The 144,179-nt window shown below is 45.4% G+C and overlaps 2 protein-coding genes and 1 non-coding gene across 3 annotated transcripts; 1 reads left to right on the forward strand and 2 right to left on the reverse strand.

Moving 5' to 3' along the window:
* Window positions 1–5,617: 5,617 nt before the first annotated feature.
* Window positions 5,618–33,662, forward strand: SYT15 (synaptotagmin 15). The gene is made up of 10 exons (XM_038743388.1): window positions 5,618–5,624; window positions 5,852–5,989; window positions 7,177–7,199; window positions 13,853–14,082; window positions 14,794–14,939; window positions 15,739–16,034; window positions 23,961–24,131; window positions 26,069–26,189; window positions 28,767–28,946; window positions 32,410–33,662. Exons 1-10 carry the CDS (start codon window positions 5,618–5,620, stop codon window positions 32,544–32,546), a joined length of 1,449 nt encoding a protein of 482 aa, XP_038599316.1. The 3' UTR covers window positions 32,547–33,662.
* Window positions 33,663–37,520: 3,858 nt separating this feature from the next.
* Window positions 37,521–105,426, reverse strand: SHLD2 (shieldin complex subunit 2). Its single transcript, XM_038744351.1, has 8 exons — window positions 103,929–105,426; window positions 100,455–100,562; window positions 95,399–95,593; window positions 94,771–94,905; window positions 70,978–71,184; window positions 60,781–61,015; window positions 50,278–50,393; window positions 37,521–38,837 (listed from the first exon to the last, which is right to left on the reverse strand). Exons 1-8 carry the CDS (start codon window positions 105,424–105,426, stop codon window positions 38,665–38,667), a joined length of 2,667 nt encoding a protein of 888 aa, XP_038600279.1. The 3' UTR covers window positions 37,521–38,664.
* On the reverse strand, window positions 79,005–79,142 carry LOC119926368. The gene has a single exon (XR_005450250.1). It is a non-coding gene; the product is annotated as a small nucleolar RNA SNORA7 (small nucleolar RNA).
* Window positions 105,427–144,179: the final 38,753 nt, after the last annotated feature.

The raw sequence follows: 144,179 nt of genomic DNA on the forward strand, positions 1-144,179 counted from the left end.
GGACCGTCTCTATATGTTGCCAACTTGTACTTTCCAAGCGCTTAGTACAGTGCTCTGCACACAGTAAGCGCTCAATAAATACAATTGAATGAAAGAATGAATGAATGAACAATAATCAGACGTATTCCCTGCCCACAACGAGCTTACAGTTCAGAGGACAAACTTACAGTCGAGAGAGATGAAATTGGCCACTGCTGAGCTGGAAAAGAGGAGCTTGACTGGACTGGAGGACAGCCAGGAAAGTGAGGATTTCTCTCCCGGCAATAATGGCCTCTGCGCCTCAGAGCTTGTTACCTTGATAAGTCAGGCACCTCAAAAACTGCCAGGAGATGGAAAGATTCAAATACTTCTTATTCAATTGACTGTGCAGGGAGGCCTCCCCACCCACCACCAACCCGCCCTCCCATCCGGCCCTGGGTCTCTGACTGCTGACTTGGCTCGATGAAGGCATTGGGTTAGCAGTGGGAGCGGGAGCCAGACAGCCAGGAGACCTGGACCTCAGGCAAGTCACTTAACCACTTTGTGACTCAGTTTCCTCACTTGCGCTTCTCCTTGCCTTACAGGGATGATGTGAAGATGAAATGAGATTAATGATATTAAAGTGCTTTGCAATAAAAGCCCTATATTTTTAAATTCAAGGCATTTATGGGTGGCACTGTGGTCTAGTGAAAAGAGCGCAGGATTGGGAATCAGGAGACCAAAGTTTGAGTTCTGACTTCCGCCGTTTGCCTGCTGTGTGACTGTGGGCAAGTCACTTAACTTCTCTTGTCTCAGTTTCCTCCTCTGTAAAATAGGAATAAACTACCTGCTTTCACTCCTCTTAGACTTTGAGACCTCTGAAGGACAGGTTCTTTGGCCCATCCGATTATCCTGTATCCACCTGAGCATTTAGTACAGTCCTTGGTGCTACCAAGTGCCAATATTATTATTTCTGCCCTTCAGATCTCTTATATAGCATTTCTCCCTCAGATTCTGTCTCCAAAACTAGTAATAATAATATTATTATTGATATTTGTAAAGCGCTTACTATATGACAAGCGTTGTAACTAAGCACTGGTGTAGGTACAATATAATCAGGCCAGACGGTTCCTGTTCCACATGGGGCTCACCATCTAAGGGGGAGGGAGAACAGGTGTAATAATAATAATAATAATATTTGTTAAGCATTTACTATGTATCAAGCACGGTTCTAAGTGGTGGGGTAAATACAAATTAATCAGGTCAGATCCAGTCCCTGTCCAATAGGGAGCTCACAGTCTAAGTAGGAAGAGAACAGGTATTGGACCCTCACTTTTGCAGATGAGGAAACTGAGGCACAGAGATGTTAAGTAACTTGCCCAAGGTCACAGAGCAGGCAATTGACAGGGCCAGGTTAGAACCCAGGGCTTCTGATTCCCAAGCCCTTGCTTGTTCCACTAAGCCATGCTGCTTCTTATCCCCAGATGACACAGAGCTAAGTGCTTAGTGCAGCGTTCTGCATATGGTAAGCAATCAATAAATACCACTGACTGATTTGGCAGATGAGAAAACCGAGGCACACAAAAGTTAAGTGTGTTAACTGGCGTGGTTGACATCCTACTGCTTGGTTAGGAATGGTTCATCCAACTCCTCTAATTTTCCCCTCTACATCCCTAGCCTTCCTTCTAACAATAATAATAATAATCATCATCAATCGTATTTATTGAGCACTTACTGTGTGCAGAGCACTGTACTAAGCGCTTGGGAAGTACAAGTTGGCAACATATAGAGACAGTCCCTACCCAACAGTGGGCTCACAGTCTAAAAGAATAATGATGATGATGATGGTATTTAAGTGCTTACTATGTGCCAAGCACTGTTCTAAGCACTGGGGGAGATACAGGGTCATCAGATTGTCCCACGTAGGGCTCACAGTCTCAATCCCCATTTTACAGATGAAGTAACTCAGGCACAGAGAAGTTAAGTGCCTTGCCCAAGGTTACACAGCAGACAAGAGGCGGAATTAGAACCCACAACCTCTGACTCCCAAGCCTGGGCTCTTTCCACTAAGCCACGCCGCTTCTCTGGTAACCCACTTTACATCTCTACTCAGAATCTAGCCAGAAGCTTTCTGAATCTGCTGCTGTAAATATTGTACTTGTGTTTGTGTTGTTTCATTTCCTTCTACCATAACACAACCAAGGTGAGCCCGTTGTTGGGTAGGGACCGTCTCTATATGTTGCCAACTTGTACTTCCCAAGCGCTTAGTCCAGTGCTCTGCACACAGTAAGTGCTCAATAAATACGATCGAATGAATGAATGAAAGGTGTAACTTTAGAGGTAGGTATTTACAGCAGATATAAAGAACTTCCCCGGATTAAGGTGGGAAATACTGGATCAGAGGATGCATAAGGTTGTGGATTCTCCTTTCCTGAAGATTCACAAGATCAGGAGAGAGAGCCACAAGCCTGGGATGGTTGCAGGGAGCTTAGCAGAAGACAAAGGAAGCAGTGTGGCCTAGTGGATAGAGCATGGACCTGGGACTCAGAAGGACCTGGGTTCTTATCCCAGCTCTGCCACTTGTCTGCTGTGTGACCTTGGACAAGTCACTTCACTGCTCGGTGCCTCAATTCTCTCATCTGTATAACGGGGGCTAAGACTGTGAGTCCTATGTGGGCCAGGGACTGTGTCCAACCCGATTACCTTGTATCTACCTCAGAGCTCAGTTCGGTGTCTGGAACACTGAAGTGCAAAACAAGTACCACTATTATTATTACTATTTCCTGACAAAGTCCTCATTTCCGCCTCTCCCACTCCCTTCTGCGTCGCCCTTGCCCTTGGATTTGTACGGTCTCACACAGTAAGTGTATCCTCCTGTCTCTCCCGCCTTCAGTCCACACTTCACTTTGCTGCCCGGCTTATCGAGAAGCAGCGTGGCTCAGTGGAAAGAGCCCGGGCTTTGGAGTCCGAGGTCATGGGTTTGAATCCCGGCTCTGCCAGTTGTCAGCTGTGTGACTTTGGGCAAGTCACTTAACCTCTCTGAGCCTCAGTTACCTCATTTGTAAAATGGGGAAGAAGACTGTGAGCCCCACGTGGGACAACCTGATCACCTCGTATCCCCCCAGCGCTTAGAACAGTGCTTTGCACATAGTAAGAGCTTAACAAATGCCATCATTATTATTATCTTTGTACAGAAACGCTCTGGGCGTGTCACTCCCCTCCTTAAAAATCTCCAGTGGCTGCCTGTCAACCTACGAATCAAGCAAAAACTCCTCACTCTCGGCTTCAAGGGTTTCCATCACCTCGCCCCCTCCTACCTCACCTCCCTTCTCTCCTTCTTCAGCCCAGACTGCACCCTCCGCTCCTGTGCCACCACTAACCTCCTCACCGTGCCTCATTCTCCCCTGTCAATCAATCAATCAATCAATCAATCGTATTTATTGAGCGCTTACTATGTGCAGAGCACTGTACTAAGCGCTTGGGAAGTACAAATTGGCATCACATAGAGACAGTCCCTACCCAACAGTGGGCTCACAGTCTAAAAGGGGGAGACAGAGAACAGAACCAAACATGCCAACAAAATAAAATAAGTAGGATAGAAATGTACAAGTAAAATAAATAAATAGATAAATAGAGTAATAAATATGTACAACCATATATACATATATACAGGTGCTGTGGGGAAGGGAAGGAGGTAAGACGGGGGGATGGAGAGGGGGACGAGGGGGAGAGGAAAGAAGGGGCTCAGTCTGGGAAGGCCTCCTGGAGGAGGTGAGCTCTCAGCAGGGCCTTGAAGGGAGGAAGAGAGCTAGCTTGGCGGATGGGCAGAGGGAGGGCATTCCAGGCCCGGGGGATGACGTGGGCCGGGGGTCGATGGCGGGACAGGTGAGAGCGAGGTACAGTGAGGAGATTACTATGTGCAAAGCACTGTTCTAAGCACTGGGGAGGATACAAGGTGATAAGGTTGTCCCATGTGGGCTCACCGTCTTAAATCCCCATTTTCCAGATGAGGTAACTGAGGCCCAGAGAAGTGAAGTGACTTGCCCAAAGTCACACAGCTGACAAGAGGCGGAGCCGGGATTAGAACCCATGACCTCTGACTCCCAAGCCCAGGCTCTTTTCACTGAGCCACGCCGCTTTTAAATACCCACAATTTGATCGTAATCCAGTGGGTTTCGTCTCAGCCTATACTGTCAGTTCTCAGCTCCAGCCTTCAAGATACTCGGGATCGGAAACCCCCTGCTATTATGGACTCTTTGATTGATCTGATCGATGGAGATCTCCCTTCATTCATTCATTCATTCATTCATTCAATCGTATTTATTGAGCGCTTACTGTGTGCAGAGCACTGTACTAAGCGCTTGGGAAGTACAAGTCGGCAACAGAGACGGTCCCTACCCAACAACAGGCTCATTTATTGAGCGCTTACTGTGTGCAGAGCACTGTACTAAGCCCTTCGGAGACTACAAATCGGCAACATATAGAGACTGTCCCTACCCACAACAGGCTCATTTACTGAGCGCTTACTGTGTGCAGAGCACTGTACTAAGCGCTCGGGAAGTACAAGTCGGCAACATCTAGAGACGGTCCCTACCCAACAACGGGTCTAGAAGGGGGAGGCAGACACCAAAATAAAACATGTGGACAGGTGTCAAAATCGCCAGAACAAACAGAATTAAGGATATATGCACACCATTAACAAAATAGAGTAGTAAATATGTACAAGTACAATAAATTGAGTAATAAATATATACAAGTGCCGTGGGGAGGGGAAGGCAGACAACAAAACAAAACATGTGGACAGGTGTCAAAATCGCCAGAACAAACAGAATTAAGGCTATATGCACATCATTAACAAAATAGAGTAGTAAATATGTACAAGTACAATAAATTGAGTAATAAATCTGTACAAATATATACAAGTGCCGTGGGGAGGGGAAAGGAGTAGGGCAGAGGGGAGGATGGGGAGGAGGAGAGGAAAAAGGGGGCTCAGTGGGTCGGCTGGGGCTGAGCGGGGGGGGGTTTGGGAGGGGAGGTTGGCTTGGATGGAGGGCGGGGGGCGGGGGCGGGCGAGGAGGAGGTGGGGGAGGAGGAGCAGGGAGGAGGAAGAGGAGGAGGGGGAGGAGGAAGAGGAGGAGGAGGAGGGAGAGGAGGAGGAGGAGAGGGGAGGAGGAGGAGGAGGAGGGGGAAGAGGAGGAGGAGGGGGAGGGGCCGAGGAGGGGGGAGGAGGAGGAGGAGCAAGGAGGAGGAAGAGGAGGAGGGAGAAGAGGAGGAGAGGGGGAAGGAGAGGGGAAGGAAGAGGGGGAGGAGGAGGAGGAAGAGGGGGAGGAGGAGGAGGAAGAGGAGGAGGAGAAGAGGGAGGAGGAGGAGGAGGAGAAGGGGAGGGGGAGGAGGAAGAGGGGGAGGAGGGGGAAGAGGAGGAGGAGGAGAAGGGGGAGGGAGAGAGAGGAGGAGGAGGGGCCGAGGGGGAGGAGGAGAGAAGAGGATAGAGGAGGGGGAGGGGCGGGTGGGGTGAGATGGTGTGGGCTGGGGTGGGGGCGTGTGGTCAGTCCGCCTCGTCGGGGGTCGGGGGTCTGGGCGGGGGGGTCGGGTCCCCTGGTCAGTGGCCTCTCGGGCAGAGCCCCCGGGGACGGGGACATCCCGGGGAGCCCCCGGACACATGGCCGGTAAGACCCCCCCCCCCCGCCTCCTCATCCCATCAAGGGGGGCCGGGGGGGGGGGGACCGGGGGTCTCTCTCTCTCTCTGTCTCTCTCTCTCTGTCTCTCTCTCGGGGGGGACGGACCCCGTGTGTCTCCTCTCTCTCCCTCTGTGTCTCCTCCTCTCCCTCTGCGTCGCCTCCGCGGGTCCCTGGGTCCCCGGGCCGGGGTCTCTCGGCGTTCCTCGGGGGGCCAGGCGGGCGGGCGGGCGGGCCCCGGGGGCTCCTCCGGGGACCTCTCTACGAGAGACTGGGTCTCCGTGCATCTCTGTCAGCGCAAACGTGGCTCTGTGCCTCCGTGGATCTCTTCTCCGACGTGTCTCTGTGGTGTCTCCGTCTGTCTCTGTGTCTTCGTGGATCTCTGAGCACGAACGTGTCTCTGTGTGTCTCTGTGTCTCCGTGTATCTCTGTGAGCGCGGACGTGTCTCTGTGTCTCCCTGTGTCTCTGTGTCTCCGTGTGTCTCCTCCGTGTGTCTCTGTGAGCGCGAACTTGTCTCTGTGTCTCCTTGTGTCTCTGTGTCTCCGTGCGTCTCTGTGAGCGCGGACGTGTCTCTGTGTCTCCCTGTGTCTCCGTGTCTCTCTGGGAGCGCGGGCGTGTCTCTGTCTCCGTGTGTCTCTGTGAGCGCGGACGTGTCTCTGTGTCTCCTTGTGTCTCTGTGTCTCCGTGTGTCTCTGTGAACGCGAACACGTCTCTGTTTATCTCTGTGAGCGCGGACGTGTCTCTGTGCCTCCCTGTGTCTCTGTGTCTCCGTGTGTCTCTGCGTCTCCTTGTGTCTCTGTGTCTCCGTGTAATCTCTGTGAGCGCGGACGTCTCTCTGTGTCTCTGTGCATATCTGTGAGCTCAAACGTGTCTCTGTGTCTCCGTGGATCTCGTCTCCAACGTGTCTCTGTGCCTCCGTGTATCTCTGTGAGCGCGGACGTGTCTCTGGGTCTCCTTGTGTCTCTGGGTCTCCGTGTATCTCTGAGCGCCGACGTGTCTCTGTGTCTCTCTTTGTGTCTCCGTGTCTCCGTGTATCTCTGTGAACGCGGAAGTGTCTCTGTGTCTCCGTGTATCTCTGTGTCACCGTGTATCTCTGTGAGCGCCAACGTGTCTCTCTGTCTCTGCGAGTCTCTAGGGGAGAGAAAGTTTCCCCTCCTCCGTGTGTCTCTCAGACTCCGTGTCTCTGTGTCTCCGTGTCTCTCGTTCTTCATGTGTCTCTATGCATGGACGTGTATCTCTGTGTCACCGTGTATCTCTGTGAGCACCAACGTGTCTCTCTGTCTCTGCGAGTCTCTAGGGGAGAGAAAAAGTTTCCCCTCCTCCGTGTGTCTCTCAGATTCCGTGTCTCTGTGTATCTCAGTGAGTGTGAATGTGTGTCTCTGTCCATGTCTGTGAGTCAACGTGTCTCTTGTTCTTTATGTGTCTCTATGCATGGACGTGTATCTCTGTGTCACCGTGTATCTCTGTGAGCACCAACGTGTCTCTCTGTCTCTGCCAGTCTCTAGGGGAGAGAAAGTTTCCCCTCCTCCGTGTGTCTCTCAGACTCCGTGTCTCTGTGGATCTCAGTGAGTGTGAATGTGTGTCTCTGTGCATGTCTGTTAGCCAACGTGTCTCTCGTTCTTCATGTGTCTCTATGCATGGACGTGTATCTCTGTGTCACCGTGTATCTCTGTGAGCACCAAGGTGTCTCTCCGTCTCTGCGAGTCTCTATGGGAGAGAAAGTTTCCCCTCCTCCGTGTGTCTCTCAGACTCCGTGTCTCTGTGTCTCCGTGTCTCTCAGTGACCGCGAATATGTGTCTCTGTGCATGTCTGTGAGTCAACATGTCTCTCGTTCTTTATGTGTCTCTATGCATGGACGTGTATCTCTGTGTCACCGTGTATCTCTGTGAGCACCAACGTGTCTCTCTGTCTCTGCCAGTCTCTATGGGAGAGAAAGTTTCCCCTTCTCCGTGTGTCTCTCAGACTCTGTGTCTCCGTGTCTCTCGTTCTTCATATGTCTCTATGCATGGACGTGTATCTCTGTGTCACCGTGTATCTCTGTGAGCACCAACGTGTCTCTCCGTCTCTGCCAGTCTCTAGGGGAGAGAAAGTTTCCTCTCCTCCGTGTGTCTCTCAGACTCTGTGTCTCCGTGTCTCTCGTTCTTCATATGTCTCTATGCGTGGACGTGTATCTCTGTGTCACCGTGTATCTCTGTGAGCGCCAACGTGTCTCTCTGTCTCTGCCAGTCTCTATGGGAGTGAAAGTTTCTCCTCCTCCGTGTGTCTCTCAGACTCCGTGTCTCTTTGTCTCCGTGTCTCTCGTTCTTCAGTGTCTCTATGCATGGGAGTGTATCTCTGTGTCTCCGGGTATCTCTGTGAGTCCCAACGTGTCTCTGCGAGTCTCTGTGGGAGCCAACGTTTCCCTTCCTCCGTGTTTCTTTGTGTCTCTATGCACGAATATATATATATATATATATATATATATATATATATATATATATATATATTTATGATATTTGTTAAGCGCTTACTATGTGCCCAGCACTGTTCTAAGGGCTGGGGTAGATACAAGGTAATCAGGCTGTCCCACATTCATTCATTCAATCGTATTTATTGAGCGCTTACTGTGTGTCTCTGGGTCTCCATATGTCTCTTGTGTGTGTGAACTTGTCTCTGAAGGCATGATCTGCACATCTATAATATTTCATAATAATAATAATAGCAATGTCATTTATTAGGCGCTTACTATGTGCAAAGCTCTGTTCTAAGTGCTGGGGAGTTAAGCGCTTACTATGTGCAAAGCACTGTTCTAAGCGCTGGGGAGATTACAAGGTGATCAGCGTGGCTCAGTGGAAAGAGCCCGGGCTTGGGAGTCAGAGGTCATGGGTTCTAAACACGACTCCGCCACTTGTCAGCTGGGTGACTTTGGGCAAGTCACTTCACTTCTCTGGGCCTCAGTTACCTCATCTGCAAAATGGGGATTAAAACTGTGAGCCGCCCCGTGGGACAACCTGATCAGCTTGTATCCCCCCCAGTGCTTAGAACAGTGCTTTGCACATAGTAAGCGCTAAACAAATGCTGTCATTATTATTATTATTATCAGGTTGTTCCACGGGGTACTCACAGTCTTAATCCCCATTTTACAGATGAGGTAACTGAGGTGCAGAGAAGTTGTGACTAGCCCAAAGCCACACAGCTGACAGTTGGCGGAGCCGGGATTTGAACCCATGACCTCTGACTCCAAAGCCCCGGCTCTTTCCACTGAGCCACGCTGTGATAATGATAGTGTGATAATGACTGTAGTATTTAAGTGCTTATTATATGATGATGATGGTCTTTGTTAAGCGCTTACTATGTGCCAAGAACTGTTCTAAGCGCCGGGGGGAGATACAAGGTGGTCAGGTTGTCCCACGAGGGGCTCACGGCCTTAATCCCCATTTTACAGATGAGATAACTGAGGCCCAGAGAAGTGAAGTGACTTGCCCAAGGTCACACAGCTGACAGGTGGTGGAGGCGGGATTAGAACCCATGACCTTCTGACTCCAGGGCCCATGCTCTATCCAATACACCATCCGCTTCTCTTATAGTCTCTTATATGTTCTCTTCTATTCTATGCCAAGAACTGTACTGAGCACTGAGGTGGATACAAGATAAAGAGTTCAGGACACAGTCCTTGTCCCGCATGGTTCTTACAGTCTAAATAGGGGCGAGAACGGGTACGGATTCCCTATTTTACACACGAAGAAACTGAGGCACAGGGAATAATAATGATGGTATTTGTTAAGCGCTTACTATGTGCAAAGCACTGTTCTAAGCGCTGGGGAGGATCCAAGGTGATCAGGTTGTCCCACGGGGGGGCTCACAGTCTTAACCCCCATTTCGCAGATGAGGGAACTGAGGCCCAGAGAAGTGAAGTGACTTGCCCAAAGTCACACAGCTGACAAGTGGCGGAGCTTGGATTTGGGTTATCTATTTATTTTTCTTGTGCATATTTACTATTCTATTTATTTTGTTAATGATGTGCGTAATAGCTATAATTCTATTTATTCTGTCTCCATGTTTTGTTTTGTTGTCTGTCTCTCCCTTCTAGACTGTGAGCCCGTTGTTGGGTAGGGACCGTCTAAATGTTGCCGGCTTGTACTTCCCAAGCTCTTAGTACAGTGCTCTGCACACAGTAAGCGCTCAATAAATACCATTGAATGAATTAGAACCCATGACCTCTGACTCCGAAGCCCGGGCTCTTTCCACTGAGCCACGCTGCTTCTCAAGTTAAGTAATTTGCCCAAGGTCACACATGCTGGAGCATTCTTCTAGACTGTGAGCCCCTTGTTGGGTGGGGACCGTCTCTATATGTTGCCAACTTGGACTCCCCAAGCGCTTAGTACAGTGCTCTGCACACAGTAAGCGCTCAATAAATACGATTGAATGAATGAATGAATGAATGGAGCTGGGTTTGGGTTCATGCTCTTTCCACCAGGCCATGCTGCATTCTCCGCTCGCGTGTGTTGTGTGTGGGTGAGTTGTGTGGTGTGTATGTTGCGGTGGGAGGCGGTAATAAATCAATCGTATTTATTGAGCACTTACTGTGTGCAGAGCACTGTACTAAGCGCTTAGCACTGTATTAAGAGTAAGTACAGTACGGTAAGAGGAAATGGAGCCGTAATGCCTGCTCTAATTGATGAGTCTGCAGGATGACATGTGGATTGGAACTCCCCGCAGTTGCTGCCAGCCATGTGTCTGGGCTGGGGGTTGGCACTGGATCCTTTAATAATAATAATAATAATAATAATAATAATAATAATAATAATAGCATTTATTAAGTGCTTACTATGTGCCAAGCACTGTTCTAAGCACTGGGGAGGTTACAAGGTGATCAGGTTGTCCCACGGGGGGCTCACAGTCTTAACCCCCATTTTACAGATGAGGCAACTGAGGCCCAGAGAAGTGAAGTGACTTGCCCAAAGTCACACAGCTGACAATCGGCAGAGCCGGGATTTGAAATCATGAACTCTGACTCCAAAGCCGGGGCTCTTTCCACTGAGCCACGCTGCTTCTCTTTGAGCCCACTGTTGGGTAGGGACTGTCTCTATATATTGCCAATTTGTACTTCCCAAACGCTTAGTACAGTGCTCTGCACACAGTAAGTGTTCAATAAATATGATTGAATGAATGAATGAATTGTGGGGGATGGGGTTGCCCTGGCGAGAGCTCGGGGCATTCATTCAATGGTATTTATTGAGCACTTACTGTGTGCAGAGCACTGTACTAAGCATTTGGGAAGTACAAATAATAATAATAATAATAATAATGGTATTTGTTAAGCGCTTATTATGTGTAAAACACTGTTCTAAGCGCTGGAGGGGATACAAGGTCATCAAGTTGTCCCACGTGGAGCTCACAGTCTCAATCCCCATTTTACAGGTGAGGTAACTGAGGCCCAGTGAAGTGACTTGCCCGAAGTCACACAGCTGATAATAATAATGATGGTATTTGTTAAACGCTTACTATGTGCAAAGCACTGTTCTAAGCGCTGGGGGGATACAAGGTGATCAGGTTGTCCCATGCGGGGCTCACAGTCTTAATCCCCATTTTACAGATGAGGGAACTGAGGCTCAGAGAAGTTAAGTGACTTGCCCAAGGTCACACAGCTGACATGTGGCGGAGCCAGGATTCGAACCCATGACCTTTGATTCCAAAGCCCGGGCTCTTTCCACTGAGCCACGCTGCCAAGTGGCAGAGCCGGGATTAGAACCCACGACCTCTGACTCCCAAGCCCGGGCTCTTTCCACTGAACCACGCTGCTTCTCTGAAGGAAAATTCCTACGATTCGCCCACAGAATTGAAAGAGCATGGGCTTGGGAGTAAGAGGATCTGGGTTCTAATCCTGACTCCACCACTTCTCTGTGATCTTGGGCAAGTCACTTTACTTCTCTTTGCCTCAGTTTCCTCAACTGTAAAACGGGGTTTAAATCCTACTTCCTCCTACTTAGACTGTGAGCCCCACGTGGGACAGGGATTGTGTCCAACCTGATTAACTTGTGCTTCAAACTGTACTCGGCACATAGTAAGTGCTCAACAAGTACAATAATAATACTGCCTCAGCACTGGCTGTGCTTAGCACGTCGATTTGTACTTCCCAAGCGCTTAGTACAGTGCTCTCCCCACAGTAAGCACTCAATAAATACGATTGAATGAATGAATGAATAGTAAGCATTCAACAAACAGCCTAATTATTTATTCTAACTATGGAAAGGGGGTAACCATTCTGTGGAAAAATTTAGCCCGCGTTTCTCCTCATCTTCATTCATTCATTCATTCAATCGTATTTATTGAGCACTTACTGTGTACAGAGCACTGTACTAAGCGCTTGGGAAGTACAAGTTGGCATCAGGTGGGCTCTAGACTGTGAGCCCACCTTCTAGACTGTGAGCCCACTGTTGGGTAGGGACTGTCTCTATATGTTGCCAACTTGGACTTCCCAAGTGCTTAGTACAGCGCTCTGCCCACAGTAAGCGCTCAATAAATATGATTGAATGAATGAATGAATCATATAGAGACGGTCCCTACCCACAGCGGGCTCACTCATCTTGCTTCTCCCTCCCCACCCCATGGTCAGTGGAATAATAATAATATTAATAATAAAGATGTGCTCTGCACACAGTAAGCGCTCAATAAATACGATTGAATGAATGAATGAATCAAATAGAGACGGTCCCTACCCAACAGTGAGCTCACTCATCTTGCTTCTCCCTCCCCACCCCATGGACAGTAGAATAATAATGATAATAATAATAATAATAATAATAATAATAATAATAAAAATAAAAATAAAAAAATAATAATAATGTTGTGCTCTGCACACAGTAAGCGCTCAATAAATACCATTGAATGAATGAATGAATCATATAGTGATGGTCCCTACCCACAGCAGGCTCACTCATCTTGCTTCTCCCTCCCCACCCCATGGTCAGTGGAATAATAATAATAATGATGTGCTCTGCACACAGTAAGCACTCAAATATGATTGAATGAATGAATGTATCGTATAGAGATGGTCAATCAATCAATCAATAAATCGTATTTATTGAGCGCTTACTGTGTGCAGAGCACTGTACTAAGAGCTTGGGAAGTGTCCCTACCCAACAGTGGGCTCACTCATCTTGCTTCTCCCTCCCCACCCCATGGTCAGTGGAATAATAATAATAATAATAATAATGATAATAATAATAATAATAATAATAATGTGCTTTGCACACAGTAAGTGCTCAATAAATACGATTGAATGAATGAGTGAATCATATAGAGACGGTCCCTACCCACAACGGGCTCACTCATCTTGCTTCTTCCCACCCCACCCCATGGTCAGTGGAATAATAATATTAATAATAATGATGTGCTCTGCACACAGTAAGCGCTCAATAAATACGATTGAATGAATGAATGAATCATATAGAGACGGTCCCTACCCACAGCGGGCTTACTCATCTTGCTTCTCCCTCCCCACCCCATGGTCAGTGGAATAATAATAATAATAATGATAATGATGTGCTCTGTACACAGTAAGCGCTCAATAAATATGAATGAATGAATGAATCATATAGAGATGGTCCCTACCCACAGCGGACTCACTCATCTTCTCCCTCCCCACCCCATGGTCAGAGGAATAATAATAACAATAATAATAATAATAATAATAATAATGTGCTCTGCACACAGTAAGCACTCAATAAATATGATTGAACGAATGAATGAATCCTTGCTTCTCCCTCCCCACCCCATGGTCAGCGGAATAATAATGATAATAATAATAATAATGGTATTTGTTTTTATTTTGTTAATATGTTTTGTTCTGTCTACCCCTTCTATGTTGCCAACTTGTACTTCCCAAGTGCTTAGGACAGTGCTCTGCACACAGTAAGCGCTCAATAAATATGATTGATTGATGGATTAAGCGCTTACTATTCATCCATTTAATCGTATTTATTGAGCGCTTACTGTGTGCAGCGCACTGTACTAAGCGCTTGGCTGTAGAAGCCCCCTCAAAAGGCATTCATTCATTCAATCGTATTTATTGAGCGCTTACTGTGCGCAGAGCACTGTACTAAGCGCCTGGGAAGTACAAGTCGCATGGCGGGGGAGAGCGGGAGGGGAGGGGTAGCAGTGTCTGGGCTCGGTCACTCTTTGGCCCCAGGGACCGGGGGCCTCGGGGTGCCCTGCCCACCCAGCGTGGACACTGTAGAAACGCTGGGGGTTTTGGGGTGGGGTCCCAGAGCAGGTAGCCACGGTGGTCGGAGCGGTGGTCGGAGGGCTACTGCTGCTGCTCTTTGTCGGAGCTGTGGGCTACTACCTCTGGAAGAAGCTGTGTCCCCCCGCGGCCTACGAGGAGCTGGCCGGAGAGCCGTCGCCCACCGCCCACACAGAGCACACGTGTCTCCAGCCATCTGCGGCCCCCCGGACCAAAGGCGGCAGGTGAACCGTCTGTCCGTATGTGTGTCCGGCCAGTCATCCGTCTGTCCTGGCAGCCAGCGGCAGGGAGGGGGCTCTGAATGGCTGGGGTTGTTGGGTCCCTTGGCGGGGGTGATGTGGGAAGGAAGGTTTTCCTCCAACATGGAGGTTGGGTAGGTCTACAAAAAAAGCGTGTGTGTGTGTGCCCACGTGCTTGCATGTGATTCCTGGCCAATGAAGCACCAAGGTTTGGGAGCAACTTGGCCCCCAGGAAGCTTTGCATGTGATTCCTGGCCAATGAAGCACCAAGCTTTGGGAGCAACTTGGCCCCTAGGAAGCTTTGGGGAAGAGCCACATATTGGGCTGAGCCTCTCCCACCTCTGCCCGTGCAGCCCCATTCCCTACCTGCCCCTCCCACCACTGTCCTCCCGCCATCGGCTCCAGCGTCCCTGGCTCCCCTCCTCGCTGCCTCTCCCTCCTCCATAATTTCCGGAACCACATTCCGATTAAGCGTCTCCCGACAGAGTGCGAGCCAACCGGACTTGGGACCGAGGCTTGCTGAGACGTGTAAATGGTCCTTGACCGTTTTGGAGGCCCCATACTGGAGGAGCGGCACCCTCTTCCTCGATTTTTCCTGGGATGCCTCCCCTATCGCTTCCCCTCCAACTGTGACTCTTGGGTCCGGCCTTTCCCGGGGTCAGCGGGGTCACCATTTCCGCACCTGTCGCCTCGCAGCAAGGAGCAGGGAGTCCCATTCGTCGTTCCTCCCTCCTTACCCAGCCGGGACTGGATCACGCTGACCCGTGGGAAGCGGGTTCAGGATGACAACGACCGCTACCTGGCTCCCGACTCCCTGCCTCGGCCCTCCTTCCACTCCTTGGGTAGGCCGCGGTGGGCGGGCGGGCTGGGGTGGGGAGGTGGTCAGGAGGAAACCCACTGCCCCAGTCTCCCACTTCCCGGTTGTGGATTTTGTCCAGCCAGCCTCCTGAATCCCTGTCTGGAATCTCTGCCGGGCTGGTGGGGCTGGGAGCCTCCTCCTCCCTGAGCAGGACTGGGCTCCGCCGGGGCTTGTGGTGTCTGAAGCGGCTGTTGGGGGATGGACGTGGGGCGGTGTGGAAGGGGCGGCCTGGTCCAGGGCTGCGGGAAGGAACGGGGGTGATGCCAGACAGACCCCCTGGCTGGTCCTGTGTGGGGAATGCCGCTTAAACAACTGGGAGTCCGGTCACATCCTAGGCCCTGTGTGGAAAGAAAGTCCAAAAACTTCCTCCTGGACTTGCTGGGGGGTGGGAGGAGGGGTAGGTGGGCACAGAGTCCACCACTGGGAAAGGCCTTGGATCACTCCCAGAGGATCCCGGGCAGGGAAGGGGTCACCAAGACTCCAACCCCGAATCTCCCCATCCGGCTGCTGGCAGCTCGTCCCCTGCCCTGATAGATCCGCACGGGCCAGACACTTCCCCTGCCACCGCTGCAGCCAAATCATTTGCAAAGCGGCACGGTCATTGCAGGCTTTTTTTTTCTGTTCCCAAAGCTGGTCCTTTAGGGTGGGCCCTAAAGGTCTTCCCGTCGGGCCTCTGGTGGGAGGGGAGAACAAGGCTGGGGAGAGGCCAGAGGGGTCTGGAGCCCAGACCCTGTGGCGTCCCAGCCCACGGAGACCTCTGGCATCCTCTGTCCCTGACACAGCGGGTGCGGAGGTGGTGGGTGCCCTCGACCCAGACCTGTACAAGCCTTCCGAGGACCGGAGCGAGAGCGACTTCCCCGAGGGCTGCCTGGGGCGGCTGTGGTTCTCGGTGACGTACGAGCCGGAGGCCGAGCGGCTCCTGGTGGGGCTGATCCGGGCGCGGAGGCTGCGGGCCCCGGCCGACCCCTGCAGCCCCCTGGTCGAGCTCCACCTGCTACCCGACGAGCGGCGCTTCCTGCGGTCCAGGCCCAAGCGCAAGACCGACAACCCTCAGTTTGACGAGAGCTTCGTTTTCCAGGTGCGCGTCGGGGCCGGGCCTGGTCCCCCCGTGGTGCGGGATGGTGGGAGGGCACATAGTAGGCGTCGTTTCCCACCATGGAGGCCGGCTAGTGATGGAGCCCCAGGGAGATGTCCTCCACACCGCCCTCCGGCCGGCCCTGCTCCTGGGCCCCTGAGGCAACAAGGAGGCTACTGCTTCCTGGCCAAATCCAAATCCTGGCCAAATCGAGAAGCAGCGTGGCTCAGCGAAAAGAGCCCGGACTTGGGAGTCAGAGCTTATGGGTTCTAATCCCAGCTGTGTGACCTTGGGCAAGTCACTTCACTTCTCTGGGCCTCAGCTCCCTCATCTGCAAAATGGGGATGAAATCTGTGAGCCCCACGTGGGACAACCTGATCACCTTGTATCCCCCCCAGTGCTTAGAACAGTGCTTTGTACATAGTCAGCACTTAAGAAACATCATCATCATTATTATTATTATTAAATCCGGTCATGCCATTCATTCAGTTGTATTTATTGAGCACTTACTGTGTGCAGAGCGCTGTACTAACTGCTTGGAAGAGTACAATAGAACAACAAACAGGCCCTTTCCCTGCCCACAACGAGCTTGCAGTCTAGAGGAGAGACCCAGACAGAGTGTGGAGAGGGAGTATTAGAGGTTTTAGAGGGTGGGCTCACCGGCAGCCTCCCTCCACACCCTGGACCACCACCATGCCGCCCGCCCCCCGGCCACCTTCTGGGAAAGGGCCCTGGAAACCCCACCTCGTTCTGGGCTCCCGGTTATCTGGAGGGGCAACCCCGGGGATCCAGATCCCGGCAATGTACCAGCAGATGGGTGGGACTGTGGTTCGGAAGCAGCGGCCCCATTTAAGGGGAGACCAAAAAACGGCTTGAGGGTAAAGTTGGGGGAGGACAGGGAAGAACCCGGCGGCACGCTCCCAGAAAACAGAGAACCACTGCAGAGAATAGTTATTGATGCTCTCCGTCTTTTTTTAATGGCACTTTATAAGTCCCTACTATGTGCCACGCACCGTACTTCGTGTTGGGGGGTAGATACAAGCTAATCGGGTTGGATACAGTCCGTATCCCACGTGGGAGCTCACAGTCTTAATCTCCGTTTTGCAGATGAGGTAACCAAGGTACCGGAAAGTTGGATGACTTGCAAAAGGTCACACAGCAGACAAGTGTCTGTCTCCCCCTCTAGATTATAAGCTCATTGCGGGCAGGGAACTAGCCTGCCAACGCTGTTGTATTGGACTCTCCCACGTGCTTGGTTCAGCACTCTGCACACAATTAGCTCCGCCGCTGGTCGGCTGTGTGACTTTGGGCAAGTCACATGACTTCTCTGGGCTTCGGTTACCTCATCTGTAGAATGGGGATTGAAACCGTGAGCCCCACGTGGGATAACCTGTATGTATGTTTGTATGTATTTATTACTCTATTTTATTTGTACATATTCATTCTATTTATTTTATTTTGTTAATATGTTTTGTTTTGTTGTCTCTCTCCCCCTTCTAGACTGTGAGCCCGCTGTTGGGTAGGGACCGTCTCTTTATGTTGCCAAGTTGTACTTCCCAAGCGCTTAGTACAGTGCTCTGCACACAGTAAGCGCTCAATAAGTACGATTGAATGAATGAATGAATGAATAACCTGATCAGCTTGTATCATTCCCAGCACTTAGAACAGTGCTTTGCACATAGTAAGTGCTTAGCAAATGCCATCATATTTTTCCCCCTTCTAGACTGTGAGCCCGCTGTTGGGTAGGGACCATCTCTACATGTTGCCAACTTGTAATTCCCAGTGCTTAGAACAGTGCTTTGCACATAGTGCTTAGCAAATGCCATCATATTTTTCCCCCTTCTAGACTGTGAGCCCGTTGTTGGGTAGGGACCGTCTCTATATGTTACCAACTTGTACTTCCCAAGCGCTTAGTACAGTGCTCTGCACACAGTAAGCACTCAATAAGTACGATTGAATGAATGAATGAATAACCTGATCAGCTTGTATCATTCCCAGCACTTAGAACAGTGCTTTGCACATAGTAAGTGCTTAGCAAATGCCAACATATTTTCCCCCCTTCTAGACTGTGAGCCCGTTGTTGGGTAGGGACCATCTCTATATGTTGCCAACTTGTACTTCCCAAATGCTTAGTACAGTGTTCTGCACACAGTAAGCGCTCAATAAGTACGATTGAATGAATGAATGAATGAATAACCTGATCAGCTTGTATCATTCCCAGCGCTTAGAACAGTGCTTTGCACATAGTGCTTAGCAAATGTCATCATATTTTTCCCCCTTCTAGACTGTGAGCCCGCTGTTGGGTAGGGACCATCTCTACATGCTGCCAACTTGTAATTCCCAAGCACATAGTACAGTGCTCTGCACACAGTAAGCGCTCAATAAGTACGATTGAATGAATGAATGAATGGGGCTGTAGGGCAGGGGGCTCTTTAGTGGGGAGAAATGTCCTGGTCCTCTGCCAGTAATGGGGTCGGGGGCAACACAGCCATGCTGACTCCGTCCTGTCCCTCGGACACTGGGCTGGCTGCGTGGCCGGGTGGGAGGCCGAGCCCAGCCAGGGAAAGGAGTTTATTTATTTATTTCACTTGTACATATCTATTCTATTTACTTTATTTTGTTAATATGTTTGGTTTTGTTCTCTGCCTCCCCCTTCTAGACTGTGAGCCCACTGTTGGGTAGGGACCATCTCTTTATGTTGCCAACTTGTACTTCCCAAGCGCTTAGTCCAATGCTCTGCACACAGTAAGCGCTCAATAAATACGATGGATTGACTGATTGAGTCCAGGGTATCAGATTGTGGACATGGCTCCGAGGACCGTGGGAGCCAGGGCAGGTGTGAGCAGACGGCTCGGAGGGCAGCGGGAGCTGGGCTGACTGTCAGGGGCACTGACAAGGCCGCCTCACCCAATCAATCAATCAATCAATCGTATTTATTGAGCGCTTACTGTGTGCAGAGCACTGTACTAAGCGCTTGGGAAGTACAAGGTGGCAACATATAGAGACAGTCCCTACCCAACAGTGGTAGAAGGGGGAGACAGAGAACAAAACCAAACATGTTAACAAAATAAAATAAATAGAATAGATATGTACAAGTAAAATAAATAAATAAATAGAGTAATAAATATGTACAAACATATATACAGGTGCTGTGGGAAAGGGAAGGAGGTAAGACAGGGGGGATGGAGGGGGGGATGAGGGGGAGAGGAAGGAAAGCCCAAATTGACACCTTTTAATGGTGACCATATTCTGAGCTTTAGGGTTGGCGAGTTCAATAAGGATGAATGCAAGGGATATGCACAGATCAATCAGTGGCATTTGTTGAGGGCTTACTATGTGCAGGATACTGTACTAAGCACTTGGGAGAGTCCAATGCAACATAATGAGCAGGCACGTTCCCTGCCCATAGTGAGCATGCAGTCTAGAGGGAACATACAGTCTTGAGGACCTGGTTTTCTCAGAAAACAAAAGCAACCTAACTACTGGATAGGGGGGAAAAGCTATCTATCTATCTATGGCTTATAAATATACCTATATATCTAGATATCTATATCTAGATATCTAGATATATATCTGGGCACAAGAACAGCCAAAAAAGATCCAGCATGGGGCAGTAGATAGAACACGGGCCGGGAGTCAGAAGGTCATGGGTTCCAATCCCCGCTCCGCCACCCGTCTGCTGTGTGACCCTGGGCAAGTCACTTCACAACCCCATCGGGGTTGGCCCGAGCCAGCGCAGCAGCAGTGGGAGACGCAGTCGGAGTAAGGGCCGGTGGGTGGGAAGAGGAGTGGCCACGGGGGATGGCGGTGGCCAAGTGGGCCTCCTGAGTCTCCACAGGGCCAGGGCCGGGCCTGGGGACCACAAGAGCCAAGGGAGAGCCAGCAGGATGGCCACCGATGGCTCTGGTACGGTGCCTCGCACATAGTAAATGCTTAACAAATACCATTACGATCGAATGAATGAATGAATATTAAAAAATACCAGCATCCGACAACACGGTGCTAGTAATGCGGGCAGCTTAGTGGCTTCACAAAGATGCAGTTAGAACAGTTCTCAATCAGTCAATCAATCTGTGGTGTTTTTTGAATGCTAATTCATTCATTCATTCAATCGTATTTATTCATCCATTCATTCATTCAATCATATTTATTGAGCGCTTACTGTGTGCAGAGCACTTTACTAAGCGCTTGGGATGTGCAAGTTGGCAACATAGAGAGACGGTCCCTACCCAACAACAGGCTCACAGTCTGGAAGGGGGAAACATATGATGGCATTTGCTAAGCACTTACTATGTGCAAAGCACTGTTCTAAGTGCTGGGAATGATACAAGCTGATCAGGTTATTCATTCATTCATTCAATCGTACTTATTGAGCGCTTACTGTGTGCAGGGCACTGTACTAAGCGTTTGGGAAGTACAAGTTGGCAACATAGAGAGACGGTCCCTACCCAACAACAGGCTCACAGTCTAGAAGGGGGAAAAATATGATGGCATTTGCTAAGTACTTGCTATGTGCAAAGCACTGTTCTAAGTGCTGGGAATGATACAAGCTGATCAGGTCATTCATTCATTCATTCAATCACACTTATTGAGCGCTTACTGTGTGCAGAGCACTCTACTAAGCGCTTGGGATGTGCAAGTTGGCAACATAGAGAGATGGTCCCTACCCAACAGCGGGCTCACAGTCTAGAAGGGGGGAAAATATGATGGCATTTGCTAAGCACTTACTATGTGCAAAGCACTGTTCTAAGCGCTGGGAATGATACAAGCTGATCAGGTTATTCATTCATTCATTCAATCGTACTTATTGAGCGCTTACTGTGTGCAGAGCACTGTACTAAGCATTTGGGAAGTATAAGTTGGCAACATAGAGAGACGGTCCCTACCCAACAGCGGGCTCACAGTCTAGAAGGGGGAGAGAGACAACAAAACAAAACATATTAACAAAATAAAGTAAGTAGAATGAATATATACAAATAAAATAATTAGAGTAATAAATACAAACATATATACATATATGCAGGTTATCCCACGTGGGGCTCACAGTTTTAATCCCCATTTTACAGATGAGGTAACTGAAGCCCAGAGAAGTCAAGTGACTTGCCCAAAGTCACACAGCTGACAAGCGGCGGAGCTAATTGTGTGCAGAGTGCTGTACCAAGCACGTGGGAGAGTCCAATACAACAGTGTTGGCTGGCTAGTTCCCTGCCTGCAACGAGTTTATAATCTAGAGGCGGAGACAGACACTTGTCTGCTGTGTGACCTTGGGCAAGTCACTTTAACTTTCCGGTCCCTCGGTTACCTCATCTGTAAAATGGAGATTAAGACTGTGAGCTCCCACGTGGGATACGGACTGTATCCAACCCGATTAGCTTGTATCTACCCCTCTGTGCGAAGTACGGTGTGTGGTCCATAGTAGGTACTTATAAAGTGCCATTAAAAAAAGACGGAAAGCATCAATAACTATTCTCTGCAGTGGTTCTCTGTTTTCTGGGAGCGTGCCGCCGGGTTTCTCCTTGACCTCCCCCGACTTTACTCTCAAGTCGTTCGGTCTCCCCTTAAATGGGGCCACTGCTTCTGAACCACGGTCCGGCATCTGGAGTCTTGGCCTGGGGAGGAGTTGAAAAATAAAATAATAATAATAATGACATTTCTTAAGCGCTTACTATGTGCAAAGCACTGTTCTAAGCGCTGGGGAGGTTACAAGATGATCAGGTTGTCCCACGGAGGGCTCACAGTCTTCATCCCCATTTTACAGATGAGGGAACTGAGGCCCAGAGAAGTTAAGTGACTTGCCGAAAGTCACACAGCTGACAAGTGGCGGAGCCGGGATTTGAACCCATGACCTCTGACTCCAAAGCCTGGGCTCTTTCCACTGAGCCACGCTGCTTCTCATGCCAGGCCAGACTAGCTGAAAACTCAAAGGCCTGGCATACTCCTGGATAAATGGCCACCCTCTTTTGGATACAGCTGTGTTCTTCTCTTGGTGGTCAGGGGGTGGGGGCTTAAGGCCCCAGGGTCTGGGAAAACAACTGGGAAGGGACAATGTGGGAGGGGGTGGAAGCCATAGCTTCCCCCAGGGACCTGGGTGCTAATCCTGCCTCCACCCCTTGTCTGTCATGTGACCGTGGGCAAGTCACTTCACTTCTCTGTGCCTCAGTTACCTCATCTATAAGGAGGGGATTGAGACTGTGAGCCCCACATGGCAAATCCAACCCATTTGCTTGTATTCCGCACCGCAGCGCTTAGTACAGTGTCCGGCGTATAGTAAGCACTTAACAAATATCACAATTATTAGTAGTAGTAGTAATTATAATAATCTACCCCTTGAAGATCAAACTCAGCAATGCCCTGTGGGTCTGGGGCTGGACTGGGACGCCCTGGCAGCGTATGATTTGGGACAGACTGACTGTGGGGAACACTCTGAGGGCGCTGGGGAGGGTTTCAGGAGCGTCCCAGTGAGGTGAGCCCACTGTTGGGTAGGGACTGTCTCTATACGTTGCCAATTTGTACTTCCCAAGCGCTTAGTACAGTGCTCTGCACATAGTAAGCGCTCAATAAATGCAATTGATGATGATGATGATGACCTGGCTCTCTGGGCCAAGGGAGCCCCCGGTTCCGCAGGAACCAGGGTGACTGGTTTACCACTGAGGCTACAGGCTGCTGTGGGGAGTCCAGCCAGCTGCTTCTCCACCAGGCCCAGCCTGGCTCCTCTCTGTTCATTCGTTCATTCAATCGTATTTATTGAGCACTTACAGTGTGCAGAGCACTGTACTAAGCGCTTGGGAAGTACAAGTTGGCAACATCTAGAGATGGTCCCTACCCAACATTCATTCATTCATTCAATCGTATTTATTGAGCGCTTACTGTGTGCAGAGCACTGTATTAAGTGCTTGGGAAGTACAAGTTGGCAACATATAGAGATGGTCCCTACACAACATTCATTCATTCATTCAATAGTATTTATTGAGCACTTACTGTGTGCAGAGCACTGTACTAAGTGCTTGGGAAGTACAAGTCGGCAACATATAGAGACGGTCCCTACACAACATTCATTCATTCATTCAATCGTATTTATTGAGCGCTTACTGTGTGCAGAACACTGTACTAAGCGCTTGGGAAGTACAAGTCGGCAACATATAGAGATGGTCCCTACCCAACATTCATTCATTCATTCAATGGTATTTATTGAGCGCTTACTGTGTGCAGAGCACTGTACTAAGCGCTTGGGAAGTACAAGTCGGCAACATATAGAGACGGTCCCTACCCAACAGCGGGCTCACCGTTTAGAAGGGAGAGACAGACAAAAAAAAAACATATTAACAAAATAATAAAAATAGAATAGTAAATATGTACAGGAAAAATAAATAGAGTAATAAATCTGTACAAACATATATACAGGTGCTATGGTGAGGGGAAGGAGGTAAGGCGGGGGGGGATTGAGGAGGGGGAGGAGGGGAAGAGGAAGGAGGGGGCTCAGTCTGGGAAGGCCTCCTGGAGGAGGTGAGCTCTCAGTAGGGCTTTGAAGGATGGAAGAGAGCTAGCTTGGAGGATGTGCGGAGGGAGGGCATTCCTTTTAGACTGTGAGCCCACTGTTGGGTAGGGACTGTCTCTATATGTTGCCAACTTGTACTTCCCAAGCGCTTAGTACAGTACTCTGCACACAGTAAGCGCTCAATAAATACAATTGATGATGATTCCAGGCCAGGGGGAGGACCTCTGTTGGCCCATGCCCACAACCTTCCCATCCCCGCCTTCCTATCCAAGCAGAGATTCTGGGGCCTGGCAGACGCTTGGCCTCTGCCAGGGTTTAGAGCATCTTCTGAAGGCAGGCAGGGCCCCGGGGGTGAAGCTGCAGGGTTGGAAGAGCGGGAAGACGACCGTCCCGGCGTGTCCAAAGCCACCTGACCCGGGCCGCCTCCTCGCCAGGTGTCCAGCAGAACCGTGACTCAGAGGATCCTGAGGTTCTCAGTGTACCATGTGGACAGGCAGAAGAAGCATCACCTGCTGGGACAGGTGCTCTTCCCCCTGAAGGCCGAGGTGCTGACCAGCGACAGCCGGCCCGTTTTCTGGCGAGACTTGGAAGCGGAGAGCCTGGAGGTAGGGGACTAATTAAAGGTTAAATTCATTAGACAGATACCACTGCGAGTCGTCTGCCCGCTGGGCGGGAGGGAGCGGAGGCAGAGGCCGGCCCCTGGGGAGCCGGGGGCGGGTGGTCCTCTCCAAAGGTGCCCCCGGCCTCCCTGGGGGGCTCAGGAGGTACACCCACTCGAGTTCCTAAGGAGGAGAGGGCGGCTGGGGGAGGGAAGTCAGGGTGGCATCCGCCGAACTTCATCAGAGTCCTACCCTAGGTCAAAGATCCGTTTGAAAGGCCCCTTTTAGGCAGAACCTGAGATGGAGCCCCGAGTGGCCTGGGCCGTGGTCCGGCCCCAGGCGCTGGGGAACGGTGGATCTGCAAAGGAAACTCAGAGAATCCAGGGTCATCCATCATCATCATCATCAATCGTATTTATTGAGCGCTTACTGTGTGCAGAGCACTGTACTAAGTGCTTGGGAAGTCCAAGTTGGCAACATATAGAGACAGTCCCTACCCAACAGTGGGCTCACAGTCTAAAAGGGGGAGACAGAGAACAAAACCAAACATACTAACAAAATAAAATAAATAGAATAGATATGGACAAGTAAAATAAATAAATAAATAGAGTAATAAATATGTACAAGCATATATACATATATACAGGTGCTGTGGGGAAGGGAAGGAGGTAAGATGGGGGAGATGGAGAGGGGGACGAGGGGGAGAGGAAGGAAGGGGCTCAGTCTGGGAAGGCCTCCTGGAGGAGGTGAGCTCTCAGTAGGGCCTTGAAGGGAGGAAGAGAGCTAGCTTGGCAGATGGGCAGAGGGAGGGCATGCCAGGCCCGGAGGATGACGTGGGTCGGGGGTCGATGGTGGGACAGATGAGAACGAAGTACGGTGAGGAGATTAGCGGCAGAGGAGCGGAGGGTTCGGGGTGGGCTGGAGAAGGAGAAAAGGGAGGTGAGGTAGGAGGGGGCGAGGGGATGGACAGCCTTGAAGCCCAGGGTGAGAAGTTTCTGCCTGATGCACAGATTGATTGGTAGCCACTGGAGATTTTTGAGGAGGGGAGTAATATGCCCAGAGCGTTTCTGGACGAAGATAATGCATCACCCATCACCCAGACCAGCCAGAAATCCTTGGATTTGCCTAGAGGCTGGCAGTCTTGGAAGCAAATGGGAACCGTGGCCCAAGCTACCAAAACATCCAACCCTCCCACTGCACTCTTGTAACTCCAACCTACTCTCTGAGCCTTGACCTCAACTCCCCCACCTCCAACCACTGGCTCAAACCCTCCCTCCCACCTCACATCCAGCAGGCCACTGCTTTCCCCATCTTCAAACCCCCTGAAATCACAACTCCCCCAGGAGGGCTTCCCTGACAAATCTCTCAGCTCTCTTTTTTTTATAGTGTTTAAGTGCTTACTATGTGCCAGGCACTGTTCGGAGCGCTAGGGTAGATTCAAGCTAATCAGGTTGGTTACAGTCCATATCCCACATGGGACTCGCAATCGCAATCCCCATTTTACAGCTGAGGTAACTGAGACACATAGAAGTTAAGTGACTTGGCCAAGATCACACAGCAGACCAGGGGTGGAGCTGGCATTTGAACCCAGGTCCTCCGATTCCCAGGCCCGGGCTCAGAAGCAGTGTGGCTCAGTGGAAAGAGCACGGGCTTTGGAGTCAGAGGTCATGGGTTCGAATCCCGACTCCGCCACATGTCTGCTGTGTGACCTTGGGCAAGTCACTTAACTTCTCTGAGCCTCAGTTACCTCATCTGTAAAATGGGGATTAAGACTGTGAACCCCACACGGGACAACCTGATCACTTTGTATTCCCCCCCAGCGCTTAGAACAGTGCTTTGCACATAGTAAGCGCTTAACAAATGCCAACATTGTTATTGTTATGTCATTCTCCGAGCCCCCTTTCCCTCCTCCAAGAGGCCCAAACCTGGCATTCTTTCCACAGCCTCCCTCTGAGTTTGGGGACGTCCAGTTCTCCCTCAGCTACAATGACTACCTGGGCCGGCTGACCGTGGTCGTGCTGAGAGCCAAAGGCTTGAAGTTCCTGGAAGGCAGAAACATTGTCAGTGAGTGCCGATTCCCTGCCCTGCCCCCAGATCTCTCCCCGGCACCATCCGGAGATGCTCTCAGGATGAAGGGCACCCGCTGAAGCTGGAGGGGCCAAGTTCAAAACGAACCAAAGGAAATATTTCTTCACTGGGAAGTCAACAAGTGGAATGGGTTTTCAAAGAAAGTCAAGCTCATTATGGGAGGGGAACCTGTCTGCTAATTCTGTCGTATTCTCCCAAGCATTCGGTACAGTTCTCCGCACCCAGGAAGCGCTCAGCGTGGCTCAGTGGACCGAGCCTGGGCTTGGGAGTCAGAGTTTGTGGGTTCTAATCCCGGCTCTGCCACTTAGCTGTGTGACTTTGGGCAAGTCACTTCACTTCTCTGTGCCTCAGTTCCCTCATCTGTAAAATGGGGATTAAGACTGTGAGCCCCATATGGGACAACCTAATCACCTTGTAACCCCCCAGCGCTTAGAACAGTGCTTTGCACATAGCAAGTGCTTAACAAATGCCATCATTATTGTTATTATTACCATCGAGTGATTGATTGATTGAAATTCTGGAGGTCTTAAACAGCAGCAGGTGTCAGAGGAGTTTGGACGGATGCAGGGATGCGTGGTCCGTGCTGACTTCTTGGAGAAGGGAGAGTTAGAGTGGCATATTCCGAACCATGAGGATTGAAGTCTGCTTCTGCTGCTCTGGTGGAGAGAGCACGGGCTTGGGAGTCAGAAGGATCTGGGTTCTAATTCCACTCCGCCACTTGTCTGCTGTGCGACCTTGGGCAAGTTGCTTAACTTCTCTGTACCTCAGTTATCTCATCTGTAAAATGGGGATGAGATTAGTGAGCCCCATGTGGGACACAGACTATGTCCAACCTGATTAGTTTGTATCTACCCCAGTGCTTAGTGCAGTGCCTGGCACCTAGTAAGTACTTAACAAACACCATAAAACAAAAGGGTGACCAGCACACTGCTCCTCTAAGTGTTCAGTGTGTTGTTGAGGCAGAGTCCCTGTAGTGGGAGGGTCATGGGGCTGAGTCAGTTGATGGTCTGCTGTTCCGCTCTGCAGAGTTCCAAATCCCAAACCCTGACACATGCTTAGACGGTGTGTAAGGATTGGATTCGGAGAGGGACTGTTCTTGGGGTCAAGTGGATTTTTAGGGTCTGGAGTTGGGGGATGCCACCCCCCCCCACACTGTTATTCATTCTTTCAATCGTACTTATTGAGCACTTACTGTGTGCAGTGCACTGTACTAAGTGCTTAGAAGAGTACAATATAACCATAAACAGAGACATTCCCTTCCCACAACGAGCTTACGGTCTAGAGGCCCTGAATGCCTTCAGCGGGGTTTGGGGTGAGGCAGACCGTACCTCAGAACACAAGATGACTGCTTCCCTTTCCAATCCACCCCAGACTCCTGCCACAACTCAGCCCCCAGTGTCCCGGCTGTGGCTTGCCAGGTGGGGAAATACACCCCATTCCCCGCCCGGCATTCCTCCAGGCTTGACTGCCCTTGGGGTCTGGGTTTGTGGGGTCCAGTTCCTGGACTGTTACAGCAAACAGCCCCCGCCCAGGGTCAAGGGTGCATTCCAGAGATGAGGAGGAAGGAAGCACAGTCACTGACCATTTCCACGAGAAGGATGGCCAGGCTTTAAAGAAACTGAAATAATTAACCTTTGGTTCCCCTGATGGTGCCCTTGGGTTTTGGTTGCCAGATCAGCAGCAGCATCGCCAGGACCGAGGCTGCCCGGGATTGTGGCAACCCACAGCTATCCCAGCTACTCCGGCTCTCAGCTCAGACAGGGACGTGGGCCCACCCTGCTAACCAAACCACTCCTGGGAGGGGGGCAGTGGCTCCTCTTCACCAAAGTGAGAGGATCGGGTCTGTCCGAATGGGCCAGGATTGGGCTAGATTCCAGGGCAGAACACAGCTGTCCCTGCCAGGGGTTGGAAGGGGGTGTGAGGGACAGTGCCAAACCCAAGAGAGGTGTCATTTTGTGGCACTGAGGGCCAGAGTGGCATTAGCTCCCAGGATGGTCCACCTTGAGCTGGCCAGCCAGCCAGTCAGTTGTATTTATTGAGCCCTTTCTGTGTGTAGGGGACTGTACTAAGCGTTTGGGAGAGTACAATATAACAATATACCAGACACATTCCCTGCTCACAAAGAGCTTGCAGTCTAGAGGGAAGGATAGACATGAATAATTACAGATACTGTAATTATGCTGTGGGGCTGGGAGGGGGGAATGAATAAAGGGGCCAACCCCCTTCTTTCATTCAATCATATTTACGAAGCACTTACGTTGTGCAGAGCACTGTACAAAGTGCTTGGAAAAGTACAATACAACAATAAAGAATGGCAGTTCCTCCCCACAACAAGCTCACAGTCTGGGGAGCACAGCTTCAGAGCTCCTTCAACTTGGCCCTGTTTGAGGGGTGTGGGAGGAACTGGGGGGTCCTGGGGACCTGCCCAAGGCAATCACACTGTTTGCGGTCCTTTCTGGGGGCTGCAGGGAAGGGGCTGGACTTGGGGAGGGTCCTCGGGTTGCTTGAGCCGGGCATCCCCGGGGACCGCTGCCCCGGTGTCGGCCTCCCCAGGCGTGTGCGTCAAGGTGGCCCTGATGAACCACAACAAGTTCATCAAGAGCAAGAAGACCTCTGCCGTCCTGGGCTCCCCCAACCCGGTCTACAACGAGACGTTCAGCTTCAAGGTCGACCCGGTGGAGCTGGACACGGCCAGCCTCAGCCTGACGGTGCTGCAGACCCTGGAAGGAGACAGTAAGGCTCATTCCTTCCTTAGCCGCCTTGGGGGACGTTCGGGTCATCCTTGGAAGAGTAGAGCTGGGAGGGAGAGGACGACACAGGGGAAACACACAGCAAAGAAGGTCCCCTGCTTATCCAGTCAGAGTAAAATGAAGCATTTCAGTCATTCACTCATTCAATCGTATTTATTGAGCATTTACTGTGTGCAGAGCACTGTACTAAGCGCTTGGAAAGTACAGATAGAGACAATCCCTATCCAACACCGGGCTCACAGGCTAGAATGGGGAAGACAGATAACAAAACAATAACATCAAAATAGATAAGTAAGATTAAAGCCAAGGAGGAGGTTTCAGGGCAGTTTGACCTAAACCAGAAAGACTTTTTTTTTTAAATGGCATTTATTAAGCGCTTAGTATGTACAAAGCATTGGGCTTCTGGCCCATTTGGGCCAGTGAACTGAGTGCCCCACTGGCACACAGCCTGAGCTGGGGGCTTGGCCTTAACCCTAGCCCAGTCTCTATCTTAGTTTCCACATCGGGAAAATGGGTGGGAGGAAGCTGCTCCAGGGGCCATTGGGAGACTTAAGTAAATAAGACTTGGCAAGTAATAATAATTATTATTATGATGCTTGTTAAGCACTTACTATGTGCCAAACACTGTTCTAAGCGGTGGGGGAGATACAAGTTAATCGGGTTGGACATAGTCCCTGTCCCACACGGGGCTCACACTCTTAATAAGTCTTCACACAGCAATTCTCTGGCAAATTCCATCTTTAACTTCCCAGTGCCTGGTACTGGCAAATGAGCTGTGGGGATAATTCCCTGTGTTATTCCTCCTCCTCTTCCCCTCTAATTCCTCTCCTTGATCCTGAAGACATGGACTCAGCATCCCTGGGACACCTGCTAGCTCAGGTATCACTGTAGTGGAGTGGAAAACTCCCAGTCCCTGCTTGGTCTCCTGTGATGGCTGAGGGATGAGAAGAGGGATGGCAGAGAAGCAGCATGGCCTAGTGGGTAGAGCCCGGGCCTGTGAGTAAGAAGGTCATGGGTTCTAATCCCGCTCTGCCACTTGTTTGCTGTATGACCTTAGGCAAGTCACTTCGCTTCTCTGTGCCTCAGTTACCTCATCTGTAAAATGGGGATTGAGACTGTGAGCCCCACGTGGGACAGGGACTGTGTCCAACCCCATTCACTCATTCAATCGCATTCATTGAGCGCTTACTGTGTGCAGAGCACTGGACTAAGCGCTTGGGAAGTACAAGTCGGCAACATACAGGGACGGTCTCTACCCAACAGCGGGCTCACAGTCTAGAAGGGGGAGACAGACAACAAAACAAGACACGTAGATGGGTGTCAAAATCCTCAGAACAAATAGAATTATAGCTCTATGCACATCATTAACAAAATAAATAGAATAGTAAATATGTACAAGTAAAATAAATACGGGAAGGACGTGGGCCAGGGGTCAATGGCAGGACAGGCAAGAATGAGGCACGGTGAGGAGATTAGCGGCAGAGGAGCAGAGGGTGCAGGCTGGGTTGGAGAAGGAGAGAAGGGAGGTGAGGTAGGAGGGGGCGAGGGGATGGAGATTTGCTGGTATCCATCCCAGCGCTTAGTACAGTGCTTGGCACATAGGAAGTGCTTAACAAATACCATGATAATAATAATAATAATGAATGACTTCTGGGTAACAGTGCTGTGAATGCTCTTATTATATTATAGTCTCCTAAATTCTCAGTGCAATGCACTGTATTAGGGGAAGCAGCACGGCTTAGTGAATAGAGCATGGGCCTGAGAGTCTGAAAGTCTTGGGTTCTAGTCCCGGCTCCACCACTTGTCTTCTGGGTGACCTCAGGCAAGTCACTTCACTTCTCTGGGCCTCAGTTACCTCATCTGTAGAGGGGGGATTGAGACTGTGAGCCCCACGTGGGACAGGGACTGTGTCCAACCTGATTTGCTTGGATGCACCCCAGCGCTTAGTAATAAAAATAATAATTATCGTACTTGTTCAGCCCTTTTTTTAATGACATTTATTAAGCGCTATGTGCAAAGCACTGTTCTAAGCGCTGGGGAGTTTACAAGATGATCAGGTTGTCCCACGGGGGGCTCACAGTCTTCACCCCCATTTTCCAGATGAGGGAACTGAGGCCCAGAGAAGTGAAGTGACTTGCCCAAAGTCACACAGCTAAGTGGCAGAGCTGGGATTTGAACCCATGACCTCTGACTCCAAAGGCCGGGCTCTTTCCACTGAGCCATGCTGCTTCCCTAAGCCATGCTGCTTCCCTAGGTGCCAAGCACTGTTCTAAGCACTGGGGCAGATACAAGTTAATCATGTTGGACACAGTCTCTGTCCCACATGAGGCTCACACTCTTAATCCCCTTTGTACAGATGAGGTAACTGAGGCCCAGAGAAGTTAACTAATAATAATAATAATTATGGTACTTGTTCAGCGCTTACTATGTGCCAAGCACTGTTCTAAGCACTGGGGTAGATACAAGTTAATCATGTTGGACACAGTCTCTGTTCCACATGAGGCTCACAATCTTAGTACAGTGCTCTGCACATAGTAAGCGCTCAATAAATACGATTGATTGATTAATCCCCTTTGTACAGATGAGGTAACTGAGGCCCAGAGAAGTTAACTAATAATAATAATAATTATGGTACTTGTTCAGCGCTTACTATGTGCCAAGCACTGTTGTAAGCACTGGAGTAGATACAAGTTAATCATGTTGGACACAGTCTCTGTCCCACATGAGGCTCACACTCTTAATCCCCTTTGTATGGATGAGGTAACTGAGGCCCAAAGAAGTTAACCAATAATAATAATAATGATGTCATTTATTAAGCGCTTACTATGTGCAAAGCACTGCTGTAAGCACTGGGGTAGATACAAGTTAATCATGTTGGACACGGTCTCTGTCCCACATGAGGCTCACACTCTTAATCCCCTTTGTACAGATGAGGTAACTGAGGCCCAGAGAACTAATAATAATAATAATGATGGCATTTATTAAGTGCTTACTATGTGCAAAACACTGTTCTAAGCACTGGGGAGGTTACAAGGTGATCAGGTTGTCCCACGGGGGGCTCACAGTCATCATCCCCATTTTACAGATGAGGTAACAGACCCAGGGAAGTTGAGTGACTTGCCTGAAGTCACACAGCTGACAAGTGGCGGAGCCGGGATTTGAACCCACGACCTCCGACTCCAAAGCCCGGGCTCTTTCCACTGAGCCACGCTGACTTGCCCACGGTCACGCAGCAGACACGTGGCCCAGCTGGGATTAGAACTCAGGTCCTTCAGACTCCCAGGATGTGCTCTAGCCACTAAGTCAAGCTGCTGCTTTACAGTACCTGGCAGATAGTAAGCGTTTAACAAATACAAGTATTATACAGTAAGCAGTCAATAGATACTATTGAGTTGAGCGGGACCTGGCAAAGTGCGGAAGGGCAATGATCCTTTCTCTTTATCCAGAAAGCCACCATCTGGGGCGTGTGGTTGTCGGGCCCTTTATGTACGCCAGAGGGAAAGAGCTGGAGCATTGGAACAAAATGATCAATAAGCCCAAGGAGATGGTGAAACAGTGGCACGCGCTCTGCCCCAGCACCTAGCCCCGACTCGAAGGGACCGGGACGTCTTCTCCCCCAACGGACGCTGTTCCCTCACCACCCCCTCCGACGCGGCGTCGGGCTGTCGGCTTCTCATCCGAGCCCCTAAATGGTACTCGCCGTTACCCAGTGCAGAGCCCGGCCCGTGGCAAAAAATGTCCACCCGTTCTCTTCTCGTGGGCTGCTCTCCTGCTTCTCTTCATCTGTGCATGCCTTGATGTAACACTTCGCAGGCCCGAAGAACAAATAAGTTCTGAGTACAAGAACCGGGAGCGGGGTTAGTGTAAGCACTTCACTTAGGCAACCTGCCCCCCAGCTGAGGGTGGGCGCCCACTCAGATATCGTTGAGCTTGGAGTGTGTTTGCGGAGAGAGGGCTCTGGAAAGAAGCATGGGCATTAAAGGAGTTAGGAAATATCGCCCAAGTGACCCTTCCATAGAGGGTCCGAGAAACGTGTTTGAATAAAGCGTTGGGTGAAGCAGCTTGGGCTGAGCCACAGCTAAGCTTCAGGATGGCCTGCTGGGCTGGGAGACTTCAGGCCTCATAGCTGAACCTCCTCCCTGAGATTTGGGCATCAGGAATGGGTTGGGAACAGTCCAAGGGGGGTTGAGTTCTAAAAATGGAACCAAATGAGTTTGGAACGAGTGTTTTCTGAGCAAAGAGAACACATGAGTGCCCAGCTGGAGGACTAGCGGATGGGAATTTGCCAAGGCAAAGGTCTCAGGGCAGCTTTAGGGTGAGGGAGTGTCTCCTGGCTAGATTTAGAGCCGTCTTCCCAAGGTGTTTGGGGGAGAGGAGAGTTTTCATCTGCCGAGAGCTGTAGAAACACCTTGGCTTTTTTTCACCTGTCTCAAGCCCCTAGGTACACTGCTCTGTTCTCTCCCAGGAGTTGAAACACTTAAGAACCAACTCTCACAGTCTCCTGCAAACTAAGCAAGAATAATACAGAGGTTTCCAGTTTGAATTTTAGAAGGAAACTGAAAGATGGGAAGTAATATGTAGCGAAGCATTTTGAAATGGAAAACTCACCCGCATGGATGTTATACTGCATTAACTTTATTAAATTCAGCTATGTCAAGTGGTAATGCAGGTAAACAGAAAGCAAATGTTTCCAATTTTCCATGAGTGTACATCTTTGTAGCTACATGTTGCCAGTTTCTGTATCTCTTCATGTGTGCTTGGTACATTAAGGAGGGTCGGGGCAGCTTTTCAGTTTGCCAATCCCTCACATTGTTGCTGTGACAAAAAAAAAACAAAACCCTAAAATTCATGAACTAAAATCTCAGAAACATTCAAAACCTGACATGGGCATCGTGTCTCTCTCTCTCTCTCTCTCCATGATAGTTCTGCATTAGCCACCTGCAAAGACTTTGAGAACAAAGACAAGTAGCACAGCAGATGGACTAATATAGGTGATTGAAGACAAATAGGTAGAAATATCTTACTTTAAGATTCACCTTATGACATGATTGCTCTACCACATTCATTCATTGAATCGTATTTATTGAGCACTTACTGCACACAGAGCACTTTACTAAGCGCTTGGGAAGTACAAGTCAATGAATTACCACGTCATATCAGGTGGCCCTTTTGTGGGGAAAAGGAGCTGGACCCTGGGTTGTTGTTAATAGTATTTACTGAGCACCTAGTGTGGGCAGAGCACTGTTTTAGGTGCTTGCACAGAAAAGGGTATACAACAGTGTCCCTGGCTTCAGAGAGCTTTACAGTCTCATCAGAAAAACACACACCCAACTATCAACAAACACATCAAACAAAACAGTTACAAGTACCATCCGTGAGTCCAAGCAATTAAAAAAACCTTACAACTGGTACCTAAATGACAAATGCGGAAAGACAAGTGAGTGGCTCGGGGAGGGTGGGATGGGGTGATCGTTCAGCCTGTTCCTCTCTTGGTGTGTTCAGGGAACCCAAGCACACATGCAGCACCCTGAGGGGCCTGGAACCCTTAGTACAAGTGTTTAATACAATGCTTAAGTGCTTAATCCAGCTCAGTGGAAAGGGCACGGGCTTTGGAGTCAGAGGTCATGGGTTCAAATCCCAGCTCCGCCAATTGTCAGCTGTGTGACTTCGGGCAAGTCACCTCACTTCTCTGTGCCTCTGTAAAATGGGGATGAAGACTGTAAACCCCTCGTGGGACAATCTGATCACCTTGTAACCTCCCCAGTGTTTAGAACAGTGCTTTGCACATAGTAAGCGCTTAATAAATGCCATTATTATTATTATTATTTCCTGGACATGGGGAATTAACTTTTTAACTGATGACAAACCAAGACCAAGTCCTCTAAAAAGAGAGTGAAAACTAATAGGACACATTGCATGTCCATGAGGGGTATGGAGCCCATTTTTCACAACAGATGCTGAGGCAACAATAATTAATTATAGTACTTAAGTGCTTACTGTGGGCCGGGTACTAATTCAATCGTATTTATTGAGCGCTTACTGTGTGCAGAGCACTGTACTAAGCGCTTGGGAAGTACAAGTTGGCAACATATAGAGACGGTCCCTATGCAAAAGCGGGCTAAGTGCTGAAGATGAGGTAACGGAGGCACGGAGAAGTTAAGTGAGTTGCCCAATGTCACAAAGCAGACAAGTGGCAGAGCCGGGATTAGAACCCAAGTCCTTCGGACTCCCAGGCTTGTGTTCAACTCACTAGGTTGTGCCGCTTAGAAACTGGGTGGTGACATAGTGATACATTCATTCATTCGTATTTATTGAGCACTTACTGTGTGCAGAGCACTGTACTAAGCGCTTGGGAAGTACAAGTTGGCAACATATAGAGACGGTCCCTACCCAACAACGGGCTCACAATCTAGAAGGGGGAGACAGACAACAAAACAAAACATGTAGACAGGTGTCATCACAGAGCTGGCTCAGTTTCCCCTTTCAGTGCTTACGGTTAAAGCGCGGGGAACAGAGGCACATCAACCCATTAACACAGTGGGAAATATCTTTTCCCAGAACAGTACAAGAGCCTGATTTTTCTGGTTGCTAGGATCCAGTGATCGAAGAGGCCGCTCTCAGCCAACACATTTCCTGGACACGGGGGAATTAACTTCTTAACTAATGACAAACCAGGACCAAGACCTCTAAAAAGAGAGGGAAAACTAATGGGACACATTGCATTCTTGCTCACAAGCTTCTCCCACTGCTGTCACCACAGCAGAGGTCAGCTTTTAGCCTCAGGAGGGGACGAGCACCTTCTCAACTAACCTGAGTCACAGTTTGTGTTGCTTCATCCGAAGGCCCATCAGATACTACTGCTTTGCCATTTTTTTTTAATGGCATTTACTAAGCATTTACTATGTGCAAAGCACTGTTCTAAGTGCTGGGGAGGTTACAAGGTGATCAGGTTGTCCCACAGGGGGCTCACAGTCTTCATCCCCATTTTGCAGATGAGGGAACTGAGGCACAGAGAAGTGAAGTGACTTCCCCAAAGTCACACAGCTGACAATTGGCGGTGTGGGGATTTGAACCCATGACCTCTGACTCCAAAGCCCGGGCTCTTTCCATTAAAATGAAGAAAGTGGGTAGGTGGCTGGGATGACTCTTTCTGGCTTATATTAACCCTGATGGTTGCCAGCTACTTGAAATTGTGAAAAAAACCTAAACTTTTAGACTTTTCAATAGTTCTTGACAGATCTTAAGGATTATTTTATGGCATTTAAGAGCTTACTATGTGCCAGGCTCTGTACTAAGCGCTGGGGTAGATATAAGCTAATCAGGTTGGACACAGTCCATGTCCCACATGGGGCTCACATTCTTCAAATGAGGTAACTGAGGCACAGAGAAGTTAAGTGACTTGCCCAAGATCACACTGCAGGAAAGCGTTTCCTGGGCCCAAGCTTCTTTATTTAGCTGAGCCGTTTAAAGGGCTGGTCGTATACAGTAGTTCAGGAAAACTCTGAACTGATTTAATAGTAATAATAATAATTGTGGTATTTGTTAAATACTTACTATGTGCCAGGCACTGTACTAAGCGCTGGGGTGGATACAAATAAATAGGGTTGGACATAGTCCCTGTCCCACATGGGGCTCAGAGTCTCAATCCCCATTTTACAGATGAGGTAATTGAGGGCCAGAGAAGTAAAGTGACGTGACTTGCCCAGGGTCACATGGCAGACAGGTGGTAGAGCCGGGATTAGAACCCATGACCTTCTGATTCCCAGGCCTGTGCTCTAGCCACCATGCCATGCTGCTTCTCAAAGAGTTACGGTAACGGGAAGGAGAATTTGTCAACAGCGTCTTAGTGGAAAGTATTCATGCCGTCCCAGGCACAGAAAAACACGTAGGTCTCTGGCTATCTTAAAACTGCAGTTGTGGTGAGCGGGGGTTCAATAATTCAGTGCACTGAATTCAGTGAGAACTCAGCACTGCTACTGCTACCTCTCACTTTCCTCTGCTGAGAACATGTGCAAGGAAAAATGCAGAGAGTTTATCAAAGGGGGTGTTACCTGCATATCAGTTCCTAACCTGCTTTGCTAATTTGAAAAGTCTTAGAAAAAAAGGAGGGTGGGGATATGAGGGCACTTGGGAGTTTTTTTGACTCCCCTTCAAAACTGGACTCTACCACTCTGCTATAACCATGAAACACAATGAAAATCGTAACTGGCATCTCCAGTAACTGGCATAGAGAAGCAGCGTGGCTCAGTGGAAAGAGCCCGGGCATTGGAGTCAGAGGTCATGGGTTTGAATCCCCGCTCCGCCAGTTGTCAGCTGTGTGACTTTGGGCAACTCACTTCACTTCTCTGGGCCTCAGTTACCCCATCTGCAAAATGGGGATTAAGACTGTGAGCCCCACGTGGGACAACTTGATCACCTTGTATCTACCCCAGCACTTAGAACAGTGCTTTGCACATAGTAAGTACTTAAATACCAACATTATTATTATTATTATTAAAGAAAATGACACATGGCTGAAGTAATTTGCCCATCCTATAAAGGAACGTTAGGCCAAACACTAGAGCTCATGGTTTAGCTCATATTTCCTTGTAGAAAATACACCTGGCTAATAAGCACCAGGGCCAATAAAGCAAACACTCCTCAAGGACCTCCTTTAAGCTTCCCAAGAGATAAACTGCTGCTTAGAAGGCCCTTAGGCTAAGCGATAAGGGGAAAGAATTCCAAAGGAGCAAAACCATTCGGGAAAGGCTTGGAGCAGAAGATGAAATTGCAACACATTTGTTCATTCTACTGTGAATCTGGGCCTTTTGGGAAGCAACAGTAACAGAAAGAATTCTTCCACCTCTTCAAACTGCCACCCAACCCAGTGGTTAGGAATCACTCTAGATTTTGTTACAAAAGCAGCTCCAATTTCTTCTTCAATCCTCACAACTGGAACATGCTTTGGACTGCTTCAAGATAAACTAATTCCATAAGCCCAGGAAGAAGCAAGCTACTAAGCGGATTGCATGACTCTTTTTCTATTTTGCTTAGTACTATTTCCTCCATTATTGTTCAATTTCTTTCTTCAAGAAAAACGGGGCTTGAGCTGATCTGAACATATGGCTCTTCAAACCACCACCAAACTCTACTCAGGAAGTGTGCTGATGTCTAATAGGTAATTGTGTACTGTATATAGTTACGGTCAAGGAAATTATTCAATTTGGTCTCAGGCACTGAGCGGGGTGGCACACCTCCAAGTCTGCCGCCCCCAGACAAAAGGTTCTGGAAGGAAAACATTATCATTAGCATCCATTAACATTCATTAAGTACTTGCTGTGAGTTTCCCAATGGAGGAATAGGGGATGAAGAAAGGGGAGTACGATTGACTTTAAAAAGTGGCCGCAAACTTTTAGAGTGCTTCATTTTTGCAGCTTGTGATTTCATTCATTACATTTTATTCCTGTTAAATGTCAAAAATGACACAGTTTCAAAAGCCTTCCGAAGGCGAATCATTTCATTAAGTTCCTCCTCCGATGGCTTGTCATTCGATTCTTTGGTTCTCGGACAACGTGACCGAGATCTTTGCTTTAAAGGTATTTGATTATGGTATTTAGTGGTTACTTTGAATCAAGCACCGTTCAATGCGCTGGGGTAGACAGAAGTAAATCGGGTCGGACATAATCCCTGTCCGACACGGTGCTCACAGTCTTAGTAGGAGGTCAGAGGTCAGGATGGAAATCCTGCAGGTGGAAATCCTGTTGCAAAGGGTAGCTGTTTTCATCTAGGAAAAACATGCTCCGAATTTCCAGGACATGAGCCGTTTCTCCGGCTGCTAGCAATGAGTGACACAGGTCGGCTGCGACCATGGCGTAGGTGATATCCGAGGATTGCACTGCGGAAGACCAAGGCGACAAGTGAGATACCGGTAACGTTCCCACACGGCTCCCTCCCCCAGAGAGCCCCACTGGTTCCCTGGCCAAGCCGCTCGGGCTTCTGGCCCAGCTTGGTAGCCACACCGTTGCTCTAGTTGACAGGATTTGATGTTGCTGTGGAATATCCCCATCCAATCCCTGGCATACCCACCAGGCCAAGTAGCTTGACCCTTCAGCCTCTGGCTCAACTGCCATTGGTTTCTGCTTTTCCTGTAATTCTGAGGGTGTCACAGAGTCTTAACACCAATAATAATAACGATGGCATTTATTAAGCGCTTCCAATGTGCAAAGCACTGTTCTAAGCGCTGAAGCACTTACCACCAACCACGTCAACACCACCAAATGATGATGATGGCATTTGTTAAGCGCTTACTATGTGCAAAGCACTGTTCTAAGCGCTAGGGGGGATACAAGGTGATTAAGTTGTCCCACGTGGGGCTCACAGTCTTAATCCCCATTTTACAGATGAGGTAACTGAGGCTCAGAGAAGTGAAGTCACTAGCCCAAAGTCACACAACAGGCATGTGGCAGAGCTGGGATTCGAACCCATGACCTCTGACTCCAAAGCCCGGAGCTGGGATTCGAACCCACGACCTCTGACTCCAAAGCCCGTGCTCTTTCCACTGAGCCACGCTGCTTCTCTAAATCAGAAGCAGAATCAGAGAAGCAGTGTGGCTCAGTGGAAAGAGCACGGGCTTTGGAGTCAGAGATCATGGGTTCAAATCCCGGCTCCGCCACTTGTCAGCTGTGTGACTTTGGGCAAGTCACTTAACTTCTCTGGGCCTCAGTGACCTCATCTGTAAAATGGGGATTAAGACTCTGAGCCCCACATGGGACAACCTGTTCACCTTGTAACCTCCCAGCGCTTAGAACAGTGCTTTGCACATAGTAAGCGCTTAACAAATGCTATTATTATTATTAAATCATACCCCTGCTTGGGCATCAAGGGCGTGGGGGACAGTGTGTCGGGGGAAGCCCCCAGGAAGCCAATTTCTAGGTTCACACTGTCATTAGAGTAAATTACGGGTATGTAAACTCATTATCGTCAGGGAACGTGCCTGCTAATTCTATTGTAATAATAAACAATACATAACGATGGTATTCGTTAAGCGCTTACTATGTGCCAAGCACTGCTCTAAGTGCTGGGGGAGATACAAGGTTATCAGATTGTCTCATGTGGGGATCACAGTCTTAATCCCCATTTTACAGATGAGGTACAGAGAAGTGAAGTGACTTGCCTAAAGTCACACAGCTGACAAGTGGCAGAGCCAGGATTAGAACCCACGACCTCTGACTCCCAAGCCCGGGCTCTTTCCACTAAGCCACGCTGTTGTAGTCTCCCAAGCTCTTATTACGGTGCTCTGCGTTTAGTAATAATAAATAATAATAATAAATAATAAATACCACTGATTGATTGACATGTCCATAGGTCCTGAGGTTGGGGTGAATGAAGGGAATAAATCCAAGTACAAGGGCGATGCAGAAGGGAAAAGGAGTAGGGGAAATGAGGGCTTAGCTGGGGAAGACCTCTTGGAGGAGATGGGATTTTAATAAGGCTTTGAAAGTGGGGGGAGCGGTGGTCTGTCAGATATGATCAGATATGTCTGATCACCTTGTAACCTCCCCAGTGCTTGGGACAGCGTGTTGCACATCGGAAGTGCTTAATAAATAATAATAATAATAATAATAATAATAATAATTATGGCATTTATTAAGCGCTTACTATGTGCAAAGCACTGTTCTAAGTGCTGGGGAGGTTACAAGGTGATCAGGTTGTCCCACGTGGGGCTCAAAGTCTTAATCCCCATTTTACAGATGAGGGAACTAAGGCACAGAGAAGTGAAGTGACTTGCCCAAAGTCACACAGCTGACAATTGGTGGAGCCGGGATTTGAACCCATGACCTCTGACTCCAAAGCCCGGGTTCTTTCCACTGAGTCACGCTGCTTCTCTAATAATAATGATGGCATTTATTAAGCGCTTACTATGTGCAAAGCACTGTTCTAAGCGCTGGGGAGGTTACAAGGTGATCAGGTGGTCCCACGGGGGGCTCACAGTCTTAATCCCCATTTTACAGATGAGGTAACTGAGGCACAGAGAAGTTAAGTGACTTGCCCAAAGTCACACAGCTGACAATTGGCGGAGCCGGGATTTGAACCCATGCCCTCTGACTCCAATGCCCGTGCACTTTTCCATTGAGCCACGCTGCTTCTCCCATCATTATTTGTTTAAGTGCTTTCTATGTGCCAAGCACTGTTCTAGGCGCTGGAATAGATACAAGGTGATCAGGCTGTCCCACGTGGGGCTCACAGTCTTCATCCCCATTTTACAGAAGGGGGAACTGAGGCCCAGAGAAACGAAGTGATTTACCCAAGGTCACTCATCAGACAAGCGTCAGAGCTGGGATTAGAACCCGGGTTCTAATCCTGGCTTTAGGATAAGTGGTTCCAGATTTAAGAACCCCTTCGTAAGAAACTTCTCAAGAAGTTCTCAAGAAACTTCTGTGATTTTGGGCAAGTCATTTAACTTTCCTGCGTTTCAGTTTCCTCACCACCCGCTCTCCCTTCTATTTACGCTGTAAGCCCCACATGGGACAGGGACTGTGTCTGATACTATTAACTTGTAACCACCCCAGTATGTTGCCAACTTGTACTTCCCAAGTGCTTAGTACAGTGCTCTGCACACAGTAAGCGCTCAATAAATATGATTGAATATGAAGGGGAGGCCAAAGGCAGGACCATTAGTTTACCACTAGCTTTAAAGCACTCCACCCTTCCGCACCTCACTGATCTACCACAGCCCAGCTCCTCTAGTGCCAGTTCACCCACTGTGGCCCGATCTCGTCTATTTCCCCAACCACCTCTTTCTCACATCCTCCCCCTAGCCTGGAACTCCCTCCCCTTCATTCATTCAATCGTATTTATTCAATCAATCAATCAATCGTATTTATTGAGCGCTTACTGTGTGCAGAGCACTGTACTAAGCGCTTGGGAAGTACAAGTTGGCAACATATAGAGACGGTCCCCTTCCCCTTCCTCATATGCCAGACCACCACTCTCTCCACCTTCAAAGCATTATTAAGATCACGTCTCCTCCAAGAGGCTTTCCTGGATTATGCCCTCTTTTCCCTGGCTCGCTCTCCCTTATGCATCTGTGCACTTGGATCTGTGTCCTTTGGACATTTGATATTTGCCACAACCACAACCACAACCCCACAGCACTTATAATAATAATAATAATAATGATGGCATTTGTTAAGCGCTTACTATGTGCCAAGCACTGTTCTAAGTGCTGTGGGGGGGATACAAGGTGATCAGGTTGTCCCACGTGGGGCTCACAGTCGTAATTTCCGTTTTACAGATGAGGTAACTGAGGCTCAGAGAAGTTAAGTGACTTGCCCAAGGTCACACAGCAGACATGTGGCGGAGCCGGGAGTCAAACCCAAGACCTCCGACTCCAAAGCCCGTGCTCTTTCCACTGAGCCACACTATACAACTTTTTTATTCATATTAATGCCTGTCCTCCCCTCTAGACTGTAATCATTATGGGCAGGGAACATGTCTACTAATTCTGTTGTAGTCTCCCAAGCACTCTAGACACGGTAAGCGCTCAAAAAATACCATTCATTCATTCATTCATTCAATCGTATTTATTGAGCGCTTACTGTGTGCAGAGCACTGTACTAAGCGCTTGGGAAGTACAAGTTGGCAACATATAGAGACTGTGGGGAGAGGTGAGGGGTGAGATAGATGTGATCGAGGTTGGTATTTGAGGAGCGAAGTGAATACGCTGGCTTTTGGGAGGAAGTCAACAAGGAGACTGAGTGCTTTAAAGCCACTAGTTAAGGAGTTCCAGTTTCACGTGGAGGTAGATGGGAAACCACTGGAAGTTCTTGAGGTTTTGTAGAACAGTTTTTGAGAAAAACGATCCAGGCAGCCGAGTAAAATGTGAAATGGAGTGGGGGAGAGACAGGAGGCAGGCAGGTCAGTGAGGAGGTTGATGTAGGAGTCAAGGTGGGATAGGACAAGTGCTTGGATCAGTGTAGTAGCAGTTTGGATGAAGAAGAAAGGGCAGAGTTTAGCGGTGTTGTGAGGGTTGACCCAACAGGATTTGGTGACACTGAAATTGTGGGTCGAATAAGAGAGATGAGTTGAGGAGAATGTCAAGGTTATGGGCTGATTAGACGGGGAGTGATGGGAAAGTCACGGGGAGGACAGGGTTTGGGTGGGAAGATGAAGAATTCTGTTTTGGACATGTTACTTTGAGGTGTCTGTCAGTGGGACACTCAAGTAAAGATGTCCTGAAGGCAGGAGGAAATACAAGACTGCAGAAAAGGGCAGAAATCAGGGCTGGAGAGGTAGATTTGGGAATCATCCACATAGAGATGGATGATTCCCCCCCATTTTACCTCCTTCCCTGCCCCACAGCACCTGTATATATGTATATATGTTTGTACATATTTATTACTCTATTTACTTATTTATTTTACTTGTACATATCTATTCTATTTATTTTATTTTGTTACTATGTTTGGTTTTGTTCTCTGTCTCCCCCTTCTAGACTGTGAGCCCACTGTTGGGTAGGGACTGTCTCTATATGTTGCCAACTTGTACTTCCCAAGCGCTTAGTACAGTGCTCTGCACACAGTAAGCGCTCAATAAATACGATTGATGATGATGATCTATTCTATTTATTTTATTTTGTTACTATGTTTGGTTTTGTTCTCTGTCTCCCCCTTCTAGACTGTGAGCCCACTGTTGGGTAGGGACTGTCCCTATATGTTACCAATTTGTACTTCCCAAGTGCTTAGTACAGTGCTCTGCACACAGTAAGCACTCAATAAATACGATTGATTGATAGAGATGGTCGCTGAAGTCTTAGGAGGGAATGAGTTTTCCAAGGGAGTGAGTGGCAATGGAGAAAAGGAGGGGACCCAGAACTGAGTCTTGAGGGACTCCTGCTCTTGGAGGGTGGGAGGTAGAGGAGGAGCCCATGAAAGAGACAGAGAATGAGCAGAGATGGGAGGAGAACAAGGAGCGGTCAGCGTCAGAGAAGCCAAGATAATCTTTCCAGGAGAAGCGGGTGGTACACAGTTCAGGCAAGGAGAGGGGCCTTGCCACAGAAGACTTTGGCCTGAGCTCTTCCTCAATATAGGAAGCAGTGAAGAAATGCCAGAGGACATCAGAGAAATCATCATCAGAGAAGCAACGTGGCTCAGTGGAAAGAGCACGGGCTGGGGAGCCAGAGGTCATGAGTTCTAATCCCGGCTCTGCCACTTGTCAGCTGTGCGACCTGGGGTAAGTCACTTAACTTCTCTGGGCCTCAGTTCCCTCATCTGTAAAATGGGGGTGAAGACTGTGAACCCCACGTGGGATAACCTGATTACCTTGTATCTACCCCAGTGCTTGGCACATCATCATCATCATCATCATCATCATCAATCGTATTTATTGAGCGCTTACTATGTGCAGAGCACTGTACTAAGTGCTTGGGAAGTACAAATTGGCAACATCTAGAGACAGTCCCTACCCAACAGTGGGCTCACAGTCTAAAAGGGGGAGACAGAGAACAAAACCAAACATACTAACAAAATAAAATAAATAGGATAGAGATGTACAAGTAAAATAAATAAATAAATAAATAGAGTAATAAATATGTACAAACATATATACATATATACAGGTGCTGTGGGGAAGGGAAGGAGGTAAGATGGGGGGGATGGAGAGGGGGACGAGGAGGAGAAGAAGGAAGGGGCTCGGTCTGGGAAGGCCTCCTGGAGGAGGTGAGCTCTCAGCAGGGCCTTGAAGGGAGGAAGAGAGCTAGCTTGGCGGATGGGCAGAGGGAGGGCATTCCAGGCCCGGGGGAGGACGTGGGCCGGGGGTCGATGGCGGGACAGGCGGGACATAGTAAGCGCTTAACAAATACCAACATTATTAAATCACAAGTAATCACTATCTTCAAGAGAAAACGTGAGAGAACCGATTTGGGGAACTCCTTACTCTTCCCTACTAATGCTGAAAATTTAACCGGAGTTTGTCTCTCAAACTACTGAAGTATGTCATGAACTGTAGGCTTCCTGAATCACAACTTGACTCAGCCTACCTTGCAGCCCACCAGATATAATCTTGGCAGCAAGATGGACACAGGAGGCATCCAAGAGGAAACATCAAGAACTCAGTGGTGTATTTGCAGACTTCAAAAAACATTTGACATGGAGAGCACATAATAAGGGCTCAATAAATACCAATGATGATGATGGATTCATTCACTCAATCGTATTTTTTGAGCCCTTACTGTGTGCAAAGCACTATACTAAGCGCTTGGAAAGTACAATTCAGCAACAAATAGTGACAATCTCTGCCCACAATGGGCTCATAGTCTAGAAGGGGGGGGGGAGACAGGCATCAAAACAAGTAAACAGGCATCAATAGCATCAATATAAACAGAATTATAGATAAAAACACATTCATATAAGTAAACAGATTTATAAATAAAATAATAATAATAATGATGATATTTGTTAAGCACTTACTATGTGCCATGCACTGTTCTAAGCGCTGGGGTATTCATTCATTCAATTGTATTTATTGAGCGCTTACTGTGTGCAGAGCACTGTACTAAGCGCTTGGGAAGTACAAGTTGGCAACATATAGAGATGGTCCCTACCCAACCCACAGTCCCTAGACTGTGATGGGCTCACAGTCTAGAAGGGGGAGACAGAGAACAAAACAAAACATATTAACAGAATAAAATAACTAGAATAAATATGTACAAGTAAAATAAATCAATAAATCAATAAATAGAGTAATAGGGGTAGATACAAGGTAATCAGGTTGCCCTGCTTGGGGCTCACAGTCTTAATCCCCATTTTACAGATGAGGCAACTGAGGCCCAGAGAAGTGAAGTGCCTTGCCCAAAGTCACACAGCTGACAAGTGGCGGAGCTGGAATTAGAACCCGTGGCCTCTGACTCCCAAGCCCGGGCTCTTTCTACTAAGTCACGCTGCTTCTCCAAATAGGTACATAATATGTACATATATACACAAGTGCTGGGGGGTTGGGGGAGTAAAGCAAAGAGAGTGAGTCAGGGCGATGGGGAGGGGGGAACAGAGGAAAGGAAGATTTAGTCTGGGAAGGCCTCCTGAAGGAGGTGAGCCTTCAGTAGGACTTGGGGGGATCATCATCATCATCATCAATCGTATTTATTGAGCGCTTACTGTGTGCAGAGCACTGTACTAAGCGCTTGGGAAGTACAAATTGGCAACATATAGAGACAGTCCCTACCCAACAGTGGGCTCACAGTCTTATAGGGGGAGACAAAACCAAACATACTAACAAAATAAAATAGAATAGATATGTACAAGTAAAATAAATAAATAAATAACTGAATAACTAGAGTAATAAATATGTACAAACATATATACATAAATACAGGTGCTGTGGGGAAGGGAAGGAGGTAAGATGACGATGATGACAGCAGTTGTGGACTTGAGTAACTACTAAAGCCAATTTGGCTATTCTGAGAAGTTTTCCAGATCCTTAGGTTACTCCATGACCACCTGGTTGGATGTCACACAGTCCCCTGTCCAACCCCTTGCTCATCACTCTCAGAATAAAGTGGGACAGGCTAGTAGGTCCCATCCTGTACATCCAACCCTGCTGTACTCTTCCAAGCGCTTAGTACAGTGCTCTGCACACAGTAAGTGCTCAGGAAATACCACTGATTGATTGATTTGATCCTGTGCTGCCGTTCTGGAGGGTTTGGCGAAGGACCTGGAAGCTGGGGTCGGAATATATTTCTGATCCTTCTAGAAGCCCTTCCGGCCCTATAGTTCATGAGCAGCCTCAAAAATCTTTTTGAGACAATCATGTACTCTGAAGGCCTGGGAACCAGAAGGACCCGGGTTCTAATCCCACCTCCTTCATTTGCTGTGTGTCCTTGGGCAAGTCACTTCACTTCTCTGTGCCTCAGTGCCTCATCTGTAAAACGGGGATTAAGACTGTGAGTCCCACACGAGACAGGGACTGCATCCAACCTGACAACCTCGTATCTACCCCAGTTCTTAGAATGTAGTAAGCGCTTAACAAATACCATCATTATTCCATAAACCCAAGCAGGTGTTAGCTCAGGGCTGAGAATATGCCTGCAAAAGACTGAGGTTATACGGCAGTTTCCAGCAGGAAAATCCTTCTTAAATAGCACTGTCCTTCGGGTGTGAAGATGATAGACTAGATTCATACATGCACACACACATTCACACTGTAAAAAGATCTCACTGTCACTACTGCCATCTTCACACTGACAGACTGCTCTCTCTCTAGCTATGTGTTTGTGAGTGTGGTGTGCAGATTATGGGGAACTATACATATATATGTGTATATATATTTATATATACACATATATATATGTGTATATGTATTTATATATACATACATAACAGGTAGCCATAAACATGCACAAGCACACATGTTGGTAGCGAATTTAGTGTTGGCAGAAAGGTTTGTGAAGCAATGAAAATCTTTGATCATGGGTAGGAATTTCTAGTTCCTAAAGACCAGCCCCCCTCTCAGGGTCTCGACTACGGGAGGGAGAGTCATGCAGAGGCATGCCCAACGCTTAGAACAGAGCTTTGCACATAGTAAGTGCTTTATAAATGCCATCATTATTATTACTATACCCATTCCATTCCTAGTTTGGCCAGCGGTTAGCAAGTGGAAGGCTATCTGCTACAAGTCAAAACTCCCCTTTGCTGGGCAGCGGCGGCGCGGGAGAGAATCAAGGGTGGAGGCTCGAGTTTACTGCGCAGAAGGCGGTAATGGTAGACCGCTTCCATATTTTTGCCAAGAAAACTATGGATACATTCCCAGAATGATTGCAGACGGAGTCGGGGTGTTCTGAGAGGGACGTGTCCATGGTGTCGCTATGGGTCGGAGACGACTCGACGGCATAAGACAAGGCAAAGACCAGCAATGTGGCTCCTAAAACCAACGCATGCCTGAAAATCCCTTTCCACACAGGGCTCCTGTGCAGAGGGGATAAATACCGAGGCTGAGTGTGTCCAACAATCAGGACATCGGTTGTTCTTGAACAGAGGACTTGGAAAAGCAGGCTCTTGCACATCAACGCGGTAAACTATCAATAGTCTTTATTTGCTCCCCATGTAGATTGGGGTGTCAAAGTCTTTTCTACAACACTGGCATGCACTGATAGGATCTCAATGCCCGTAAGAACTTTGACTACTCTGAACACATGCACAACACAAACACACACAACACATACACACCCCCCACCCCCAACCCTACCCCTTCAGTGGCAAATGCCCTGGGCTTGCCAATAATGATGTGCAACCAATAAAATCCTAAAATTCTGTGTTCTACCCATTCAATTCTCCTGTTAGGTGGGATTAGAAAAGCAGCGTGGCTCAGTGGAAAGAGCCCGGGCTTTGGAGTCAGAGGTCATGGGTTCAAATCCCGGCTCCGCCCATTGTCAGCTGTGTGACTTGGGGCAAGTCACTTCACTTCTCTGTGCCTCAGTTCCCTCATCTGTAAAATGGGGATTAAGACTGTGAGCACCCCGTGGGACAACCTGCTCATCTTGCAACCCCCCCAGCGCTTAGAACAGTGCTTTGCACATAGTAAGCGCTTAATAAATGCCATTATTATTATTATTATTATTTAAATAGTATAACCATTCTGAAAGTGATCTTTGGCAACAAACAGCCCTGGGGAGGAGATTACTCAGCGGGCAGATGCTGGAGCTAAATCAACTTTATAACCTGATGAAATAATCTCAGTTTTTATATATGAACTGGCATTTGATGACTATATTTGACTATATTCTCAGGTTCGGTAATTTAGCTACTATGTCAACCACAGTGCACCTTTTCTGACATTCTACCACATTTACACAGCTGAAATTTTCTGTATATTCGGTTCCTTGTGTTAACATCAGGTTTTAACATTTTTAACTTAAATATTACAAATTTCCACCTTGCCACATTTTTAAACTACCATTATCCATTGCCACACACACTCACTTGTGGACCAGACTCATTTTGACTTTGTAAAGTCCCTTTGAGTTTCCAGTGAATGGAATCCCCCTGTTGATGGGGTAACTATGCCAGACATTCATTCATTCATTCATTCAATCGTATTTATTGAGTGCTTACTGTGTGCAGAGCACTGTACTAAGCGCTTGGGAAGTAAAAGTCGGCAACATCTAGAGACGGTCCCTACCCAACAGTGGCCTCACCGTCTAGAAACCTGTCTCCATGTTTTGTTTTGTTGTCTGTTTCCCCCTTCTAGACTGTGAGCCCATTGTTGGGAAGGGACCGTCTCTAGATGTTGCCGACTTGTACTTCCCAAGCGCTTAGTACAGTGCTCTGCACACAGTAAGCGCTTAATAAATATGATTGAATGAATGAAGCTAAGGTGAAATTGGATGGTAGCATGCTTAGGGTTCTAAGTATTTTTAATCAATGGTATTCATTGAGTGCTTACTATCAATCAATCAATCAATCATATTGAGCGCTTACTGTGTGCAGAGCACTGTACTAAGCGCTTGGGAAGTACAAGCTGGCAACATATAGAGACAGTCCCTACCCAACAGTGGGCTCACAGTCTAGAAGGGGGAGACAGAGAACAAAACCAAACATACTAACAAAATAAAATAAATAGAATAGATAGGTACAAGTAAAATAAATAAATAGAGTTATAAATATATACATATATACAGGTACTATGTGCAGAGCACTGTACTAAGTGCTTGAGAGAGTACAATACAACAGAATTAGCAGACACTTTCCCTGTACTGATATGAAGCCCCCCTTTTCCTCTGCTCCTCCTCCCCTCCCCATGGCTCCAACTCACTCCCTTTGCTCTACCCCTTCCTTGCCCCACAGCACTTGTCTATATATGTACATATTTATAATTCTGTTTATTTCTATTCCACTCTACTTATTTGTAGTAATGATGTGTACATATCTATAATTCTATTTATATATATTGATGCTATTGATGCCTGTTTACTTGTTTTGATGTCTGTCTCCCCCCTACTAGACTGTGAGCCTGTTATGGGCAGGGACTGTCCCTGTTGCTGAACTGTACTTTCCAAGTGCTTAGTACAGTGCTCTGCACACAGTAAGTGCTCAATAAATGACTGAATGAATGAATGTACGTTATATCGGTGTCTCTCACAACACCAAGGTAAGTGGATCACCTAAACTGTGATCTCTGCTTTACCAGGTGAGGAGAGGAAATGGGAGATGCTATCCAAATTCTTCCAGTGAGGTTAGAATGCCTGAACCTCCTTGTCCCTCCTCTTTTGGAGCCAAACTGTCCCCTCTGACAGTGTCCCTGCTAATACAGCGAAAGAGATAAACTTTCAACTTCGACTTCCATACCTATGACTCTTTTGAGCCAATCAGGAGGAATGTTGAGAAGAATCTTTTCCATCAGCGCTGATCCAACATGAATGGAGATCTTATACTGTCCGTCAACAACAGTCATCAGGGCCGGTCTAAAATAGAAAATCAACAGCTCGCTAGAATGGGCATTTACAAAAACATTTTTGCAGTCCAAACGAAAGCCTTTCTGTAACTTTCTGATGCAGACTTCATTTTATTTGTTGCTGCTCTAGAATGATCTCAAATCGAGAGACAGACATCAACTCATAGAGCAACTACTGTGGGGTGGGGAGGGTAATAATAATAATAATAATAATAATAATGGTATTTATTAAGTGCTTACTATGTACAAAGCACTGTTGTAAGCGCTGGGGAGGTTACAAGCTGATCGGGTTGTCCCACGGGGGGCTCACAGTCTTCATCCCCATTTTACAGATGAGGGAACTGAGGCACAGAGAAGTGAAGTGACTTGCCCAAAGTCACACAGCTGACAAGTGGCAAAGCGGGGATTAGAACCCATGACCTCTGACTCCAAAGCCCAGGCTCTTTTCCACTGAGCCACGCTGAGGGCAGTGTCATAGGTGTCAACTTTTCATTCTGAGAACGGGGGTGAAAGAGAGGCAGGGATTTTAGTGGGGGGAACATGCTTCAAAGAGCTGATAGGCCAGATATTCCATTTTGGGTCTCCGAGAGCCTGACGGGAAATGGTCAGGTCATATCAGAGGCCCGAATGAGATTCGCAAGCCTGGGAGTCCGGCTTGTAGCCTTTAGTTATTATAAAGGGGTCAGTTGAAAACATCTAGACTTCTCTGTAAAACTAGAACAACTGCAGGAAAGGGGAAGAGAAGGAAAAAAAAAGTAAAAAGGGACAAAAATATTTTAAATCCCATGCTCAGGCCCTAGATTTGAGACCCTAATCTTTATAGAAGCAGTGTGGCTTAGAGGAAAGGACATGGGCCTGGGGGCCAGAAGGACCTGGGTTCTAATCCTTGCTCTGTGACTTGTCTGCTGTGTGAACTTGGGCAGGTCACTTAACTTCTCTGTGCCTCAGTTACCACATCTGTAAAACGGGGATTAAGACCGTGAGCCCCATGTGTGGCAGGGGCTGATTACTTATCCAAGCACATATCCTATCCTGCCTTGATTACTGTACCAGTCTTCTGCTCATCTCTCCACACTCCAGTCCATACTTCACTTTGCCGCCCATATTATTTTCCTTCCAAAACGTACAGTCCATTTCCCCCCACTCCTCAGGAACCGCCAGTGGTTGCCCATCCACCTCCACATCCAACAGCATCTCCTCACCACTGGCTTTAAAAGCACTCAATCATCTTGCCCCCTCCTACCTCACCTTCCTGCTCTCTTACTACAACCTTGCCCTGCACGTTTCGCTTCTCTTACGCTAACCTACCTCACTGTACCTCAATCTCATCTATCTCACCACCCACCTCTCGTTCACGTCCCGCCACTGGCTTGGAATGCCTTCCCTCTTCACATCCGACAGATGATTACTCTCCCCACCTTCAAAGCTTTGTTGAAGGCACATCTCCACCAAGAGTTCTTCCCTAAGCCCTCGTTTCCTCTTCTCTCACCCCCTTCTGTGTTGCCCTGATCTTCTCCCTTTACTCACCCTCCCTCAGCCCCACAGAATTTATTTATATTAGCGTCTATCTCCCCCTCAAGACAGTAAGCTCGCTGTGGGTAGGGAATGTGTCTACTAACTCAGTTTTATTGTACAGAGAAGCAGCATGGCATAGTGGAAAGAGCCCGGGCTTTGGAGTCAGAAGTCATTGGTTCTAATCCCGGCTCTGCCACTGTTCAGCTGTGTGACTTTGGGCAAGTCACTTGACTTCTCTGTGCCTCAGTTACCTCATCTTTAAAATGGGGATTAAGACTGTGAACCCCGCGTGGGACAACCTGATTACCTTGTATCTTCACAGTGTCCGGCACACAGTAAGTGCTTAACAAATGCCATCATTATTACTATTATTACTCTCCCAAGTGCTTTGTATAGTGCCCTGCTCACAGTAGGCGCTTAATAAATATGAATGATTGATTGATTGACCGAGCTCTGGGGTTCTGGCACAGGTGACTACATGCTGAAAACCGTTTTATGTATGGCAAAAGTGGTCCAAAAGGGACATTCCCCCACCTCCCTCGTTTGCAGACTCAGAATCAATAATTTTCTCTTTCTTAAGATAGTTTCTGATCAAGGTGATAGGCTAAATTGCTTTCCCCCAAATACTGGGCAAGCTGATAAATATGTACTGATGTGCCGATCAAGCCTACCACGGTCTTCATAATTAAGTCATTTTGAAAACAAAATTATTTGACAAGGTAAGACGTAAGACTGGGCTGAGTCTTGGCATTTCTACGTTCACGACCTCTGCCTGTTTTTGAGCTTCACACACTTGACCAAAGAGCAGTCTTACAAATTACAAGCAATTAAAGCTAATTGAAATGGTTGGGCTATTAGTAATCTTCTCACCTCCCCCGGGGCACTCTAATCAACTGAGAATAAATTTAAATATCAAGGAGGAAAAGACTCAGACACTTCCATTTTAGAAAGGCATATAAAAATAATAAATAATGAAAGTGGTCCTCAAAATCAGAGTACAAAAGACAACTATGTAGATGTATATATCTATTTCTCTACAAAAATCCAAATATGCAGCTTTCTTTGGTAATATTTCTTTTCAATCTTGACAGTACCAACATTCCGAAAAAAATTACATCCTTGCTAGATAGTTGGGAAACCTATAGGAGTAACAGACTGATCTCTGCCTGCCAGGATCCTGTACTCCAGTGATGGAGATTAGAACATAAATTGTTAATTATGCAATGGCAGGGATTGAGAGAAGAGACAGAACCATTGGACATAAATCAATAAGTGCCATGGTGGCCAGAGCTGGGGTACGGCAGAAAAGAGTAGATGGGTAAGATGGGGCAAACTGTTGATCAGGAGTTTTTCTGTTCCACAAGAAGTATAAGGAGCCATTGGGGGGCTGTGGGGAGGAGAAGGATGTGGGCTGATTGGTGGCTTAGGTCAAGAAGAAATGTGGAAATGTTTTTTAATTATTATTTTTATGGCATTTGTTACAGTGCCAGGCACTGTACTAAGTGCTGGGGCAGATACAAGTTACTCAGGTTGGATACAGTCCATGTCCCAAATGGGACTCATAATAATAATAATAATAACGGCATTTGTTAATAATAATAATAATAATAATGATGGCATTTATTAAGCACTTACTATCTGCAAAGCACTGTTCTAAGCGCTGGGGAGGTTACAAGGTGATCAGGTTGTCCCACGGGGGGCTCACAATCTTAATCCCCAGTTTACAGATGAGGTAACTGAGGCCTAGAGAAGTTAAGTGACTTGCCCAAAGTCACACAGCTGACAATTGGCAAAGCCAGGATTCGAACCCATGACCTCTGACTACAAAGCCCGGGCTCTTTCCACTGAGCCACGCTGCTTCCCCACTGCACACTGCATTAGAGTCTGCTCAAAATGTCATTCACTTCTGCATTGCATTAATCTACCCGCTCCTTCTCCTCGTCTAGATCCACGCCACCCCAATAATCCCTTGTTAAGCACTTACTATGTTCAAAGCACTGCTCTAAGTGCTGTGGGGGATACAATAATAATAATAATAATAATGGCATTTGTTAAGTGCTTACTATGTGCAAAGCACTGTTCTAAGCGCTGAGGGGGATACAAGGTGATCAGGTTGTCCCACCTGGGGCTCACAGATGAGGTAACTGAAACTCAGAGAACTTAAATGACTTGCCCAAGGTCACACAGCAGACATGTGGCGGAGCCAGGATTAGAACCCATGACCTCGGACTCCCAAGCCAGTACTCTTCCCACTGAGCCATGAACAAGGTGATCAGGTTGCCCCACGTGGGGTTCACAGTCTCCATTCCTATTTTACAGATGAGGCAACTGAGGCTCAGAGAAGTTAAGTGACTTGTCCAAGGTCATGGAGCCGGGATTAGAACCCATGACCTCTGACTCCCAAGCCCGTGCTCTTTCCACTGAGCCACGCTTCTCATGGTCTTAATCCCCATTTCACAGATAACTGAGGCACAGAGAAGTTAAGTTGCCTTGCCCAAGGTCACACAGCAAAGTGGTGGAGTCAGGATTAGAACCCAGGTTCTTCTGCCTCCTGAGCCCAAGATCTATCCAGTAGGTGCCACAGGCAATGAGACCAGTGTGGAGGCTGTGAGAGTACTCCAGCTGGCATTAAGCATTACCAGTAACATCTCTCAACAACCAATCTAGAGTTCATGACCACGTGGATACACTTTAACGTACACTGCATTAGAGTCTGCTCAAAATGTCATTCGCTTCTGCACTGCATTAATCTACCCCCTCCTTCTCCTCGTCTAGATCCACTCCACCCCAATAACCCCTTGTCACTTTAACTTCTTGAAATTTTTCACTTTTAGAGAAAGGTACTGCTGATAGGGAGGTAATCAAGAATGTTGATTACCCCAGTAATCCCCTGTCGCTTTAACTTCTTGAAATTTTTCACTTTCAGAGAAAGGTATTGCGGATAGGGAGGTAATCAAGAATGTTGACTCATCCTCATATATTTCTATTTACCAGGATATTCTATTCAGAGCCACATAAGAATACTAAAATGTTTCCCATCCTCCTAATCATCTATCTCTGACAGTGGCCATAGCATGCTTTGAGAAATCATGAGATACTCATCCAAATGTTTAAGATTGGCTGTATCATAGCAACACCCCTGACCTTTTGATCCGCAGACTTAACCTTCCCTTTGGTACCCACTACCCGTCCACGAATTTTCCGAAACCTCTTTGAATCCTCAATACTTTCAACCTGAAAATCCAAAGCTTTCCCAATCCTCCCTGTCATCTTGGTTCTCCCTCTCTGTGTCATCTCCAGCTACCCAGTGGTCCTTCTTACGATGGAATGATCAGAACTGTAAGCGATGTTCTGGAGGATGCATCTTGGTTTACAGAGTGGCAAAAACTAAGGCGCCCGCTCTGTTTTGCAAGCCCTAATGATGGCTTATTTTTTCACACAAATCATCAATCATCATCATCAATCGTATTTATTGAGCGCTTACTGTGTGCAGAGCACTGTACTAAATCCATGGATTGAGAACAGAAGTGATGAAGGATATGCTTAATGGCAACTTTCTAGACTGAGAAAATTGTCTATATATGTACACATATGTATACCTGTGTGTACCTGTGTAAATATACATATATACCTGTGTATACCTGTACATATGTACACCTGTATATATGTATATATGTTTGTACATATTTATTACTCTATTTATTTTTACTTCCCAAGTGCTTAGTACAGTACTCTGCACACAGTAAGCGCCCAATAAATACGACTGAATGAACGAATGAATTTTTTTTACTTGTACATATTTATTCTATTTATTTTATTTTGTTAATATGTTTTGTTTTGTTGTCTGTCTTCCCCTTTTAGACTGTGAGCCCGCTGTTGGGTAGGGACCGTCTCTATATGTTGCCAACTTGTACTTCCCAAGTGCTTAGTACAGTGCTCGGCACACGGTAAGCGCTCAATAAATACGATTGAATACATGAATGAATGAATGAGAACTGAATCCCACCGAACTAAGAAGTTTTCTTTGATTTAAAAGAAAAAAAACTATACCTTCTGTGGAACCTTCTGTGGAACCATAAAGTTGGGTCAATAAAATAGACCCTAGCCATATGCCAAGCACTGTACTAAAAGCTCTGGGGTAGATACAAGATAAACAGGGGGGCTAACAGTCCCTGTCCCGGGTGGGGCTCACAGTCTAAGTAAGAGAGAGAACAGGTATTCATTTTACAGCTGAGGAAAGTGAGGTATAAGGAAGTTGTGACTTGCCCAGAGTCACACAGCAGGTAAGTGGCAGAGCCGGGACTAGAACCCAGGTCCTTTAACTCCCAGGCCCGTGCTCTTTCCACTAGGCCACACTGCCTCTCAACAATAGAACTGTACAGAATTAGAAGTAGTACTCCCTATTCTAAGATGTCTTTTGAGTACTAATATATCCCCAATTAAAATGCGCTTATATACAGGTGTTTTAAATAGTACAAGAATCCAAAAATCATGTGAGATCTGGCCTTAATTTTTTTTAGTTGTCCTTTTTCGCTAATAGATCCTATCTGCTTCTTAATGTTGCCCACATTAAAAACCAGTTTAACAAGCTTACAAAAAGGTGCTTTTTAAGCACCTTCAAAAACAGTGTGGCAAAAAATGAGTTTAAGGAGACAAGGCAGCAGGTTGGAAGAACTGCTTCGGGATTGCTTCCAGAATTCAGCCCCTCCTTGTGATTAGTGGGGTCAAGCATTCCTGCCCTCTCCCTGGGATCTGGACTCTAGACTGTAAGCTCCTTGTGGGCAGGGAAGAGGTCATCCGACTCTGTTGCACTGTACTTTCCCTAACATTTTAGGGCCGTGCTCTGTATGCTCTGCATGATCAGGAACTACCACTGATTGATTGATTGATCTGGGGTTCTGCCCTGAGGCCCAAGCTGGTTGGGAGAGGAGGGATAAAGGGCTAACAAGGGGAAAACCTGACATGCTCTCTAATCAAGTGGAACGAAATGCGTTCACAGATGGGGCTCCCGCCTGTTTGTTCCATCTGCACAGCTCCATCCGTGCTTAGCATTACTCGAGTTGAAAACTGCCAGAAATGGCTGCAGCAACTTTAAGAGAAAAAAAATATCTTACGTGCATACAAGCAGAGGCCATACAATAGCCACTTCATCCGTGAAGGAGAGCTAAACATTATTCCTAACACTCATAGATAGGTAATTATTCAAATATTACTCAAATACCACTATTATTACATATAGAGAAAAGGCTCATATACACACAGCAAGTGACTCAAGATAGACTCCGTTTAGTTATTTTTATAAAAACTAGTTTTTTTTTTCAAGAAAACGGTACTTGTTAAATAAGTATTATGGGCCAGGCACATAATAAGTGCAGGGGTAGATACAAGACATACAAGATAATCAAGTTGGACACAGTCTCTGTACCACACGCGGCAGAAAAGTAGGAGGGAATGGGATTTAATTCCCATTTTACAGATGATGTATCTGAGGCACAGAGCGGTAAGTTGTTGCCAACTTGTACTTCCCAAGTGCTTAGTACAGTGATCTGCACACAGTAAGCGCTCAATAAATATGATTGATTGATTGATTGATTGCCCAAGGTCACACAGCACGCAAGTGGTGGAGCAGGGATTAGAACCCAGGTCTTCTGACTCTCTGGCCCACACTCTACTATGACACACTGTTCTGCTGAACGGCTCAGAAAGCAAGAATTTAAGCTAGTTTGTACCCCCTTGAACAGGTCTCAAAGTCAACCGTGTTAAGAGTATAATGCAGTAATTGAGCAATGAAAAAATACCGAGACTCCAATTAGTTGATCTTTCTTAACCAGATAATACCAAGACTGGATTGGTTTGAAAAAGCTTCCTCTTTGTGCTGAGCATTCTGTAAGCTGAAATCCACTACTCTACCCCCTAGGAGGGGCCCTATAAACTCTTATTTCTGCAAGGATTCTTTTAGCTCACTATTCTGATTCTGAATAACGTATTTACAGCGTTCTATAATGAGGACGGCTCAACCATCTTGCTGGCCCACATCAACTATTAAGCAACAGTGAGAGTTCTTAATTAAGAATACATTGCCTGTAACATGCTTCCAACTCTCTTCTTTGTCATCACTCCACTAATATAAGCAGAGTTCATAATGTATTTAAACAAGTTGGCTTATACTTGTAAACAAATAACAGAACCAATAAAAAGGGTTTTGCTCTGTATGTAGCTTATCAGATGATGCCATCTGTTGTTAGAAAGTAATTTCCTTTGGTTATAGATATTACCGAGTTCTTCAATCTGATATAGTACATCAATCATTTAAAATGAAAATGCAGGGAACTATCTTGGGTTTATGAGAGCATCCTTTGGTGACCTATTCAGAGTTACTCAAGCCATATTTGAGAGATGTAGGAGATATATTTGAGATATATATATAAGAGATGATCGATAGACCCCTTCTTCCCTATATGTGCATTAGCATTCAATTGAAGAACCCTGGATAAATCATTATTGATAAATGGTAGTGGAGTGGGGGCTTGTAACTGCATATGGAATACTAATAATACTAATAATAATAATTGTGGTATTTGTTAAGCGCTTACTATGTGCCAGGTACTAAGCACTAGGTGAATACAAACAAATAGGGTTGGATACAGTCATTGTCCCACATGGGGTTCACAGTCTTAATCCCCATTTTACAGGTGCACTAACTGAGACACAGAGAATAATAATAATAATCATACTGATGGTATTTGTTAAGCGCTTACTATGTGCAAAGCGCTGTTCTAAGCGCTGGGGAGGTTACAAGGTTATCAGGTTGTCCCACGGGGGGGCTCACAGCTTTAATCCCCATTTTACAGATGAGGGAACTGAGGCCCAGAGAAGTGAAGTGACTGGCCCAAAGTCACACAGCTGACAGTTGGCGGAGCTGGGATTTGAACCCGTGACCTCTGACTCCAAAGCCCAGGCTCTTTCCACTGAGCCACGCTGCTTCGCAAGCGAAGTGACTTGCCCAAGGCCACAGAGCAAACAAATGGCGGAGCCGGGATTAGAACCCATGACCTTCGGACTCCCAAACCTGTGCTCTCTCAACTCTGCCGTGATCTTCTAGACTGTGAGCCCACTGTTGGGTAGGGACCGTCTCTATATGTTGCCAACTTGTACTTCCCAAGAGCTTAGTACAGTGCTCTGCACACAGTAAGTGCTTAATAAATACGATTGATTGATTGATTGATTGATCCTCACATTAGTGACTGGGAAAGTCGGGGGGATGCCTCGTGGAGGAGGTGAATTTTTACAATGTCATAAGGACTGGGTGGACAGCTGACTAATCCAGTGAGGTAAGTGGCATATATTCTTACAGACTGTAAAACTCTTTGATGGTAGGGAACGTGTCTAGTAACTCTGTTACTGCACTCTGCATACAGTAAGCGTTCAATAAATATCATTGATGACGATAATCTAATTTTAAAATGGAAAAGCCAAGCCAAAGAGATAGTGAACTGTTTTACAACTAATCAGTGGTATTTATTGAGTGCTTCCTATGTGCAAAGCACTGTACTAAGTGCTCAACAGGCCCTACACTCACTGGTATGCTTAGTAGGACTGCTCTGCACACAGTAAGCGCTCAATAAATACAATTGATTGATTGATTGATTGAACTACTGACCGCCGTTGGGTAGGGACCGTCTCTATATGTTACCAACTTGTACTTCCCAAGCGCTTAGTACAGTGCTCTGCATACAGTAAGCACTCAATAAATTCATTCATTCGTTCATTCAATCGTATTTATTGAGCGCTTACTGTGTGCAGAGCACTGTACTAAGTGCTTGGGAAGTCCAAGTTGGCAACATATAGAGACGGTCCCTACCCAACAGTGGGCTCACAGTCTAGAAGGGGGAGACAGAGAACAAAACAAAACATATTAACAAAATAAAAGAAATAGAATAAATATGTAGAAATAAAATAAATAAATAAATATGATTGAATGAATGAATTAATTAAGTATACGGTTGAATGAATGAATGAAGTAACTCTTGTATTTACTCCACTTATGCCACTAGTTAATCCACTCTTTCATTATTTACTGTGATTATGTATAATGTTCACTTTATATACAGAAGCCGCATGGCTTAGTGGAAAGAGCCCGGGCTTGGGAGTTGGAGGTCATGGGTTCTAATCCTGGCTCCATCACTTGTCAGCTGTATGACTTTGGGAAAGTCACTTGACTTCTCTGTGCCTCAGTTACCTCATCTGTAAAATGGGGGTTGAGAGTGTGTGCCCCACATGGAACAACCTGATTGCCTTGGTATGTATCCCAGTGTTTAGAAGAGTGCTTGGCACATAGTAAGCACTTAACAAATAACATTATTATTATTATTATTTATACAGGGTACATACCAATATGATTTGAATGATTATGGGGCAGTTCTTCCTAGAGCGGGAAGCTATCTTGAGGTCCTTTCGATCCCTAGGTTGCTAAACCTGTTTCAGTCAGTCAGTTGTATTTATTGAGTGCTTACCGTGTGCAGAGCACAGTTTTAAGTGCTTGGGAGAGTACAATATAACAAACAGACACATTTCCTGCCCACAGTGAGCTTACAGTCTAAAGGGGGAGACAGGCATTAATATAAATAAATAAATTATAGATATATACATGAGTGCTATGGGGCAGGGAGGGAGGATGAATAAAGGGAGCAAATCAAGGTGATGTAGGAGGGAGTAGGAGAAGAGGAGAAGTACAAGCCAACTTGTACTTCCCAAGCGCTTAGTACAGTGCTCTGCACACAGTAAGCGCTCAATAAATATGATTGAATGAATGAAAGAGGAGCAGAGGGCTTAGTCAAGGAAAGCCTCTTGGAGAGGAATGTGATTTTCTTTTTTGAATTTACCTATAGAACGTTTTCACCATGGTAAATGGCAGGCAGCGGAGACATTGCTTGTAGATCTTGTTTTCATCTGTTTCCAGTTCCAGCCCACATTTTCCACAGCCTGAATATGTTATCTCAGGGAAAGAAGCCAGGATACTCTCCAAGGAACTGTGAGCATTGAAGACAATCTGCCTGTTCGGGGCAGAAGCAACAGGGAATGCCAACTCTAAGATTTGGGCTTTTACTTGGACCACTCCTATAAGGAACAACACGTATAGACACAGAAATATATTAGCTTAAGAATGCAGACATTTTAATGGCATTTATGAAAATATTCATATAAGCCCCATAGCTTATTAACTTACAAAGAACATCAGCTCTGGGGCTTCATCTTCCTCTTAAAGTAAATCTACTCCTGGATCACGGAAATTTCCTTTAAACATCCCTGTATTTTTTTCTAAAAATAATGGACTTAGGAAGTCTCTGAGACATTTTCAGCCTCTTAAAACATTCATCCTAGTTACCTTTCATTCATTCATTCATTCAATCGTATTTATTGAGCGCTTACTGTGTGCCGAGCATTGTACTAAGCGCTTGGCAAGTACAAGTTTGCAACATGTAGAGACAGTCCCTACCCAGCAGCGGGCTCACAGTCTAGAAGGGGGGGACAGAGAACAAAACAAAACATATTAACAAAATAAAATAATAAAATAAATATGTACAAATAAAATAGAGTAATAAATATGTACAAACATATATAATAATAATAATAATGATGGCATTTGTTAAGCGCTTACTATGTGCAGAGCACTGTTCTAAGCGCTGGGGGGGATACAAGGTGATCAAGTTGCCCCATGTGGGGCTCACAATCTTAACCCCCATTTTACAGATGAGGTAACTGAGGCTCAGAGAAGTTAAGTGACTTGCCCAAGGTCACATAGCAGTCAGGTGGTGGAGTCGGCATTCGAACCCATGACCTCTGACTCCAAAGCCCGGGCTCTTTCCACTGAGCCACGCTGCTTCTCTACCTGATTGCTCCCTAATGTTACTCTTAAAAGAGGAGCTGGGATCTAGTTTTCAGAGACAGTCTACAGTCAAAACATCTCCTTCTTGCCAAATCCAACTGCTTCTACTCCATCCTAATCCTCCTTGACCTCTCAGTTGCCTCTGACACTGTGGACCACGCCCTTCTCCTGGAAACATTATGATGATGATGATGGTATTTGTTAAACGCTTACTATATGGCAAGGGCTTTAGCTTCAGTGACTCCTCTCCTGGTTCCCCTCATCTCTCTAGCCATTCATTTTCAGTCTCTTTTGCAGGTTCCTCCTCTCCCTCTCATCCCCTTACTGTAGGGGTTCCTCAAGGGTCAGTTCTTGGTCCCCTTCTGTTCTCTATCTACACTCACTCCCTTGCAGAATTCATTCACTCCCATGGCTCCAACTACTACCTCTCCATGGATGATACCCAAATCTGTATCTCCAGCCCTGATCCCTCCCCCTCTCTCCGGTCTCACATCTCCTCTTGACTTCAAATCATCTCTACTTGGACGTCTTCCCATCACCTTAAGTTTAACATGTCCAAAACAGAGCTCCTTATCTCCCCACCCAAACCCTCTCCTACCCCTGACTTTACCATCATGTAGACGGCAGCATCATCCTTCTTGTCTCAAAAGCCAGTAACTTTGGTGTTATCCTTTACTCCTCTCTCTCTCATTCAACCAGCATATTCAATCCATCACTAAATCCTGTCGGACCCACCTTCACAACATAGCTAAATTCTGCCCAGTGCTCTGCACACAGTAAGCGCTCAATAAATACGACTGACTGAATGAATGAATGCCCTTTCCTCACCATCCAAACCACTACCACGTTAATACAATCACTTACCCTATCTCGCCTGGATTACCGTATCAGCCTCCTTCCTGACCTCCCAGCCTCCTGTGTCTCCCCACTCCGGTCCATACTTCACTCGCTGCTCGGATCGTTTGCCTTCAAAAACGTTCAGACCACATTTCCCTGCTTCTCAAAAAATTCCAGTGGTTGCCCATCCACCTCCACATCAAACAAAAACTCATCACCATTGGCTTTAAAGCACTCCACCACCTTGCTCCCTCCTACCTCACCTAGCTTCTCTCCTACAACCCAACCAGCATATTTTGTTCCTCTAGTGCTAATCTTCCCACTGTGCCTCGATTTTGTCTATCTTACCGCTGACCCCTAGCCCATGTCCTGCCTCTGTTCCTCTATTTATTTATTTATTACTCTATTTATTTATTTATTTTACTTGTACATATTTATTCTATTTATTTTATTTTGTTAATATGTTTTGTTTTGTTCTCTCTGTCTACCCCTTCTAGACTGTGAGCCCACTGTTGGGTAGGGACCGTCTCTATATGTTGCCATCTTGTACTTCCCAAGCGCTTAGTACAGTGCTCTGCACACAGTAAGTGCTCAATAAATACGATTGAATGAATGAATGAATGTTCCCTTCGCTCTCCCCTGGGCTTTCAGCCCCACTGCACTTTGTACATATCTGTAATTTTATTTCTTTGTATTGATGCCTGTTTTCCTCCCCTCAGGACTGTAATCTCATTGTGGTCAGGGAACGTGTCTGTTTATTTTTGTATTGTACTCCCTCAAGCACTTAGTACAGTGTTCTGCACGCAGTAAGCGCTCAATAAATACGTTTGAATGAATGAATGAATATTCCTTTTCATGCAAGTGCATAATGCATGCAGATCACTTTAAAAAATGCTTGGAGCAAATAATGACAGTAAAAGACATGGTCCCTATGCTTGAAGAGTTTTCTAACGGAGAAAGCACACAGACACAAATCATATGAATTCGGTAGTAACAAATGTAGAAACATAAGCACAACTGATAAAAACAAAAGTACGCCAAAATGAATGACTCAATAAATGGAGAATCTCCTTGTTTTACAAATATTTACGAGTCATTATTCCTGAAAACCTCCCGGCTCTCAAACGGATGAATGACAGATTTGATTCTAAATTATTCTCTAAGAATTGCCAAAAGGGGGCAGAAAATACCAGCTAGACAAGTGTCTGAATACAGCTATGAGTCACAAAGTTTGACTGTTTAAAATTTGAAAGTTTAAATTCATTGAATTCATTGGAGGGGCCGGAGCTACTGAAGATGATGCCTTTTTTCTCCTTTGGAAAATATCATGCTTTGGTAATCGGGAGAAAACGACTCAAGCAAAATGACTGCTTTTAAATGTAACACTTTAGAAATGCTGATACAGTGCTGAAGCCAAAATGGCTCTACCCATTATTTAGTTTCTAAGGAGTCACAAGAAAATGGAGGACCTCTTTGTGAGGTTTACAAAAATTTGAGCATTTAATTTGTCAAAGAGTGTCTTCTTCAAATGCTATAGGTATTACCAGACAGCTATCAAACATTTACTTCCCCACACTTTAGCCTTTTCCCCAATTCCTTTATTTTCATCTGGCATGACGGACACCAATTTTGACTGCGTGAGGACAGAGTTGAATAGCCCTACAAAATTATGACTGTGGGTGCAGAGCTGTAGGGTGACCAGTGGATTTGTTCATCTACTGCCACCCCCTCCTTACATGGGCTGGGGTGAACTCAAAGTTTCTGGATGTTCCTGCCTCATCACTCTCATCTCTCTCTTTCCCTCCCTCCCTCTCTTTCATTCATCATCATCATCATCATCAATCGTATTTATTGAGCGCTTACTATGTGCAGAGCACTGTACTAAGCACTTGGGAAGTACAAATTGGCAACATATAGAGACAGTCCCTACCCAACAGTGGGCTCACAGTCTAAAAGGGGGAGACAGAGAACAAAACCAAACATACTAACAAAATAAAATAAATAGAATAGATATGGATGTACAAATAAAATAAATAAATAAATAAATAGAGTAATAAATATGTACAAAAATATATACATATATACAGGTGCTGTGGGGAAGGGAAGGAGGTAAGAACGGGGGGATGGAGAGGGGGATGAGGGGGAGAGGAAGGAAGGGGCTCAGTCTGGGAAGGCCTCCTGGAGGAGGTGAGCTCTCAGCAGGGCCTTGAAGGGAGGAAGAGAGCTAGCTTAGCTTCATTCATTCATTCATTCAATCAATCAATCAATCGTATTTATTGGGTGCTTACTGTGTGCAGAGCACTGTACTAAGCACTTGGGAAGTACAAGTTGGCAACATATAGAGATGGTCCCTAACCAACAACGGGCTCGCAGTCTAGAAGGGGGAGACAGACAACAAAACAAAACATATTAACAAAATAAAATAAATAGGATATGCAAATGTGTACAAGTAAAATAAATAGAGTAATAAATCTGTACAAACATATATACAGGTGCTGTGGGGAGGGAAAGGAGGTAGGGCAGGGGGGATGGGGAGGGGGAGGGAAAGGAGGTAGGGCGGGGGGATGGGGAGGGGGAGAGGAAGGAGGGGGCTCAGTCTGGGAAGGCCTCCTGGAGGAGGTGAACTCTCAGGGCCTTGAAGGGAGGTAAAGCGCTAGCTTGGCGGATGTGTGGAGGGCGGGCATTCCAGGCCAGGGGGAGGACGTGGGCCGGGGGTCGATGGTGGGACAGGCGAGAACGAAGTACGGTGAGGAGATTAGTGGCAGAGGAGCGGAGGGTGTGGGCTGGGCTGGAGAAGGAGTGAAGGGAGGTGAGGTAGGAGGGGGCGAGGGGATGGAGAGTCTTGAAGCCGAGAGTGAGGAGTTTTTGCCTGATGCGTAGGTTGACTGGTAGCCACTGGAGATTTTTGAGGAGGGGAGTAACATGGCCCAGAGCGTTTCTGCACAAAGATGATCTGGGCAGCAGCGTGAAGTATAGATTGAAGTGGGGAGAGACAAGAAGATGGGAGATTGGAGAGGAGGCTGATGCAGTAATCCAGTCGGGATAGGATGACAGATTGAACCAGCAGGGTAGCGGTTTGGATGGAGAGGAAAGGGTGGATCTTGGCGATGTTGCGGAGGTGACACTGGCAGTTTTTGGTGATGGATTGGATGTGAGGGGTGAACGAGACAGCAGAGTCGAGGATGACACCTCTTTCTTTCTTCCTCCCTCTCTCTCTCGCTCCTCTTTCTCTCTCTCTTCCTCCCTCTCTCCATCTTTCTCCTCTTGGGGTTGTTTCAGTCTCTCACTATTAGCAACAGCATTTACTGAACAGCTTCTGTGCCCAGGGCATTATTTTAGGTCCTTGAGAAACCTAAGGAACTATAGGATACAATCTCTGTACTGAAGGAGAGAACCCTCTACCCTCTAATGGGGGAAGACAAGTGTACATAACAGGAAGATATGCAATACTTGACATTAAGAGGCTAGATACAAATAGACACTAGTGGAAATGTAAATTCATTCATTCATTCAATTGTATTTATTAAGCACTTACTGTGTGCAGAGCACTGAACTAAGCACTTGGGAACTACAAATAGGCAACATATAGAGATGGTCCCTACCCAACGATGAGCTTACAGTCTAGAATAATAATAATAAGTGCATTTGTTAAGCACTTGCTATGTGCAAAGCACTGTTCTAAGCACTGGGGAGGATACGAGGTGATCAGGTTGTCCCACCTGGGGCTCACAGTCTTCATCCCCATTTTACAGATGAGGGAACTGAGGCCCAGAGAAGTGAAGTGACTTGCCCAAAGTCACACAGCTGACAAGCGGCAGAGCCGGGATTTGAACCCACAATCTCTGGCTCCCAAGCCCGGGCTCTTTCCACTGAGCCAGAAGGGGGAGACAGACATTCATTCATTCAGTCATTCAATCATATTTATTGAGCACTTACTGTGTGCAGAGCACTGTACTAAGCGCTTGGGAAGTACAAGTTGGCAACACATAGAGACGGTCCCTACCCAACAGTGGGCTCACAGTCTAGAAGGGGGAGACAGACAACAAAACAAAACATATTAACAAAATAAAATAAATAGAATAAATATGTACAAATAAAATAAATAAATAGTAATAAATACATACAAACATATATACATATATATAGGTGCTGTGGGGAAGGGAAGGAGGTAAGGCGGGGAGGAGGGGGAGGAGAGGGAGAGGAAGGAGGGGGCTCAGTCAGACAACAAAACAAGACAAGTAAATCAATAGCAAATAGATAAATCCACAGAAGTGCTAGGGTGGCCACGCAGGTGATATGACTGAAAAGGTGAGGGGATTAATTAGAAATGCCTCGTGGAAGAGGTGACTTTTTACAAGTCGGAAGGACCTGGGTTCTAATTCTGGCTCTGTCCCTCATCTGCTATGTGATATTAGGCAAGTTGCTTTACTTTTCTGTGCCTTAGTTACCTCATTTGTAAAATGGGGATTATGACTGTGAGTCCTCTGTGGGATATGGACAGTGTCCAACTTGATTAGACTACCCCAGCGCTTAGTACAGTGCCTAGCACTTAAAAGATACCATAGAAAAAAAACCCCCCAAAAAACTAGGTAAGAGGGAGCAGCTGGTGGAGAGCCTTGCAACCCCCTTTTTAAAAATGAAAAACTGGCACCTGCATTTTCAATAGTAATTAGGGGCAAATTTTCCATCCATGGCTATATGACTGCCAGTTATGAAATCTAAATCTAGCCTTCAAATTCTGCTCGATTCATCTTAATTTTATCAGGAAGTTAACTGTCTAGTTGACAGAACAATGTTAGTAATGGAAGATATTTCCCCCTGATATTGCATGGCTTTATCTCAAGAACTATTTTGCTATCTTATTTACTCATCAGCCCAAAGGCTAGTAGCCTGGGCATGTGAATGTGTTGCCTTGTTCCCTTCATTAGTCCTTCAGCCAAATGCAATAATGGCCAAGACCGCATATAACAATTTGGAAAATTGGCCAAGGCCTCTTATCTGCTCACATCTTGTCCATAACAACTCACTTGGAGTGATTTTTCAGTCTCAAACAGGATTGTGCCCAGTACTGTGTGACTTTGGGCAAGTCACTTAACTTCTCCGTGCCTCAGTTACCTCATCTGTAAAATGGGGATTGACTGTGAGCCCCACGTGGGACAACCTGATCACCTTGTAACTTCCCCAGCGCTTAGAACAGTGCTTTGCACATAGTAAGCACTTAATAAATGCCATCATTATTATTATTACTGCTCAGAAGGAGGTGGAAGACGAGATTTGGAAGAGGAAATGGGTTTGGAAGCAGTGTGGCTTATTAGAAAGAGCATAGGCTTGGGAGTCAGAGATCGTGGGTTCTAATGCTGGCTCTGCCACTTGTCTGCTGTGTGACCTTGGGCAAGTCACTGAACTTCTCTGGGCCTCAGTTACCTCATCTGTAAAATGGGGATTAAAAGCGTGAGTCCCACGTGGGACAACCTGATTACCCTATACCCACCCCAGCGCTTAGAACAGCGCTCTGCACACAGTAAGCGCTCAATAAATGCGACTGAATGAATGAATGATGTTAGGTGTTTTTGAAAATTTCTGTTCATCAGGGATGACTTTCTATTGAAACCTCTTTGAAGTTAGGGGAGTTTGTTTTTAAATACATTAAAAAGCTCAGAGCAAATTTTTGGGCCACTTGGGAAAAATGAGAATTTGTAAACAGAAGTGACTTTATGAACAGGAAGTTTCTCAAAAGACCTCTGATTCATTCATTCAATCGTATCTATTGTTTTATTGTATTCTTTCAATCGGATTTATTGATAATAATTATAACAATAATGATGACATTTATTAAGTGCTTACTATGTGCAAGGCACTGTTCTAAGCGCTGGGGAGGTTACAAGGTGATCAGGTTGTCCCACGGGGGGCTCACAGTCTTAATCCCCATTTGACAGATGAGGTCACTGAGGCACAGAGAAGTTAACTGACTCGCCCAAAGTCACACAGCTAATTGGCAGAGCCGGAATTTGAGCCCATGACCTCTGACTCCAAAGCCCGGGCTCTTTCCACTGAGCCACGCTGCTCTCCTAATGGCTATACGCCTGGCATTATACAAAATGCTGTTTTAACTATTCATTATAAATATGTCTAGTCATTTTTCCCATTAAAGTAAACGCTTCCTAAGGGCACAGACCCTGGCTTCAGCTCCACGGCATATTCTTCAAATGGTTAGCACAGCAGGCACTCAACCGTGGCTGTTGATACTGATGCTGAGAAAGACTGTGTCTTCTAAAGTCCCTTCTAGACTGTGAGCCCACTGTTGGGTAGGGACCGTCTCTATATGTTGCCAACTTGTACTTCCCAAGCGCTTAGTACAGTGCTCTGCACACAGTAAGCGCTCAATAAATACGATTGATTGATTGATTGATTGAACAATGCACCATCTTCTCATCGCTGAGTGAGTCCATTCAAACTGGCCTGTGGTAAAAGGAGGACAGCTTCCTTGCTGACCTCCCTGCCTCCTGTCTCTCCCAACTCCAGATCTGCTGACCGGATCATTTTAATAATAATGATGGCATTTATTAAGCACTTCTACGTGCAAAGCACTGCTCTAAGTGCTGGGGAGGTTACAAGGTGATCAGGTTGTCCCACGGTGGGGCTCACAGTCTTCATCCCCATTTTCCAGATGAGGTAACTGAGGCCCAGTGAAGTGAAGTGACTTGCCTAAAGTCACACAGCTGACAATTGGCGGAGCTGGGATTTGAACCCATGACCTCAGAACAGTGCTCAGCGCTTAGAACAGTGCTTTGCACATAGTAAGCGCTTAACAAGTGTCATCAAAAACAAACAAACAAAATGACCTCTGACTCCAAAGCCCGGGCTCTTTCCACTGAGCCATGCAGCCTGTGTTTCCCCACTCCTCAAGAGCCTCCAGTCTTTTAGACTGTGAGCCCACTGTTGGGTAGGGACCGTCTCTATATGTTGCGAACTTGTACTTCCCACGTGCTTAGTACAGTGCTCTGCACACAGTAAGCGCTCAATAAATACGACTGATTGATTGATTGTCCATCCACCTCCGCGACAAACAGAAACTCCTTACCACTGGCTTTAAAGCACTCAATCACCTTGCCCCCTCCTATTTTACCTCGCTGAATTCCTACCACAACCCAACATGCTCATTTTGCTCTTCTAACATTAACCTGCGCACTGCATCTCAATCTCTTCTATCTCGCTCGTAACCTCTTGCTCACATCCTGCCTCTGGCCTGGAATGCCCTCCTCCTTCATAACCAACAGTCCCCCACCCTCCCCACCTTCAAAGCCTTATTAAAAGCACATTTCCTCCAATCGGCCTTCCCCAAATACGCCCGCTTCCCCTCTCCCTCTTCTGCTCTGCCTTGCTCGTGAATTTTTGCCTCCCTCCCTCAGCCCCGCAGCACTTATGGATCTATCTGTAATTTATTTTAATGTCTTTCTCCCCTTCTACACTGTAAGCGTCCGGTGGGCAGGAAATATATAATAATAACGATGGCATTTGGAGAAGCGGCGTGGCTCAGTGGAAAGCACCCGGGCTTTGGAGTCGGAGGTCATGGGTTCAAATCCCAGCTCCGCCAACTGTCAGCTGTGCGACTTTGGGCAAGTCACTTCACTTCTCTGGGCCTCAGTTCCCTCATCTGTAAAATGGGGATGAAGACTGTGAGCGTCCCGTGGGACAACCAGATCACCTTGTAACTTCCCCAGTGCTTAGAACAATGCTTTGCACATAGTAAGCGCTTAATAAATGCCATTATTATTATTATTATTTTTTAAGTGTGTACTATGCGCAAAGCACTGTTCTAAGTTCTGGGGGGGATACAAGGTGATCAGGTTGTCCCACGTGGGGCTCACAGTCTTAATCCCCATCGATCAATGAATGATATTTATTGAGCATTTATTATACTGTACTAAGTGCTTGGGAGACCAGAAGACACTTTTCCTGCCCATAACGAGCTTACAGTCTAGAGGGGAAGATAGACATTAATCTGAATAAATAAATAATTTATAATATGTAGTTTAAAGATATGCACATACGTGTTTTGGAGGTGGGGATGGGGCAAATATCAAATGTCCAAGTGTCACAGATCCAAGTGTATCGATGACACAGAAGGGAGAGCAAGCCAGGGAAAAGAAGGCTTAATTGGGGAAGGCTGCTGTATTGTACTCTCCCAAGCACATAATATAGTGCTCTGCACACAGTAAGCGCTCAATAAACATGACTGATGGATTGACGTAGTCTCAGGTTTCAATTCACACCAATTACACGGCAGTTTCTATTCCATAATTACACTCACAATTTACACTCTTGGATAACAATGCGTTTCACAGAAAATTCTCACCTGAACACTTCTCCTCCAGGTGGGTTGAAATGTCTGAGATCTTCACAATGTTCCTTTCATTTTGTTGGAATTTTGCTTTGAATTCAACTGCCCTTTTATCGTCGTCAAACAGGCACTCACACGAGGACCACGGGGTGGTATGTAATTCTAATTCTCCTGAGATAGAACTGCACTGAGCCAGGAGATATTTAAATTCCCAAATGTGATCTTAAAAACAAGCACAAAAAAAGGACAACATAAATAAGAAATCATGGATGAGAAATAACGTCTGAATGACTGATAAAGCACTTTTTTAGAATCTGTTGTCATTCTGGAAAGCAGCTATTTTCCATCTCTGAACTGAGAATGCCACAAGGTTAATTAGAACACCAAAGTAAGTCTGTAAACTGTTTCCAGCAAGAAGGTTTGTTCTTTTAATTCCTTTTTGTTCTTCTGAACAATTCTAGTTCAATTGAACTATTTACCACAAGGATACAGAGCTCTTCTTTAACGATTAGCGATTTGGTGCCTGCAGGAAGAATGGAATATTTTAGAAAAACAGGTTGGAGTATTTAACCTCTGACAACTGTAATTCTTAACTATTGTTTAGGTAGCTGTCTTCTTGAATTACTGCCCTTATCCAATTTTCAGTAAGTAATGAAAAAATTATCCTCCTTTTCAGAAAGAGCTTTTTACTAGAATTAGGTAAACATACCTAGGAGTAAATTCGGTTTTGTGGTAACTTTGGGTGTTAAGCTTTGGAATGTCAAAATAAGAACTAATTGAATTTGGAAGATTTTACAACTTTGTTTAGGAAAACACTGACAGAAGGTGTATCAGGAAAAGATACTTGAAAGTTGTATGTCCACTTAAGCACTGGAACAATCAGTGTTTTGGTTTTCAATTACAGTTCTTTTATTAAGTTTTCCTCCATCTCCTTTACATTTCAGATGAAACTTTGAAGGACACCCTTAGAAACATTCCATGAAGCCGAACTGTATAATTCATTAGAACTGTGCTCTGTGCTCAATAAATACAATTGATTGATTGACTGAAATGGATACTCACTTACACAGCAAGGCATTGATTTTTGAACCTGACATTTCAGTCAGAAGAGTGACTTATTTTTCACTAACAGATTAAAATTTTAAAATTAATGACAACGGAAGCATGAGGATCATCACATCAACATAGTTCGGGAAAATCCTCCTATTTATATTTCAAGTCACGGTTCCTTCTCACAACTGTGGCTCTTTTGACGGCATCAATTCATTTTCCAGAAGTCTGAGAGCCCAGTATAAGAGGCAGAAATTATTTTTGTAGAGATATTTGCTGAGGAACACTGGTTTAACAATCAGAACAATGAGAAGCAGCATGCATAGTGGATAGAGCATGGGCCTGGGCGTCAGAAGGTCATGGGTTCTAATCCTGACTCTGCCACTTGTCTGCTGTGTGACCTTGGGCAAGTCACTTACACATCTCCGGGCCTCAGTTACTCCGTCTGCAAAATGGGGATTGAAACTGTGAGCCCCACATGAGACAGGGACTTTGTCCTTCCTGGTGTATTTGGATCTGCCACTAAGGTACAGTGCCTGGCATGGTGAGCACTTAACAAATACCATTATTATTATTATTATAATCATGCAGGAAATGCACCTTGGAGATAAGAGTGGATCCTCACTCAGAACTCTAAAACCTGGCTCCCGAAGGAGAAAGGCAGCTAAATGTCCGCTAAATCCAAGCACCCACACAAAGAATACCATAACCACCTGTGACCCGTTTTCTTTGATGATCTTTCAAAAACGGGAATTAAGAAAGCATTAGGGCATTTTGGAAAAAAAATGAGAAATAAACCCACTTGGCTAAACAGCTTGGCAGCTTCCCTTGTATTCCACTTCTCCTGCTGAGTCAGACATTCTCCATCACTGAAAGTCCCTCTGCTCAAGCTATATGCAGCTCTCTCCGCATTATTTAATTTGCTTTCCTGACTTTAGTTGGCTATCAGTACGACATAGGTACTTGGAGAAAAACAGCCCTACCAAACTACCCCGTTTTCCTCCTAAGTTTTTGAGGTTTCTTTGTATGGTCTAAACCACCCTCAGCTGTGTAATAATAATAATAATAATGGCATTTATTAAGTGCTTACTATGTGCAAAGCACTGTTCTAAGCGCTGAGGAGGTTACAAGGTGATCAGGTTGTCCCACGTGGGGATCACAATCTTAATCCCCATTTTACAGATGAGGGAACTGAGGCACAGAGAAGTGAAGTGACTTGCCCAAAGTCACAGAGCTGACAATTGGCGGAGCCGGGATTTGAACCCACGACCTCTGACTCCAAAGCCCATGCTCTTTCCACTGAGCCACTCTGCTTCTCTAATCCATACACGGTAGGTAATCCATACCTACCTTGCTTAACTTTGGCAAACGTTTTCAAAATAATAATGATGGTATTTGCTAAGTGCTTACTATGTGCCAAGCACTGTTCTAAGAGCTGGGATACATACACGGCAATCAGGTTGTCCCATGTGGGGGTCACACTCTCAGCCCCCATTTTACAGATGAGGTAACTGAGGCACAGAGAAGTTAAGTGACTTGCCCAAAATCACACAGCTGATAAGTGGCCCCAAAAATACTCCTGAATATCCAAGGCACTCTTTCCTCAATTTTGCTGAACGAATTTTCCTCACTGAACGTGTGGAATTGGAATGGACAGTATCCAGCCTTGGTAATGAACAGTTAAAGCTTGTGTTGTTTCCTAGGCAACTTTCCCTCTCCCTGTAACAATGTTTGGAATTAGACTATGAGTCACCATGTAGGAGTCATAATTTTTTATCACTATTAGCGTGGCTCAGTGGAAAGAGCCTGGGCTTTGGAGTCAGAGGTCATGGGTTCAAATCCTGGCTCCGCCAACTGTCAGCTGCGTGATTTTGGGCAAGTCACTTCACTTCTCTGTGTCTCAGTTCCCTCATCTGTAAAATGGGGATGAAAACTGTGAGCCCCCCAAGGGACAACCTGATCACCTTGTAACCTCCCCGGCGCTTAGAACAGTGCTTTGCACATAGTAAGCGCTTAACAAATACCATTATTATTATTATCAGCATCTGTGTGATTTGAGGCAGTATGTACTCATAAATATTGGTTTTAGATGGGCTACTTTACACACAGTCTGCAGTAGTATTAAATATACTTATTTGTCATAGGACAATTAATGCTGCATTAAATCTTTTATGGAAGACAATTCTTCAGGGAGGAAGCTTAGGCTGAAAGCTTACTATGTGTTTACTTCAGGAGCAGTGAGAAAGCTTAATTCATTTCAGTCATCCACCCACCATCAGTATTTTGACTGTGACCATATGTCGCCTACATTTGCTTGAGGCATTGGCTCTGAATTAAATCCACACAGTTTGCCCGCACCAGTTGGGCAAAACAGTAATATATTCTCAGCTGTACTTCAAATGTTGGGCTCCCCATTTTTCTTTTCCAGAACATCAGTCACTGAGGCAGGAGGAGAACTCTTGCCTTCAGGTGGGCTCCTAAGAAGAGACGGCTTAGAAGCCGACGATAAAAAGGAAGAGTTGAGAAGCATTCATCGAAATGGCCTGACCTGAGAAGATAATAATAATAATGATGGTGATGGTATTTGTTACTATGTGCCAGACACTGTACTAAGAGCTGGGGTGTATAAAATCTTTGTACAGATTTATTACTCTATTTTACTTGTACATATGTACTATTTATTTTGTCAGTGATGTGCTTCTAGCTTTACTTCTATTTATTCTGATGACTTGACACCTGACCACATGTTTTTTGTTTTGCTTTGGTTTGTTTTGTTGTCTGTCTCCCCCTTCTAGACTGTGAGCCCGTTGTTGGGTAGGGACCGTCTTCATATGTTGCCAACTTGTACTTCTCAAGCGCTTAGTACAGTGCTCTGCACACAGTAAGTGCTCAATAAATGCGATTGAATGAATGAATGAATGAATAAAAGCAAATCGGGTTAGACCCAGGTGCCAACTCCAGAACATATGTATAATTGTCCTTTGGGTTCCAATCGATCAATGGCATTTATTGAGTGCTTACTATGTGCAGAGTACTGTGCTAAACACTTGGGAGAGTAATAATAATAATAATTATGGTTCTTGTTAAGCACTTAGCCCGTTGTTGGGTAGGGACTGTCTCTATATGTTGCCGACTTCTAGACTGTGAGCTCACTGTTGGGTAGGGACCGTCTCTATATGTTGCCAACTTGTACTTCCCAAGCGCTTAGTACAGTGTTCTGCACACAGTAAGCGCTCAATAAATACGATTGAATGAACGAATGAATGACTTGTAGTTCCCAAGCGCTTAATACAGTGCTCTGCACACAGTAAGCGCTCAATAAATGCAATTGAATGAATGAATGTGCCAAAGACTGCTCTAAGCACTGGGATGGATACAAGTTAATCAGGTTGGACACAGTCCCTGTCCCACCATGGGGGCTCACACCCTTAATCCCCATTTTACAGATGAGGGAACTGAGGCTCAGAGAAGTGAAGTGACTTGCTCAAGGTCACACAGCAAACATGTGGCGAAGCCGGGATTAGAACCCAGGTCCTCCTGACTCATAGGCCCGTGCTCTGTCCACTAAACCATGCTGTTTCTCTACAAAACATTAGGATTAGCAGACGTCCCCTGCCAATAACAACCAAGACTGATGGTGAGATTTTAACCCTGTGGGCTGATGATCCTCTCGACACAACCATGTATAGAAAAGGTATGGCTTGCTGTTGCTTTTGCACCCCAAAATTGAGTCTGGCTTGGGTGTGGTGGGCCATTTTTAGCAGGCTTTTTTTTTTTTTTCTAGCTTCCTTCCCCTTTTAGGAAGAGCAACGTGTTCCTAAATAGAGCTGTTTAGTTTTCCGGTGAGATTCAAACAGGACTGCTGCCTATTTGGTAACGTAGTGACCGATGCCCCGGGCTGTCTATTCCGTGCGGGACTTGCCTTCCGGACTTTAGAATAGCTGGCTAAGAAGCCAGGCCCTCCTCCAGAAGGGAAATTTCTGAAAGCGAGCTTTCCTGTTTGTATGGTGGCTGGCCAAGAGGTCGGACCCTATCCCAGAAGGGAGGCCTAGAGCTGCTGTGTATGTGCCCAGTCCAAAAGGGCATTGTGGTTGCAAGACCAATACTATCTGAAGAAGGAGGGCCTGGGAAAAACAGCTCAGGATGGGTTTGGGCAGGGGATAATCATAAAAATAATAATAATGATGGCATTTATTAAGCGCTTACTATGTGCAAAGCACTGTTCTAAGCGCTGGGGAGGTTACAAGGTGATCAGGTTGTCCCACGGGGGGGCTCACAATCAATCAATCAATCAATCGTATTTATTGAGCGCTTACTGTGTGCAGAGCACTGTACTAAGCGCTTGGGAAGTACAAATTGGCAACATATAGAGACAGTGCCTACCCAACAGTGGGTTCACAGTCTAAAAGGGGGAGACAGAGAACAAAACCAAACATACTAACAAAATAAAATAAATAGAATAGATATGTATGAGTAAAATAAATAAATAAATAAATAGAGTAATAAATATGTACAAACATATATACATGTGCTGTGGGGAAGGGAAGGAGGTAAGATGGGGGGATGGAGAAGGGGAAGAGGGGAAGAGGAAGGAAGGGGCTCAGTCTGGGAAGGCCTCCTGGAGGAGGTGAGCTTACAGATGAGGTAACTGAGGCGCAGAGAGGTTAAGTGACTTGCCCAAAGTCACCCAGCTGACAATTGGCGGAGCCGGGATTCGAACCCATGAACTCTGACTCCAAAGCCCGGGCTCTTTCCACTGAGCCACGCTGCTTCCCCAAAGCCATGCTGCTTCCATCACACCTTCTGAAGGGTGACAGATTTTGACCACCTCGTCAATCCTACAATGCTGGTGGTCATTTATTTCTGTAAAATAAGCCAATATGGTTTGATATTTAATAATAATAATAATAATAATGATAAAATAATAGTATTTGCTAAGCGCTATATTCCAGGCACTGTACTAAGCGCTTGGGTAGATACAAGCAAATGGTGTCAGACACAATCCCTGTCCCACATGGGGCTCACGGCTTCAATCCCCATTTCACAGAAGAGGTAACTGAGGCACGGAGAAGCAAAGTGACTTGCCCAAGGTGACACAGCAGACAAGTGGTGGAGCCGGGATTAGAACCCATGACCTTCTGGCTCTCAGGCCCGTGCTCTATCCGCTAAGCAACGACAACAGGTTTATTGTGTTTCTTACAGTGTAGCTGGAAGTAGCGTGGCCCGAGAAGCGGTGTGGCCTAATGGATAGAGCACTGGCCTGGGAGTTAGAAGGATCTGGGTTCTAATCCCTGCTCCGCCACTTGCCTGCTGTGTGACTTTGGGCAAGTCACTTAATTTCTCTGCATCTCAGTTATCTCATCTGGAAAATAGGGATTAAGACCTTGAGCCAATGTGGGACACGGACTGCGTTCAACCTGATTAGCTTATATCTATCCCGGCACTTATGACACATAGTAAGTGCCTAACAAATGCCATTAAAAAAAAAAAAGCCCCAGAGCAAAGCAGAGCCGATGATAGCCAGGTCTGCTAATTGAGCCTTTTGTATAGTGACACATCAGAATCAATCATTGGTATTTACTGAGTGCTTACTACGTGCATAGCACTGTACAAAACACCTGGGAGAGTACAATACAACAGAGTTAACAGACACATTCCTTGTTCACAACAGACTTACAGTCTAGAGGACTGTCTTTTTCATTCACTTCACTGATTGTGAAGATTGTCTCTGGGTGCAAACATGGATGACAAGGCCAATACAAGGTCTACAGTCTGGACAACCCGTGATACTGACCCATGCTGTTTGCAGTTCCTAGCAGTTTTTGCCTCTTTGCTTCATGATCTTTTAGAGGTTCTCGCTCATCAATCAATCAGTAGTATTTACTGAGTGAGTATAGTGCTCTGCACAGAGTAAGATGTGATTGGGAGAGAATACTTAAGAAGCATTGCTTCTTAATCTATATCTCCTCCCCTGTTCTCTCTCCCTCCCTCCAGGTTCGCATCTCCTCCTGCCTGCAGGACAACTCAATGTCTTCCCGCCACCTTCAACTCAACATGTCCAAGACAGAGCTCTTTATCGTCCCTCCCAAACCCTGTCCTCTCCCTGTCTTTCCCATCACTGTGGATGGCACTACCATCCTTCCCGTCTCACAAGCCTGCAACCTTTGCCAACTTGTACTTCCCAAGCGCTTAGTACAGTGCTCTGCACACGGTAAGCGCTCAATAAATACAATTGAATGAATGAATGAAGTAAGTGTTTAACAAATGCCATTAAAAAAGTCTCTGTCCCACATGGACAAAAGGTTTCCCTCCTTCCTCTCCCCCTCTTCCCCCTCCCCCTCCCCCCCGCCTTACCTCCTTCCCCTCCCCACCGCACCTGTATATATGTTTGTGCATATTTATTACTCTATTTATTTTACTTGTACATATTTATTCTATTAATTTTATTTTGTTAATATGTTTTGTTCAGTTGTCTGTCTCCCCCTTCTAGACTGTGAGCCCGCTGTTGGGGAGGGCTCATCTCTATATGTTGCCAACTTGTACTTCCCAAGCACTTAGTACAGTGCTCTGCACACAGTAAGCGCTCAATAAATACGATTGAATGAATGAACCTTGACTCCACTCTCCCATTCACCCCACATATCCAATCTGTCACCAAAACCTGCCGGTCTCACCTTCCCAACAATGCCAAGATCTGCCCTTTCCTCTCCATCCAAACCACTACCATGTTAGTACAATTTCTCATCCTGACCCGACTGGATTACTGCATCAGCATCCTTTCTCATCTCTTAACCTCCTGTCTCTCCCCACTTCAGTCTATACTTCACTCTGCTGCCCCGATTATCTTTCTACATTTTGGGCCTATCACCCCGCTCCTCAAAAATCTCCAGTGGTTGCCTATCAACCTCCGTAACAAACAAAAACTCCTCACTATTGGCTTCAAAGCTCTCCATACCCTTACCCCTTCCTACCTCACTTCCCTTCTCTCCTTCAATCCTAGCAGATTATCTTCCACTCGCTAGCCACTGCCCAAGCTAGAAATGGAATGGGCATGCCTCTGCTTGACTCTCTCTCCCACGGCCGAGACCGGTACAGTACCGGCAACTCTCCAGGTGCGATCCTGAGAGGGTCGATAAAGGTGTCAGCATGGGTTAAATGCAGCTAAGCCAAGGGTACAAAACGACACTGGGCAAATCACCAAGGAAACTGCTCTGCAGCCTTCCTCTGAAATGGACACGATTTCTTTCCATTTACACTTTCCCAGGTTTCACTGTTCTTGGGACTTGTTAGGCAGAGCCAATTTGAATCCTGCACCTCACACATTAAAGCTTTAAAGCGCTCACTGCAGAAATGTCTGCTTCTTGAGTTTTGCTCCAATTAAGTCCCCACTGAATACAGCGCAGGAGTCCCTTGGGGTACTCAGATGGATTATTTGTGGTCTTGCCTATGTGCAGTTGCCTGGGCCCCGAATTCACGGGTGGACACAGACTTTACGGCCGGCCAAACCTTCTCTTTGGTCCCCAGCAGCCATAGCCCCATCTCTTCAGTGGCCCACCTGGCCACCTCCTCTCCTGGGCCTGAAAGCCCTCATGGTGGATGAGCTGTAACTTGCTAAAGCTTTGTGTGTAGTTTCCACTGACAATGGCTGAGCTAGAATGACCTCTAGACTGTAAGCTTGTTGTGGACAGGGACTATGTCTTTTTATTGATATGTAGTACTCTCTCAAGCGCTTAGTTCAGTGCTTTGCACACAGTACGCACTCAGTACTACTGAATGAATGAATTCTGATGCTTTGAGTAAAGCTTCCATCTGATGCGGGTGGTATTCTCAGTTCCACCTCATTCATGGGGGTTCTCTAGTTGATCCCTGGGGGATATCGAGAGGTTACCGTAATTCAATTTGGCTCATCAAAACTACATCATGAAACAGCATGCCACAGTGGACAGAGCACGGGCCTGGGAATCAGAGGTCATGGCTTCTAATCCCAACTCTGCCACTTGTCTGCTGTGTCACCTTGGGTGAGTCAATCAATCAATCAATCAATCAATCAATCAATTAATCTTCAATTAAGAGAAGCAGCGTGGCTCAGTGGAAAGAGCCCGGGCTTTGGAGTCAGAGGTCATGGGTTCAAACCCCGGCTCCGCCAATTGTCAGCTGTGTGACTTTGGGCAAGTCACTTAACTTCTCTGTGCCTCAGTTCCCTCATCTGTAAAATGGGGATTAAGACTGTGAGTCCCCCGTGGGACAACCTGATCACCTTGTAACCTCCCCAGTGCTTAGACCAGTGCTTTGTACATAGTAAGTGCTTAATAAATGCCATAAGAGAAAAGTTTTGCATCTGGGGAGGCAGAGGGCTAGCCCCTGGGAGTGCTGAAGAAATGCCTGCAGAGTGATATGGGCAGGGTAGGAGCAGATCTACCCTGGGAGTCAGAATGACCTGGGTTCTAATTCCGGCTCCACCACCTGTCTGCTGTATCACTTTGGGCAAGTCACTTCACTCTTCGGTGTTGTCACTTTGCTTCTCTATGCCTCCGTTCTCTTATCTGTAAAATGGAGATTGAGAGCGTGAGTCCCATGTGGGACAGGAACTGTGTTCAACCCGATGAACTTATATCTACCCCAGTGTTTAGAACAGTGCTTGGCACGTAGCACTTAACAAGTACAATAATAATAAGTATACATTGTAATACTGATTTGTTTACGGGGAGACATGCAGTAGGGAGCATCTACTGACCGCAATGCACTGTACTGGGCTCTTGGGAAAGGTTCAGCTTCCTGGAAGGCCAAACCTGCAGTTCCAGGCAAGGCTCTGTTGTTGCACTTCATAATAATTAATAACTGCGGTATTTGGTGTGAGCTTACTATGTGCCAGACACTGTACAGACTGTGAGCCCGTTGTTGGGTAGGGACCGTCTCTAGATGTTGCCAACTTGGACTTCCCAAGCACTTAGTACAGTGCTTGCACACAGTGAGCGCTCAATAAATATGACTAAATGGATGCTGGCATGGAAACAAGCAGATTGGGTTGGACACAGTACCAGTCCCACATGGGGCTCATGGCGTAGATCACTATTTTACAGATCAATCAATCAATCAATCATATTTATTGAGCGCTTACTGTGTGCAGAGCACTGTACTAAGAGCTTGGGAAGTACCAGTTGGCAACATATAGAGACGGTCCCTACCCAACAGTGGGCTCACAGTCTAGAAGGGGGAGACAGAGAACAAAACAAAACATATTAACAAAATAAAATAAATAGAATAGACATGTACAAGTAAAATAAATAAATAGAGTAATAAATACGAACAAGCACATATACATATATATGGGTGCTGTGGGGAAGGGAAGGAGGTAAGGCGGGGGGGATGGAGAGGGGGAAGAGGGGGAGAGGAAGGAGGGGGCTCAGCCTGGGAAGGCCTCCTGGAGGAGGTGAGCTCTCAGTAGGGCCTTGAAGGGAGGATGAAGATGAAGATGAGATGAAGGAACTGAGGCGCAGAGAAGTGAAGGGACTTATCCAAGGTCACACAGCAGACAAATGGTGCAGCCGGGATTAGAACCCAGGTCATTCTGACTCCCGGGCCTGTGCTCTATTCACTGGCCCACGCTGCTTCTCATACCTCTGCTCCGTGTTTATTCCCCAGAAATTTCCTCCCATCTGTCTGCATTCCGGGTTACAGCTCCCTTGCCAGGTTGCGCTCTGTGTCCGCTCCCCACCTCCCTTGAGACTTCCCTCAGGATGGGAGGCAGCAGGACAGCCGACGTCTCCCCGTCTCCCGCCTCGGCTCTCTTCCTGAGCTCCGGGGGGCCCTGGAGGCGAATGCCTCCACCCAGACACATTTTTAAGAATCTTCTGGGAAGTCAGACGAGGGAAGGGAGTGCCCCAGAATCAGCAACAGGAGCCACGACCGGCCGTCTACTCTTGGGGAGGCCCCAAAGACGGAGCTGGAGTCCTGCCTGGGCAGAGGTGGCTGTAGTGATTTTATTTCAAGGGAGAAGGGCCTTTCTAGTATGCTTGGTTAGGCGGTTCCCTAGTTCTCTCTCTTTGGGGCCTCCCCTCTTCTCCCCCAGTATTAGATGGCTAAGCCATTCTCCCTTGAAACGAAATCATTCATTCAATCGTATTTATTGAGCACTTACTGCGTGCAGAGCACTGTACTAAGTGCTTGGAAAGTACAATTCGGCAGCAACAGTCCCTCACTACGGCCACCACTGCCCAGGACATCCCCATGAGACTGTGAGCCCACTGTTGGGTAGGGACCGTCTCTATATGTTGCCAACTTGTACTTCCCAAGCGTTCCCAGTACTTCCCAGTGTATTCCCAGTACTTCCCAGTGCTCTGCACACACTAAGCGTTCAATAAATACGATTGAATGAATGAATGAGATGAAAGGGCAGGAATGGTTGTGGAGCAGTGGGGTGGAGAGCTTACTTCAATTTTTTTTTTTTATTGAAAATGCTTCGATTTGAGGAAAAGGCAATTTTCCCTTCTCGATATGCAATTCAGTGAAATTGGGAAAAACGGATTTATGCTGCTTCTTCTCTACCGTATCCTCTCCTAGCACTTAATCCCTGGGAATTTTTCGTAAACATTTTGACTTCAAAATTAAGGATCCTAGGAAAATAACTCAGGTGTACTTCATAGCAGTTGTGACCTACGTTGGTGCTTAGCACGCAGTGGCTTCTGTGTCTAGCTGTTCATTTTGGGATTAACGTTCAGTTTGCCTATCAGGGATGGCTGTTTGTACAATTGGGAAATCGGATTTATCACAAATTCTAAGCATAGTTTTTTAATGATTAAATAAGAGGGACCTGATCTTTGGTAAACTATTTGCAGCATGTAAACTGACCTTTTGAAGGTCACCTTAACTCTTTTGGGAGAGGAGGATGTTACAGAGTGCATGGGAGTGTCAATTTATTAAAAGATACTTTCTTGGCTTTAATCTATCAATCAGTGGTATTGGAGAGCATTCTGTGTGCAGGACACTGGATTAAGCACTTGGAAACGCACAACTAAAAAGAGTTGGTAACCAAGATCCCTACCCACAAGGAATTTACTGTCTACAGGAGAACACGGATACTAAAATAAAATACAGATTGGGAAAATATTAGAGTATAGAGATGTATACATAAGTCCTGTGGGGCTGGGGTGAATAATAATAATGATGATAATAATAATGGTATTTATTAAGCGCTTACTATGTGCCAAGCACTGTTCTATCAAAGTCCTTAAGGGGTCCACTCCCAAGAGCATATCTAATGCAGAGAGGAGAGTGGGTTGGGGAAATGAAGATCGTGGGTTCTAATCCCCGCTCTGCCACGTCAATCAATCAACCAATCAATCGTATTTATTGAGTGCTTACTGTGTGCAGAGCACTGTACTAAGCGCTTGGGAAGTACAAGTTGGCAACATATAGAGACAGTCCCTACCCAACAGTGGGCTCACTGTCTAAAAGGGGGAGACAGAGAACAAAACCAAACACACTAACAAAATAAAATAAATAGAATAGATATGTACAAGTAAAATAAATAGAGTAATAAATATGTACAAACATATATACATATATACAGGTGCATATACATATATACACGTGTCTCCTGTGTGACCTTGGGAAAGTCACTTCACTTCTCTGTGCCTCAGTTCCCTCATTTGTAAAATGGGGCTTGAAGCCGAGAGCCCCATGTGGGACGAGGCCTGCGTCCAACCTGATTAAGTTGTATCTACCCCGGTGTTTAGAACGGCGCTTGGCACAGAGTAAGGGCTTAACAAGTACTGTAATTATTATTATTATTATTATTATTATTATTATTATTATGGCTTAATCGGGGAAGGCCTCTTGGAGGAGATGTGATTTTAAGAGGGTTTTGAAGGTAGAGAAACTAGTGGACTATCAGATATGATGCTCCTTTACCTAGGGAGCAGTTTTAATCACAAGTATATTCTGGCCAAATATGAATAAGCAGAAGGTTTTGAAACTCTGACATCAATACTTTAAAGTCATCATCATCATCAATCGTATTTATTGAGCGCTTACTATGTGCAGAGTACTGTACTAAGCGCTTGGGAAGTACAAATTGGCAACATATAGAGACAGTCCCTACCCAACATTGGGCTCACAGTCTCAAAGGGGGAGACAGAGAACAAAACCAAACATACTAACAAAATAAAATAAATAGAATAGATATGTACAAGTAAAATAAATAAATAAATAAATGGAGTAATAAATATGTACAAACATATATACATATATACAGGTGTTGTGGGGAAGGGAAGGAGGTAAGATGGGGGGGATGGAGATGGAGAGTCCACTTTTTGGAAAGAAAATCGAGCCCCATGTGGAACAGGGACTACGTCCAATTTGCTTGTTTTCTAGCTTAGCCCAGGGCTCGCCCCACAGTAAGCACTTAAATAGCACTATTATAATTATTTATAATATTATAATTATTTCTTCTCATTTGTGCTTGTGGTTTTCTAGACTGTGAGCCCACTGTTGGGTAGGGACCATCTCTATGTGCTGCCAACTTGTACTTCCCAAGCGCTTAGTACAGTGCTCTGCACACAGTAAGCGCTCAATAAATACGACTGATTGATTGATTGATTGTGGCTATTCGTCTGCGCAAGAAGCCCAGTTTGAGCAGATCATTCATTCAATTGTATTTATTGAATTACTGTGTGCACAGCACTGTACTAAGCGCTTGGGAAGTGCAAGTTGGGCTGCAGCTGGAACTTGAGAAGGTTCCAGGATTCTATTACTCTATTTATTTACTTGTACATATTTATTCTACTTATTTTATTTTGTTAATATGTTTTGTTCTGTTGTCTGTCTCCCCCTTCTAGACTGTGAGCCCGCTGTTGGGTAGGGACCGTCTCTATATGTCGCCAACTTGTACTTCCCAAGCGCTTAGTACAGTGCTCTGCACACAGTAAGCGCTCAATAAATATGATTGATTGATTGATTGTGGCTATTTGTCTGTGCAAGAAGCCCAGTTTGAGCAGATCATTCATTCAATTCACTCATTCAATTGTATTTATTGAGCGCTTACTGTGTGCACAGCACTGTACTAAGCGCTTGGGAAGTACAAGTTGGGCTGCAGCTGGAACTTGTGAAGGTTCCAGGATTCTATTACTCTATTTATTTTACTTGTACATATTTATTCTACTTATTTTATTTTGTTAATATGTTTTGTTCTGTTGTCTATCTCCCCCTTCTAGACTGTGAGCCCGCTGTTGGGGAGGGACCGTCTCTATATGTCGCCAACTTGTACTTCCCAAGTGCTTAGTACAGTGCTCTGCACACAGTAAGCGCTCAATAAATACGATTGATTGATTGATTGTGGCTATCTGTCTGTGCAAGAAGCCCAGTTTGAGCAGATCATTCATTCAATTCATTCATTCAATCGTATTTACTGAGCGCTTACTGTGTGCACAGCACTGTACTAAGCGCTTGGGAAGTACAAGTTGGGCTGCAGCTGGAACTTGAGAAGGTTCCAGGATTCTATTACTCTATTTATTTTACTTGTACATATTTATTCTACTTATTTTATTTTGTTGATATGTTTTGTTTTGTTCTCTGTCTCCCCCTTCCAGACTGTGAGCCCGCTGTTGGGGAGGGACCGTCTCTAGATGTGGCCAACTTGGACTTCCCAAGCGCTTAGTACAGTGCTCCGCACACAGAAAGCGCTCAATAAATACAACTGACTGAATGAATGAATTCTAGCCCCTCACTCTCCTGCAATGTCACTTCACTTTGGCCGCGGCAAACTTTGTTTGCCCTTCAGCAAATACTTTTTCAGCCAAGATTTCGGTTCACCGGAACTGTGCCTCAGTCGGACTGAGTGAGCATAGTTGGAGACTGAAATTTCAGAGCGTCATTATGCTGTTCTAGACTGTGAGCCCACTGTTGGGTAGGTACTGTCTCTGTGTGTTGCCGACTTGTACTTCCCAAGCGCTTAGTACAGTGCTCTGCACACAGTAAGCGCTCAATAAATACGATTGATTGATTAATTGATGGATTGATTGAGTCCCCTTTTGAACTCTAGCTGCGACAGGTCATCTACGAATTACTGACTCGGGAAATAATAATGCTAATAATAATAATAATGGCATTTGTTAAGCGCTTACTATGTGCAAAGCACTGTTCTAAGCGCTGGGGGGGATACAATGTGATCAAGTGCTTTGCACCTAGTAAGCGCTTAATAAATGCCAGCATTATTATCAAGTTGTCCCACGTGGGGCTCACAGTCTTAATCCCCGTTTTTACAGATGAGGTAACTGAGGCTCAGAGAAGTTAAGTGACTTGCCCAAGGTCACACAGCAGACTTGTGGTGGAGCCGGGATTCGAACCCATGACCTCCGACTCCAAAGCCCGTGCTCTTTCCACTGAGCCACGCTGCTTCTCAATCTTTTCTTTCTTTGCCCTACAAATGAAATGGCAGAGCTGGGGAAAGCTGAGACGGAAGAACGTAGCAGTGCAGCCTAGTGGAGAGAGCATGTGCCTGGGAGCCAGAAGGACCTGGGTTCTAATCCTGCCCCTGCCACTCGTCTGCTGTGTGACCTCGGACCAGTCCCCTCACTTTTCTGTGCCTCGGTTTCTTCATCTGAAAAGTGGGCATTAGGACTGTGAGCCCTATTTGGGACGGTGTCCAGCCTGATTATCTTGTATCATCATCAATCAATCAATCAATCAATCATTCAATCGTATTTATTGAGCGCTTACTGTGTGCAGAGCACTGTACTAAGCGCTTGGGAAGTACAAGTTGGCAACATATAGAGACGGTCCCTACCCAACAGTGGGCTCACAGTCTCATCATCATCATCTGGAAAATAGGGATGAAGACTGTGAGCCCCACGTGGGACAACCTGATAACTTTATATCTTTATATGTTACATGTTACTTTTTATATCTTTATAACTTTATATGTTGCCAACTTGTACTTCCCAAACGCTTAGTACAGTGCTCCGCACACAGTAAAAGCACTCAATAAATACAATTGATTGATTTATATCTATCCCAGCGCTTAGAACAGTGCTTGGCACATAGTAAGCGCTTAACAAATGATTGGAGAAACAGCGTGGCTCCGTGGAAAGAGCCCGGGCTTGGGAGTCAGAGGTTGTGGGTTCTAATCCCAGCTCCGCCACTTGTCTGCTGTGTGACCTTGGGCAAGTTGCTTCACTTCTCTGGGCCTCAGTTTCCTCATCTGTAAAATGAGGATTAAAACTGTGAGCCCCACGTGGGATACCCTGATTACCTTGTATCTACCCCAGTGCTTAGGACAGTGCTTTCTGTGCCTCAGTGTCTTCATCTGAAAAGTGGGCATTACGACTGTGAGCCCTATGTGGGACGGTGTCCAACCTGATTATCTTGTATCTACCCCAGAGCTTAGTACAGTGCCTGGTGCATAGTAAGCACTTAAGTACCATAAAAAAGTAGGGTCTGTTGCTACTGAAAGCTCACCTCCTCCAGGAGGCCTTCCCGGACTAAGCCCCCCTTTTCCTCTGCTCCCCCTCCCCTCCCCATCACCCCAAATCCCTCCCTCTGCTCTCCCCTCACCGCCCCACAGCACTTGTGTGTAGATTTGTACATATTTATAATTCTATTTATTTTATTAATGATGTGTATATATCTATAATTCTATTTATTTATATTGATGCTACTGATGCCTGTTCTAGACTGTGAGCCCACTGTTGGGTAGGGACTGTCTCTATATGTTGCCAACTTGTACTTCCCAAGTGCTTAGTACAGTGCTCTGCACATAGTAAGCGCTCAATAAATACAATTGATTGATTGATATTTATAATTCTATTTATTTTATTAATGATGTGTATATATCTGTAATTCTATTTATTTATATTGATGCTACTGATGCCTGTTCTAGACTGTGAGCCCACTGTTGGGTAGGGACCGTCTCTATATGTTGCCAACTTGTAATTCCCAAGTGCTTAGTACAGTGCTCTGCACACAGTAAGCGCTCAATAAATACAATTGATTGATTGACATTTATAATTCTATTTATTTTATTAATGATGTGTATATATCTATAATTCTATTCATTTATATTGATGCTACTGATGCCTGTTCTAGACTGTGAGCCCACTGTTGGGTAGTGACCATCTCTTTATGTTCCCAACTTGTACTTCCCAAGTGCTTAGTACAGTGTTCTGCACACAGTAAGCTCTCAATAAATACGATTGATTGATTGATTGATTGATTGATTGATTTTGTTCTCTGTCTCCCCCTTCTAGACTGTGAGCCCACTGTTGGGTAGGGACCGTCTCTATACGTTGCCAACTTGTACTTCCCAAGTGCTTAGTACAGTGCCCTGCACACAGTAAGCGCTCAATAAATACGATTGATTGATTGATTATTATTGGTTTTAAGACACTCAATCAAATCTCCCCCCTCCTACTTAACCTCGCTCATCTTCCTTACAAGCCAGCGGGCACAATTTGTTTCTCTTGTCTTGTCTTATGCTGTCGAATCGTCCCTCCGACCCACAGCGACGCCACGGACACCTCTCTCCCAGCACACCCCACCTCCACCTGCGATCGTACTGGTCGTGTATTCAATCGTATTTATTGAGCGCTTACTGTGTGCAGAGCACTGTACTAAGCGCTTGGGAAGTCCAAGTTGGCAACATATAGAAACGTATAGAGATGGTCCCTACCCAACAGCGGGCTTCCAATCTTCCAGTCTACAGTCTATGTATCCATAGTTGTACTTTCCAACAGGGCTCTGCACATGGTAAGTGCTCAATAAATAGGATTGAATGAATGACGAGGGTTTTCTTGATAAAGCTATGGAAGGGGTTTACCATTTCCTCCTTCCACGCAGTCGACTTGAGGCCCCAACCTCGATTCTCTCCCGTGTCGTTGCGGCCCAGCACAGGTGGGCTTTGACTCGTAGAAGATGGCCTTCCGCTCGCTAGTCGCTGGCCACGTTAGGAATGGAACGGATAGGCCTCTGTTTGGACTCTCCCTCCTGTAGTCAAGACTGGAAGAGGAACGGAAACTCTCCGGGAGCAACCCTGAGAGGATTTTGCTCCTCTACCACCAACCTCAAATGGCTCTCTGGCCTTGGATGCCTGGTTCACACATCTCTAGGTTGTAAACTTGTCTCTCTAGACTGTGAGCTCATCAATCAATCAATCAATCAATCAATCATATTTATTGAGCGCTTACTGTGTGGAAAGCACTGTCCTAAGCGCTTGGGAAGTACAAGTTGGCAACATATACAACAGTGGGCTTGCAGTCTAGAAGAAGCTCATCGAGGGCAGGCAACATGCCTAACAACCCTGTTGTATTTTACTCTCTCAAGTGCTTCGTACAGTGCTCTGCCCAGAGTAAACACTCATTAAATAACACTGATTGACTGTATATATGTATATCACCTGTATATATGTTTGTACATGTTTATTACTCTATTTATTTATTTATTTTACTTGTACATATCTATTCTATTTATTTTATTTTGTTAATATGTTTGGTTTGGTTCTCTGTCTCTCCCTTCTAGACTGTGAGCCCATGTATATATGTTTGTACATATTTATTACTCTATTTATTTATTTATTTTACTTGTACATATCTATTCTATTTATTTTATTTTGTTAATGTGTTTGGTTTGGTTCTCTGGCTCCCCCTTCTAGACTGTGAGCCCATGTATATATGTTTGTACATATTTATTACTCTATTTATTCATTTATTTTACTTGTACATATCTATTCTATTTATTTTATTCTGTTAATATGTTTGGTTTGGTTCTCTGTCTCCCCCTTCTAGACTGTGAGCCCATGTATATATGTTTGTGCATATTTATTACTCTATTTATTTATTTATTTTACTTGTACATATCTATTCTATTTATTTTATTTTGTTAATATGTTTGGTTTGGTTCTCTGTCTCCCCCTTCTAGACTGTGAGCCCATGTATATATGTTTGTACATATTTATTACTCTATTTATTTATTTATTTTACTCATACATATCTATTCTATTTATTTTATTTTGTTAATATGTTTGGTTTTGTTCTCTGTTTCCCCCTTCTAGACTGTGAGCCCACTGTTGGGTAGGGACTGTCTCTATATGTTGCCAACTTGTACTTCCCAAGCGCTTAGTACAGTGCTCTGCACACAATAAGCGCTCAATAAATATGATTGATTAATTGACTGATTGTTCGGTAGGGACTGTCTCTATAAGTTGCCAACTTGTACTTCCCAAGCACTTAGTACAGTGCTCTGCACACAGTAAGCGCTCAATAAATACGATTGATTGATTGATTGTAAGCTCATCGTGGGCAGGCAACATGCCTACCAACCCTGTTGTATTTTATCAATCAATCGAATTTATTGAGCGCTTACTGTGGGCAGAGCACTGTACTAAGCACTTGGGAAGTACAAATCGGCAACAGATAGAGACGGTCCCTACCCAACAGTGGGCTCACAGTATAGAATGGGCTCAATTTTACTCTCTCAAGTGCTTAGTACAGTGCTCTGCCCACAGTAAGCACTCAATAAATACCACTGATTGACTGAGCCTCCCTCCTGCTTGGAACTGACTTCTCCGTCACCTCCAACAGCCCACTACTCTCTCCGCCCTCAGTATCCTACCAAAATCATATCTCCTCCGAGAAGTTTTCCCTAATCAACCTCTTATTTCCTCATCCTATTCACCCTCTCTTCTACGTCACCTACGCATTTAGGTCTGGATCGCTCTAGCACTTTGAATCCCACCCCACTCCCCGGCCCACTCCCCAGTCTTTTAGACTGTGAGCCCACTGTTGGGTAGGGACCGTCTGTATATGTTGCCAACTTGTACTTCCCAAGTGCTTAGTACAGTGCTCTGCACACAGTAAGCGCTCAATAAATACAATTGATGATGATGATGATAATACTTTATAGTACCCAGGTCCTCTGACTCCCAGGATCTTTCCCTCTAGACTGTGAGCTCGTTGTGAGCGGGGAATGTGCTCATTTATTGTTGTATTGTACTCTCCCAAGTGCTTAGTACAGTGCTCTGCACACAGTAAGTGCTCAATAAACATGACTGAACCAAATGATTGAATATCCTTAAGCTCTGTTGCTTCCTGCGTCTCTGTAATTTATTTTAATGTCTGTCTCCCTGCCTTAGTCTGTAAGCCCCTCATGGGTCGGACTCTACTAAGCACTTAGTACAGTGCTGTGCACACAGTAAGTGCTCCATAAACATGACTGAACCAAATGATTGAATATCCTTATCCTCTGTTGCTTCCTGCGTCTCTGTAATTTATTTTAATGTCTGTCTCCCTGTCTTAGTCTGTAAGCCCCTCACGGGTCGGACTCCACTAAGTACTTAGTACAGTGCTGTGCACACAGTAAGTGCTCAGTAAATATGACTGAACCGAATGATTGAATATCCTTATCCTCTGTTGCTTCCTGTGTCTCTGTAATTTATTTTAATGTCTGTCTCCCTGCCTTAGTCTGTAAGCCCCTCACGGGTCGGACTCTACTAAGCACTTAGTACAGTGCTGTGCACACAGTAAGTGCTCAATAAATACAACTGAACCGAATGTTTGAATATCCTTATGCTCTGTTGCTTCCTGCGTCTCTGTAATTTATTTTAATGTCTGTCTCCCCGTCTTAGTCTGTAAGCCTCTCATGGGCAGGACTCTCCTAAGCACTTAGTACAGTGCTCTGCACACAGTAAGCGCTCAATAAATACCATTGATTGATGGATTGGGAAAGGTTGAACCTCATGTTGCCTCAAGTCAGAAATGGGAGACTCATTTCTAAGTCACCATCAGTAGCAACATGCACCGTCTTTAAAGCTGGAAACCCATCCCTTTGGAGTCAGAGGTCATGGGTTCAAATCCCGGCTCCACCAATTGTCAGCTGTGTGACTTTGGGCAAGTCACTTCACTTCTCTGTGCCTCAGTTCCCTCATCTGTCAAAAGGGGATTAAGACTGTGAGCCCCCCGTGGGACAACCTGATCACCTTGTAACCTCCCCAGCGCTCAGAACAGTGCTCTGCACACAGTAAGCGCTTAATAAATGCCATTATTATTATTATTATTATTATCCTTCAAAGGGGATTACGGTGAGGTAGGCTGGTGTGATACCAACTCCTCTCTCTCCACCAGCACTGCACTGTTTCCACGATTTTTCCTACAGTATTTGTTGAGCATTTACTATGTGCCAGGCACTGTACTAAGTGCAGGGGTAGATACAAGCTAGTCAGGTTGGACACAGTCCCACATGGGGCTCACAGTCGTAATCACTATTTAACAGTTGAGATAACCGGGGCACAGAGAAGTGAACTGACTTGTCCAAGGTCACACAGCAGACAGATGGGGAAACTGGGATTAGAACCCAGGTCCTTCTGGCTCCCAGGACTGTGCTCTACCCACTAGGCCATACTGCTTCCCACTTTTTTTTTTAATGGTATTTGTAAGAGCTTACTATGTGCAAAGCACTGTTCTAAGCGCTGGGGGGGATACAAGGTGATCAGGTTGTCCCACGTGGGGCTCACAGTCTCAATCCCCATTTTACAGATGAGGGAACTGAGGCACAGAGAAGTTAAGTGACTTGCCCAAAGTCACACAGCTGACAACTGGTGGAGCCAGGATTTGAACCCATGAACTCTGACTCCAAAGCCCGTGCTCTTTCCGCTGAGCCACGCTGCTTCCCACTTGTACGACTTGGTGTAACGAGGGTGAGCGGAGGCGATGGTGATTATGGATTTTTCTGTTAAGAAAATCCATTGGGATATAACCCACTAGCCAAGGCAGTGAGGTTATTTAAAGTGGGGTTGGACTGCTCCTCACCTGAATCTTCCCCTCAGGCTTGCTGGCAATCAATTCTATTACTGGGACTATAGAAGGCTCTAAACATCCACTCCCCAAGAGTCACTGATTTTCCAAGACTCTCTCCCACCTGTTAGTTGACACTCTAATGGAAAGGACCAGGCAAGATAAATAAAATCTCACTATAAAAGCCGAAGACGATACAATGATGCTATGCGAGTCAAGTATACTCCCACCCTCCTGTCTCTCCCCGCTTCAGTCTATGCTTCACTCTGCTGCCTGGATTATCTTTGTACAGAAACGCTCTGGGCATGTCACTCCCCTCCTCAAAAATCTCCAGTCGTTGCCTGTCAAACTTCGAATCAAGCAAAAACTCCTCACCCTGGGCTTCAAGGCTGTCCATCACCTCGCCCCCTCCTACCTCACCTCCCTTCTCTCCTTCTCCAGCCCAGCCCGCACCCTCCGCTCCTCTGCCGCCGCTAACCTCCTCGTTCTCACCTGTCCCACCATCGACCCCCGGCCCACATCCCGCCTCTGGCCTGGAATGCCCTCCCTCCCCACATCCGCCAAGCTAGCTCTCTTCCTCCCTTCAAAGCCCTACTGAGAGTTCACCTCCTCCCGGAGGCCTTCCCAGACTGAGACCCCCCCCCTTTTCCCTCTCCTCCTCCTCCTCCCCTCCTATTGCCTCCCTTCCCTCCCCGTGCCCTACCCCTTTCCCCTCCCTACAGCACTTGTATATATATATGTGTACATATTAATTACTCTATTTTATTTGTACATATTTAATATATTTATTTTATTAATGATGTATATATAGCTATAATTCTATTTATTCTGATGGTATTGACGCCTGTCTACTTGTTTCATTTTGTTGTCTGTCTCCCCCTTCTAGACTGTGAGCCTGTTGTTGGGTAGGGACCATCTTTAGATGTTGCCAACTTGTACTTCCCAAGTGCTTAGTACAGTGCTCTGCACACAGTAGGCGCTCAAGAAATGTGACTGGATGAAAGTATGAAATAGCAGCTTAAAATAATAAGGGTCGTGGGATTTGTTAAATGCTTACTATGTGCCAAGCACTGTGCTGAATGCTGGGGAAGGAACAAGATAATCTGTTCAGAAACAGTTCCTGTCCCTCATTCATTCATTCAATCGTATTTATTGAGCACTTACTGTGTGCAGAGCACTGTACTAAGCACTTGGGAAGTACAAGTTGGCGACATATAGAGACGGTCCCTACCCAACAACGGTCAGCTGTGTGACTTTGGGTAAGTCACTTCACTTCTCTGTGCCTCAGTTCCCTCATCTGGAAAATGGGGATGAAGACTGGGAGCCCCCCGTGGGACAACCTGATCACCTTGTAACCTCCCCAGCACTTAGAACAGTGCTTTGCACATAGTAAGCGCTTAATAAATGCCATCATTATTATTATTATTATTATTATTATTAGAAGGGGGGGATTATGGGGATCACAGTCTAAGTAGGAGGGAGAATGGGCATTGAATCTCCATTTTATAGATGAGGAAAGTGAGGCACAGAGCTATCCCATAGGGTCACACCGGCAGGCAAGTGGCAGAGGCAGGATTAGACCCAAGTACTCTGACTCCACCCCTCTCAGGGTCACACCTGGACATTTTCCAACTCTATGGATCCACTCCCGGAATGATTGCAGATGGAGGTGGGGCCATCTGGGAGAGATGTGTCCATGGCATCACTAAGGGTCAGAGACGACCCGACGGCAAAAGACAGGACTTTGGCTCTCAGGCCCGGGCTCTTTCCACTAGGCCATGCTGCTTCATCCCATTGAAAGCTTCTCCAAGCTCCATAAAGAAATGGTACATTTACTTGCTGAAAAATGAAATCTAACCGATTACACCTCTTTGAAGACATATCTGAACACAGGCTTGAATGTCCCTTCCTTGTTTCCTTTTACAACCAAACTCACTCTCCTAGACGCGGTTTTTAAGCAAAGAGGCTTTGGCACACTTACCCCGTTTCTTTTGAAGTTGGGGGTACCAGGCTGTCCCTGAGCCCCACAAAATTAGCAGGCGGTGTTGACCTCTGACCTGTTCCACTGTCAAAACAATTTTTCTTTGCTTCTGTCCCCTGTAACTGTAGACGGCTTCTGGATGGGCAACAAAAGTAGAGCATTATTTGACATGAATTCTACTAAAACACCAACACACGCAGGCTTGCTAAAAGATTAAATCGGGATAGAAGATTTATGAATTTGAGCACTAGGTACAGTGCTCTGCACACAGTTAGTCCTCAATAAATACAACTCACTGATGAATGAGGCTAAATAGTCTGCAGTTATTTCCAAAGCATGGATTTAATTTCGAAGTGGGAATACACGATTACCAGATTTTGCTGTCATTCAGCATGGGACAGGAGTTCATTCACTGAGTGTAACTATTCATTCATTCATTCAATCATATTGATCGAGCGCTTACTGTGTGCAGAGCACTGTACTAAGCGCTTGGGAAGTACAAGTTGGCAACATATAGAGACGGTCCCTACCCAACAGTGGACTCAGCTCTGGCCTGCACCTGTAAATTTGTATTCCTCCGGAAGGGCAACTATCAGCCTGTCCCGTAGAAATCCACAAGCTGACTTACCTGTCAATATAGTGATGCTGAGAACTTTTAGGATTGAATGTACTATTGTGTCTGGCTGGACCCGATCCAAATCTAAGTACTGGATACTGCCCAATTTTTGAGGTTGTCTTTTCGGAAGGCTGATAAGGTAGGAATGCTTTGAAGATATATATTTCAATAAATCTCGGAGAACAGTTACATCCACTACATTGGAACCTAAAATATAAGCAAGAGATATTATTATATACCTGATGGTCCTTCCCCAACCAAGACCTGAAATGCAGGCTAAGTGTCAGACTAAATCTAACCTGAAAAGCAGGCTAAGTGTCAGACTAAGTCTAAAGTCGATTCTAGTTTTGGGTTCCCCGATGGCTTGCAAATAGACTAGATTATCACCTCATCGATTACGAGAGATGAAATTCACCCCTCAGGGTTCCATGATGGGCCGGCGCATTTTGCTCCAGGAAATATTATTTGCGTGCAATCCTCTATGATGATATGACAAATGGGTGTTTCTTAGTGGCTACTAAAAGATCCATCTCCGAGCCTGAATGACTCAGTCACCCGGTTTTCCGAGCAGGGGAGAGGGAGGCGGGACTTTCCGTGAGAGGATGGAACCCGGCCTGCATGCGGAGAGCAGACTGGGGAGGCGAATGAGCGTGTGTGCTTTCCTCCAAAACCGAAGCGTGTTAGGGTGAATCTGGAGTTGGCCGCCACAGCAGGGACACTCCCGGCCGCTTATGTGGCTCAGTGGAAAGAGCCTGGGCTTTGGAGTCAGAGGTCATGGGTTCAAATCCCAGCTCTGCCACACGTCAGCTGTGTGACTTTGGGCAAGTCACTTCACTTCTCTGGGCCTCAGTGACCTCATCTGTAAAATGGGGATTAAGATTGTGAGCCTCACATGGGACAACCTGATCACCTTGTATCCTCCCCAGTGCTTAGGACAGTGCTTTGCACGTAGTAAGTGCTTAACAAATATGAAAATAATAATAATAATAATAATTATTATTATTATTACCACCACCACTGTCACACTTGGGACCGTGGGAGGGGAGGCGGCTGGGCTGGGCTTTCCTGATGGGATGCAGGATGCAGGCCATCACTGCGTAGGTACAGGGAGATATGTGCAGTGTCCACGGCTGGACCAGGGGACAGAGAGGCCATTCTGGCGGGGGCCAACTTGTACTTCCCAAGCTCTTAGTACAGTGCTCTGCACACAGTAAGCGCTCAATAAATACGATTGATTGACTGATTGATTGACCGGTGGGGGTGAGTGGGGGAGATGTCGATCAATCCTATTACCTCCCCTCATAGCGGCTCAGTCCCAGCTCCTCAGGAGAGATTGCGCTGCCCAAGGTGGGGCAGGTGGAGGAGATGAAGCAAGAAGAATGACAAAAATAAATCCCCTAGGTCCAGCAGCGGTGGGTGACCCCCCAAACCGGGGAATGTGTGGGATGCTGACACCAGGCCGACGTCAGGCTGTGTATAGGGCTGGGATGGGGAGGGGGTGCCATATTGGATCGTAGTTTGCCTCGGGGTAGGTAGAATTGATAGGACGCCCAGACGAATTCATAAACCCAACGGCTCCTACGCAAATTGCACTCCTGTCACGGACCCTTCTCAGACACACCTTAACTTTGGAAAAGGAGTTATTAATTAGTTGGAAATATCTAAGCCATCAAGAGGACTAACAATAAGAAAGCATAAGCAACGTTTGAATCTGTAAGTGACAAAAACTAAAATATGCCGACGGGAAGGAAATGAGGAAAATCTGCCCCAAATGCCAAATGGCTGAAATGAAGTAAGTGAAAATTTTCTTATTGCGATTTCATGTGGGAAAGATGGTAGTTATAGAATGCATGAATTCAGTATTATGTTCTCAGTTTCATGATTTCCATCTTATTTTCTTCAAGAAACCTAAGCTGTTTTAAAGAATCCCTGCTACGAAGGTAAACGACATGGTCAACAACTCTTTGTATGGATCCTCTTTCAAATGAGCAAAAACTGTTTCCAAAATGAAATCTCTTGATCGACAGTGGAGACAAAACTACCATCAGCTGCAAATGTATTGCAAAAGTAGATGAAAGCTGGGATGAGAAGTCCTCGTCATATGCAAACAACATTGCTAAACTACCGCACCGCTAAATTAAACAAAACCCACTCCAGAGTACACTTTGCCCAGACAACAATTTAGGAAAACATCGTCGGGTTCAAAGTAGAGCTGTAAGCCGAGTCACCTGGTTGGAAGGAACCTTGAGAGATTATCCCATTCCCCATTTCTGGATGGAAATTGTTATTTAAAAAGCAGTCCATTTTTAAGGGGAGTAAGACTCAGCCTCCTATGGGGCTGTCTCACAGTGTCCCTTCACACAGCAGTGGGCTGAGTGATGTCGGGGAGGGGAGGTGTTCACAAAAATGCCAACGCTACTGGCAGGGACGAGAGGGTGCACGTGGTACTGTGCAAACCACTAGCACTGCAATCGATTACTTTGTGCAGGTTCTCGGTCCTGAAGTCTCCAGACTGGGGTTCGCCAGACCCTGAAGACATCACACACATACGCACTTACCCACACACTTGATACTCCCAGGACCGTGCAGGATTTTGCAAGATCCGTGCACGGCCAGGCAGTGCCATCTGTTTGTGGGGTGAGACTGGGGTAATTTCTGAGCCAACGGTACCCCTGCCACTCACCCGGCGGCAGAGTACAAAACAACAGAATTAGCAGATGTGTTCCCTGCCTCTAACGAGCTTATTGTCTAGAGCGGGACACAGACATTAATATGAATAAATAAGAAGTTCATAATATATAATTTAAACACATGTACACAAGTGCTGTGGGGTTGGTTGGTGGTGGGAGGGGAATATCAACAACAGAATTAGCAGAGGTGTTCCCTGCCTCTAACGAGCTTATAGTCTAGAGGGGGACATAGACATTAATATGAGTAAATAAGAAGTTCATAATATATAATTTAAACACATGTACACAAGTGCTGTGGGGTTGGTTGGTGGTGGGAGGGGAATATCAACAACAGAATTAGCAGATGTGTTCCCTGCCTCTAACGAGCTTATAGTCTAGAGGGGGACATAGACATTAATATGAGTAAATAAGAAGTTCATAATATATAATTTAAACACATGCACACAAGTGCTGTGGGGTTGGTTGGTGGTGGGAGGGGAATATCAACAACAGAATTAGCAGATGTGTTCCCTGCCTCTAACAAGTTTATAGTCTAGAGGGGGACACAGACATTAATATGAGTAAATAAGAACTTCATAATATATAATTTAAACACATGTACACAAGTACTGTGGGGTTGGTTGGTGGTGGGAGGGGAATATCAACAACAGAATTAGCAGACGTGTTCCCTGCCTCTAACGAGCTTATAGTCTAGAGGGGGACATAGACATTAATATGAGTAAATAAGAAGTTCATAATATATAATTTAAACACATGTACACAAGGGCTGTGGGGTTGGTTGGTGGTGGGAGGGGAATATCAACAACAGAATTAGCAGATGTGTTCCCTGCCTCTAACGAGCTTATAGTCTAGAGGGGGACATAGACATTAATATGAATAAATAAGAAGTTCATAATATATAATTAAACACATGTACACAAGTGCTGTGGGGTTGGTTGGTGGTGGGAGGGGAATATCAACAACAGAATTAGCAGATGTGTTCCCTGCCTCTAACGAGCTTATAGTCTAGAGGGGGACACAGACATTAATATGAGTAAATAAGGACTTCATAATATATAATTTAAACACATGTACACAAGTGCTGTGGGGTTGGTTGGTGGTGGGAGGGGAATATCAACAACAGAATTAGCAGACGTGTTCCCTGTGTCTAACGAGCTTATAGTCTAGAGGGGGACATAGACATTAATATGAGTAAATAAGAAGTTCATAATATATAATTTAAACACATGCACACAAGTGCTGTGGGGTTGGTTGGTGGTGGGAGGGGAATATCAACAACAGAATTAGCAGACGTGTTCCCAGCCTCTAACGAGCTTATAGTCTAGAGGGGGACATAGACATTAATATGAGTAAATAAGAAGTTCATAATATATAATTTAAACACATGCACACAAGTGCTGTGGGGTTGGTTGGTGGTGGCAGGGGAATATCAAATGTCCAAAGGTCACAGACCCAAGGGAATGGATGTCGCAGAAGGGAGAGCGAGCGGGAAAAAGATGGCTTAATGGGGGAAGGTCTCTTGAAGTGTTGATGGACAACCCTCTAGGCACTCTCTGCCTGTTTCACTGGGCACTCAAAAGAGGTCCAGCAGCCCCAGAGGGGAGGTCACTGGGGTCTTCAGGACCCACAATCTGGGAATTGGGCTCAATGTGAGCAAACACCCCATAAGCATCAAACCTCTCCTTCCTCTGTGCCACTAGATAGGCTCACCATCTCTGCCGTTCAGAGCTGGCAAGTAGAAAATATTCATTCACTCAGTCATATTTACTGAGCTCTTACTGTGTGCAAAGCACTGTACTAAGCATTTGGGAGAGTACAGTATCACAGTCTACAGGCACAGTCCCTGCCCACAACGAGCTTACAGTCTAGAGATCAAGTCAAGATTTCTACCTGCACTAGAGCACGGCATTTTCAATGACCTGAAAACTAAGGAGTTCAACTTACATTCAGAACACCACAGTAATTGGTAAAGACTTTGGAAAGCTTTAACACAAAAGTTAGTTACTCCATGGGTGGTGGCATAAGTATTACCTCAATTTTAATTTTAATGAAATGACACCAAAAGACTTTACTATAACAAGGAAATTCCCATTTTTCTTCTTCTCTGGCTCTTTCACCCTCTTTTTAAAAGAATTTGGTCTTAAGAGTATGAGTTAGCAAAATAGGCCATCTCCACTGTTCATTTGAGAAAATAAACTAAATTTCAAACACCTTAATTCCAACCCCTGCAAAATAACCCAACAACCCTCGAACCCCAAAGCCACATTAGTTTTGATAAAATTTTAGACAATAAAATGACAATTTAGTAACTGTTTCCTTCACAGATTGTTAGACCACACAAAAATGCAGGGAAGTCAGGAAAGTGTTTTATATCTTACATTCACTAGGCTGGACGGATGAACAACTTCCCAAATTCAATAACTGGCTGGAAAAGGTTGACTGAAGCACTGTCTCCCCAAGCCACTGGTCCTCATGTACAGTGACATCTGAAAGATCAAATATTAAAACAAATTCAATTTTAAGTGAGTCAAAGTCCCTTATTTTGTAGTTTCCTTATTCAATACCAATAATACCATAACACTAATTGTGGTATTTGTTAAGCTCTGACCACGTGCCAAGTGCTGCCCTAAGTGCTGGGGTAGATACAACATAATCAGGCCACACACAATCCCTGCCCCAGGTGGAGCTCATAGTCTAAATTGGAAGGGGAATAGGTATTGAATTCCTGCTTTATAGATGAGGAAACTGAGGCCCAGGTGGCAGAGCTGAGGTTAGAATTCGGGTCCTCTGATTCCCAGGCCTGAGTTCTTTTCACTAGGAGAAGCAGCGTGGCTCAGTGGAAATAGCCCGGGCTTTGGAGTCAGAGGTCCTGGGTTCAAATCCCGGCTCCGCCAACCATCAGCTGTGTGACTTTGGGCAAGTCACTTAACTTCTCTGGGCCTCAGCTCCCTCATCTGTAAAAATGGGGATTAAGACTGTGAACCCCCCGTGGACAACCGGATCACCTTGTAACCTCTCCAGCGCTTAGGACAGTGCTTTGCACATAGTAAGCGCTTAATAAATGCCATCATTATTATTTCAGAAATATTCAAGGATATTGAAAATTAATTTATTGAACTCACTAACTGCTTGTATACTTCAGTGTTAATATAAGTGATTAAATGTTGCAAAACATGCCATTTGATGTAATCTAACTTAACCTGTTGCAGGCTTTTGAGCCGTGCAGTTGCAAGGACTAGTCCTAATTCTAAACCTGACTAGATTTTTGCAAAGGGGGAGAGGGGAAGGGAGGCTATCGGATTCAGGACCCATTGTCTTGTCTTAGGCCATCCAGTCGTCTCCGATACGTAGCGACTCCGTGGACACATCTCTCGTAGAAGGCCCCACCTCCATCTGCCATCGTTCTGGTAGTGGATCCATACAGTTTTCTTGGTAAAAATAAAGAAGTGATTTACCACTGCCTTCTTCCGCACAGCGAACTTGAGTCTCCACCCTCGACTCTCTGCCTTGTCGCTGCTGCCCAGCACGGGTGAGTTTTGACTTGTAGTATATATAATGACATTTATAGTAGATTATATAGTAATTAGTATAGTATAGTATTAGTATAGTAGTAGATTGCCTTCCACTCACTAGCCGCTGTCCTAGCTAGAAATGGAATGGATAAGCCTCTGCTTGATTCCTGATCCCATAGCCAAGACTGGTAGAGTACTGGAAACTCTCCAGACGTGATCCGTTGCCAACTAGTACTTCCCAAGCGCTTAGTACAGTGCTCTGCACACAGTAAGTGCTCAATAAATACGATTGAATGATTGATTGATTGATTGATTGATCCTCAAAGGGGGCACTACTAAAGCTGCCCCCAAATGGTATGCCAGGCATTCTCGGGCTCTACTGGGGGTGAGGAATTGAAAGGGAAGAAGTGGGAGAAGGAGGGACAACCTCACCCCAAATCTATAATAATCATAATAATTGTGGAATTTGTTAAGCACTTACTATATTCCAGGCACCGTACTAAGCACTGGCGTGGATACAAGCAACTAGGGTTGGACCCAGTCCCTGCCCCACATGGGACTCACAGTCTTCACCCCCACGTTACAGATGAAGTAACTGAAGCACAGAGAAGTGAAGTGATTTTCCCAAAGCCACCCAGCAATCAATCAATCAATCAATCGTATTTATTGAGCGCTTACTGTGTGCAGAGCACTGTACTAAGTGCTTGGGAAGTACAAGTTGGCAACATATAGAGACAGTCCCTACCCAACAGTGGGCTCACAGTCTAAAATTGGTAGAGCAGCAGTTGCAGGCTGATATGTTTAGGTGTAGGGGGGCGGAAGGAAGGAGGGTAGAGAGGAGGATGGAGAAACAGAGAGAAAGAGAGAGAAATCTATGGAAAAGTTAAGGAGGAAAGGTGAAGATGAAGGAAATAGAGATGGAAAAAAATTAACCCCACCTCAAAGAATGCTTCCTGGGCTTCTCCTAGTATGAATTAATGTGTATGGCAATACACAAATGTATATACCACCAGAAGAACAGAAGAGAGCTAGATGGGAATTCAAGGGATCATCTTGTCCGTCTCTACTGGTAGGGACCAAGACCAGTGTCCCAGGAAAGGGTCAAATGGGACTTTTGCCAGGGTTTCCCAACCTAGGGCAGAACTACCACTGGGCTAGGAAATGGGTGTGACTGTGTACCCAACCCCGAAGCCTGGGTACCTTTGAATCCCTCATTCCCATCACCTTGTGGGGTAGTTCTCTGGGGTCCTGCTGGGAGACGAGCATGGCTCAGTGGAAAGAGCACGGGCTTTGGAGTCAGAGGTCATGGGTTCAAATCCTGACTCCGCCAATTGCCAGCTGTGTGACTTTGGGCAAGTCACTTAACTTCTCTGTAACTGAGTTACCTCTTCTGTAAAATGGGGATTAAGACCGTGAGCCCCATGTGGGACAACCTGATCACCTTGTCACCTCCCCAGCACTTAGAATGGTGCCTTGCACATAGCAGGAGCTCAATAAATGCTATCATTATTATTATTATGAGGGGGCAGGGAGAGTCTCTCACTATTGCCTTAAATCGCTCTACCCTTCGTGTCTCCTTCCCATCTTCCTCATTAACAGCGTGCAGCTGTGGGACTCACAAAATATACATGGCCGCCAGTGCTGGCTCCCAGATAGCCCAGGCCTCGGGGTCATGTTCACCTACAGGGGCTCTGATTGCCTGTTCTTTTCTTAAATGTTCCCGTGTTGAGCTTCACCACCCCCAAGTGCTTTGTTATCCTGAGGGTTATTTTTCTTCCAACCCAAATCTCTCTGGTTCTAATTTCAATCTGTTGTCTGGGCACCTGATGGACAAGGGAAGCACATTTCCTCAGTCGTCCTTAGGTATAAGTCACTTCCTGCCTTATTTTTCCTATAGCTAAGTGACCCCAATTCTTTTGACCTTTTTTTATAGACAGCCTTCATTTTTGCTGTCCTTCTCCGGACCTTTTCCAATTTTTCACCAAAGTTTTTAAAGAGCAGTGAATTCAATTTTATTCAGCACTCTAATACGGGTCTCGCCATTGGAGTTTGGCAGAAGGATTATTTCCCAATCCTTGCGTATTCTATTCCAAACTGGATTTATCCCACTATCCTGTTGGTTTTTTTGGCTTTATAAATAATGGCTTTAAATGACCAATTCACATTAAGCTTAAGCCAGCTTTTATTAGCCCCTTTTCTCCACAAGGAACCTATTTAGAAATCACCGCACATTCTGTGACAGTGAGAAAGGACACATGGATGAGAATCCCAAAATTTCTGTTAAAAAAATAGATTACTTTTAGTGGAACACAATAACTACTAGTCCCATCCAGTTCTTACCTGTCAGTAAGATTATATCCCCAGGAAATACTGTTAGTGCCCAGAATGCAGCCGCTCTCCACAGCACGACCTTCATCTTAATTTCCGATTGATCGAGAACGACAATTGTAGCCACGGGAACCTTGGAGCCAGAGTCTGGTCCTGCCTTTACTTGAATTTCCTTCACGTGACAAGGATGAAACACTGTGACCAAGCAATTATACTTCTGGCTTTTGCGGACACAGTTTTTAAGCAACGATGACTTCTTCTGAAGCATGCCCGACTCAGACACTTTCTTCTGCTCTGCTTTTGACGTAAGACCCGTTGGTGAACAAATTAACCTAACTCGCTTTGATGCTTGGAAGATTTTGGATGTAGGGTTACAGTGACCTAAAGTAACTTCAGAAGACCGAGGTCTTTTGACAGAGTCTCTACGGAAGGCATTTAATTGGGAGAAAAGTATTCCCGAGCTAAAAGATTCAATACAAATTTCATTTAAAGATTGTTTCTCAGGAGTACTAAACAGTTTTGAAGATCCTCCACAGTCTTCCGATCTTTCTTTGCTTGGCTGGTCGCTAGCTTTCACAGGACTAAAAAGCTCCAGGGAGTTTGCTTGGTTTTGCTCTTCTGCAAAACCATCATTGGGATGAACTAGATGATTTTCCACTCCTTCCATTTCCCTCCAACTTATTCTTGAATCAACGTCCTTCATGTCTGTGGTCTCCTTATTCCCACGTTGGCCTTCCGACTGCCTTTGGGCCAGAAAGGCAATCTGGCTTGAGGTGTTGATACTGAGAAATTCAACGTCTGTTGAAACCTCAAGGCTCGCCTCATTTTTCGTTGTCTTCGATTTGGGCTCATCTATTGTTTCTGGGAAAAAGAGTCTCAGGCAATGACTTAGAGTTTCACGATGGTCTGACGGCATGGCATTGGCTTCTGTAGTCTTTGGGTGGATATTAATCTGCTTTGTACTGGAGACCAAACTGGCAATATCAGCGTGATGTGGATTTTCTTGCTCTGCATCTTCTACAGGAGACTTTGGTGGATAGGCATTTGATTTCTCTCCTTGCCGTTGGCTGGCGGTTTTCTTACTTGCGGTGAAAGGATGTCGGCCCTCTCCTTCATTTGAAGGCCGGACGAGAGTCCCAGTTGTGGACATTTTATCGATGCAGTCAGGTGTGTCACTTGTCACTGGGGCGGTGGTATTCTGAGATTCTACATTTTGCGTTTCAGGCACACACGTTGAGTATTTTTCCGAATGGCTCCATTGGCCCTCCCCAGAGTTCACCGAGGAGGAAACTTTAGAGAGTTCCGCGGGGCCCAGGCCCTGGAGATCCTCCGGAGGGTTGCTCCGGTCATTTTCAGCAGTGAGCTTTAAGGAATATCCATCAGACAAAAAGGGAATGGTTTTCCATGGGCTGTCAGTGGCCTGCGAGGGATTTGGTTCCTGAGATACTTTTTGCTGTGGTGGTATAAGTGGCGCTCCAAAGAAAACATGGATTTGAGGTTTCTTGGTCATGTTGTCTGAGAAAAAATAAAGATACAACTTTCAGCTGGATATTTTGATGATGGGTATTTGGGTCACTATGTGAAAAATTCAAAATCAACAAAAGCAACACGTAAGGCTACACCACCTAAAATATATTTGGAAAAAGCCCTTCAAGATCAAAGACGATGCTTCTGTCGGCGAGGACCTACCTGTGCGTGTGAATGAGGTTGAAAAGATTAACATTAACAAATAAGGAAAGACCAATTTTATAATTATCAGAGTGGAATGACAACTTTAAGGAACTTTTATGCAAAATTAGAGTAATGTACAATGAACTTCTATTTTAAATTCTAATGATAATGGGAAACTACAAAAGTAACAACGTATTTAGTTTTGTAACAAAATACACACTTATTATAAATGGTTTGCAAAATTTTCCTCCAAATCTGTTGAGAAAGAAGAGGAATCAAAAAGGACTGAGAAGGGTAATTGAATGAAAAATATACATTTTATTTTTATTTATTTTAAAGACAGTTCACCCCTGTACCCCGTAAGCTCCTTGTAGGCAGGAATTGCATCTACCAATGCAAGTATACTGTTCTTTCTCAAGTCCTTGTACAATGATTTTTACATGGTAAGTGCCCAATAAATACCACTGACTATTTGGAAATAGGAATATGGAAGACAGGAGACATTAAAAAATAATGTTAAAATAAAATCAACAAATAATCAAAAAGACAGGAGACATTTTGATTATTTGTTCATTTTATTTTGACAATTTGCTTTTTCTTTGTTGGAGGACATGGCTAAGTTCAAAGAATGAAGGATGTCTCCCGTTCAGAACGATGAGATTCATTCAATCGTATTTATTGAGCACTTATTGTGTGCAAAGCACTGTACTAAGCACCTGGGAGAGTACAACAACAAACGGACACATTCCCTGCCCACAAAGCTTCCACCCGGCATGGCCTGGAGGACAGAGCATGGACCTGGGAGTAGGAAAACCTGGGTTCTAATCCCAGTCTGCAACTTCCCTGCTGTGTGACCTTGGACAAGTCACTTACCTTCTCCTTGCCTCAGTTTCCTCATCTGTAAAATGGGGATCCAGTATCTGTTCTCCTTCCTATTTAGACCTTGAGCGCTGTTTGGGATAGGGACTGTGTCCGAACTGATCAGTCTCGTATCTACCCCATTGTTTAATACAGTGCTTGACACGTAGCACACATCTGCAATTTATTTATTTATATTAACGTCTGTCTCCTCCTCTAGACTGGACCTCAGTTCCCTCATCTGTAAAATGAGTATTCAGACTATGAGCCCCGTGCAGGGCAGGAACTGTTTTCAATCTGATTATTTTATATCTACCTCAGTGTTTAGTACAGTGGCTGACACATAGTAAGAGAAGCAGCGTGGCTCAGTGGAAAGAGCCCGGGCTTTGGAGTCGGAGGTCATGGGTTCAAATCCCGCCTCTGCCACTTGTCAGCTGTGTGATTTTGGGCAAGTCACTTCACTTCTCTGGGCCTCAGTTCCCTCATCTGTAAAACGGGGGTGAAGACTGTGAGCCCCCTGTGGGACAACCTGATCACCTTGTAACCTCCCCCAGCGCTTAGAACAGTGCTTTGCACATAGTAAGTGCTTAGTAAATGCCATTATTATTATTATTAAGTGCTTAAACAATACCATTAAAAAAAATTACCTAAAAGCTTGTTGGGGTCAGGGAATGTGTCTGTTATATTGTTGTGCTGAACTCTCCAAAGCGCTTAGTAGGGTGTGCTGCAGACAGTAAGTGCTCAATAAATGTGATCCATTGGTACGGTAAATTCTTAACAAATACCACAATTAATTATCGCCTAGGACTCCAAAGCATTGGTTGAACTGGTGTTGATAAGATATTTTGGCAGTGAGATTGTGTTCTTGGCTACCTCCTCATTGGCCCAGCTGGTGGTCCACTTGGTTCTGCCTGGGGTCCAGGAAATCAATCAATCAATCAATCAATCAACCGTATTTATTGAGCGCTTACTGTGTGCAGAGCACTGTACCAAGCGCTTGGGAAGTACAAGTTGGCAACATGTAGAGACAGTCCTTACCCAACAGTGGGCTCACAGTCTAGAAGAAATGTCCCATTACCCCACTCATCCCATTTCTAGGCCAACTGGGGACTCTAAGAACTCCCCCCCATGATGATAGTGGGGTGTGGGGGAAAAGCACAAAATCCTACCTGACAATCTGGTTTCTTTGCAGGCATACCATAGCGAGGAGGTGGGAGCCACACTAATAATAATAATAATAATAATAATAACAACGGCATTTATTAAGCGCTTACTATATGCAAAGCACTGTTCTAAGCGCTGGGGACGTTACAAGGTGAGCAGGTTGTCCCACAGGTGACAACATCGTGGCACCTAACATTTCTGTGTCTCGTGCAAAACTGGGCAAAACCCAGAATTTTCTCAAGGAAAATTCCTTTCCAAAGATACTGCTACTAGGTCAATCAACCAATCAGTCATATTTATTGAGCACTTACTGTGTGCAGAGCACTGTACTAAGCGCTTGGGAAGTACAAGTTGGCAACATATAGAGACAGTCCCTACCCAACAACAGGCTCACAGTCTAGAAGGGGGAGACAGACAACAAAACAAAACATATTAACAAAATAAAATAGACTAGATATGTACAAGTAAAATAAATAGAGTAATAAATATGTACAAACATATATACATATATACAGGTGCTGTGGGGAAGGGAAGGAGGTAAGGTGGGGGGGATGGAGAGGGGGAGGAGGGTCACCAACAAACTCTTCCCAGCATTGGAGACCTATATCTCTGAGCTTCTAGATCATTGCTTTTAGGTCATTTTCTAAAATGGTATTTGTTAAAAACTCACTATGTGCCAGGCATTGTTAATTCATCAGCTGAGGCTCAAGAACTGGCTTGGAAGAATCGCTTATAGCGACGGTGGTTTGCCAAGTGTCGCTTGCTATATCTCTCGTCCCTGCTTGGCGTGCGATGAGTGTGTTGGCGGCGGGGGTGCCTTCTATTGCCAGGTGCACACAAAGCGCTTTTGAGTGAAGGAACCATCTGTGGTCAAAGCCGCTTTTGCTGCCCAGATTAGACAGGGATTTTTTCCTGTCAGACCTGCCCACCTCCCGGACCGTGTTACACGGGTCTTAGCTCCAAGCCTTCCACCACTGAAGGCCTTCATTCATTCAATCGTATTTATTGAGTGCTTCCTAAGCGCTTGGGAAGTACAAGTTGGCAACATATAGAGACGGTCCCTACCCAACAACGGGTTCACAGTCTAGAAGGGGGAAACAGACAACAAAACCAAACATGTGGACAGGTGTCAAGTCATCAAAATAAATAATGATGATGAGGACGGCATTTATTAAGCGCTTACTATGTGCAAAGCACTGTTCTAAGCACTGGGGAGGTTACAAGGGGATCAGGTTGTCCCACGGGGGGCTCACAGTCTTCACCCCCATTTCACAGATGAGGTAACTGAGGCCCAGAGAAGTTAAGCGACTTGCCCAAAATCACACAGCTGGCAATTGGCGGAGCTGGGATTTGAACCCATGACCTCTGACTCCAAATTGATTGATTCAATCGTATTTATTGAGCGCTTACTGTGTGCACAGCACTGTACTAAGTGCTTGGGACGTACAAGTTGGCAACATAGAGAGATGGTCCCTACCCAACAACGGGCTCACAGTCTAGAAGGGGAGACAGACAACAAAACAAAACATGTGGACAGGTGTCAAGTCAACAGAATAAATAGAAGTAAAGCTAGATGCATATCATTAACGAAATAAATAGAATAGGAAATATGTACAAGTAAAATAGAGTAATAAGTAAAATAGAGTAATAAGTAAAATAGAGTAATAGTAAAATAGAGTAATAAAGCCAAAGCCCGGGCTCTTTCCGCCAAGCCACGCTGCTTCTGGCTCAGTGGAAATAGAGCCAGATAATAAATGGATAGATATAAATAGATATAAATAAATAAATAATAGATATAAATAGATATGATAGATTAAATAGATATAGCTTAAAAAGATATAAAGCTAGATGCACATCATTAACAAAATAAATAGAATAGTAAATATGTACAAGTGAAATAAATAGAGTAATAAATCTGCACAAACATATATACAGGTGCTGTGGGGAGGGGAAGGAGGTAGGGCGGGGGAGATGGGGAGGAGGAGAGGAAAAAGGGGGCTCAGTCTGGGAAATCCTCTTGGGCACACCCTTAAAGACAGAACCAGGACCAGAACTCAGGCCTCTCAATTCCCCGAGAGCTGTTTCTTTTCACTGATCCAGTAACATGGCTTAACTTCAAGTAATCATGTCATAAGTCGCATTACTTAGAGAGATTTATAGATTTCACCAAGGCCCGACCCTTTTTCTGCCTTCATGAAAAGTGATCATCATCATCATCATCATCATCATCAATCGTATTTATTGAGCGCTTACTGTGTGCAGAGCACTGTACTAAGTGCTTGGGAAGTACAAGTTGGCAACATATAGAGACAGTCCCTACCCAACAGTGGGCTCACAGTCTAAAAGTGATCTATCAGTGGAAGACGTGCATTGGTTATAAATGAAGGCAGTCCCTTAGAAGGATTAGGCTCTAAAATTTTCCATCATTTTAATTAGTCTTGTCCCCCTCGTCCCCCTCTCCATCCCCCATCTTACCTCCTTCCCTTCCCCACAGCACCTGTATATATGTATATATGTTTGTACATATTTATTACTGTATTTATTTATCTTACTTGTACATATCTATTCTATTTATTTTATTAGTATGTTTGGTTTTGTTCTCTGTCTCCCCCTTCTAGACTGTGAGCCCGCTGTTGGGTAGGGACTGTCTCTATGTGTTGCCGGCTTGTACTTCCCAAGCAAGTGCTCAGCACACAGTAAGCGCTCAATAAATATGATTGATTGATTGATTGATTGTCTTATGCTGTCGATTCGTCTCTGACCCATGACGACTCCATGGACACAGCTCTCCCGGAACACCCCACCTCCATCTGCCATCGTTCTGGTAGTGGATCCGTAGAGTTTTCCTGGTAAAAATATGGGAGTGGTTTACCCCTGCCTTCTTCCGTGCAGTGAATCTGAATCTCTGCTGCTGCCCAGCACAAGGTGAGTTTTGACTTGTAGCCGATTGCCTTCCCCTCACTAGCCACTGCCCAAGCTAGGAATGGAATGGGTAGGCCTCTGCTCGATTCTTGCTCCCATAGCCAAGACCGGTAGAGGACGGGCAACTCTCCAGGTGTGACCCTGAGAGGAGTTTAATCAGTAATAATAATGATAATAATTGTGATATTTGTTAAATTTATTATGTACCAGGCGTTGTACTAACATTCAAGGTAATTGGTAATTACCAAGGTAATTGGGTTGGACGACGTCCCTGTCCCATATAGGGCTCACAGTATTAATCCCCATTTTCTGGATGAGGGAACTGGGGCACAGAGAAGTGACTTGCCCAAGGTCACACAGGAGACAAGTGGCAGAGCCGGGTTTATAACTCAGTTCCTTCTGACACCCACGAAGCCACTGTACTAAAGGTATCCTAATAAGTTAAATGCATTGTAGTAGCAGTAGTAATTGCATTTACTAAATGTCGATTGAGTACATACAGGAAAGTACAAAATAATAATAATAATAATAATGGCATTTATAAAGCACTTACTATGTGCAAAGCACTGCTCTAAGCGCTGGGGAGGTTACAAGGTGATCAGGTTGTCCCACGGGGGGGCTCACAGTCTTAATCCCCATTTTACAGATGAGGTAACTGAGGCCCAGAGAAGTTAAGTGACTTGCCCAAAGTCACACAGCTGACAATTGGTGGAGCCGGGATTTGAACCCATGATCTCTGACTCCAAAGCCCGGGCTCTTTCCACTGAGCCACGCTGCTTCTAGACTGTGAGCCCGTTGTTGGATAGGGACCATCTCTATATGTTGCCGACTTGTACTTCCCAAGCACTTTGTACAGTGCTCTGCACACAGTAAGCGCTCAATAAATACGACTGAATGAATTAGAAAAGTAAAGTGTGTGGACTGGGTTATAATAGGAAATCGGTGAGGTTAAGGCTGAATGAGTGTTTCACAGAAATGGTATTTCTGTTTGATGCAGATGTGGATGGGCAAATACTGGAGGATTTTGAGGAGTGGAGAGATGTGGACTGCGCGGTTTTTAAAAAAAATGATCTGGGCAGCAGATTGAAGTATGGGCCGGAGTTGGGAGAGACAACAGGTAGGGAGGTCAGTAAGGAGGCTGATACAAGAGGCAAGGGGGGATATAAGTCCTTGGATCACCGTAGTAACAGTTTGGATGGAGAAGAAAGGGTGGATTTTAGCAATGTTGTAAAGATAGAACTGACAGGATTTGTGACAGATTGAAGTGATGAGAGAGATGAGTTAAGAATATTGCCAAGGGTATGGGCTTGTGAGACCAGGGAGAATGGTGGTGCTGTCTACAGTGATTGGAGCGACAAGGAAAGGACAGTGTTTGGGTGGGAAGATGAGGATTTCTGTTTTGGACATGTTCAGTTGAGGTGTCGACCAGACCTCCATGTACAGATGTGCTGAAAGCAGGAGGAAATGCGAGACTGCAGAGAAGGCAAGATACAAACACATACAAGATAATCAGGTTGGACACAGTCCCTGCCCGACGTAGGGCTTGTAGACTAAATTGGAGGGAGGAGAATTTAATCCCCATTTTACAGACGAGGTAGCAGAGGCACAGAAATAGGAAGTAACTTGCCCAAGGTCACACAGCAGACAAGTGGCAAAGCTTGTCACTTGTTGTTATTGTTATTATTTATTAACAATAAATTATTATTTATTATAAATAAATTATAATAATATTATTTATTATTGTTAAAGTGACAATAATAATAATGGCATTTATTAAGGGCTTACAATGTGCAAAGCACTGTTCTAAGCGCTGGGGAGGTTACAAGGTGATCAGGTTGTCCCACGGGGGGCTCGCAGTCAATCCCCATTTTACAGATGAGGTAACCGAGGCACAGAGAAGTTAAGTGACTTGACCAAAGTCACACAGCTGACAACTGGCGGAGCCGGGATTTGAACCCCTGACCACTGACTCCAAAGCCCGGGCTCTTTCCACTGAGCCACGCTGCTTCTCTAGAACTCAGAGGACCTGACTAGAACTCAGGTCCTCCGACTCCTAGGCTGGTGGTCTTTCCACCAGGCCGCAGTGCTTCCTTGGAAATGGGTCAGACAGATATAAAAATATTTACATATGAGGTAATCAGAATTAATACCTGGACTGTACAATTGATTAGACATAGATACGTAAGTGCCATGGGAAGGTATAGATATTCATTCATTCATTCATTCATTCGTATTTATTGAGCGCTTACTGTGTGCAGAACACTGTAATAAGCGCTTGGGAAGTACAACTTGGCAACACATAGAGACGGTCCCTACCCAACAGTGGGCTCACAGTCTAGAAGTAGATAAATACATAAATGCAAGAGGTGGATGGTGGGTTGATTTGACTTGGGCTTTGGGATATCGGGGAAGAAGTGTGGGAGGAGGTGGGGTTTTAGAAGGGTTTTCAAGGGGAGGAGGACTGTGGTTTGTCAGTGTAAGAAGGGGAGGGAATTCCTGGCTGGTGGCACATATTTTTTTGAACTCGATATGATGCTGAAACAATGACTTGACCGTGAACTTTCCCTTTCCAATATGGTGGCGTGGGAATGGGGCACCGTAGAGGCAGCTGTTACTGTCTGCCTTTTTGGTCGTGCTGACAAAAAACAAGTGTTAATTTACCGACAGGCGGCAGGGTGAATTACTGTTCTAGATGTTGACAAGAACTCCAGAAAAACTAATGTATATTTTTCCCTCGGCTGCCCATGATAGGAGAAAGCTCTCCATCACCTCGCCCCCTCCAACCTCACCTCCCTTCTCTCCTTCTCCAGCCCAGCCCGCACCCTCCGCTCCTCTGCCGCTTCTAACCTCCTCGCTGGGCCTCGTTCTCGCCTGTCCCGCCGTCGACCCCCGGCTCACATCCTTCCCCTGGCACGGAATGTCCTCCCTCCACACACCCGCCAAGCTTCAAAGCCCTACTGAGAGCTCACCTCCTCCAGGAGGCCTTCCCAGACTGAGCCCCCTTTTTCCTCTCCTCCTTCCCCTCCCCACGGCACCTGTTTATATATTTGTACAGATTTATTGCTCTATTTTACTTGTACATATTTACTATTTATTTTGGTAATGATGTGCATCTAGCTTTAATTCTATTTGTTCTGACAACTTTGACACCTGTCTCCATGTTTTGTTTTGTTGTCTGTCTTCCCCTCCTAGACTGTGAGCCCGTTGTCGGGTAGGGACCGTATCTAGATGTTGCCGGCTTGTACTTCCCAAGCGCTTAGTACAGTGCTCTGCACACAGTGAATGCTCGATAAATACGACTGACTCAAATATGCTGCTAATCCTCCATTTGCACTCCTTTGGTGTACCATCAGGGGTAATCAAATAATAAAACACTCCTCTAGTCAGTAACTTAACGGTAATGATATATTCCCTTGGAATCACTCAATAATAAAAGAGCTTCATAATTACTGAGAAGTAGCACAGCCTTGTGAATAGAACACAGGTTTAGGAGTCAGAAGGGACTAATCTGCGTTCTAATCCCAGCTCTGCCATTTGTCCGCTGTGTGACCTTGGGTAAGTCCCTTCACCTCTCTGGACCTCAGTTCCGTCATCTGTAAAATGAGTATTAAGACTATGAGCCCCATGCAGGACAGGGACTGTTTTCAATCTAATAATAATAATAATGGCATTTATTAAGTGCTTACTATGTGCAAAGCACTGTTCTAAGTGCTGGGGAGGTTACAAGGTGATCAGGTTGTCCCACGGGGGGGCTCACAGTCTTCATCCCCATTTTACAGATGAGGGAACTGAAGCCCAGAGAATAATAATAATAATAATGGCATTTGTTAAGTGCTTACTATGAGAAGCAGCATGGAGCAGTGGATAGAGCTCAGGCTTTGGAGTCAGAGGTCATGGGTTCAAATCCCAGCTCTGCCAATTGTCAGCTGTGTGACTTTGGGCAAGTCACTTCACTTCTCTGGGCCTCAGTTACCGCATCTGTAAAATGGGGATTAAGACTGTGAGCCCCCCCATGGGACAACCTGATCACCTTGTAACCTCCCCAGCGCTTAGTACAGTGCTTTGCACATAGTAAGTGCTTAATAAATGCCATCATCATTATTATTATGTGCAAAGCGCTGGGAATCAATCAATCGTATTTATTGAGCGCTTACTGTGTGCAGAGCACTGTACTAAGTGCTTGGGAAGTACAAGTCAGCAACACATAGAGACAATCCCTACCCAACAGTGGGCTCACAGTCTAGAAGTGAAGTGACTTGCCCAAAGTCACACAGCTGACAATTGGCGTAGCCGGAATTTGAACCCATGACCTCTGACTCCAAAGCCCAGGCTCTTTCCACTGAGCCACACTGCTTCTTATCTACCTCAGTGTTTAGTACAGTGGCTGACACATAGTAAGTGCTTACCCAATCCCAATGAAAAAACATTACCTAAAAGCAATGATCTAGAAGTCTGAAGTAGGTCTCCCTTGCCGGGAAGAGTTTGTCGTGGACAGAGCAGCAGTAGCCGTACGAGGTAGGTTTATTTTTGGAAAGGAAATTTCCTGAAGAAAATTCTGGGTTTTGCCCAATTTTGCAGGAGACATAGAAACGTTACGTGCCACGCTATCGTCACTAGTGGGGCTCCCGGCTCCTAGCCTGTCCTCGGTACCCTGGCACAGAGACCTGATTGTCAGGGTTTTGTCTTTTTCCCACACACCCTGCTATCATCATGAGGGCAGTTCAGAGTCTCCTGTTGGCCTAGAAGTGGGCTGAGTGTCCTACATATTGATCTGTGACAAAAAGTATTAATATCATCATTCATTCATATTTATTGAGCACTTACTGTTCTCTTCTTCCTAACACTAGCTGGGTAGCTGTGGCCCCTCTTGAGGGCTACTGACCTGTAATTATTGTTAAGTGCTTACTATGTGCCAAACACTGTTCTGAGTGCTGGGGTAGATATCAATCAATCAATCTATCGTATTTATTGAGCGCTTACTGTGTGCAGAGCACTGTACTAAGCGCTTGGGAAGTACAAGTCGTGATATGTACAAGTTAAGATGTGACTTAATTAGGTCGGTTACAGTCCCTGTCCTATATGGGGTTCACAGTCTAAGTAGGAGGGTAAACAGGTATTAAATCCCCATTTTTCAGGTGAGGAAACTGAGGCACAGAAGTGCCTTGCCCAGGATGGCACATCAGGATTAGAACTCAGATCCTCTGATTCCCAGGCCCGTGTTTTTTCTATTAGGCCACGCTGCTTCCCAGCGAATCCGCTCTATCTCCTCTTGCTTCCAGGACATAGCCAGTTGGATGTCCTGCCAGCACTTCCAATTCAACACGTCTAAAGGAGAACTCATCTTTCCCGTTAAACCAACTTTTCCCACTAACTTTCCCTTCGCAGTTGACAACCCCACCAAATCATCCCTCAACTTCGGTGTCACTTTTGATTCCTTGTTAAGATTCCAGTCTCACACCCAGTCCACTGCAAATCCCGCTGGTTCTTCTTGAACCAGTGTATTTCCTGCATTGGCTCCTTCCTCTCCACCCAAACTGCTACCGCCCCGGGATAAATTCTGGTCTTGCCATCGCTGGACTACTGCAAGACTGTGATCCCCGTGTGGGACAGAGACCGGGTCCATTCTGAATGCACAGTGCTTGGCACAGAGTAAGCGCTTAACAAATACCAGAAGCAGTGGCCCCCGTCACTTGTCCGCTATGTGGCTTTGGGCACGCCACCTCAATTCTCTGGGCCTCAGTTCCCTCATCTGGAAAATGGAGATTAAGACTGTGAGCCCCAGGTGGGGCATGGACCATTTTCAACCTAAGTAACTTGTACTTACCCCAGTGCTTAGTATAGTGCCTGGCACATAGTAAGTGCTTAACAAGTACCATTAAAAAACAAACAAAAAACCCCACAAATATTATCAGTCTCCTCCCTGGTCTTCCGGCCCAGGCCATCCCCACTGCAACCTGTACTCCAAGCTGTTGTCTGGGTCATCCTCCTGAAGCATCACTTGGCTCTCATATTTTGCTAATGATGTTAATGATCAAGTGCTTTGTACAGTGCTCTGCACATAGTAAGCGCTCAATAAATACGACTGATGATGATGTGCATTTAGCTTTAATTCTATTTGTTCTGACGACTGGACACCTGTCCACATGTTTTGTTTTGTTGTCTGTCTCCCCCTGTGAGCCCGTTGTTGGGTAGGGACCGTCTCTATATGTTGCCAACTTGTACTTCATTCATTCATTCATTTGATCGTATTTATTGAGTGCTTACTGTGCGCAGAGCAACTTCCAAGCACTTAGTGCAGTGCTCTGCACACAGTAAGCACTCAATAAATATGACTGAATGAATGAATGAATCTCCCCTCTCCTCAAAACCCTCCGTTGGCTTCCTGTGACTTTCTGCATCAAACAAAAACACCTCCCAGTCAGCTTCACGGCTTTCCACCAACTCCAACTCATGGTCTTCAGTCCTTCCCTTCCCCACAGCACCTGTATATATGTATATATGGTTGTACATATTTATTACTCTATTTATTTATTTATTTATTTATTTTGCTTGTACATTTCTATCCTATTTATTTTATTTTGTTGGTATGTTTGGTTCTGTTCTCTGTCTCCCCCTTTTAGACTGTGAGCCCACTGTTGGGTAGGGACTGTCTCTATGTGTTGCCAATTTGTACTTCCCAAGCGCTTAGTACAGTGCTCTGCACATAGTAAGCGCTCAATAAATACGATTGATTGATTGATTGATTGATTTTAGACTGTGAGCCCACTGTTGGGTAGGGACTGTCTCTATATGTTGCCAATTTGTACTTCCCAAGTGCTTAGTACAGTGCTCTGCACACAGTAAGCGCTCAATAAATACGATTGATTGATTGATTGATTCCCAGGCCAAACTTCTACCTGTACCTCACTCGTGACTCGCCTGCCTCACGTTGTTCCCCCAGCTTGGAATTCTCTCCCTCTTCAGTCGGAGCGGCCGCAGCTCTCCCCACATTCAAAACCCTCAGAAAATCCTATTTTCTCCAACAAGGCTTCTCCGACTGATTTCTCGGCACCCTGAGTGATATTATCCCTTTAGTCAATTCTGGCACGTACCGACATTTTTAAGCCCACCTCAGTACACACAAACACATACGGCTATGGGCGCTTAATTATTCGTTTTGACAGATGTATTTTAAGCTCTTTTTATGTTTGTCTTCCCTGTTATAGTGTACGCTCCTCATGGGCAGGGAACATGTCACTTATTCTGTACTTCCCAAGTGTCTAGTACAGTGCACCACACCAAGTGGGTGCTCCATAAATGCTACAACTAAGAAAAGTTGACAAGCACTTCTTCCACAGCGTGGCTCGGTGGAAAGAGCCCGGGCTTGGGAGTCAGAGGTCATGGGTTTTAATCCCGGCTCCGCCACTTGTCTGCTCTGTGACTTTGGGCAAGTCACTTAACTTCTCTGAGCCTCAATTACCTCATATGTAAAATGGGGATGAAGACTGTAAGCCCCATGTGAGACAACCTGATCACCTTGTAACCCCCAGCGCCTAGAACAGTGCTTCGCACATAGCAAGCACTTAACAAATAACATTATTATTCCAACTATCTTTAGATTTGCTCATTGCAGCCACAGCCAATGGGTAATAATGCCTTTAAATCCTGTATATAATAATAATAATAATAATAATAATAATAATAATAATAATAATAATAATGTATATCCTTTACAAAACTCTATTCGTATAAGCTTATTCTCCCAAATGCTCAGTACAGTACTCTTTGCCCACAGTAAGCAGTCGATAAATATGACCAATTGAATTAAAGTTCAGGGGTCTTTAAGGCAAGGGGAATTTCTCTGATTACATTTCTACCAGACAGTTTGTTTCACACAATTACGTAGAAATGCAATCCCCAATTACATCTTCGGAACGAAGAGTAGGGAACTAGATTAATGGTGAAGATAGGCACTTTGAGTTTGTTGTTTTCAATGCTAACAGGCTTTGTTCCGAGGGTGTCACGTAGTCAATAAAAATGGAGGTAAATCTGCTGTTCACATCCCTATTTCATGGTTGCTTAGTTCGTATTTTATTCGATCTCCCCACTAAGTTTCTAGTCAATATTTAGTAATAATAATGTTGGTATCTGTTAAGCGCTTACTATGTGCCAAGCACCAGGGTAGATACAAGGGAATCAGGTTGTCCCATGTGGGGCTCACAGTCTTTATTCCCCACTTTACAGATAAAGTAACGAGGCCCAGAGAAGTAAAGTCACTTGCCCCAAGTCACACAGCTGACAAGTGGCGGAGCCAGGATTAGAACCCATGACCGTGCTCTTTCCACTGAGCCACGCTGCTTCTCTAAGTGGAGCCCAGGTCCGCAGACTTCCAGGACTGTGCCCTGTGAACTAGGTTAGATAAACTACAAGGACTCTGAATGCCAGATTTTAAAAACATGAGAAACATTGTTTTCCATAAACACTGAATATACAGACGGTATTTGGATAGTATCCTGTGCAGTTCGATTAAACAGAGATATGAAACAGAATGGTATGAAAGGAGTATATATTAGAGAATGCCAAAGACGCCAAGTCATCCAAATACATTTGAACTACATGATAGCTGTTGATAAACGCTGAACAGAATTTGCCCAGTTAGGTCTACTTTTAGGTGCACGTTTCACCTGTGGTATGAAGTCTTTCTTCTCCATAATGATTACAGGGAATGGACCAAGTAGCTCACATATTTTGAAGCCCTGGACACATGGGAACTAATTTTGTGTTGGCTTCTCAAGCTCACTATCGTTTCTAAGACCGGAAAAACCTGACCCCCCTCAGATACAGTTTTCATTTTGTGATGATATAGCTCGGGAGAATCAGAAAGGAATAAACTATAAACTAAACAGCATTCATACCAATCAAGGACGTGGTTTCTAGAGAACAAGTTCACATTCATTCATTCATTCATTTAATTGTATATACTGAGCGCTTACTGTGTGCAGAGCACTGTACTAATCAATCAATCGTATTTATTGAGCGCTTACTTGTGCAGAGTGTACTAAGCGCTTGGGAAGCACAAATCGGCAACACACAGAGACAGTCCCTACCTAACAACAGGCTCATAGTCTAGAAGGGGGAGACAGACAACAAAACAAAGCAAGTAGACAGGTGTCAATATCAACAGAATAAATAGGATTATAGCTATATACATATCATTAATAAAATAAATACAGTAATGAATATGTACAAATATCCACAAGTTCTGTGGAGAAGGGAAGGGCGGGGGGGCGATGGGGAGGGCTGTACTCAGACGTGACACGCTAAAACATTCTGTTGTGAGGAGTAATCAATTATTTTGAGAGACAAAGTCCAGGTATCATCTTTTAGAACTTCTTTTCATAAGTTCATTCATTATAAATTATTTCAATATGTTACTTCTTCCTTTCGGTGTTGGTCGTAGAAAAAAGAACAAAAAACCCCCCGGAGAGTTCTGTCCTGATGAGCGTTAAATATCTTGGCAAAACCAGATTAATTCAGTCTTGGGTTATGGCTAATGGGTTGCCTCCTCCTCTCCACCCGCCTCCGCCTTACCTCCTTCCCTTCCCCACAGCACCTGTATATATGTTTGTACGTATTTATTAGTCTATTTATTTATTTATTTTACTTGTACATATCTATTCTATTTATTTTATTTTGTTAATATGTTTTGCTTTGTTCTCTGTCTCCCCCTTCTAGACTGTGAGCCCACTGTTGGGTAGGGACCGTCTCTATATGTAGCCAACTTGGACTTCCCAAGCGCTCAGTACGGTGCTCCGCACACAGTAAGCGCTCCATAAATACGACTGATTGATTGATGATTGATTTTACAGTCGAGTTACTTCCGTAGGGTGTGTTTCGGGTCACTGAATACAAAGGGTTAATGCTTCCAGAGATACAGGATGAAACTTGTGCACACATGTCCATGATCCTTGTTAATAATTAGACCATTTTTCAGTTGGCAGAACCGGGCTTCAGTCAGGAAGACCAATGCAACCCAAACCCTTTATCTATAAAGTGGTCAGAGTCTGACCGAGGGTCAAAGATCTCTCAAAACGGGACAAACTGCATCAGCAGGTTTCCCTGCACAGGTCGCAACTAAAAATGCTACAGTGACCAAAATCATTGAGGGGCAAAGAAAATGCTTCTAGAGCAATCGTAAATCTCACCTGGACCTACGGTTTGAAAGCAGCTATTGCTTTTAGAGTTTGAGGAGTGATTTATGTAAACTAATCTCTGAATTTTCCATTTTTTTTTAAATAAACAACCACCTCCATTCAGTCAGTCACAAACTCATTCAGATTAGCTGCCATCCTTAGCTATAGCACCCATGAATAAAAATAAATCTATTACATGACGGGGTAGGCTTAGGTCAATAGGGAACTGTACTGGTGATTCTCTTCTTCCAATCTTGGTTTCCTTCTACAGAAAATTTGCTTAAATAAATTACATTGTAAAGTAACCTGAATTTGTGTATATAGAAGTTATAAAACCACTGAAAATCAATAACTACTAATTTCCCACTTTAAATATTTAGAAAATAGGAATATAAATGAACATTATCACCATCATCATCATCAATCGTATTTATTGAGTGCTTACTGTGTGCAGAGCACTGTACTAAGCGCTTGGGAAGTACAAGTTGGCAACATACAGAGACGGTCCCTACCCAATAGTGTACTATGACTACGTACGCACAAAAGAATTTAAAATAGTCAAATTTAAAACTCCTACTCACTGACAGCATCTCTGCTATTTAGGCCTGTAATGTGGAGAACCCTTCCTTTCACGTTCTGTATCTTGAACTTGGAAAGCTAGACAGATTTTACTTACATTCCAGATTTATTTTCAAGGACTCTGCCAAAGAAATAATAAATATTTGGAGTACAAAGACTACTAATCCATGTTGTTGATTTTTGTTTTAGCCCCACAAACTTCCCCTTTCCCTTCAAAATCAATCAATGGTATTTACTGAGTGCTTACTGCGTGTAGAGCACTGTACTAAGTGCTTGGGAGAGTGCAATACAACAGTGTTGACATTCATTCATTCATTCATTCATGTTTATGGAGCGCTTACTGTGTGCAGAGCACTGTACTAAGCGCTTCGGAAGTACAAGCTGGCAACATATAGACGGTCCCTACCCAACAGTTCCCTGCCCTCAAGATTACAGTTCAATCAATCAATCAATCGTATTTATTAAGTGCTTACTGTGTGCAGAGCACTGTACTAAGCGCTTGGGAAGTACAAGTTAGCAACATATAGAGACTGTCCCTACCCAACAGTTCCCTGCCCTCAAGATTACAGTTCAATCAATCAATCAATCGTTTATTGAGCGCTTACTGTGTGCAGAGCACTGTACTAAGCGCTTGGGAAGTACAAGTTGGCAACATATAGAGACGGTCCTGGCCCAACAGTTCCCTGCTCTCAAGATTACAGTTCAATCAATCAATCAATCATATTTATTGAGCGCTTACTGTGTGCAGAGCACTGTACTAAGCGCTTCGGAAGTACAAGCTGGCAACATATAGAGACGGTCCCTACCCAACAGTTCCCTGCCCTCAAGATTACAGTTCAATCAATCAATCGTATTTATTAAGTGCTTACTGTGTGCAGAGCACTGTACTAAGCGCTTGGGAAGTACAAGTTGGCAACATATAGAGACGGTCCTGGCCCAACAGTTCCCTGCTCTCAAGATTACAGTTCAATCAATCAATCAATCATATTTATTGAGCGCTTACTGTGTGCAGAGCACTGTACTAAGTGCTTGGGAAGTACAAGTTGGCAACATATAGAGACGGTCCCTACCCAACAGTTCCCTGCCCTCAAGATTACAGTTCAATCAATCAATCGTATTTATTAAGTGCTTACTGTGTGCAGAGCACTGTACTAAGCGCTTGGGAAGTACAAGTTGGCAACATATAGAGACGGTCCTGGCCCAACAGCGGGCTCACAGTCTAGAAGGGGGAAGATTGCCCTCAAGATGACAGTTACACCATAGAGATCAACTAGAGAGATCTACTCCACAAAAATGAAGCCTTCTGCTAATTATCAGTTTCCAAAAGACGCTTCGAACAGCGCTTGGCACATAGGAAGCGTTTCACAAATACCTCATTTTTATTCGGTTGCTTGAGCAAATAGCATACTCCTTAAGCGCTTAGGACCAGTGCTCTGCACATAGTAAGCGCTCAATAAATACGTTGATTGATTGAGTGAAAGGAAACGATCGAACAGTCTTTGAGCTCTGAACTCCTGAGGTCTGGGGAGATTTGAGGAAAGGAGAATTTTATCTAAATGGTTGAGGAAAAGGGCAGGGAATTCATGACAGCCTCTCTCAGTCAGGAAGGAAATTGAGGGGTTTTGAGCAAAATACCTCAATCTTGCAACAAATGGGTGTCTGGCGCTTCTCGGGTGTTTCGTCACTGGGGATTTGTTCGTTATCAAAGGCTAAAGCTCAGCTAGGGAGGCACCTCGTTCATTCATTCATTCAATCATATTTATTGAGCGCTTACTGTGTGCAGAGCACTGGACTAAGCGCTTGGGAAGTACAAATTGGCTACAGATAGAGATGGTCCCTACCCAACGACAGGCTCACGGTCTAGAAGCGGGGAGACAGACAACAAAACAAAACAAGTAGACAGGCATCAATACCATCAATCAATCAATCAATCAATCATATTTATTGAGCGCTTACTGTGTGCAGAGCACTGTACTAAGCGCTTGGGAAGTATAAGTCGGCAACAGATAGAGACAGTCCCTACCCAACAACGGGCTCACAGTCTAGAAGCGGGGAGACAGACAAAAAAAGGAGCAGACAGGCGTCAATACCATCAAAATAGATAAATTCATTCAATCGTATTTATTGAGTGCCGGTCCCCGCCACTTGTCTGCTGTGTGACCTCGGGCAAGTCATTTTACTTCTCCGTGCCTCGGTTCCCTCATCTGCAAAATGACGATTAACAGTGTGAGCCCCACACTGGACAGGGACTGCGTCCACCCCGATTTGCTTGTATCCACCCCGGCGCTTAGTATAGTGCCAGGCGCATAGTAGGGACTGTCTCTATATGTTGCCAACTTGTACTTCCCAAGCGCTTAGTACAGTGCTCTGCACACAGTAAGCGCTCAATAAATACGATTGATTGATTGATTAACAAATACCACAATTCTTCTTCTTACCAGACTGTAAGGGGGAAGGCCAGTTGGTTTGGCGATCCCTTTCGAGAGGCGCTTAGTGCAGCGCGCCGCACACAATAAGCGCTCAAATACGATTGAATGAATGAGAGCGCCTTTCATTTCTTCGACTCTATAAATGAAAAGAACCCCGTTTCATCTGCCCTGGATTCAGTCTGGTCGAAAATTGCTTTCCACCATGAAGCCTGGAATTATTTTTATGAAGTTCGCAGATGACTCTTTTGTTGGCACTCATTTTCTGTCAAACAGCATTCCGCTCTCCGGGGCCTGCACACTGTTTCCATCTGGGGAGCCATCCAGACGATGTGTCCAACTCTCCTCCCAACTCTAGGATGTGGAAAAAATTACCCGTCTCTTTCATAAACATTGGTTTCCATCCAGCTTTCCCATTTGCTCTTTTCAAAGGAAACCACTCGACCGCAGGCTGCTTTTTTCATAGACTTCCCCTACCGGCATCCTGATTAAAAACCAATCAATCAATCAATCCTATTTATTGAGCGCTTACTGTGGGCAGAGCACTGTACTAAGTGCTTGGGAAGTACAAGTTGGCAACATATAGAGACAGTCGCTACCCAGCAGTGGGCTCACAGTCTAGAAGAAAAATGAGTTGACTAATCAATCAATCAATGGTATTTATTGAGCACTTACTATTGAACACTTACTGTGTGCAGAGCACTGTACTAAGCGCTTGGGAAGTACAGGTTGGCAACATATAGAGACAGTCCCTACCCAACAGTGGGCTCACAGTCTAGAAGAAAAATGAGTTTACTAATCAATCAATGGTATTTATTGAGCACTTACTATTGAGCGCTTACTGTGTGCAGAGCACTGTACTAAGCTCTTGGGAAGTACAAGTTGGCAACATATAGGGACAGTCCCTACCCAACAGTGGGCTCACAGTCTAGAAGAAAAATGAGTTGACTAATTAATCAATCTATCAATGGTATTTATTAAGCGCTTACTATGTGCCGAGCACTGTACTAAGCGCTTGGGAGGGTACAATACAACAGAATTAGTGGACACATTCTCTGCTCCTAATGAGCTTACAGTCTAGAGGGAGTTGATGGCTTCAGTTTTTGGAATGTCATGAGCTATTACCTTTTTCATGCCAAACTGCCCTTCTATCGAGTCTCTGAGGCTCCTTTCTCAAGCTGCACGCAGAAAACGCTCACTAAATATCTCTGAAACTTATTTACGATTTCCAGTTTTTGCTCCGTGGTTCTGATGATGCATTTTTCTTTCTTTTGCTCATCCTGACATTCACAAAGGACGGTGCATGGTTTAATGGTACTTATTAAGCTCTTACCATGTGTCAGGCGCTGCATTAAGCGCTGGGGTAGACACAAGCCAACCAGGTTGGACACTGTCGCTGTTCCGCATGGAGCTCACAGTCTTAATCCCCATTTTTCAGATGAGGCAACCGAGGCACAGAGAAGCTAAGCCGTTGGCCCGTTCCTTTTGTAACATGCAATACGGTAGTACAGAAGTATGTCAACACATGCCAGGCAGGAGGATGGATTCCTTCTGCCCAAGGGGGAGATGTGATAGCGTGCCTCGGTAGAGGCAGCGTGGCTCAGTGGAAAGAGCCCGGGCTTTGGAGTCAGAGGTCATGGGTTCGAATCCCGGCTCCGCCACTTGTCAGCTGTGTGACTCTGGGCAAGTCACTTCACTTCTCTGGGCCTCAGTGACCTCATCTGGAAAATGGGGGTGAAGATTGGGAGCCCCCCGTGGGACAACCTGATCACCTTGTAACCTCCCCAGCGCTTAGAACAGTGCTTTGCACGTAGTAAGCGCTTAATAAATGCCATCATCATTATTATTATTTCCACGTCCCCGCGAGACTGTGCACAGACACGAGCTGTTCACTCTGGGCTCTGCCAACGACCCGAAGAGCACAGAATCTTGAACTCGCGGCCCGAATCGGACAGGCGCTCCTGAAGCGGAGCCACAACCTGTCCGAGCAGAACGAGGCCCTCGAAGACTGTGAGCCCACTATTGGGTAGGGACTGTCTCTATATGTTGCCAACTTGTACTTCCCAAGCGCTTAGTACAGTGCTCTGCACACAGTAAGCGCTCAATAAATACGATTGATGATGAAGACCAGCTGGCCCAAGCCTTTGACTGGGTGAGTGAGGAGGGCCGGGAGGCTCGGTGGTTTCCGTCCGGCCGGGATCCCTCTTCCTCCCTTCAAAGCCCTACTGCGAGCTCACCTCCTCCAGGAGGCCTTCCCAGACTGAGCCCCCTTTTTCTTCTTCTCCTCCCCATCCCCCCCGCCCTACCTCCTTCCCCTCCCCACAGCACCTGCATATATGTTTGTACAGATTTATTACTCGATTTATTTTACCTGCACATATTTAATAGTCTATTTATTCTGTTAATGACGCGCATCTAGCTTTAATTCCATTTGTTCTGTCGACTTGACACCTGTCCACATGTTTTGTCTGGTTGTCCGTCCCTCCCTTCTAGACTGTGAGCCCGTTGTTGGGTAGGGGCCGTCTCTCTATGTTGCCAACTTGTACTTCCCAAGCGCTTAGTACAGTGCTCTGCGCACCGTAAGTGCTCAATAAATACGATTGAATGAATGAATGAATGAAAAACCAATGGTGGGGCAGCCCAGCAGAAGTTTCCAACAGTGGATGCACTGGCAAACACGATTTAAAAATTTTGTAACTTGCCTTGGCGGAGAGGGTGCCTCCTACCCTATTGCTAAATTGAGATTTTAAGCCCCGCTCGGCGACCAAGGATAGATTCCCCTTTGATCCTATGCCAACTCGCTCCTTCCAATCTTCCAGCAGAAAGGGTTCGGACCGCTGAGGGGGTTAGGCAATACTATGCCCAGGTGACTGCCTTTTGTGCTATATAGATATTTGGAAATTCCTCTGCTCCACGGAACACAGTTTTTGAAAAACTCAGACATTTTTCTTTTTTGACACGGAGACGTTGAGTTTTTTCTGAAAAACTCCGAAAAACTCCAACTACTGCAACTCAGCCCGCATTCTTCGCTCCTCTAAAAGTCATCCTAACTCACTGTAGTTCAATCTCACCTATCCTGTCGCCGACCCCTGGCTTTCGTCCTCTCATTCATTCGTTCAATTCAATCTTATTCATTCATTCATTCAATTGTATTTCTTGAGTGCTTACTGTGTGCAGAGCACTGTACTAGGCGCTTGGAAAGTACAATTTGGCAACAGATAGAGACAATCCCTACCCAACAAGGGGCTCACAGTCTACAACTGTCTCCCCCTTTTAGACTGTGAGCCCACTGTTGGGTAGGGACTGTCTCTATCTGTTGCCAACTTGTACTTCCCAAGTGCTTAGTACAGTGCTTTGCACACAGTAAGTGCTCAATACGATTGATTGATTGATTGATACAATGCTTTGCACATAGTAAGCACTTAATAAATGCCATTATTATTATTATTATTACAAGGGGGAAACAGAAAACAAAGCAAAACAAGTAGACAGGCATCAATATCATCAAAACAGATAAATAGAATTATAGTGTTTACTGTGTGCAGAGCACTGTACTAAGCGCTTGGAAAGTACAATTTGGCAACAGATAGAGACGATCCCTACCCAACAGCAGGCTCACAGTCGACAAGGGGCAAACAGACAACAAAACAAAACGAGCAGACAGGCATCAATACCATCAAAACAGATAAATAGAATTATAGTGTTCACTGTGTGCAGAGCACTGTACTAAGCGCTTGGAAAGTACAATTAGGCAACAGATAGAGACGATCCCTACCCAACAGCAGGCTCACATTCTATAAGGGGCAAACAGACAACAAAACAAAATGAGTAGACAGGCATCAATACCATCAAGACAGATAAATAGAATTATAGCGTTCCCTGTGTGCAGAGCACTGTACTAAGCGCTTGGAAAGTACAATTCAGCAACAGATAGAGACAATCCCTACCCAACAAGGGGCTCACAGTCTACAATGCTTTGCACATAGTAAGCGCTTAATAAATGCCATTATTATTATTATTATTATTACAAGGGGGAAACAGACAACATAGCAAAACAAGTAGACAGGCATCAGTACCATCAAAACAGATAAATAGAATTATAGCGTTTACTGTGTGCAGAGCACTGTACCAAGCGCTTGGAAAGTACAATTTGGCAACAGATAGAGACAATCCCTACCCAACAGCGGGCTCACAGTCGACAAGGGGCAAACAGACAACAAAACAAAACGAGTAGACAGGCATCAATACCATCAAGACAGATAAATAGAATTATACCATTCACTGTGTGCAGAGCACTGTACTAAGCGCTTGGAAAGTACAATTTGGCAACAGATAGAGACAATTCCTACCCAGCAAGGGGCTCACAGTCTACAATGCTTTGCACATAGTAAGCGCTTAATAAATGCCATTATTATTATTATTATTATTACAAGGGGAAACAGACAACAAAACAAAACGAGTAGACAGGCATCAATACCATCAAGACAGATAAATACAATTATAGCGTTCACTGTGTGCAGAGCACTGTACTAAGCGCTTGGAAAGTACAATTTGGCAACAGATAGAGACAATCCCTACCCAACAGCGGGCTCACAGTCGACAAGAGGGAAACAGACAACAAAACAAAACGAGTAGACAGGCATCAATACCATTAAGACAGATAAATAGAATTATAGCGTTCACTGTGTGCAGAGCACTGTACTAAGCGCTTGGAAAGTACAATTAGGCAACAGATAGAGACAATCCCTACCCAACAAGGGGCTCACAGTTTACAATGCTTTGCACATAGTAAGCGCTTAATAAATGCCATTATTATTATTATTATTATTATTACAAGGGGGAAACAGACAACAAAGCAAAACAAGTAGACAGGCATCAATACCATCAAAACAGAAAAATAGAATTATAGTGTTTACTGTGTGCACAGCACTGTACTAAGCGCTTGGAAAGTACAATTTGGCAACAGATAGAGACAATCCCTACCCAACAGCGGGCTCACAGTCGACAAGGGGAAAACAGACAACAAAACAAAACGAGTAGACAGGCATCTTTACCATCAAAACAGATAAGTAGAATTATAGCGTTCACTGTGTGCAGAGGACTGTACTAAGCGCTTGGAAAGTACCAGTGCTCTCTTGATCTGGAACTCCCTCCCCCTTCATATACGATAGACCAGCAACAGACTCTCCACCTTCAAAGCCTTACTCTTCCAAGAAGCCTTTCCTGACTGCTCTTTCCCCTACTCCCCTCCTACATTTTCCTCACTCCCCTCTCTCTTCTGTGCCACCTAAGCATTTGAATTTGTACCCTTTAAGCACTTCATAATAACAATAATAATGATGGCATTTATTAATCAATCAATCAATCATATTTATTGAGCGCTTACTGTGTGCAGAGCACTGTACTAAGCGCTTGGGAAGTACAAGTTGGCAACATATAGAGACCGTCCCTACCCAACAGTGGGCTCACAGTCTAAAAGGGGGAGACAGAGAACAAAACCGAACATATTAACAAAATAAAATAGATATGTACAAGTAAAATAAATAAATAAATAGAGTAACAAATATGCACAAACATATATACATATATACAGGTGCTGTGGGGAAGGGAAGGAGGTAAGACGGGGGGATGGAGAGGGGGATGAGGGGGAGAGGAAGGAAGGGGCTCAGTCTGGGAAGGCGCTTACTAGGTGCAAAACACCGTTCTAAGCGCTGGTATTCACCACACTTTCAGCCCCATAGCACTCACGTACATATCCATAATTTATTTTAGTGTTCCTCTCCCCACTCTAGCCACCCTCAGAATTGCACCTGGAGAGTTTCCAGTCCTCTACCAGTCTCGGCTACAGGAGGGAGAGTCAATCAATCAATCAATCAATCAATCGTATTTATTGAGCACTTACTGTGTGCAGAGCACTGTACTAAGCGCTTGGGAAGTCCAAGTTGGCAACATATAGAGACAGTCCCTACCCAACAGTGGGCTCACAGTCTAAAAGGGGGAGACGGAGAACAAAACCAAACATATTAACAAAATAAAATAAATAGAATAGACATGTACAAGTAAAATAAATAAGTAAATAGAGTAATAAATAGATAGAGTTACGCAGAGGCCTAACCATTTCATTCCTAGCTTGGCCAGTGGCTAGCGAGGGGAAGGCCACCTGCTACAAGTCAAAACTCCCCCGTGCTGGGCAGCAGCAGCATGGGGGTGAGTTGAGGGAGGAGAATCAAGTTTACTGCATGGAAGAAGGCAAGGGTAAACCACTTCTGTATTTTTATCAAGAAATCTCCACGGATACACTGCTGAAACGATTGCAGATGAAGGTGGGATGTTCTGGGAGAGATGTGTCCATGGAGTCGCTACGGATTGGAGACGACTTGACTGCATAAGACAAGACCTATTCTAGACTACAAGCTCCCTGTGGGTAGGGAACATATTTCCCAACTCTGATGTACTGTACTCTCTAAGTACTTAGTACAGTGCCCTGCACACAGCACTCAATAAATGTCATTAATTGAAGGATGAAACAAAACTTTTCGGAAAAACTGACAGATAATCTGCAATGAGGATTAACTACAGTTTGACAATGTGGAGATAACTGTATTTATGTTGATTACATATTTGTCTTCCCAGAAAGACTGCAAGCTTATTAAAGGCGGGTTCTGAGTTGATTCTTCGCTGTGACCTCCAAGCATCTTAATATGAACCCATTAGGCCTCCTTTAAAACCATCTTGCACTACAGCCTTATAAACTGGCTTCTATGCAAAATATCTGTTAATACGGGATGCTCTGGTAACTATAATTTGAATTGTTAATGAAGCTTGAAATTCCTCCATGAAAGTTCATTGACGTTTCAAAGGGTTCAAGGCAAAAGTCCTTTTTGCAGAATCACTTGCTATTTCTACTAATTTGGCTAACTTGCTTTGTAGGGGGGGGAATAAAGGCTACTTCCACAGTTGCGATTAGTCAAATACCCTGTTAGTTTCAGCAGTATAGTTATAATTCAATCCAGTTCCAGCCAGCGCTGGTAAGATGTGCCTAGAGCTAAAGGCATTCAAATAAAAGTCAGGGGAAAAAATATCCTCGATTTCATTCAGGATATTTTTTCCTCGATTTCATTATACGGGGACTGTCGCTTTTCATTATTTTTTCAAGTAGATACACACGGATCTAGTTCATATAGATTATTAAATGAAACATTACTAATTTAGTCTCTGGATGGCAGAAAGCCAAATCTCAGTGAGTCTTACAAGTTGTTAACAGGTGTGATTTGACTATTTTATCTGTGAATATTACAATAATAATAATAATGATGGCATTTAGTAAGCGCTTACTATGTGCAAAGCACTGTTTAAGCACTGGGGAGGTTACAAGGTGATCAGGTTGTCCCACGAGGGGTTCACAGTCTTAATCCCCATTTTACAGATGAGGTAACTGAGGCCCAGAGAAGTGACTTGCCCAAAGTCACACAGCTGACAATCGGCGGAGCCGGGATTTGAACCCATGACCTCTGACTCCAAAGCCCAGGCTCTTGCCACCGAGCCACAAAGAGCTGTTCAGTAGAATGAGTTTTAGCCAGGGTGGAGGGTTCAACTCTCCACTAGCAGTATGGCCTAGTGGAAAGAGCACAGGCCTGGGAATCAGAGGACCTGTGTTTTAATCCACATGTCTTTTGTGGGACCTTGGGGAAGTCACTGAATTTCTCTGGGCCTCATTTTCCTCATCTGTAAAATGGGATTCAATCCCTGTTTTCCCTCCTACCGAGACTGTGAGTTCCACATGGAATGGGGACTGTGTCCAATCTGATACACTTGTCTCTATCCCAATGCTTAGAATAGTGTTTGACACCTAGTGAGCACTTAAGAAATGCTTGCCCAAGGTCGGACAGCAGACAATTGGCAGAGCTGGGATTTGAACCCAGGTCCTCTGACTCCCAAGCCTGTTTTCTAGCCACTTGGCCTCTCTGCTTCCTCAAATGGGAAATGGAGCCGTGTGGCCTGGAGGCTCCGTGCCACTGGAGGTCCGGAGGCGGCCTTCCCGCTCAATCAATCATTCATTCATTCATTCAATCGTATTTATTGAGCGCTTACTGTGTACAGAGCACTGTACTAAGCACTTGGGAAGTACAAGTTGGCAACACATAGAGATGGCAATCAATCAATCAATTGTATTTATTGAGCGCTTACTGTGTGCAGAGCACTGTTCTAAGCGCTTGGGAAGTACAAGTCGGCAACACACAGAGACAGTCCCTACCCAACAGCGGGCTCACGGTCTAGAAGGGGGAGACAGAGAACAAAACCAAACATACTAACAAAATAAAATAAATAGAATAGATAGGTACAAGTAAGATAAATAAATAGAGTAATAAATATGTACAAACATATATACATATATACAGGTATATATGTACCCCATAGAGCCATGTGCCTTGGAGTCTCTTCGGCAACCTGACAATGTGGGAGCCAATCCATACGATTTCTTAAACACTGGGAAGGTTACGACAGCCAAGGACCGTTTGCCTTTTGGGGGTGAGATGCCTGAAGATGGAGAATGGAGACTACAAGCCCCATGAGGGACAGGGACGGTGTCTAACCCGATTTGCTTGTATCCACCCCAGCACCTGTCGCACAGTAAGCACTTGACTGTGTTCTAGACTTCTAGACTGTCTTCTAGACTGTGAGCCCACTGCTGGGTAGGGACCGTCTCTATATGTTGCCAACTTGTACTTCCCAAGTGCTTAGTACAGTGCTCTGCACACAGAAAGCGCTCAATAAATACGATTGATTGATTAACAAATAACACAATTATTATTACTATCATTAATGCACTATTTACTATTGAATGTTAACTCATAAACTCCTTCATATCAACATCATCAATGTTATTTATTCATCATCATCATCATCATCAATCGTATTTATTGAGCGCTTACTATGTTCAGAGCACTGTACTAAGCGCTTGGGAAGTACAAATTGGCAACGTATAGAGACAGTCCCTACCCAACAGCGGGCTCACAGTCTAAAAGGGGGAGACAGAGAACAAAACCAAACATACTAACAAAATAAAATAAATAGAACAGATATGTACAAATAAAATAAATAAATAGAGTAATAAATATGTACAAACATATATACATATATACAGGTGCTGTGGGGAAGGGAAGGAGGTAAGAAGCGGGGGATGGAGAGGGGGGCGAGGGGGAGAGGAAGGAAGGGGCTCAGTCTGGGAAGGCCTCCAATGTACCAAGCAGCGTGGCTCAGAGGAAAGAGCCCGGGCTTGGGAGTCAGAGGTCATGGGTTCTAATCCCGGCTCTGCCACTTGTCAGCTGTGTGACTTTGGGCAAGTCACTTCACTTCTCTGGGCCTCAGTGACCTCATCTGTAAAATGGGGATTAAGACTGTGAGCCCCACATGGGACAACCTGATTACTTTGTATCCCCCCCACCCCAGCGCTTAGAACAGTGCTTGGTACATAGTAAGCTCTTAATAAATAATAATAATTATTATTATTACAATATAACAGAGTCGGTAGACACGTTCCTTGTCCACAATGAGTTTACAGTCTAGAAGGAACTCTCCCAAGAGCCTAGTATAGTGCTCTGCACACAGTATGTGCTTCATAAATATGCTTGATTGATTGAGTTCAAAAATAAGAAGAGCTCCATTTCTTTTCTGCTTTAGTTCCAAGACAGGAAGGAAAATTAATTCTTTGTTTCTCTTCTCTGTGTATTTCCATAGTGTCTAGCATCACATTACTGAACTAAACTGACTCCTACAAATAGGCCTTTTCAGTTTCTTTGTGAAACTTGGCTGGGACCGGAATTTATTTCCCAAATCAGATCCTGAACAGGATAGATGCCGAGTTCTTCTGCGCTCCAGGGAGTTTCTCTAGTAACTCAAATGATTCTTCTAAACAGACGGGCCCTTCAACAGTGCCATTTCTACTTTTCCCGAAGGAATGGACACCCAAACTCCCTTCACAAATTACCGGCTCTGAAAAGGCACTTTTGTCTTCAAGGTGACTGATTCAAGTTAGTCCAAAGCGGTGGATTCATTCATTCATTCAATCGCATTTATTGAGCACTTACTGTGTGCAGAGCACTGTACTAAGCGCTTGGGAAGTACAAGTTGGCAATATACAGAGATGGTCCCTACCCAACAGCGGGCTCACAGTCTAGAAGGGAGAGACAGAGAACACCACCAAACATATTAACAAAATAAAATAAATAGAATAGATATGTACAAGTAAAATAAATAAATAGAGTGGATGAGGAGAAAGCTTCCCGCTCAAACCCCCAGTGCTAGTATGGCATTCCAATTTGTTGCCTGAACATGCTTATCCTCGAAGGTGACACTGGGAACCGACTTGTCTTGGCTAGTACATTCCTGCGTTTGAGGGAGGTAATTTTAACTTTCGTACCTTCAATTGAACAACAAGGACAGAATAGCTGGAGGTTAATTCTGCAGGGGACCCAGCCCACCGTGAATCCTTGCCCCAAGTTACATGGGGCCACTGACATTTACATCTGTATTACTGAGATTTCCTAACTTCAGTACTTAAACGTGTACTTTTTAACTTGAAGAGAATGGAGAGTTTCCAGAATCTCTAAGTGCTAGCAACAATAATAATAATGATCCATTCATTCATTCAATCATATTTATTGAGCGCTTACTGTGTGCAGAGCACTGTACTAAGCGCTTGGGAAGTACAAGTTAGCAGCATATAGAGATGGTCCCAACCCAACAGCGGGCTCACAGTTTAGAAGATGGCATGATGGTATTTGTTAAGCGCTATGTGCCAAGCACTGTTCTAAGCCCTGGGGTGGATACAAGATAATCAGTTTGTCCCACATTCATTCATTCAATTGTATTTATTGAGCGCTTACTGTGTGCAGAGCACTGTACTAAGCGCATGGGAAGTACAAGTTGGCAACATATAGAGACAGTCCCTACCCAACAGCGGGCTCACAGTTTATAAGGGGGAGACAGGCAACAAAACAAAACATATTAACAAAAAATAAACAGAAAGCTAATGGAGAGAGTTTTTGTTTGATGCAGAGGTGGGGCTCACAGCCTTAGTCCCCATTTTACAGATGAGGTAACTGAGGTCCAGAGAAGTGAAGCGACTTGCCCAAAGTCACACAGCTGACAAGTGGCAGAGCCGGGATTAGAACTCATGACCTCTAGCCTGGGCTGTTTGTGGGGTGGCCATACAGCAACAGGACACAAGGAAATCTGGCCATGACAATTCATTCATTCATTCGATCGCATTTACTGAGTGTTTACCATGTGCAGAGCACTGTACTAAGCATTTAGGAGAGTACGATACGACAATAAACAGACACATTCCCTGCTCACAAGAAGCTTTCAGTCTAGGGGGGTGGAGATGGATGGCAATACAAATAAATATGTTACAGATATGAACATCTGTGGGGTGGGGAGGGGGAAGAACAAAGGAAGCAAGTCAGGGGGACACAGTAGGGAGTGCTTAGTACAGTGCTCTGCACACAGTAAGCGCTCAATAAATACGATTGATTGAGTGGGAGAAGAGAAAAGGGGGTGCTTCGTCTGGGGAGGCCTCTTGGAGGAGATGTGCCTTCACTGAGGCTTTGAAGGTGGGGAGAGTAATGGTTTGTTGGATTTGAGGAAGGAGGGCGTTCCAGGTCAGAGGCATAGACTACTTTCCCCCAGAATGTATTTGAGGAGCAAAAGTCCTCTTAAACCCTACCTGTGCTCCACAGGATTTGGGTTTTAGCCATCAGGTATATGACCAGTCTGATTGCTGAGTCTTGCCACCTCTTACCTTATCTCCCTGATTTCTTACTACAACCCAGCCCGCACACTTCACTCTTCTACAGCCGACCTCCTCACTGAACATTGATCTCCTTTACCTTGCTGCCGACCCCTCGCCCACATCCTGCCTCTGGCCTGGAACTCCCTCAATCGGTCTGTTTGCAAAGCAGTGAACTAAGCACTTGGGAGAGTGCAATATAACAGAGTCAGTGGACACATTTCCTGCTCGCAATGACCCCCCTTTCCGTATCTGGCAGACTTCCACTTTCCCCACCTTCAAAGCCTGATTAAAAACCCATCTCTTCTACGAGGTCTTGCTCAAATAAACCCTCAGTCGCTCTTCTCCTACTCCCTTCTGCACTGCCCTTGCTTTAGGATTTGCGTCCTTTATTCATTCATTCATTCAATCACATTTACTGAGCGCTTGGGAAGTACAAGTTGGCAACATATAGAGACGGTTCCTACCCAACAGTGGGCTCACAGTCTAGAAGCGCTAGAAGTCTAGTAAACCTAATAGTAGCCATAACCCTAACCCTAGCTCCTACTTTAACCCGAATACTAGCCATAACCCTAACCCTAGCCCTTACCCTACCCCTGGACCTAACTCCAACCCTAATCCTAACCATAATTGGAATCCGCGCCCTAACGCTAATACTAAGTGTTAATGTGAAGTGCTTAAGACAATGCTTGGCAAATAGTAAGTGCTTAACAGATACCCTAACGCTAACCCTAACCTCACCTAAATCCTTAATCTAACATGAATCCTCTCTCTAAACCTAATCATAGCCGAAGTCCTAGTCGTAGTCCCATCCCTAACACTAACCCTGGCTTTAGGCCTAGACTCAAGCCGACCACTATCTCAAACCCTAACCTTGACCCTAATCCCAATTCTAACCCTAATCCTCTCCAAAAGCCTCATCCTATCCCTAATGCTCTAACTCTAATCCTAACCCTAGTCCCAGTCCTAGTCTTAGGCCCATCCCTAACACTAACCCTAATTCATTCATTCATTCATTCAATCATATTTATTGAGCGTTTGCTGTGTGCAGAGCACTGTACTAAGTGCTTGGGAAGTACAAGTTGGCAACATATAGAGACGGTCCCTACCCAACAGCGGGCTCACTAATCCCAGGACTACTTTTAAGCTTATTACTAACTCAAACCCTAGCCCTAACCCTATCCCTAGCCATAATCTGAACCTCCCACTAAGCCTAATTCTAACCTCAACTGTAAATACAACACTAACCCTCCACATATCTGCCAAGCTAGCTCTTTTCCTCCCTTCAAAGCCCCACTGAGAGCTCACCTCCTCCGAGGCCCTTCAGCTCCTCCGAGGCCCTTTATTCATCCCTCCCTCAGACCCATAACAGTTATGTACCCATCAATAACTGAATTCATTTATTTTTATTAATGCCCACCTGCCCCGCGACTATAAACTCATTGTGGGCAGGGAATGTGTTTACTAACTCTGTTATATTGTACCACCAACCTTCCTGTCTCACAAGCCCATAACCTTGTATCATTCGACTCACACACTCGATCCGTCACTAAATCCTGTCGGTCCCACCTTCACGACATCGCTAAAATCCACCCTTTCCTCTCCATCCAAACAGCTACCATCTTAATACAATCGCTCATCCTATCCTGCCTGGATTACTGCATCAGCCTCCTTGCTGACCTCCCTGCCTCCTCTCTCTCCGCGACTCCAGTCCATACTTCACTCTGCTGCATGGATCAATTTTCTTCAAAAGCGTTCAAGACACGTCTCCCCACTCCTCAAAAAACTCCAGTGGTTGCCCATCCACCTCCGCCTCAAACAAAAACTCCTCACCATTGGCTTTAAAGCAGTCAGTGACCTTACCCCCTCCTACCTCGCCTCGCTACTCTCTGTCTACAACCGAGCCCGCACACTTCACTCCTCTAATGCTAATCTTCTCACTATGCCTCCATCTCATCTATTTCGCCGCCAACTCCTTACCCATGTCCTGTTTCTGGCCTGGAATGCCTCCCTTCTCAAATCCAACAGAAAATTACTCTCCCTCTCTTCAAAGCCTTATTGAAAGCACATCTCCTCCAGGAGATCTTCCCCGACTAAGCCCCCTATTTCGTCTTCTCCCACTCCCTTCCGAGTTACCCTGATTTGCTCTCTTCGTTTTTCCCCGCAGCCAGCCCCACAGCACTTATGTACGCATCTGTAATTTATTTATTAATAATAATAATGGCATTTGTTAAGTGCTTACTATGTGCAAAGCACTGTTCTAAGCGCTGGGGGGGAAACAAGGTTGTCCCGCGTGGGGCTCACAGTCTTAATCTCCATTTTACAGATGAGGTAACTGAGGCTCTGAGAAGTTAAGTGACTTGCCCGAGGTCACACAGCAGACAGGTGGTGGATCCGGAATTCGAACCCATGACCTCTGACTCCAAATCCCGTGCTCTTTCCACTGAGCCATGCTGCTTCTCTATTTATTGATATTAATGTCTATTTCCCCCCCTCGACTGTAAGATCACCATGGGCTTGTGCCTGTTTATTGTCATACTGTACTCTCCCAAGCATTAGTACAGTGCTCTGCACACAGTAAGTGCTCAATAAATATGACTGATTGATCAAAGAGTCTGAAACACCAAATCAAGATCCTCAGCCAGCAAGCCCAATTTATTACAAGAAGATATTCACTTTATAATTTGCATAAATCAAGACCAAGAGAAGGGATCCAAAGAGCTCTTTTAAAAATTTTCCTACAGAACTTCCATTTTTCTAAAATTTTTCCATGGACTATACTATTTCTGCAACTATTCAGCCCTTGCTTTGAAAGCCACCAAATTATAGTCAGAATTATTCAGAAACGGGAAGTGGGATTATGAAGTACTTTGGATTATGGATTGACCTGAAGTATAGTAAGTGGCTTTTTTTTAAATAATGGCATTTATTAAGCGCTTACTATGTGCAAATCACAGTTCTAAGCGCTGGGAGGTTACAAGGTGATCAGGTTGTACCACGGGGGGCTCACAGCCTTAATCCCCATTTTATAGATGCGGTAACTGAGGCACAGAGAAGTTAAGTGACTTGCCCGAAGTCACACAGCTGCCAATTGGGGGAGCCGGGATTTGAACCCATGACCTCTGACTCCAAAGCCCATGCTCTTTCCACTGGGCTACGCTGCTTCTCCGCTTTTAAGGCTTTTAAGGAGATAGCTGCAATTACTTGTACCCCAGGCTTTTAGTACACTTCACAGTAGGATTATAGAAAGGTGAGGCATTAGATATAAAAGATCACTGTTTTAATCAACCACTAAATCATGTTTCTTGAACGCTTACTGTGTGCAGAGCACTGTACCAAGCCCTTCGGTGAGTAATAATAATAATAATGATGGTATTTGTTAAGCGCTTACTATGTGCGATGCACTGTTCTAAGTGCTGGAGGGGGAAACAAGGTGATCAGATTGTCCCACGTGAGGCTCACAGTCTTAATCCCCATTTTGCAGATGAGGGAACTGAGGCACAGAGAAGTTAAGTGGCTTGCCCAAGGCCACACAGCCGATGAGTGGCTTAGCCAGGATTCGAACCCATGACCTCCGATTCCCAAGCCCGCGCTTTTTCCACTGAGCCACGCTGCTTCTCTACAGCATAAAGAGTGAACCAAAGAGGGGTTAAGAAGGAAAAATTGAACATAATGAAGTATTCCTTCATTCATTCAATCGCATTTATCGTGTACTTACTATGTGCAGAGCACTGTACTAAGCACCTGGAAAGTACAATTCGGCAACAAATAGAGACAATTCCTACCCAACAATGGGCTCACAGTCTAGAAGAGGGGATAACTGTGGTACTGGTTAAGCAATTACTATATGCTGTACTGTACTAAGCGCTGGGGTGGATGCAAGCAAATCCGGTTGGACAGAGACTTGCCCAAAGTCACACAGCTGACAACTGGCGGAGCCAGGATTTGAACCCCTGACCTCTGACTCCAAAGCCCGGGCTCTTTCCACTGAGCCATGCTGCTTGTATCTACCTCAGCGCTCAGTACAGCGCCTGGTACATAGTAAGCATTTAACAAATGTCATTATTACCATTTTTCCCATTGTTGGGTAGGGACTGTCTCTATATGTTGCCAACTTGTACTTCCCAAGCACTTAGTACAGTGCTCTGCACACAGTAAGCGCTCAATAAAGCCCGTCTCTCTATGTTGCCAACTTGTACTTCCCAAGCGCTTAGTCCAGTGCTCTGCACACAGTAAGCGCTCAATAAATACGATTAAATTGTTGAATGAATGTCCTACGTGGGGCTCACAGTCTCAATCCCCATTTTACAGATGAGGGCACTGAGGCCCAGAGATGGGAAGTGACTTGCCCAAGGTCACACAGCAGACATGTGGCAGAACCGGAATTAGAACCCATGACCTTCTGATTCCCAGGACTGGGTTCTAGCCCCCAGGCCATGCTGCTTCTTGATAAATTGTAAAAAGGAAAGTAGGTATTCCTTTCTTATGTTACAGTCTCAGCTTGTTTTCATCACAAAAACCTTTCAGATTCAGAAAACGTATTTGAAGAAGAAAAAGTATTATGAAAATTGATTGTTTTCAGGCTGTTGGGAATGGGCGGAACAAAGAAGCTGTTCTCGATTTTCAGTCACAGTAGAAGAGCCAGTTTTAAAATTGAATAGACACTTAGGAACTTAAATGATCTATCTACAAATCTAAGTGCTTACACAGTACTATCTTAGTACTAGAGTTTATAGGATGCTTTAAAAATATTCTGTCTTTATATTTCCGATGGATTATTACCAATCATGTACTGCAGCGTGGCTCAGTGAAAAGAGCCTGAGCTTTGGAATCAGAGGTCGGGGGTTCAAATCCCGGCTCCGCCAACTGTCAGCTGTGTGACTTTGGGCAAGTCACTTCACTTCTCTGGGCCTCAGTTACCTCATCTGTAAAACGGGGATTAAAAACTGTGAGTCCCCCGTGGGACAACCTGATCACCTTGTAACCTCCCAGTGCCTAGAACAGTGCTTTGCACATATTAAGTGCTTAACAAATACCATTATTATTATTATTATTACCATTCATTCATTCATTTATTCAATCGTATTTATTGAGCGCTTACTGTGTGTAGAGCACTGTACTAAGCACTTGGGAAGTACAAGTTGGCAACATATAGAGACGGTCCCTACCCAACAGCGGGCTCACAGTCTAGAAGGGGGAGACAGACAACAAAACAAAACATATTAACAAAATAAAATAAATAGAATATGTACAAATAAAATAAATAGAGTAATAAATTCGTACAAGCATATATACATATATACAGGTACTGTGGGGAGGGGAAGGAGGTAAGGCTGGGGGGATGGGGAGGGGGAGAAATAATATTGTTATTATTATAACAATAATAATGACAATAATAATAGTATTTCTTAAGCACTTACTATGTGCCAAGCACTGTACTAAGAGCTAGGGAAGTTACAAGATAATCAGGTTTAACAATAGTAATAATAATAATAATAATAATAATAATGGCATTTGTTAAGCGCTTACTATGTGCAGAGCACTGTTCTAAGCACTGGGGGGAATACAAGGTGATCAAGTTGTCCCTCATGGGGCTCACTGTCTTAATCCCCATTTTGCAGATGAGGTAACTGAGGCTCAGAGAAGTTAAGTGACTTGACCAAGGTCACACAGCAGACGTGGTGGAGTCAGGATTCGAACCCATGACCTCTGACTCCAAAGCCTGTGCTCTTTCCACTGAGCCACGCTGACAAAAAACCTGTCCCAAATTGAGGTCACAATCTAAGGGGAAGGGAGAAGGGGTAAGGGACCCCCATTTTACTGAAGAAGAAACTGAGGCATGGAGAAGTCAAGTAACTTGCCCAAGGTCATACAGCAGACAATTTGGAGGAGCTGGGATTAGAACCATTGAATTAAATAGGATATTTGGACAGCCTGCTAGAAAAAGTATTTCAAGAAAATCAAGGGAGATAAATTTCCGGAAACCTGAATTTTAGAGATAATACAAAAAGGCTTATCTATACGATAACTTTTTATCTTTATAGCTTTCCCATCTTCTACATTCTTTCCTATTCTGTGCTAAGAATTTCAGGACAAATAAGCCAGTTGGATGTCTTATGTTCCTTCTGCTTCCTTTGACCACCACTGCTAATCACCAAAAGGTTCTCAGATGGTTTTCTGGGAATCTCTGATCTTTCCTTTCACCAAACAGAAGAGAGACTGTTGCTCTTCGTTCCATAAAAGGAACATTATTATTTCTCTGTGGTTCAAAGAAATAGTTAAATCAAAAGGTAAGTGTGAAACTAAGAAGGCAGTGGAGTTCACGACTAATCTAAGGCTGCTTCACAATATGGAGTTAAGTGTCTCTAACCTAGGGTTCCCTGTTTTATATGATTTCTAACTAGCAATGAGGTAAAGACAGGGATGTGTTCTAAATCCAATCTTGTTCAACTTGTTCTACTTAGCCATGCTAGGGGATGCAACAAGGAACCTGGACTGAAGACGATCCTTTCAACTCAATAATGATAATAATAATAATAACGATGGCATTTATTGACTGCTTACTATGTGCAAAGCACTGTTCTAAGCGCTGGGGAGGTTACAAGGTGATCAGGTTGTCCCACGGAGGGGCTCACAGTCTCAATCTCCATTTTACAGATGAGGGAACTGAGGCCCAGAGAAGTGAAGTGACTTGCCCAAAGTCACACAGCTGACAATTGGCGGGAGCCGGGGATTTGAACCCATGACCTCTGACTCCAAAGCCCGGGCTCTTTCCATTGAGCCACGCTGCTTCTCCAACTCAAGTAGCTATAAGTATTATAATATAGTATTATAAGAACAGTGCTTTGCACACAGTAAGCACTTAACAAATACCATTATTGTTATTATTATTATTATTATTATTATCAAAAGTACTGGAATGACATTCAAGAGTTGCTCTATGAGGCCTATTTAAATGCATACATTCATTCATTCATTCATTCAATCGTATTTATTGAGCGCTTACTGTGTGCAGAGCACTGTACTAAGCGCTTGGGAAGTACAAGTTAGCAACATATAGAGATGGTCCCTACCCAACAGTGGGCTCACAGTCTAGAAGGGGGAGACAGACAACAAGACAAAACATATTAACAAAATAAAATAGAATAAATATGTACAAATAAAATAGAGTAATAAATACATACAAACATATATACATATATACAGGTGCTGTGGGGAGGGGAAGGAGGTAAAGGCTGGGGGAATGGGGAGGGGGAGGAGGGGGACAGGGAGAGGGCACAGTCTGGGAAGGCCTCCTGGAGGAGGTGAGCTCTCAGTAGGGCTTTAAAGGGAGGAAGAGATGCATTATGTATAATTTAATAAATTGGGTGTTAGGCACTTACTATGTGCCAAGCACTGTACTATGCACTGCTGAGGTAGGTACCAGATAATCAGGTTGGATGGAGTCTCTGCCTCACACAGGGCTCACAGTCTAAGTAGGAGGAAGAATCTAGACAGTGAGCCCGCTGTTGGGTAGGGACTGTCTCTATACGTTGCAAAATTGTACTTCCCAAGCGCTTAGTACAGTGCTCTGCACACAGTAAGCGCTCAATAAATATGATTGATTGAATGAATCAATACTGAATCCCCAAGTAAGAGATGAGGAAACAGAGGTACAAGGAAGTTAAGTGACTTGCCCAAGGTCACAGAGCAGGTAAGTGTCTGAGATTCATTCATTCATTCAATCGTATTTATTTATTGAGCACTTACTGGGTGCAGAGCACTGTACTAAGCGCTTGTGAAGTACAAGTTGGCAACATAGAGAGATGGTCCCTACCCAACAGGGGGCTCACAGTCTAGAAGGGGGAGACAGACAACAAAACAAAACATATTAGCAAAATAAAATAAATAGAATTAATTCATTCAATCGTATTTATTGAGCACTTACCCAGGTTTCCTGGTTCCCAGTCCTGTGCCCTATCCACTGGGCCAAGCTGGAGATGACCATGCCCTAAAGGCCCTCAGCCAGGACAACCAAATTAGTAAATTACTTTGTCGAGTCATCCAGGTACTATAGACCGATAAAGAAATCAGAAGAAAACTAATATGTCAGTCAATCCTAGGGAAACCCTCCAATTAATCGATGGTATTTGTTGAGTGATCACTGTGTGCAGGGTACTGTACTAAGCTCTTGGGACAGTACGATACAACAGAGTAGGTAGACACAATCCCTGCCCACGAGGAGGGAGAAGCAGCATGGCTCAGTGGAAAGAGCCCAGGCTTGGGAGTCAGAGGTCATGGGTTCGAATCCCGCTCCGCCACGTGTCAGCTAACTTCTCTGGGCCTCAGTTCCCTCATCTGTAAAATGGGGATTAAGACTGTGAGCCCCACGTGGGACAACCTCATCACCTTGTATCCCCCAGCGCTTAGAATAGTGCTTCACACACAGTAAGCGCTTAACAAAAACCACCATTACTATTCTTCTAATCAATCAATCAATCATATTTATTGAGTGCTTACTGTGTGCAGAGCACTGTACTAAGAGCTTGGGAAGTACAAGTTGGCAACATATAGAGACAGTCCCTACCCAACAGTGGGCTCACAGTCTAGAAGGGGGAGACAGAGAACAAAACAAAACATATTAACAAAATAAAATAAATAGAATAGATATGTACAAGTAAAATAAATAGAGTCACAAATA

This window comes from Tachyglossus aculeatus, chromosome 3, assembly GCF_015852505.1.
Source record: "Tachyglossus aculeatus isolate mTacAcu1 chromosome 3, mTacAcu1.pri, whole genome shotgun sequence".
Classification (NCBI taxonomy): domain Eukaryota; kingdom Metazoa; phylum Chordata; class Mammalia; order Monotremata; family Tachyglossidae; genus Tachyglossus; species Tachyglossus aculeatus.

Excerpts from the sequence above, each read along its gene's own strand:
- SHLD2 (XM_038744351.1), bottom strand. The coding sequence starts at position 105,426 with ATGACCAAGAAACCTCAAATCCATGTTTTCTTTGGAGCGCCACTTATA. Across the intron at positions 100,563-103,928 it reads GGATATAATCTTACTGACAG|ATGTCACTGTACATGAGGAC; the intron begins GTAAGAACTGGA and ends TTGATCTTTCAG. Across the intron at positions 94,906-95,398 it reads CAGCATCACTATATTGACAG|AAGCCGTCTACAGTTACAGG; the intron begins GTAAGTCAGCTT and ends TTGCCCATCCAG.
- SYT15 (XM_038743388.1), top strand. Across the intron at positions 5,990-7,176 it reads CGTGTCTCTGTGGTGTCTCC|ACTCCGTGTCTCTGTGGATC; the intron begins GTCTGTCTCTGT and ends TGTGTCTCTCAG. Across the intron at positions 24,132-26,068 it reads TGGAAGCGGAGAGCCTGGAG|CCTCCCTCTGAGTTTGGGGA; the intron begins GTAGGGGACTAA and ends TTCTTTCCACAG.